Source organism: Neolamprologus multifasciatus, chromosome 14 (genome assembly GCF_963576455.1).
Source record: "Neolamprologus multifasciatus chromosome 14, fNeoMul1.2, whole genome shotgun sequence".
Taxonomy (NCBI): domain Eukaryota; kingdom Metazoa; phylum Chordata; class Actinopteri; order Cichliformes; family Cichlidae; genus Neolamprologus; species Neolamprologus multifasciatus.
The window spans coordinates 21,465,100-21,609,278 of record NC_140452.1 but is presented as its reverse complement, the minus strand read 5'-3'; the positions used below and the strand labels follow the sequence as shown (position 1 = coordinate 21,609,278).

The 144,179-nt window shown below is 39.7% G+C and overlaps 6 protein-coding genes and 2 long non-coding RNA genes across 11 annotated transcripts in view; 6 read left to right on the top strand and 2 right to left on the bottom strand.

Annotated features, from left to right (window-relative positions):
- The window catches only part of LOC146504031 (uncharacterized), a 7,088-nt gene extending 5,299 nt beyond the window's left edge, over nucleotides 1-1,789 (bottom strand). Inside the window, exons 1-2 of one of the 2 annotated variants that reach the window (XM_085131292.1) lie at nucleotides 1,606-1,789; nucleotides 1-1,302 (exon numbers count right to left, since the gene is read on the bottom strand). The exon at nucleotides 1-1,302 is cut by the window's left edge and continues 5,299 nt beyond it. In XM_085131292.1, coding sequence (XP_084987418.1) covers nucleotides 1-1,126 — 1,126 coding nt within the window. In that variant the 5' untranslated portion in view covers nucleotides 1,127-1,302; nucleotides 1,606-1,789. The other variant, XR_014868802.1, reaches the window with a different exon arrangement.
- Nucleotides 1,790-24,864: 23,075 nt separating this feature from the next.
- On the top strand, nucleotides 24,865-29,410 carry LOC146504030 (uncharacterized). Its single transcript, XR_014877879.1, has 3 exons — nucleotides 24,865-27,060; nucleotides 27,426-27,529; nucleotides 28,457-29,410. It is a non-coding gene; the product is annotated as an uncharacterized LOC146504030 (long non-coding RNA).
- Nucleotides 29,411-49,943: 20,533 nt separating this feature from the next.
- vps53 (VPS53 subunit of GARP complex) lies at nucleotides 49,944-77,170 on the top strand. 2 transcript variants are annotated; one of them, XM_085184329.1, is made up of 22 exons: nucleotides 49,944-50,109; nucleotides 50,506-50,586; nucleotides 52,290-52,339; nucleotides 52,442-52,508; nucleotides 58,033-58,119; nucleotides 58,595-58,710; nucleotides 59,081-59,200; nucleotides 61,624-61,702; nucleotides 61,806-61,949; nucleotides 62,062-62,204; nucleotides 62,725-62,866; nucleotides 63,641-63,736; nucleotides 63,873-63,967; nucleotides 64,971-65,213; nucleotides 67,949-68,096; nucleotides 68,364-68,446; nucleotides 68,547-68,625; nucleotides 70,053-70,201; nucleotides 70,297-70,366; nucleotides 71,455-71,592; nucleotides 76,320-76,424; nucleotides 76,607-77,170. In XM_085184329.1, the coding sequence occupies exons 1-22, from the start codon at nucleotides 50,023-50,025 to the stop codon at nucleotides 76,775-76,777; spliced, it is 2,493 nt and encodes an 830-aa protein (XP_085040455.1). In that variant the 5' UTR covers nucleotides 49,944-50,022; the 3' UTR covers nucleotides 76,778-77,170. The 2 variants fall into 2 exon arrangements, with proteins under 2 accessions (XP_085040455.1, XP_085040456.1); XM_085184330.1 differs by having other exon boundaries at nucleotides 49,945-50,109; nucleotides 63,638-63,736.
- Nucleotides 77,171-77,941: 771 nt separating this feature from the next.
- Nucleotides 77,942-80,408, top strand: rflnb (refilin B). Its single transcript, XM_085184335.1, has 3 exons — nucleotides 77,942-78,921; nucleotides 79,294-79,388; nucleotides 79,513-80,408. The coding sequence occupies exons 1-3, from the start codon at nucleotides 78,724-78,726 to the stop codon at nucleotides 79,829-79,831; spliced, it is 612 nt and encodes a 203-aa protein (XP_085040461.1). The 5' UTR covers nucleotides 77,942-78,723; the 3' UTR covers nucleotides 79,832-80,408.
- A 2,489-nt stretch (nucleotides 80,409-82,897) lies between these two features.
- On the top strand, nucleotides 82,898-86,681 carry dus4l (dihydrouridine synthase 4-like (S. cerevisiae)). The gene is made up of 6 exons (XM_085184336.1): nucleotides 82,898-83,004; nucleotides 83,124-83,245; nucleotides 83,427-83,544; nucleotides 83,761-83,883; nucleotides 85,655-85,881; nucleotides 85,979-86,681. The coding sequence occupies exons 1-6, from the start codon at nucleotides 82,913-82,915 to the stop codon at nucleotides 86,242-86,244; spliced, it is 948 nt and encodes a 315-aa protein (XP_085040462.1). The 5' UTR covers nucleotides 82,898-82,912; the 3' UTR covers nucleotides 86,245-86,681.
- A 124-nt stretch (nucleotides 86,682-86,805) lies between these two features.
- bcap29 (B cell receptor associated protein 29) lies at nucleotides 86,806-92,911 on the top strand. 2 transcript variants are annotated; one of them, XM_085184332.1, is made up of 8 exons: nucleotides 86,806-86,920; nucleotides 87,435-87,572; nucleotides 88,298-88,398; nucleotides 88,579-88,726; nucleotides 88,799-88,934; nucleotides 89,341-89,443; nucleotides 89,582-89,682; nucleotides 90,045-92,911. In XM_085184332.1, the coding sequence occupies exons 2-8, from the start codon at nucleotides 87,481-87,483 to the stop codon at nucleotides 90,078-90,080; spliced, it is 717 nt and encodes a 238-aa protein (XP_085040458.1). In that variant the 5' UTR covers nucleotides 86,806-86,920; nucleotides 87,435-87,480; the 3' UTR covers nucleotides 90,081-92,911. The 2 variants fall into 2 exon arrangements, with proteins under 2 accessions (XP_085040458.1, XP_085040460.1); XM_085184334.1 differs by lacking the exon at nucleotides 86,806-86,920 and adding an exon at nucleotides 86,969-87,273.
- Nucleotides 90,821-131,034, bottom strand: LOC146504025 (solute carrier organic anion transporter family member 1C1-like). Its single transcript, XM_085184331.1, is given in 16 exon segments — nucleotides 90,821-94,474; nucleotides 94,913-95,030; nucleotides 95,227-95,291; nucleotides 98,076-98,248; nucleotides 100,628-100,678; nucleotides 100,680-100,794; nucleotides 101,887-102,082; nucleotides 102,939-103,103; nucleotides 105,017-105,265; nucleotides 107,482-107,580; nucleotides 108,231-108,377; nucleotides 108,459-108,580; nucleotides 110,288-110,420; nucleotides 114,790-114,931; nucleotides 125,457-125,625; nucleotides 130,283-131,034. Coding segments are annotated over 15 exon segments (2,109 nt in total). The 5' UTR covers nucleotides 125,553-125,625; nucleotides 130,283-131,034; the 3' UTR covers nucleotides 90,821-94,236.
- Nucleotides 131,035-138,799: 7,765 nt separating this feature from the next.
- Nucleotides 138,800-142,603, top strand: LOC146504024 (uncharacterized). Its single transcript, XR_014877950.1, has 2 exons — nucleotides 138,800-142,425; nucleotides 142,463-142,603. It is a non-coding gene; the product is annotated as an uncharacterized LOC146504024 (long non-coding RNA).
- Nucleotides 142,604-144,179: the final 1,576 nt, after the last annotated feature.

The window sequence follows — 144,179 nt, the reverse complement described above, 5'->3', positions numbered from 1 at the left end:
GAATCGGATTCACCCCGTGGGCTGTATCGAGGTGTGAAAGGCCTGGGAGATGACCGCTTGTCTTTGCAGCATGAAGTTCTAGCAGAAGATCCCCCAACTCTCTCAAATGCTGGTTGTCTCTGTTCGTCAGCTGCGGAAAATCCTGAATTTTCTTTAAAAGTGCATGTTCAATGACTTCTGGTGCTCCAAAACACTCTTCGAGCCTCTGCCACACCATCTGAAGACCTGCAGTGGGATTGTTTATGTACGCAGCCCTTACTCGCTTGGCTTGTGCTGCTGATTGTGGCCCGAGCCATTTGGATAGCAGGTCTAGCTCTTCTTGAGGTGTTACATCCAGATCTTGAATTGAACTTAGAAAGGAAGCCTTCCAAGCCCAGTAATTTTCTGGTCGATCATCAAACCTCAGCAGGCCTGAGCTGATCATCTCTTTCCGTATCAGGTATCTCGTTAGATCAGATGTGTCAGCATGACTACTCCTTACAGGTGTGGGTGTCCATACCTTAGACTGAGGATGGTGAAATCGACCATAGTTTGCTGGCTCGCCTCCATAGCTCCAGTTGCAAGATTCTCTCTTTGGGCTCAAAGCACGGAAGACTGGCAAAGGTGTGAATTCTTGTTTGTTGCTCCTACTGGGCTGATGGATACTTGGTTCTTTGTGAGCTTTTGGTGTTGCATCGATGGCCGTGGCTGGCTGTGGCACCAGAGAAGATAGGAGTTCTGGATGATTAACTGGTGGAGTCTGCAGATCGTCGCCGAGTTCTGATTGTTGTTGCACATACTCTTGGACTCGTTCTATTGGGCTGATTTGCTGCATGTCGTCCAGCTGGGGCTGTTGTGGATGCTCACTCTCTTGCGCAGATGCTTCCCAAGCTTGAGCCTCAGCTAGTGCTGCTGCAGCTGCCTTCTGTGATTTGAGTATGTGTAGCTCTGCATCCAGATCTGCTTTCTTTTTAAGCTGCTCAGCCTGTTGTTTTAGGATGCTGGCTTCCTGCTTGGCAAAGGAGAGCTGAGCACGGGCAGCTTCCGCTTTTGCTCGTGCTTTGGCGGCAGCAGTAGATGATGATGTAAGCTGGCTGGAACGTAAAGAACTGGACACTTTTGACCTTGTTTCCAGCGTCTCATCCATCCTTTCTTCTAGAGAACTATCTGGCTGATGAGAATGATGCTTTTTTACTATTCTGCCCTCCCTGTACGTTGATGCCCAGTTTGGCAGATAGATAAACAGTTCTTCAAAAGGAGAGGCAAAGGCTTCCAGTTCTCATTGCAGGGTTTATTTGTCTCCCTAATGAAGGCACTGTAAAACTACAAACATAAGAAAAGCATATTAAAACATACATTCGGAACATAATATATTTCTCACATTACAAAGTACAGACTGAAGACTTAGCAACTTGAATTATAGCTGGTATAATCAAGAAAACTAAATGAAAACATGGTAACTCCAAATCCCGCTAGCTTGATGCTAACACATAATGGTATTTCCTATTGACATGCTAACACAATTAGCATCGGCAGTGCAGCTAACCCGCTGGCTTCAAATATAAGAGTCAACAACCCATTTTACATCACATGCTTAACATGAACACAGAATATAATCATACTTACAAGCATATATTTCTCAAGCTCCAGTACAGCCAACTTCAGAACTAATATTTTGTGTGCTGGTATCAACTTGGCCAGACTCCATGAACTTTTTCTATATTTACTAGAGAAACTTGAGTACACAAACCCGCTTCCTCCCCCTAGTGGGGTGGTGGAGCTACTGCACCCCAGCAGTGGCAGCACACAGTGTAACTGTTTTCATGCAGGCGGTTAGATTTTAAAGAATAGATTTATTTTTTAGTTGGTTTTTTTTTGTTAGTTTTTTGCCTTAACCACTGATTAACTGTTGATTTGACTGTCCATGCTTTCAGCTACTTCCTCTGGTGAGAACCATCTGAGGTTTGCAAAGCTGATTGTCACCTTGAGAAGTAGAAAAGCACTAAAAAGGCACATCCTCCATAAGGGCACTGATTTGAAATCTGGAACGTGTCTTGTAGTTAGTAATAAATTAGACATTTTTTGCATGAAGCAAAGCTACAGTCACACTTTACTCTTGACTAATAGTGCTTGGGTTCCACCTTACAGACATCATTTGTTCCTCACTGGTTGCTCTCTCTGGATTCCACATGTGCAGAATATATGCAAAGCTAAGTATCACTGCTAAATTTGTTATCATCTGTTCATGTTCAAATGACTCTGCTCTCTATTATGAAACACTTAAAATGCCTCTCCAAATGTGATTCCTGCAGGATTTGTCCTTGTTAACAAAAGAAATTCGCAACCATGCCTGAGAGTTGGGATTTACTATCTGAGTCACAATGTTCAGGTTACTTCTCATCACAAAACACTTACTTTTATTTCTATTTTGTTTGACATTACTTCAGGGCACACATTAAATCAAGACTGCCTCCAAGAAGATGATGTCTAGTTGCCATAGAAAAAAAGACTTTCAATCACAAACAGAAAATATGTTATATGTCACTGGCAACCAGCTAACTTGATGTTTAGCTATGGTGATATGGTGCTACTTTGTTTGCCTCAGAATTATTTAAACACCCAAATCTTTTTTAATCTTTTTCAAAAGTCAGTATATTGTTTTTTGCTTTTTCATTTTTATATCATTTTCAATGCCTGCTCTGGGATTAGAAAGGGGATATTCACATTAAAAGCTATTAAATACTGAGCCAGTCAACATGAGAAAAAGAAATAAGACATCTGTGTGTCAGACACAGTAGAAGGCATCCTCAAATCAGAAAAAGAAACGTTAAAAAAAAACTGGATTATGCTGTTAAAAGTCTTCAAGCTAAAAGATTTCCTCTTGTGCTCTTGCCAAATTATCCCACTCACTACCAAATCACACACAATCTATATCAATTTGTGTGTTGTATGCAATGAACACTTTTACCCTGCAGCTACAGAATCAGTGAAGGCTGTAATATTTCATGCAATATCAACGATTGCTGCAGTTAGTCCAAGAAATAAAAACAGCATTGTCCTTGCATTGTTATGCAAGGCATTGAGTTCAGGTTATGTATCAAGTATAATTCTCCCATAATTCTCCATAATTCTCTATAATTCTCCCACAAAACGCTACGTCCAGATGAACAGAATCAACTTTTGGAGATATCAAGTATAATAAATTAAGATTAGACTGGGTTTTTTTTTTATCTTAAGATAACCTTGAAAATGGGTCAAGCAAAAGGTCATTGGGATAATTTATGCTTAATTTCCAAAATCATGTTTAAATTATATATCTTAAATTAATTGCAAGAGCAAAGACTTTAAAAACACACAACATTAGTTGTGTTTCACTTAGGCTTAGTAAGTTTATGCCATAATTCTGTCCTCTCCTCTGATATAAAGACCTTTAATAGATGGGTCTGAACAGCAACATGGGAGAAAAGCTTGAAGTTTACTACACAACATAAACATTCAGTTGATTTAATTGAATGTGAATACATCTTTCGCTGCAGTGTTGAAATATTACTCACTGTGAGTACTGTGGACCTGTACTGTATACAATAGTAGTAGTTGTAGGCTCTGTACCTTCCAATATAAATCAGCTTAGGGCAACTGTAGTTGTGATTTGGCGCTATATATAAACTGAACTCAATTAAAAAGTTGCACCAAAAACTGCAGTCTGTGCAACAGCTTTTATCACATAAAATACAACCAGGTCCATCTATTTATTTTGGGTCTTACAGACTTCACAGTGCACTGCATTAGATATTACCAAAGTAATTTTAAAAAAATACTTAAATAAAATAAAAAAAAATGCATATCCAGCCATCTATCTATTTATCCATTTTCTTTACTCCTTATGAATTTCAGGGTCATGGGGAGTTGGAGTTTTCTGACACGTCAAGTTTTGTGCTTGACATCTGTAAACACTGTGCTGCTGGGTTTATGGTGTCAGTCTCTTATTGTGGGTCATGCTGAATAAGAAATTAAGACCAGTTTGTAAATTTTAGTCATAACATTGTATAAAGGTTTTTAGAAAATATAAAATTTGATCAAATTAGTGTATTGTCTGCTGTATGAAACTGCATGCTCAGTGGCTAATGCGTTATCAGACACAAGTCATTTGCTAATGAGCATGTGCTTTTATCACTTCCTTGTCACATACAGTTTTGCGGAAGCAAGATGGCAACAGTGCTAACCACAAAGCCACCGAACAAACAAAATATCATGTAAGAGCCCAGGGATGCTAGTGATGCAGCATGCATAGTTTGCGTAACACCACAATGCCTCGTGATGGATTTTAACTATGATTTCTTGTCTAGTTGGCTTCTGAAGATGCGTTTGCAAGACAGCAGGCCAAATTGTCAGCTTTAGAGAAATGTGTTAAATAATATTGCTCAGACAGTGAAAGAAGCCTTTTGTATATGCCACAGTGATTGCTATGGGAGTCCAGTCTTTAGCGATGACACACATGCATTCAAGGTACCAAACTGTGCACAATCAAAGTTTCTTTAAATCAAATTAATAATGAAATTCAAACACATTCTTATTTAAAGGATCCAAGTGAACGCAGGACTTCATGGGAATGGATTTGATGATAGACCACAGAGACTGATGGTAGGTTCAGGTCTCCTGGTAGGGCTGTCTGACAGCTAACTTAAGCTTGCTGTCAGCTTTATGATAAGTAATAGTCCTTTTTTAGCTTCCTTCTGTGTCTCTTTTTCTCTTCCCGCTTCTATGCCAGACACAATTTTCCCTCAACAGCTTTGATGTTTCTCTCTTCCACCCTTCCCTTCTGTCCTTTATTCTAATCCATTTAGTCTCCCCTTTCTGTGTCTCTCTTTTCTCCCTGGCCACCATGTCTCTCTCCAATCCTTTCCTGCCTGTAAAAATTCAGGTGAAACTTCCCAAGTTAAGAAGCCGCTCATCTCTGCTCCTGTCTTCCTCTCATCCTTCCCTCCCATTCTTGCTGATTAGCAGCTGCTCCTCTCCACCTTTGTCCCTCCCCAGACCCCCACCCTCTTGCTGCAATCCTGTGAAAACTATCCTGACTGAGAAGGAAGCATAATATTTAAAAACAAAAAAAACAAAAGAAAAAAAACAGTTGAGCTGAAAGAATAAGTGGGAAAGACAGAGGAAAGATTGGAGGCAAGAGTGCAGAGGAAGAAGAAGAAACTTCTTACTGATGAATGAAGAAAGGAAAACAGTAGAGGAGACAGAAAAATCAAACTGTCAAGACAATGAGACTGAGAAAATAACCAGAATTAGCTAGGTTAATTGCAGACAAGCAGGCAGATTGACAGAAAGATGGAGAGGAAGACAGCTATAGGCAGCTATAAGAACATAATAGAAATGGACAAAAAGTGAAAGGGCACAGAAACATGGAAGTGGCAAAGATTCTTTTTTTTATTACTTCATAAATCTGCATTTTAGACATAGCTGAGAGATACAAAATGACTGCAACAATACTTTTTTACAGAGACAAAGACAGCAGGAGAGCATGCAAATAGACAGAGAGACGCAAAGGTCAAAGAAAAGTAGGCAAACAGACAAGCAAGGTACCATACTGTATACAAATAAGCAGATTTTCAAGACAGGATATTGTGCAATGTGTGAGAAGAGAGACAAGAATGCAGAAAGGGCTTAGAAAGGCTTGGCAGACGAACACGGAGGTGTGCAAATATGCAGACTTCTGGGCGGGCAAACACCCAAGCAAACAGGCAAGCAAGCTTTAAAAGGAAAAGCCACGGCATGCAGACAAGACACATTTAGGTAGGAAGAGGAATGTAGACTGGGGGAAACAATCATTCAGCATCTCATGCTCTACTTTATGTTTCTTACTGTCATCAGATAGTCTTATGCACACACTTGTGCTTACAGACAGGCATGCAGCCAAGCAATCCAGTGATTACCCAGGCATGCTACGTTGAGTGCCATCAGAAGCCTGTGAGAAGTATCATGTAGCTTTTGAGTGCTTACACTCACACACACACAGAAAAAGAATAAGTGAGCGAGAGCCTTCACATCTGTTACTGGCTCTACTTCAGGGAAATCCACTTATGCTACAACAGAGTTCACATATGTTATTCCTATGATGTCAAATTGTTCTTCGCTATTTCTTAACAGCAGCAAATACTTAAGACTTGAATAAACAGCAATGTGAATATAATCATAGCAATTTGCTATTTTATAAATTTGAACATTTTTGTTACTTGCTGGTCTCCGGCTATGCAAAGCAACAGAGAGTGGTCAAGTTAGGCGAGTGAGAGAGTGCAGGCAGGGTGGAGCCGAGTGTCGGGGTGATTTGTGAGAGAAGGATAGAAGCGAGAGCGAAAGGGAAGGTTTACAAGATGGTAATGAGACCCGCTGTGATGTATGATTTGGAAATGATGGCATGGAGGAGGAGCTGGAGGTTGCAGAATTGAAGATGCTAAGATTTTTATTGGCAGTGCCCAGGATGTCAAGATTAGAAGTGCATATATCAGAGGAACAGCTCAGGTTGGGCAGTTTGGAGACAAAGTTAGAGAGGCAAGGCTAAGATGGTTTGGATATGTGCAGAGGAGGGATGGTGCCTATATTGGACAAATGATGCTGAAGATTGAGCTGCCAGGAGGAGGAAAAGAGGAAGATCACAGAGGAGTTTCAGAAAGGAGAACATGCCAGAAGGTTGGTATACCAGGATACTAGGGTTAGGGTACGATGGAGGCATATGATCCACTCTGGTGATACCTAAAGGGAGAGACTGAAAGAAGAAGAAGAGGCTCTTTGGTCTTCGTACCTTGAAGAATGCACAAACTTCTGTGTAATAATACCTGCTGGCTGTCCATGTCAGTATGCCAATAGCACATAAATCTTGACCCAAACAGTCAAGATTGCAGAAGATAGAAATTCTGTCACAAGATAGATCAAAATGGGTTGACCGTTGCTGCTGGATCAGGTGGCACATTTAAACTTTGGACCTCTAAAGGCCTTCAAAGTAAAATAATGTGCAGCCTGGTAATCAGTAAATTCAGGATTAATGCACAGATAAGCTGTCGCTTGACTATTAATAAATATAATTAAACACTGAACTGTCTCTTTGACTGATGATCTTAATGTATTAGAGCATAAATTAATCTAAAGAGAGGACATGGATTCCTCCTCTCTTTTTCTCATGAAAGATTTCTTATTGCATCCAGCCCTGCATTTATTTTGAGCTTTATCCTCAACATGATCCAAGTTGATGTTGTATTTCTAGTACTTCCACAGAAAGTGGTGTGTATGCTATTTTTCTGCTGCTGCAATGACCCAATTTCAATACACAGATCATTAAAGTTTCATCTTAGAATGTCGAGTTAAATTTAGGGATACTGAAATACTTTAAATATCAGGAAGAAAGAAAAAACACCTGCTTAAGTTGCAATTGTCAGTGTGTTCCTTATGCATATTTTTTATATTATAAAAGTTGTCAAACTTACTTACTAATTTCCTGGACTATGTATTTATGTGCTTAAACCACCATTGTACTTTGCAGTGTTTTTCAAGTTCGGCTCCAGCATTGTCTGAGAAGAGATAAGGGAGGACTGCAAGATTTCCGACTTGAGTCATGCCTTCTTCTCTAATATTGCTCACTTACAGAATAAAATCTCTCCCTCTCTGGTTTCTCCTCTCCTCCTTCCCCTGTAATTTAGGTGTGAACTCCTACATTTAAAGCTGCTATGTTCTGCCTCGCCTTTTTCCTTTATGCCCGTCTCCTTCTTCTTCCTCTCCTCCTTCTTCCCCTCTGGCAGGAAAAATGATCCAACTTAAAATGAAAGTGTGACATTTAAATAAGCACAAGCAAGAGCAAACAGAAGAAGCGGGAGAGGGAGAGGGTGACGGGGGCAGAAAAAAATGGGAAAGTGACTGATTAGGGAGGGAAAGAATGTCAAGAAAGTGAAGAAAGACTAAGTGAATACTCTCATAATATGGGTTAAAAATAGGCACATAAGAAGGGGGAATATGTAAATTGCACACTTTTAGGGCAAAGAAATCCTGAACCTCTATGTGCAAGAGGTAAATTAAAGGTTACATAAAGAGGGAGTGAAGAAAAAGTATATTCTCTCTGTAGGTATGATAAACCTTCACAAAGAAATAAAAGACTCCACATTTAGATAAACTGAAAAACATATATTTAAATCATTCTTTATGGGGCGAAACTGCCTTGGTAAGTAAATGAATGCAAAACTGCACTCATCAGCCAGGCAGGTAAGTGTACATTATTACCTGTTCAACTGCTCATTAAAACAAATATCTAATCAGCCAATCACATGGCAGCAAGTTAATGCATTAATAGATCATGAATACGGCCTGGTATCAGAATGGGAAAGAAAGGTTAAGTGACTTCGAACTTTGAGTATATTAAAAATCACTGATAAGCTGGGGCTTTCCACAGAAGGATGTCAATGTTTACAAAAATGGTCTGAAAAGCAGAAAATATCCAATGAGCAATGGTTTTCTGGTTAAACATGCTTTGTTGATGCCAGAGGTCAGAAGGGAATTGCCAGACTGCTTTAAGCTGATAGGAAGACAACAGTAAGTTAATGAACCACTGAATTAACTGGTTAATTGATTAAGAAACGTGTAGTTATTTTTAATAAACAGTTTTAAGCCAAACATGTGCAAATGATCTAATGCAGAGTTTTGTGCTCTGCAGAGCTTTCTGTGAGCGACAGCATTTGAACATTTGGTTACCCTCATACAACTTCTTCTCTGCCTGTATAATGTATATTGGACCCAGTCACACAGGCGTAGTGACCAGATGGTGAGTGCCTAGTAACCACTGGACGTCAAGGAAAAATATGTATTCCCCAAATAGATGCTAGAGATCACTAGGTGAAAAGTGATTGCAGAGATAAATATGGTGCTGCACCAAAAACCTCCTTGCAATTGCTTTGGTTGCTAATACATTGCTGTGGTTGCCTATAGTTTGTGAGACTTGTCTGCAAATGCTTATGACCTTCTCTCAGTGGGAGTAAAACTGTGAACCATGCAATGCAAAGTACAAATGGAGACTATTCGCCTTCCAAGTAAAAACTGTGCCTTTTTAAATATGCTGGTTTCAAGGAGATGGACGGATGGATGGATGGATGGATATTATTTCTCATAAGTCCTAATGCAGGATTTTGTCAAGTCTGTAAAGACACAAAATAAAGACAAGATGCATTTTATTTAATCTACTTGAAGCACTTTTTCCAGACCAGTCCATTAAATGTCATTACAATAGAGAAGGTTATATTCACATTGGTACCAGAAGCCGCAGTTTGCAGAAACCTTGATTTTGTTATTTTTGTCTACTGTGATAGAAAAAAAGATACTAAGCAACAACAAAAAAAACCTTTGTGGTCTCTGGTCTCTGTTAAGCAAAGAGATATTGTGCGCATATTTCAGATTCAGGTTTACTGGTGTTGCACTGTTAAAATAAATGCCGTCAAACTTCAGTTTTGATCTTTTTTCACTTTCATATAAATGCTCAATTTCTCTGTATTTCATGTAGATTACCTACAGCTATGTGTTCTTTAAAAAGCAACACATGCCGCTGCATAAATGCATCTCAATTTACTTTTATGGATTATGAAATGAAGGATTTTTTCTAATTCTATTGGCATATGTATTCTTTAAACCATTTTTCAGTGGCTACTATCCATTTTTGAGCTACTCAAAAAGAGTAGCTTAGAAAAATTGTGTGTTTACCTAAGGCACTAATACCACTGAATGCATTGGCTTGTTTTTTATACAACCACACAAACACAAAAAGTATGGATCTGTATCCTTCTTACCTTTTTTTATCCAGTTTTCAGGATTTAATAATAAATAAATGAATAATAAATAAATCATAGCTCTTTAGACATTCAACCTCAAAACAGGGACTGCATGACGCCTTTGATGGTTGATGTTTACTTCGAGCCCCACAGGGAATGTATCTTAGTCATTCAAGCTCTGTATGGAGAGATGTTTATAGACTTCTAAATATACAAGTGGAGCTCAGAGTGAAACTGAGAAATATAAAGCTGTCATCTAAAACCTTCTGTGAAGGGATACTTCTTGAAAGAACATGAGTCGTATTCAATTCAAAAGACTGGAAACATGTACTCATATGGGTATGAGCCGAATAGAAACTGGCTCAGCAGAATCTTCACCGACGACAAAACAAACTAAAATGTTTCATTTTCAACACAAATGCAAATAGTGGCATGTTGAGCACCCAGTTGTGTTACACAGTGACATGTCCACAAAGCTTTTTTGGCATTGCTGTTGATTGGGATTACTGTTGACTGTGTGTCACCTATAGCACACCGACCAAATGAGAGAGTGATTTGGGAAGAAACATAATGTTTAGCACCATAACTGTGTCACAACGATGGATGGAAAGCGGGATTTGATGGTCCCAAGTGGAAGGAGAATGAATCAAGACCAAATTAATCACTGGATTTAGGTAAGACAGAAAACCAGAACTGTGGCACATAATCCTCCTTTAGCTTCTTTCTTGCCCTGCTATATGACCTTGGGCAGTCTTCCAATTCAATCCTGAATAGAAGTTATATAGGGACTGTGAGTGGTCTGCCAATGTAAGCCTGGAGAATAGCCAGTGGCTTCATTAGCTGTGCAATTATGGTCACCAATGGCCTTAAATGGGCGGGGTGAATTTTCAAATGTCACTTGTGATCATACATATTCCTATTACTAACAGAGCAAGTCCATTAAACCTTGTCACATTAAGAATGATACGAGTGATTGCGATTAACAGATATTGGGGTGACTGGAAAATTTTTAATTGTTACACAGCTGCCTTTCAGTTCCTTCTCTGTTCATTGTTCTGCCCACTTTTGTGACTAAATGGTTTATGTGGGGTTTTTTTGGGGTTTTTTGCCAAAAGCAACAGTGCCTAATCAACTTTAATGGCCTTTCTGTGCTCAAGTGACCCATTTCCTTCATGTAGCTCATTTAGAATGAGAGAGCAGTACATTTATGTATGCACAGTCTGTCATTTTGTTTGCTTCCTCCTGTGCATGTCTCATCTGTGCTAATCACGCTGTACTACCCCACTGTCCTAACCGCATTCTCAAACGTGCAACTCCTATCTTTTGCTACGTGTGCAGCAAGTCTTTTAAGCAGGTTTTTTATACTGTTGTCATATACTGTTGTGCTCCCTGCATCACATGTTTGGAAGATGGTTGAACTGTGGTGAGAAGATGTTCATGTGTTCCTGAGGAGTCATTCTTTCTATCAGACGGCCTGTTGCGCTGGCAGGTAACTCTATGTACATTTTCATCAAACAGTCATCAACTAAGTGGCAGTGAAACTGTGAGTGCAACCCAAAGTAGAAATGGGTAATGTTTGCCTTCAAAGTAAAAGTTGTGCCTTTGTAAATATGTTGGTATCAATGAAATGGATGGAGTGAGCAGTCCATTAAATGTCATTACACTAGAACGGGTAATATTCAGTGAGTATTGTGTTGTACTAAATTACCAGACAACTGTGCCAACAGTCATGAAAGATCAAGAACACACTCAGAATCAAAATTTGCAACAAAGGAGAGGACAGTAGGTATATCTGGCAGCTAAAGATACACAGATCCACAAAATGCTCAGCTGAGATGACATAAACTAAGATTACCATTATATGTAAATGGTGGGGCATTGAACACTCAGTTGTGTTATCCAGTGACTTCGGTTGCTTCCATGTGCACACTGCCGCACTGCGCACAGTACTGCCAACTGGATACCACGTCAGACATATCCATCCATATGCTCAATGGTTTCAGGTGTAAGGCACAACTTTCACTCGGAAGGTGAACGTTCTTTTTTTTTAATTCAAGTTTCACTATTGTTTGGCATGTAGTTAGAGAGTGTTTGCAGGTAAGTGGGTGTCTTCCATTCTGCAATCTGCTAGCAACCACAAGGAGGTTGTTATTGCAGCACCCGCTCTGCAACTGATTGAACCTGGTGACTACCAGTGACCACTGAGGCCTTAGTTGACTTTGTCCATCCATCCATCCATCCATCTTCATCCGCTTTATCCGGAGCCGGGTCGCGGGGGCAGCAGCCTAAGCAAAGAGGCCCAGACCTCCCTCTCCCCAGCCACCTCCTCCAGCTCATCCGGGGGAACACCAAGGCGTTCCCAGGCCAGCCGAGAGATATAATCTCTCCAGCGTGTCCTGGGTCTGCCCCGGGGCCTCCTCCCGGTGGGACATGCCTGGAACACCTCACCCAGGAGGCGCCCAGGAGGCATCCTTACCAGATGCCCAAACCACCTCAGCTGGCTCCTTTCAATGTGGAGAAGCAGCGGCTCTACTCTGAGCCCCTCCCGGATGGCCGAACTTCTCACCCTATCTCTAAGGGAGATGCCAGCCACCCTTCGGAGGAAGCTCATTTCCGCCGCTTGTATCCGCGATCTCGTCCTTTCGGTCACTACCCACAGCTCGTGGCCATAGGTGAGGGTAGGGACGTAGATCGACCGGTAAATTGAGAGCTTCGCTTTTACACTCAGCTCCCTCTTCACCACGACGGACCGGTGCAGCGTCTGCATTACTGCAGCTGCAGCCCCAATCCGTCTGTCGACCTCTGGCTCCCTTCTCCCATCACTCGCGAACAAGACCCCGAGATACTTGAACTCCTCCACTTGGGGCAGGACCTCATCCCCGACCCGGAGTGGGCACTCCACCCTTTTCCGGCTGAGAACCATGGCCTCAGATTTGGAGGTGCTGATCCTCATTCCCGCTGCTTCACACTCGGCTGCGAACTGCTCCAGTGCGAGCTGGAGGCCCTCACCCGATGAAGCCAACAGAACCACATCATCCGCAAAAATCAGAGATGAGATCCTGAGGCCACCAAAGCGAAAGCCCTCCGCCACTTGGCTGCGCCTAGAAATCCTGTCCATAAAAATTATGAACAGAACCGGTGACAAAGGGCAGCCCTGGCGGAGCCCATCACCCACCGGGAACGAGTCCGACTTATTGCCGGCAATGCGAACCAAGCTCTTGCAACGGTTGTATAGGGATCGAATGGCCCGTAGCAATGGGCCAGACACCCCATACTCCCGCAACACCTCCCACAGGACACCCCGAGGGACACGGTCGAATGCCTTCTCCAAGTCCACAAAACACATGTAGACTGGTTGGGCAAACTCCCATGCACCCTCAAGTATCCTCGAGAGGATGAAGAGCTGGTCCAGTGTTCCGCGACCAGGACGAAAACCGCATTGTTCCTCCTGCATCAGAGGTTCGACTAGCGGACGAACTCTCCTTTCCAGCACCCTGGCATAGACTTTCCCGGGGAGGCTGAGGAGTGTGATCCCCCTGTAGTTGGAACACACCCTCCGGTCCCCCTTCTTAAAGATGGGGACCACCACCCCGGTCTGCCAATCCACGGGTACTGCCCCTGATCTCCACGCAACATTGCAGAGGCGTGTCAGCCAGGACAGCCCTACAACGTCCAGAGCCCTCAGGAACTCGGGGCGGACCTCATCAACACCAGGGGCTCTGCCACCAAGGAGTTGTTTAACTGCCTCAGTGACCTCGCCCCCAGAAATTGGCGGGTCATTCCCCTCATCCCCAGACTCTGCTTCCTCCTTGGAAGACGCGTCAGTGGGATTAAGGAGGTCCTCGAAGGATTCCTTCCACCGCCTGACAATTTTCTCAGTCGACGTCAGCAGCGCTCCGCCAGCACTATACACAGTGCAGGTAGAGCACCGCTTTCCCCTCCTGAGACGCCTGACGGTTTGCCAGAACCTCTTCGAGGCAGTCCGAAAGTCTTTTTCCATGGCCTCTCCGAACTCCTCCCACACCCGAGTTTTTGCTTCAGCCACTGCCCGAGCCGCATTCCGCTTGGCCTGTCGATACCTGTCGGCTGCCTCCGGAGTCCCACAGGCTAACCAAGCCCGATAGGACTCCTTCTTCAGCCTGGTGGCTCCCTTCACCTCTGGTGTCCACCATTTGGTTCGGGGATTACCACCACGGCAGGCACCAACCACCTTGCGGCCGCAGCTCAATGCAGCAGCTTCGGCAATGGAGGCGCTGAACATGGTCCATTCGGACTCAATGTCCCCCGCCTCCCTCGGAATGCTGTTGAAGCTCTGCCGGAGGTGTGCGTTGAAGATCTCGCGGACTGGGGCCTCTGCTAGTCGTTCCCAGCACACCCTCACTACGCGTTTAGGTGCACCAGGTCTGTCCAGCGTCCTCCCCCGCCACCTGATCCAACTCACCACCAGGTGGTGATCAGTTGACAGCTCAGCCCCTCTCTTTACCCGAGTGTCCAGAACATATGGTCGCAGGTCTGGTGATACGATTACAAAATCGATCATCGACCTACGGCCTAGAGCGTCCTGGTGCCACGTGCACTTATGGACACTCTTGTGTTCGTTATGGCCAAACTGTGATTAGCACAGAAGTCCAATAACAAAGCACCGCTCGGGTTCAGATCAGGGAGGCCGTTCCTCCCAATCACGCCCCTCCAGGTCTCGCTGTCGTTACCCACGTGAGCATTGAAGTCTCCCAGCAGGACAACAGAGTCTCCAGGTGGAGCACCTTCCAGCACCCCCCCCCCCCCCCCAGGGACTCTAAGAAGGCTGGGTACTCCGAACTGCCACTCGGCGCATAAGCGCAGATGACAGTCAGGACCCGTTCCCCGACCCTAAGGCGCAGGGAACAAACCCTCTCGTCCACCGGGAAAAACCCCAACGTACCGGCAGCAAGCCGAGGGGATATTAGAATACCCACCCCAGCCCGCCGCCTCTCACCAGGGGCAACTCCAGACTGAGACAGAGTCCAGCCCCTCTCCAGGAGACTGGTTCCAGAGCCCAAGCCGTGCGTAGAGGTGAGCCCGACTATATCTAGCCGGTACCTCTCAACCTCACGCACTAACTCAGGCTCCTTCCCCACCAAAGAGGTGACATTCCATGTCCCTATTGCCAGTCTTGGCAGCCGGGGGTCAGTCCGCCAGGGCCTCCGCTCCTGGCCGCCACCCGGCACACAATGCACCCGACCCCTATGGCGCCTCCTGCGGGTGGTGGGCCTGCGGGAGGATGGGCCCATTTCTCCTCTTCGGGCTGTGCCCGGCCGGGCCCCATGGATTAAGGCCCGGCCACCAGACGCTCGCCCTCGGGCACCCTCCCCGGGCCTGGCTCCAGGGCGGGGCCCCGGTAACCCTATCCCGGGCAGGGTAAACTGTTCCCTCTGTGTTTTTTTCATAGGGGTCTTCTGAACCCTGAAGCATTTACTTTGTATCATTATCATTTGTTTTCTGTCTGTGTTTGGATTTCTTGAGACTCTGGTTATGATCATAATATAGCTGGATCAGGGTGGGTGTTACTAACCATTCAGAACATGGTTCTGAATTTAGAAGAAATGTATTGCTACCTTATTCTTTCATTGGTCTTCCACCGATTATCAGAAAAGGACAGAAGCATTCTGGTTTGAGTTAAAGAAATGACTTTATTGCTCTGCATCTAGTAAAAGCATTACATTTCTCAATGTACATTTACAACAAGTCTACAAAGCCAAGACAGATTTAATTTAATACCAACGTTTTTAAATGTGTTCTCAGTGGTTATGTCTTCGGTACAGTGGCTCAGCATCTGAATTATTATGGCTGTGAAGACTAAAAGAAAAGAGAGTGGTCAGCTTTCACTACTTACATTCTCTCACCCAAATCATTGACGCAGATGAAGCGAAAGTCAAGATGTTAAAGTTGCCGTAACCCTACTGTGGACTGCTCTGTGTTTTTTATTCACTCTCTATCCCCTAATTTAGTTACTACTGTTCTTCTTAAACAATAAAGTCAGTGAGTTCCACACAGCAGTCTCCAGTCAGCAATCAGCAATAGGAGTACGTAAGCTGAGCAAAAGGGGATGACCAGGTCCAAAGAGATTTTGCTGTAGCACTGTTTGAGCTCTGTGCTTCTGGTTTTCTGGGTGAAGGAGGGTAGTTTCAGTGTGGTTTTGATTGTTTTGCTAGCTTATACCCACTCCTTTATCAGCTTATAAGTTTTTCTGTAGTTTTGTTTTATTTTATTTTATGGTTAGGACGTCTTTTAACAAAGAAAAACAATGAATAATAAATATATAAGTAAAGAAATTGAGATTGACCAAAGACCAAAAATGTTCTTAATAAACAAATTCTAAAAAGATTTGAAATGCTTGTACATCCACGACTGCAGTTTCACATTACATTTTCATGTACAGTTGCACAGTGATGTGTGCCAACATCATCTATACCTCTGGCTGATTCCATCACAGCACTGCAACAGTTCTAATTCATCTTATGTTTACAGTAAGCCATAATGAGCAGATGTGATCACCAAAAAAAAAGCTGAAACTGTTGCGAACCTCAAAGCTGCAAGTGTGGCCAGCAGCTGCCATGTCTGGAGTTCCAGACTTCTCTAGCAGATTTTTCTTTTTTTCATGTTTTCCCCTATAATGTCTCTGATACCCCACATCAAAGTCATCTCCACTATTACTTAACGGTTTCCACAGAAACACTGAGAAACAGTCTTATTCAAAGCAGTGATTTCCTGTTGATTATTGACAAAAGGGAAAAATAAAGTTGCTTCGATTTTCTAAGTTCAGCCCACTGTTGCTCTAAAGATAGAAAGACAAATTTAGTTAGATTGAATGTTAGATTGAATTTACTTTCATTGTAATCTCTATGGTAATATATGCAGATATTTCCATACACTTGTCATGGGCAGGAATATCATGGTAATTTTGGGATTTTAATGACTTTTTGAACTATTCAAGGATGGAATGATTGTACTGCATACATTTTTTTTCTTTAATCGACACAGAGTCAAAATTAAACAAACCACAAAAAAACACAACTTTTTCAGCCTTGTTAGCTGGCCCACGCTTACCTCTCCAAGATGTACTATGGCATAGAGGGGTATCACATTCTACAGCATTTATTTTATGACTTAGGGTGAACTCATCTGCCAGTGTGGCAGCCTGCTGTAATGTGGAAACCCTTTGTTCACTTAAATAAAGAGCAATACACTCAGGAACAGAGTTTTTAAAATCCTCCACAAGCATGAGCTCACGTAACGACCCCAAATTGTTAACCTGGCTTGCAGAGCACCACCTATCAAAAAACTTTGCCTTCTCCCGAGTAAAGTCAAGGTAGGACTGACCCTGTACCAACTCCAAACCTCGAAAATGCTGCCTATAGGCCTCAGGTACAAGTTCATAGGCCTGGAGGACAGCACTTTTAATCTTTTCATAAGCTAAGCAGTCATCCATAAACAGACTGGAACAAGCTTCTTGAGCCTTACCTGTCAACTTACACAGCAACATCACCCCCCACACATCTTGAGGCCACTGCAGTGCAGTTGCTATGCGTTTGATTGGTAAATTCTTTAAAGCACATGTGTAAACATTTTAAGGTTCCCAATTATCGCAGTTTACGTCGTCTTTTGCGATGGGCCCATCGCACAGGCGGATATCGCGATGACAATAAATTTTCGATTTATTGTGCAGGCCTATTCCCTTCCACCTTCCTTGACATTTGAGTCTGACTACTTCACACATATATACAAATATATACATACATACACAGCCATAAATATATGCATACGCCTCCACTAATATTTGGTTAAATGTCCCTCGGCAACATGCACACACAAACACACGCACACAAAATCAATCTAGTTCAACTCGAAGGGCGCAAAAATTGCATCAGTTTAATGCTGTGTTTAAATTTGTATGACCTCGTTTTCAACACCCACTTCAAAACTATATCTGCTTTATTAATGGACTGATTCCAATTAACAAATAAGTGTAAACACTTATTCATATGAGGAAACTGGCACAGAGACTGACAAAAACTGCAAGAAATCGTCCTAACCAGAAACTGGAAACTAGGATGGAGGGAAGAAAAAGATGGAGGAGAAGGGCAACCGGTGGGGACGATAAAGGAGAGCAGTTCAGATAATCATGTGTTTGACATTTCAGTTTCTGGTGAATGAGAGAGTATGGGAGAAAAGAAGATGAATTGACAGGGGATTAAGGGTCTGAAAAGGAAGATGGCTTCTCTTAAGATGCTTTCTTTCTTAAATACAAGTGGGAGGAAATGAGAGGAGGGCCTGTGGTCAGAAAAAAGACAGAGGAAGTAAGAAAGAAAATTATGTGTGAGGGGAGAAGAAAGTAAAAGCAAGATAACCCTCCTACACCCTAACACTATTTCCTCCAGGCTCTCAGTATGGAGTGACGCATGTCTGGCTACCCAGAATTTACTTGCTGTCTCACACACATGGAAACACACACAAACAAATTTTGTCGTCCCGGAAAACTGACTTACACACTCTAGATTTAGAATTAAATACTGATTTTAATGTTTCGTGTTCTGTTGCTTTAAATTATCATATCTGAATTTCATTACAAAATAGGATGTTTCTGTTCCTGTTTCCCAAAACAACACAGAACAGGAAATAAGCATGACATATCCACTTATCAGATCTGTGAGAAATGTTGTTTAATCTTTTCCATAATCTGGTTGTTGGGACGTGGCCATGAAGGGTTGTGTGAAAGCCAAGATATGGCACAATGAGACTGAATGAAAAGACAGGAGAATCCAGATCGTCGTGTTCCCAGAAACAGTGGCCTCCTTTGCATTCAGTGAACTAGATTTAGAAGGGAGTGATTTTTTCTTTCCCTTAACAAGATTATCTTTCAGACATGACAAGTAAAGTAAAGTTCAAAGAGTTTTTTGTTTCCTCAAAGGGAACTTAGAACAAGCCAAACCCATATCTAAGTAAATAAGCAGAGCACATAGAGCGGTGTCTATTGCTGGAGGCTGAAAAATATTTATTATTACAATACAGTGTTTCATAATTACTATAATTACCCTTTTTTAAGGGCGAGAAGCCAGTATGGGCTTCTGTTTGTATCACTGCTTTTTTTTTTTATGCGGCTTCCTAAGAAGGGCAGTGAGATCTAGGCCACTGTATTAAATTCACATGCATTACACCCTATAAAAAGGGCAGCTCATGACTCTAATTTTCACTGATGTCAGCTTGCCATGTCCCCTTGCTTCCATGCTGAGAGCTATTTCAGTTCTCTGAAATGGGCCTGTCATGGACGGAGTAAGCTGATGGAATAAGTGAACGGTGACGTACAGTCAAGAGACATCACATCCAGTATACTGTATGCTGCTATCATTTACTCTGGACTATTCATCAGAGGGGCTCAAGTAATATATAGTGCAAGCAGGGGATATTTTTCTAATTAGCATCATGACAATATTGGATATTCTCCATGCAGTCATACTCATGCAAACAGTACAGTTTGCAGTGAAGTAGTATCACTTTTGAAATAAGTCAAGAAGTAAAATCGCGCTACATCTGTAGAAGTACATCTTTGCTTCTTTTTCGTGTCCTTGAAGTGTAACCTCGGTACCCACGTGTGGAGTGAATGTTTGTTAAAATAACCCCCTCCTGAACATTCTGACATGAGGGACGTTTCTTTCTAGCTCGGCCAACAATCTGTCAATTACAAGTGTGAATACCAATGAGAAAAGTTCAGCTGAACCAGACGTTTCGCACTCTAAATCCAGACAGCCACTTTCTGTTAGGTCCCTCGCTGCGTTTCTGCTCTACAGAATTCACAAACTTACTGCTGTCAGCTTGACAGTTTTAGGCAGGTGCAAGGAATATATCTGAAAGACCCGACACATTTTCTCTGTGCGAACGGACAACATCTACAGGATTTCACAGGTCAATGTCAGCTGCTTGATGTGAAGTACATCCTCAGATTTGGTACAGTTTACCAAAAGTTATTGGAAAAAAATCGTAGTTTTTGTCACAGTCCCTAATCAATGGAGATGCTGAATCTTAAACATGCAAAAAGCCAGATATCGTTTTTTTACTTTTTTTAATGTTTCCTAAGAGTTGAAAAATTCTACATTAACGTGCAGAATCTCTACCTATTTTCCATGAACTTGTAGCTTGAAGATGTGAAAATGTTCCTTGAATTACTGTGGTTTAGTAACAACACAAACAGATAAATGCTCACTTCACATTTGTAAGTGATTAACCTTCTTCTAAAAAGTCCACCAGGTTCACAAGAAACTGTCAGTAGATCACAATCCTCTCAACGTTATTGCCAAAGGCTAAAGAAGGAAAAGTCACCAGCATCTCCCAGGGGACAAATTTCACTGGCTGACTGGCGAGGTTGCACCTCTTAGCATGTGTGGCAATACTGAGCAGGGGGGGCGGGTTGTCCTCGTAGCTGATAGGTTTTATGGGAAAAATACTGCACTGTTTATTTGCAGTTTAAGCATCAAAATTGTTCAATAAACTTCACTATAAACAACAGTTTTGAGAGATATTTGCCAACAGTGAAGATAAGATAACAAACATTGGAAATATTGGAAAGTTGTTCTCAGTCTGCATCTTTTGCTTTTCCCGTGCTGCGTCACAAATAGTATCTTTATTTCTAGCACCTCTGCACCAGTGGATGTAAGCGTCAGCAACAATTGAGGCTATTTTATTTTATACATTTTTTTTTAGAGAGGAACTGTAACTGATATAATGTTTATGGGACTTCTAGCTACAGCTAGAATTTGTAAACCTTTTCCCCAGTTGCTAAAGTAAGATTTATAAAGCGGCAGGGAGAGGAAATCAGAGGAGGAGCAATCATGTCACTACAGTAGCTGTAATAAGTCTGCAGAGTGTGCAAGTGTGTGCTGTATCTGTGTATGTGCTGTGTGGGTACGCTTTCTACAGTAATAAGCTTGTTGGTGTCTCCAGTTCATTTATCTGGTTCTATTCAGAGTGACCTTCAGCTGCACAGCTTGCACTCACATATATTCCGCAGGGCACACACAGTTTCTATTTCACACGCACACAACCAACCTGGACACACACAGAGACAAGAACTCACAATCCTTAAACTGTCAGGTGTTAATCATGCCTGCCACAATTAGGGTGTTTAGCAACACTTTATTTTGTTAATATTTAATCAGCACTGTCTGCTGGAAAATACAGATGATGGATGATTATTTGTCGTCCTGCTTCCTTTCTTGCCTTTTCTTTCTCTTTCCTTTGCTCTTTGTAATCATGGTAATAATACATGTTATGTAAGTCTTGCAGCTTTTCCACTGATAAATGGCCTGTTTTCGTGGTGCACAAGATTAGATTTATGAGACCTGATTTATGAGCTTTGCTTGAGTTAGCAAGCAGGCTGTTCAGCAAATTTACATCATGATGTACAAGGTTTGAGCACAGATGATTGACACTAATAGTCCAAATATTAGCCAACAAAAGCCTGCAAAACCTTATCATCCAATTTATGTTGAAAAATTAGTGTCTGGTGGTTAAAAACACAAAATAAAAGCACTGCATTCCTGCTCTGTCAACACCAAAATAGTGTTAACAGATGACTCTGGTTCACTTCTGCTATTCCCCTAAAATTTATTTGCTCTATTGCTGACATTTTGGACTTATGGGAGAAACACAGCAGATATAAAGTTGGAAACCACACATTAACCAAATAAGACTTCAAGTTAGTTGTTTAACGTCGGTGGGCAAGAGATGTGCAAACAAGGGTATAATATAGCTGATGGATAATATGTGCGTTTCCCTGGTGAGGCTTACTGACGAGAGCTGTGTTGCAATAAAAGTACGAGGAACCTACCTGAAATATTCAACACATACTCATGCTAAACAGTTACAATGACAATTACAACAACAAAGTTTTGAAACTCCATTCATAGAAAACAAATCCCTTGTCCATAATTCCATCTATTTTCACGCGTGTGTACCACTTCCACTGCTGCTGCCACTTTCAGATCGCTCCCTAGAAGGCTCACTGTGACCCACAGCATGTGCGCATCAACAATTTCACTGTGAAACAAAATATCAGCTTCCACGTCAAACTGACCAAAACCTTCCAGCTCTCTAGGCTGATGTGACAAGTCTCCACCTGCAAGTCGCAGACCACTCAGTGGTGTTCATTAGAAGGACTGCTGCTGAGTCATTGGTGTGCATCCTCAAACACACATACCCACATCAGCTTCCTGAAAAATTTTTTTTTATTTAATTTACAAAAGAAAAATGTAGACAAACTTGTTAGTTACTGCGATGTCTATAGTGATCATGTCTACTGATTTATTTGAGTCTTTTAAGTATTTTTCACTTCTTGCTAACTTCGGATGAAATCTACTGAAAGACATAAAGTGTACGGCAAATGACTCGGAGTAAACTAAACTAAACTGACAGCATAAATTTGCCAACCGTTGGAAGTTATAACTACAGCTTTAACTTCAAAATCACACAAAATAATTCATCATTACAATGAAACATCTCAGCTGAGCTACTGAGCTACAGCATAAAATTATTACATTATATATTTCTCTGTATTCAATATATGTAGGATCATTTCAAACAGTTTGGAAAGGAACAGCTGTCACATATTTATGAAAACTGACTTCTGACTCCTGAAACATTATTCACACTTTCTGCTGGGTTTTGTTTTCCAGTCTGATGTAAATTCACATATTGATGGGGGAAAACAAGTCTTTTTGACTGTGAACTATTTTGCCTTCTATTTCTAGTTTGGAATAAATATTTGATCTTTGTACCCTCCAAATGACTGAAAGGGACAAATAGGTTTGATATGATCACAGCAGATCAGATCATTTGACTATGACAGCCTATAACACAAATGTGAGTGTCAGAGTTTCAACAATGTGTGTAAAATAATCAATTTTCTAAACCGATTTAAACTCATCTTTATATTATTGTTTCCTCTTTCCTTATTTTTCTACCTCATTCACCTCTGTATCTCATTTTTCCTCCACCCTCTGAGTCTTTCCCCTCATTTACCCCTCCTTTTGTCAGCATATGCTGATCTTTATTTATCCCTTTCTTTCTTTTTCATTCCCAAGAGAAACCCTGTGTTGATCTCCAAGCCTGATTTTATGACATTATTGTTTTATTGTCTGTTGTCTTGAATTGTCTCTATATAAATCAACTGTGCCTCAAGGGAAATGACATGACTGACAGCCAGGGAGGTAGACAGCAGGAGGTGAAGGAGACAGCTGACAGCAGAAGAGGATAGAGAAATCCACATTAACTGCAAGGAAGACGTGGGGAAGGCAGGAGCAAGGAAAAGGAAGAACAATGAAAAATGGCAGAAGATAGGGATGGAGACGAGGAGGAGACGGTGCGGTGTCTGCAACTCAAATTTGTTTTTATATTTATTCAAAATGCAGTTTTAACGCATACAATCAACTATAACAGATATTCACATATTCATTTTATTTTTTTAAGTATGTTTGTAAAGTCTGAATAATGCATGTTAATAACTGATTAATCTGAGTGTCACCTCTACCCTCATGTAATCACTTCCCAGTTGGAAACTGTCATTGTAAACCTGGTCATGCTGATCAGGGAGCTGAAAATACCCAAAAGATACATTCTTTTCTTGTAATAACAACCCCCCATTGAAGCCATTTACAAAAACATTTTTTTAAAAATGGACAAACGGTCAAATGTAATACTGATTATGTTTTTTAAACACTTTTTTTCTGCTTTTCAAACTCCATTCATCCAGTTCATGATGCGGACTTTCTGAAAAATTAGATCTGGTTTTAAGCCCATTCTGAAATGGTGTCATATTAAGAAATAAAATCAGAAAGACACTTTTATATGGCTACATATAATATGGCTATTATTATACAGTACAGTGAAAAAGTATTTGCCCCATTCTCCATTACTTATTTTCTTGCATAAGTGTTTGAGATCATCGAATTTTAATATTGGACAAAAATAACCTGAGTAAACACAATATGCAATGATTTCATTTATCGTTGTAAAAAAGCTATCTAAATCTACCTGGCCCTAATAACTCCCCCCCAAACCTAATAACTGGTTGTTCCACCCTGGGCGACTCATGTGATAACTTTCAATGAGTGTTTCACATCACTGTGGAGGATTTTCTTTCCACTTTTCTTTGCAGAATTTTGATTCAGCTACACTGAAGGGTTTTGAGCATGGATTGCCTGTTTAAGGTCTGGCCAAAGCATCTCAGTTGGATTAAATCCAGACTGACTAGGTGTCATACTTTCAATGTACCTTTGGGCTTCATTTTTTCTCACTTTGGTAAGAATTTAAAAAAGTAGTAATTTTTACAACAATTTCCATCAATCCAGCCATCTATTTTCTTCTTCTTGTCCAACTAAGTTCAACAAACAAGGCATTAAAGTAAACACATCGTCATGCAGTAGTTACCAGTTAACAATATAAACCCGAGGCCAAAGTCCCACACACCAACACAAATCCATATCCTAATCAGGACACACATGCAGTATGATGTTTCTCTTAGTATTTATGTATGAGCACAAAGCTGACAACACAAAGACAAAAACTAGACCAGAGACTTCAAAGTGATCGCCACAGTGATTCTACGCTACAAACATTAACATGTAGAAATGGAGGCTACAAGCCTGACTGCTCATCTGCTTACCTGCAGAAGTGAAGTGTGGAAGAAGTGAAATGCAGAAGAATGAGTCTCTGACCGCTGAGTTTGCATCTGCATGCTCTCAGCTTTAATATCACTCTGGGTTCTTGACTAGCTTAGCATTTGCATGCTGTCTGTGCACATGCTTGCAAAGAAACAAAGAGCTGTTAGCATTTCTGTCCTGGACGCAGCTTCCAATTAAGCTTTGTGCTCTTGTCCTCATCTGCAATCCTCAGTAACTGTATTGCTGTCCACCATTTTACTCCTCACACACATGAACTAAAATCAGCTGATTGTAATGCAAAAATGCAGGAAGACAACCAAAGAACCTTTGCAGTAACAACATAAGTGTAACTGTAATGTAACTACTGAATTTAGTACAGTAATATGTTACTGACAAATGTCATGTGATCACAGTAACGTGTTACTATAAAATGTCATACCCAACACTGGCAGTAGCCTATTAAATGTTATATAATATTTTGTTTTTAACTGGTTGGGTGTGCTTGGGGGAAAGAAAGACTTTATCCTGATATAACAGGGGGTTAAATGACAAATTGCATGAAATAGTGATTGACACATCTTGTAGATATATGCTCTGCCACTTTTTCCGTACATCTGACACGAAAAGGAAAACACAGAGGGGACAGTAGCCAGCACACTACTGGGGTACTTGACACAAACACCATCCTCACCAGCCTTCATTCATAAAGTGCTCTACAAACCCAAGCATCATGCCCAACGGGTGGATTCACCTGTTTCAGTGGACTAAGAGACAAAGAGTGAAAGTGGAAAGTCTTTTCGTAAGACTTTTTCATTTTAATTTCCTTGTTTTCAATATTATTTAGTTATTGGTTCTGTCAGTAGTTAGCTAACATTGAATGTAGCACTACCGAACTAGTGACTTCATGTTCTTCACTTGGACAAGATGACATTAAACATGCTCTAAAAACTGTAACTTATAACGCTTATATTTTAAATCGAGTTCCACAGACAGTGTTAAATATACAGTAAAGTGCCATGGTGTAAATTAGGCTTTAATATATGCAGCGTTTCATTTCCACTGAAACATACTGTTTAAAACGGAATTATTGTCAGTTTTATAGATCTTTATGAATCACGTAATCACACTGCAGTTCAAAGTAGAACTCTGCTGCCTGTAAGAACACTGCATTAATACTGCACTGAGATCTTCTTAGAGATCATTTGTGCAGTTCCTTGATATTACCAAATTGCTTTGCAGAATCTTTAAACATAGGTTCACATTTAACAATAACAGTAGGTGGTAACTGCAGAGCTCCAGTAGCCTGGCAAAAAAGGGAGACAAGCTTGTGATTATTGTTGGAACTAGTCAATGATGAAATTTCAAGAATTTCTTAGAGAATGTAAATTAACATAGTCGTGCATTTTTTTTAAAAAACACGTATTTTAATAAAGAGAGGTCAACCGTAAGTCTAACTATGTTTACTGTGGACTCATAATTATGATTAAACTTGTTTAAAATCTATGCCCTTAAAATCTGGAGTTGAAAGGACTGTGCAACCTTTGATGGAAACATACCTTCTTTTGTGACTCTCCCGTGGGATAATACAGAGACCTTATCATGGTGGTGATCAGTGATGAGGTAGGTTATGTAGCACTCAACCTGAAAGACAGAATGACGGATTCAGCAATGGCATTTAAAGTTCAGCATTCACTAGTCGATGCGCCAGTTTTATTTATTTATTTTAAGTTGATTTGCTAGATATGGGCATCTGGAAGTGGTGTGTATGGGACTTTGTACTTACAATAGGTGGGCATAGCAAGGCAGGAATTCAAGTGACACTATATTAAATCTATGACAAAAAAATCTAGAATTTATATAGTCCTCATTTGATGAAATGTGTTCATTTGTGTCCATATCCTTTTGATTGATCTTGACTTTATCATAGAAACATGTAAAAAAAAAAAAGAGAGAGAAAAAATCAGCAAGTTTAAGAAACACAATCATTTTTGCCACTTATGTCTCATTGTCAAAACATTTTGACCATAACTTCACACAGAAATAAACATTTTAATGAGGTAGTTTCTGAGAGGTCAGTCCAAAGTGACTAAAGAAGGACCTCTAAAACCTAACTTCACTTGACTTCATCATCATCTACAGTCAGTTCCTGCTGGGCTATTATATCTGATAACTACACCTGTACCACTTTTTTCGTCTAAAGCTGAGGAGACTTAAACATTCTATTTCTTTTCAACATCTGCAAGAAGCAAATGCCTTTGCACTCTGTAAAAAAAATGTAAAGCATACTTACCTAGTCTAAAATGGTATAACAATAAGTACAAAATATGTAGATAGTTTTCCAGTGGCTGCGCTGCACTGAGCTGAATGTTTCAAGGAAAGGTAAACCCTTTCACACTGACTGTAGGCAGCACACTGGATGGCAAATATGCATGCTTTCAGCTGAGGGTGAATAAAAGAATGATCAAATCATATCTCTATAACATTCTATCCTTTTTCCTTTCAGCTGTCTTGAAGATGACTGAATCCAGGTCAAGTCATTCTTCTTTTGGTGCTTTCTGTAGCTGTTTCTGCAGAATGGCAATTCAAAGGTCAACTTCTTTCAACTGTGGGTTGTTATTAGTGGTAAATTGAGTATATGTTATAATTCATAGGCCAAAAAATGTTGTTTTCCAAGAAATCTGAAAATAATTTGATCTGTAATACATTAGTAATGTGATTGTTATTTAACCTTCTTTTCTTCTTTTCTTTTAAAGTTGCTTTTTAAAAACTTGGAAAATGGTTTAGTTTTATGTACAGCATTGTACTAAAGTCTTGAAGGACATTTTCAAAGCTCCTTTCTAGGTTCTGTATGCTGTCAACATCATCTCATCACACACTGCTTCAATAATCTTGAGGTCTGGCCTTTGAGGAGACCAATCCATAACTTGTAGAGCTCTTTTGTGTTTTTATCCAGGTACGCTTTACTGAATTGGCAGCGTATTTGGACTCGTCATGCTGAAAAGTGATGCTCTTACCAATCAGACACTTTCCAGATGGTATTGCACGGTGGATCAAATGGTACTTTTCTGTATTCAAAATTACATCTTTTTTGACAAGTTCTAAGCAATGACAGAACCTCCATCTGTTTTATAGATGACTGTAGACACACACTGTTGTACCACTTACCGGAACTCCTCCTTACAAATTTATGACAATTTGAACCTAAACTTTCCCATTACACCTGTTGACAAATGTTGGCACGCACACACTTTTTCCCTTTCTTTCTTGACAGACGCACTTCCACTTAGACCACTTCTACTGTTCTCCATTTATCCAGTTTTGCTCTGAACACTCCGCGCACCATGCCTGCATATGCCAGGTTTTCAGCTAACAGCCTTTTGAGAATCACCTTGTTGGTGCAAAAATGTTATTTTTTTCCTGTCAAACTGTGTTATTTTTGCCATTTTTGTAGATTCAAGCCAGGAAATGGGAGCAAATTATGTGTTTTTGCAAGTAACAAAATTACTAGGTACAATTTAAAACTTCTTCTTCAGTTCTAAGCTAAGTTGTCCGTTACATGTACGGACAACATCCCTTGAGTTAGGTACTTGAATGCTTGAATGATTCATAGGTCAGTGTTAAGTGGCTTAACAGTGGCTTAGAATTTAGCAGAGAACTGTCGGTCTGCCTGTGCTCATTCTATAGATAGATTTCATCAGCTGTGTAAGATACAGCTGCAGAACTTTACATGGATGTAGTTGAGATCAAATTAGAGATTGAGTCAGAAGATGGGTAAAAGGGCCAAAGTGTCTGTGTCTCCTTTCGCCATTAAGGTCCTGTGGCTGAGTCTTTTATTTATTATTTTTAATTAAAAAATGCTTAGTAATAATTTTAATTCTTTCCCTATGTCTTTAATTGCATATTCCTGAACATATCAATGTTTTAAAGTTATGAAAACTTTAATCTAATTGTTTCTCCATAACAACTACATCTCTTGTTCTGCAGTCTTTCAGTGGATGGTGTGGGCCTCCTTTGTGCTGGAGATCCTCTGAAAGCTGGGCAGCAGCTGTGAGACTGCTATTCTTAGCTCATTCTTCAATGCTGAGCTTTGACCACCATTTTGTCTTGATTGAGGCAACAAAAATAAATCTATTTCACACAGTTAGGATGTGGCAAGACGTTGACATTGCAGTGGGTAAACCTTTTCAATGTTTCAATCAAAAATGCAGCCAAGGTCTTTGACTAAAACTGCAGCCGCATCGACAAATCAGATGTCGGATCAATGAACACTTCCTGTAGTGATGAAGTCAGCAGTTGGTGTTACACCAAAGCAGTCTTGGATTTAGCCACATTTTGCAGTATACTGTACTGCAGGGCAGAAACATGAGCTTTTATGCACTGACTGTGCTCTACAGTTTGCTGATCTAAATGAATGATTTGAGGCTCTCAAATAAGTCTGCATTGCCTTCTTTCACTCACAGGTTGCTCATCTCTAGGTTAGAATGGTGTGATTTTATCTACAAACGTTTAAAGTGTGTGTATGCAGGTGTGTGTCAATGAGACATGGAAGTTTTATGAGAAAAATGATAAACAAAAAAGTTCATTACCTTTTATCTCCAACAAGATTCTAATCTCAAAAGTGAGGTAGAGAAGTTCCAATTATACCGTATAGTCAGTGTTGGGGAGTAACGGAATACATGTACCGCCGTTACGTATTTAAAATACAAAATATGAGTAACTGTATTCCGTTACAGTTACCGTTTAAAAAGGTGGTATTTAGAATACAGTTACTTTGTTGAAATAAATGGATTACACGGCGGTACTTCCCTGTTTCATATTGTGGCGGCTCAGGACTGTTTGGGTTTTGTTTGACAGCTACGTTCTGTTGTTCCAGGCGCAGCGTTACGGTTGCCATGGTTACAGGGTGACGCTCTCTCTCTGCGTGTTTCCTGGGTGAGAGAGGCAGTGTTGCCAACTTAGCGACTTTGTCGAGTTTTCAGACCCCCTTAGCGACTTTTTTTCTAAAAAGCGACTAGCGACAAATCTGGCGACTTTTTCTGGTATTATTGGAGACTTATTTATGACGACTTTTTGACGTGAACACGCATATCGCTCTTACTCTCAACAAGCAGCGGTGCTGCCGTGGGCGCCTCACCCGTGCCAAAGCGCTCCCAGGGAGAGGATAGTCCTTCCCCAGCTGCTATCAGGGCAGGAGACGTTCACACCTGTGCGTCCAAACGGCAAATGAATCGCGCATGAGCGAAGCCTCTGCTCCCACATTGACTGTAATGCAGTCAGTTCTTTCTTTACTGTTATGCTGTTTTGTGGACCACAAGGTTTAAAACTACTTAAACACACACTCTCACACACAAATTAACTCCACTAGAGTGCCAATTTCGGGTCACTTTTGCCGTTCCAGGCCCAGATAAAGGAGCAGGGTTGGAATTGTGACATTAAAAAACAATAATTGCTAAAAGAAATTTAATTTGTAGTTCTAAATAAATTCTAACTGCATTTAGGACGTTTTTTACTCACTTTATGTCTCTTCCACGATGTTATTTCTCTCTCCAACAACGTAGGTTACAATTACATTAGCATGACAAATTATGCAAATTAGGTGATGACGTCATCTGGCGACTTCTAGCGACTTTTAGGACAGCCAATAGCGATTTTCCTTACTAAGGAGTTGGCAACACTGGAGAGAGGCCTTTTTGTTGTTGTTGTACTAAGCTAATAAGCAGAATGCTACAGGTATAGCTCTAAAGAATGTAGCATCATAGGCAGTGTAGTCCATGCTGCAGGGAAATGGACTGTCATACACGTTATGTGTCTGTGAGCGAGGGAGGGAGAAAAAGGAAAAGTACAAGCTGTCATCAAGCAAAAACGGGAGCTGGAATAATAACCACTGCAGCCAAGAAGAGTGCCTGACGAGCCCAGTTGTAAGTAAGCTATTAAGACTCGACTGTACGCTTTGTTCGTGTTTTTCTCCAAAAAAAAATAAGTTCTGTTGAAGCAGCCTTTCAACGCCTCTCTCTGTCTCTCGCTAGCAAAGTTGACCCAGACAACAAAGTAAAGCTAGTTTTCGGCTACGAGCCCGACACAAAACCAGTATTAGTCAGAGGTCCCTTTAGTATGGTTCGGAGCCGCGGACCTTGAGTAACAGTAATAAATCACAGCAATAGTACATTCATGTAGTTGTAAACAGCATGATAATATATTAAGTAATCCAAAGTATTCAGAATACGTTACTCTCATTGAGTAACGTAACGGAATACTTTACAGAATACATTTTGGGACATGTATTCTGTATTCTGTAATGGAATACATTTTAAAAGTAACCTTCCCAACACTGCGTATAGTTGGGCCCTAGTGATAATGCTAATGTGATATTGATAGAAACAATTATTATCAGGTTAGGTTAGAGTTGCCAGGAGGGGAGTTTCCCTAATAAGTGGAATATTTTGTGATTAACATAGACATCCTGTTTTTGTGCAATTTCACCAAGCCAGTCCCATTTAAGTTTTTAAAATGCATCAATTAAAGGTGACAATATAATGAATTGTAACGCTGAGACTTTCTGGGGGAAAAGCACTTGCGATTAATATGTTGAGAAGGGAGAACACCTCTGTGGTGTAGACTGTGTGATCAGCCTGTGGAGATTTAATGTAATTAAGTAAATGGACTGCAAATCCTTCCTACCTATAAACCGTCCAGGTTCTCACCTGTGAGCTTAAAAGCATGTGTTTATCAAAAGCACCTGTCTGTATTTGTTTTAGTTAAATAAGGTGAAAGAGTCAAACTAATTCCAGAAGGACAAAGGTCCCTTTCAGCCACTTTTGGTTGTCAGTTATTAAATCAATAAATCTCTGCATGCAAGACCAGTGAGACACTCGGCAGGTCAGTTAAGTAAGCTGCTTCTACATAACATTGTTACCTCACATGTGTAAAAGACAAGTGACCATTACTCCATGCACACACATCTTGTTGGCAAATTAAAACACAAACATTTAGCTTATAAGCTGAATGATTTATGCTTACAATGGTAGAGCAAAGATTCTCCCAGCAAGGTGTAAGCACCTCAGATTAGCCTCCATGTCTGAAGCTTGATGGGTGGTGGTGTAACACTGGAGCTACAGTATGCATATCTAGACCATTAACTCCTTGTCCCCCACCAACTAAGAGTGGGTTCCCCTGAACCCAATTTGTATGCAGCGTAATGATTAGGTGTTACAGGAAGAAATATACCGTGTGATTTTGTTTTTCCATGCACTCTCATAATAGAAGAATAGCAGCTATCAAAGTTGGTTTGCTGCCATCTCTCCCCATGGGCGGAGCCTGTGTGTTTCTCATTCACTAGCTGGCACACCTGTTCTCCATCAGTCATTTATTTGCATATACGGACCAGCTTGCATTTCTATTCCATGCCAGATTGCCCTTGCTTGTGTGCTGCAATCAGGCTGTCTGATGCTAGTTTTGGTGCTCCTGTGTAACAGGTGTTACTGACTTTTGTTTTCTCTCTGCCTTCTAGTGCAACCACTCATTGGCTCAAATATCCCACGCAAGATGAAATGTGCCTGTTATCCTAATAAGGATAACTTTCCCAACACTTCAGAGCTGGACAAACCTGCAAAAAGGATTTAACAGATTTTCCGCTTACCTGCACTTACCTGTCTTCCCACTCTCCGCTGCTTTGCTTACTGGAAATGTCTGTGTTGCTCACCCCTTTTGCCACCTGCCAATCACAGACAAGCTCATAAACCTCCTATGAGGGTGTCAGTTTAGCTCACTAGTTGAGCAGGTGCTCATGTGCATGCGGCTGAAATACAGCTGCCTGAGTTTGAGTCTGAACTCTAGCCCTTTGCTGCATGCCCTCCCCTGCTCTCTCTCCCTGTACGCTCTACACTGCACAACTATCAAAAAAGGCAAAAAAGCCCAAAAATAAATAGTAGATGCCTTCCATTAAATTCAACCTCAAATTCTATTTCCTTTCACTAGCTAAACACAAGCCTGCTTTCTCCTCTGGCAGAAGTCCTGTCCTGCTACTGAAAAAATCTGCTCACCTGTTATCACTTACTCGCTTCAAGCTTGTATTTTTTACATATGTACTGTAAATTGTGTTATTTGAACAGTACAGCAGGACACACCGTTGCAGTGGCTGCTGTGTGAGCTGGGATAGTTCAAGCCTAGTTAGAATTCTGCTACCCTGCAGACAGAAGCAACAACAAAACACTATAGGGATTATACACCCCTCTAAAACTCTTCCTCTCTGCGTCTTTGTGCATCTCTCAGACTTGTTTTCTGTCTTTTTTTAGTGGGGGTTTTTTTCCTGCCTTGATATCTTTTTCCCCCCTTTTGCATGGTCTTTCTTCCTCTGTTGCTATTTCTCCCTGTCTTTCTCCGATTAATAAAAGTGGCAGAATAAAGGATTTATACTCAAAAGGGATTCATTCAGGGTGCCAGGAAACTAGAAATGGCCTGTGTTAATCACTGCATGCACATTTGCAACCACACACACGCATGCGCAGTTTCCAAAGCACCCACACAGAGACGCATACTCCATATATCATTATCATGGGGTTCCAGCCTGCAGATAATCCAGTAACAGTTGACATTTAGCAGCCTGTTGTTCGCACAAACGCATTCAGTGGAAGCTCTGATTAACACTGGCATTAACATGTTTTATGAAGGCAAGATTAACACCAACTAACAGGAAATACATGCCCTCAAATGCTGCAACAAGAGAGCATGACAGAACAAAACAATTTCTTTCTTTCTCTGCTTTTACGTAATGTTGAAGGATTTCTGGCTCTGTGCAACTGAGATAGAGAGCTGGGGGGGGGGGGGGGGGTGAGATATGTGGTCAGAAAGAGGAAAAGGCTAATAAAGTGGTGATGACTCACAAATCAATGGTTGCACTCAAAGAGATGCTTACTTACTCGCAAGTAAGCATGATGAGTGCATGTTTGGGCTTGCAAATGGGTCAAGAGAAAATTTAATTTACGTGATCAAGGCACATCACTGATGGGGCTTTGTTCATGAAGATCAGGCTATAAAATAAAATAAAAAAAGAATTGCTGAGGATTTAAATGGCACACCACAAAATAGCAATTGATATACAGGATAACAGAGAATAAACGGAGCATCAAATGAAAAGCAGTTCTTCTGGTTATAAAAGACTCAGTATGTATTATTAATGCTAAGAATGCTTTCACGGAGCAGCCTGGTGACCAGGAGTTGAGGTAGTGACCGTTAAATGTCCTTTCATTTCAAAAAAAATTTGTTACTCATCAACTGTTGCTATGAAGGTTTGTCTCTTGTATCGTCTGGGAACAAAACCAACACGCAAAACAGCTTTAAACAATATCCTGGCTGTCTATACATGTGATCAGTGTAAGAGTTATTATTATAATTCATCTATGGATGGAGTACAACTCTTCACCTTATGCAAAAAAGAAAAAAAATGATAATGAGCAGACAATCACCACATGTGTGAAAGTGCTGAGCCCCCTACACACTCTGCCTGTAGAAGCTGCAGCCGTGTAAACCAATACCATGAAGCTCCCGGCGCACAGATTTTGTGCTGATGTTCATACCAGAGGAGAGCTGGAAATGACTGAATCAGCAAAATGTTGATGGCTTTTACAAACTATGCTCATTAGCACTCTGCAACCCTGTAACTCTCTAACTTTACGCTCTCTGACACTTCGAGGGAAAAAATTTACCAGACTGACTTATTGCAATGATGATATCCTATTACAGCACACTGCATAGCTAGGTGTTTGATGTTATACAACTCTGTTAATGAGACTAAAAGACCTGAATTCAGTGTTTAAAATGTAAGTATAAGCTTGTAAAGATTCTATTTTAACCTGAACAATAAACGTTTTATTTGGTGCAGGTCAGTTTCATGTCCAATGAACGGCAACTGAAAGTGAAACTAAAAATCAAATGATGCAAGATTTAAACCCAGTGAAGTCTCATGTGATTACAGCAGATGTTTTTCTTTAGTCATTGCATGTAGTCATTTTATGATTTTGTGGCTCTGCTGTATAAAACATGTTGAAGTTATATAACTAATTATTGATAACTAACATATAAAGAATGTCAGGTGCTGACAGAATAAAACGCTTTAGTTAAGCAGATGCTTCTTTAATGTAGATGATATATGAAAAACAGTAAACTCTCAGGTATTAATTATTATTTTTATCATTTTAATTTGAAAATCAAGTAATAGCAGAAGTAGCCAAGGATTGAAATTGAACAGTTCCTTAACATTTAAAACTCACTACTTTCTCATCTCATTTGGCATTAATTTCAGTAATAATTTTTGTTTGTTTGTTTGTTTTTTTGCTTCCAAGATCCCAGAAATCCTGCCCAGTTGGGTGTGTTTTTCCTGCATTTCCATATGCTGGTGTTCCAGTGCACCAGCTTGAGGGCAGATTTATCTGGCAACAAAAATAGATGAGTTCAGTGAACTAATTACACAGCTGTAATGTACTCATCAATATTTAGGGGCAATCATAGTCTAAACAGGTAGTGATTATACCAGCGAAGAGAAGGGAACAGAAGAGAAAGCTCTAATATTTCAAACAAACCTTTGTAGATACTCAAAGAGGCATTATTATATATTGTAAAGTATCACAACGCCCCTGGAGGGAGCACATTGAGTGGGATGTTAAAGTGATCCCTGAGGACTCTTAAAATAAGAAGTAATTGTTTATGAAGCATTATGTTTGAATAGTAAAAATGCCTCTCGAAGCAAGTAATCCGGGCACTAACTGAAGAACCCATCTCATGATTTCATTGTGAATGGTTTGATTTTTGAAAAGACTGTAGATATACTCAAGCACGATGTACAAATTACATCAAAAAAGGAAAATGAGCTTTATTATTTCTCTGTTTTGTCTTAATCTCCTTCCTTGATTACTTTTTTAGTTTCCTTTTTTTATTGCCTCACATATGGTGTATTGTCTCAGAATGTCTTCCATATCATCTCCTTATTTTTTACATTATCCGCCTTGACGCCATGAAAAGAACACTGGCACAAAGCCTCACTTTTTACTCAAAAATATCCCCGGAGAGCAAAGCAGGGGAAAGCAGGAATATTTTAGAAAAAGTTGAAAGAAAACCAGAAAGACAGCATGAAAGAGGGCAACATAATCATGCATGTAATTACCCTGTTGATTTCTCTGACAGACATTGAAATCAAGATTTAAAGAGGAAGAAAGAGAGAGATGGAGATAGAAAAAGACATTACTGTACCGTCCTGTGTTCTGCTACTATTATTGCCACTACAAGATCCTCCATGCTCTGATTAGTCCTACACATCCTGGCACAAAAAGGTGCACAGACACACACACATGCACATGCTCCTGGGAACACACAACCCATATTCAATCATAGACGTACCCCTTCAGGGTCATTTTCACCCACACCTGAATGGATGCACCCAAACCCTCCCACACACTCTAATTCTCTGCTTTGTCATAGCACTTTTGAGCTCAATAATATATAGCAGAGAAAAGGCAATTAGGGTGGAGGACAGTCAAAATGAGAGGAAATTAAATACAAAAGAGAGAAATGCAAATTTGCTATCAAAAACAGACGGCTGGAGAGAGATTGGAGAGAAACAAAATCCTAAAAGGATTTATTTTAATCAAATAGAAATTGTTTTTTTCTCATGTACAGAAGGAGCATTCGCTATCCTGAATGTGATATAGCCTACGTTTCCTTCTTAATTCTGGTGCTCTGTCTCATTTTGCACCATGCGTTATTAAAGGAAATGGATTTCAGTCCTGCTTAACTGCTTCACCAGACTGTGGAAGGACCATCTCTCACAATTTAAACAGCATATTCTGAGTGGCATGTCTTCCCCAGTGATTTAGATCACTGTGCAATGTATTTCCTGACTTGTCCCTCATGTAAATTTTAATGCAACATTATTAAATTCACACTTTTGTTTTGTTTTGTTTAGGCTGTTTCCCAGTTTAATGAAGTTCTGAATAGTTGCTGGTTGTTTTTGCATTTTTTGAAAAGTTTTACAGCTTTTCCTGTTGATTGATTTCCATTCATACTGCTTCAAAGTAATTAAATAACATAAACAATTATTATAGTGTAGCCATAGTAAGAAAAAAAGGATGAAAACTTTACATTTTATAATTACAGAACATTGTAGGCAATGGACCTTTTTCTGTATTTTTACCAGTTTATCATGCAGTTTTACTGGTTCGACACACTTCAAATTAAACTGGGCTACATGTGTCCCAGCTATACATCCTTGGTCAAAAGTATCTTGTTTTTTTATAAGATCATTTTTCTAAATGTATAAAAGGAGATATTATGGTGGACCACCAGGTGGCTCCACTCACACCCAGTGTGAGGTGAAGCGAGAGGGTTTGGTTTTTGGCACCTTGAGTTGCATGTGAAGCCAAGATTAAAGTTGGAGTAAAATATTGGGATTTCTTGTGTAATCCTTACAATACTTCCACAATATAATGTTAACTGGGTAAACTGCAAAGCTGGATTTTTACTATACTGACCAGTTTCACTCTTTATCATTAAAGGCAATGAGTGAAATTCACACAAAAAATGTAGTAGAATGTAGTAGAAAGGTAGGTTGTTTTTTTTAATGCTTTTTAATGTTTGTCATTATTTCAGGAACATTTTGATGAAATCTCATAACAGGGACACATGAGGTGTCATGAGTCTGAATGCTATTTTAAGATGTTACTTCTTTTTGTGTTCTCTTTTGCAAAAATATCCAAGAGGGTGTCTGCTTGAAAGCCCTTTGAGAAAAGAGAAGTGGCATAGAACTTTGATTGTTAATGCTGCACAAACACCCACAATACACAGTCCCAGTTGTAACAGGTCATAATAAACAAGGTCACTCCCCACATCTTGAGCATGCCAACTCCGAAGGCGACCATTGTAGCAAGTTTATTAAATGGACCATTAAATGGACCATCTGTCACAGATACGCACACACGCGCAGGTAAAAGATAGGCCTAATATGCATAATAATGCTTAGCCATCAGCTTGCACGCAGAATTAAACTTTACATCCAAAAAACTATTTATGCACAACATATTTTTCATGCAGTTGCATGCAGGAGAAATGCGGTTTAGTAATGCGCAATATAGCAAATCAATGGTACTTTGTTGCAAAGCAATATCAGGTGTTTCAATTTAAAAAGGAAATGAGTGCTGGACTTGAGCACCATAGCACAAATTCAATTTCTGTGTTCACCCATCTTATGGTATAGCATTCATAATTAGCATGCTAACCTCTTCCCAAGCCCTTCTAGGCACGGTGCTAACTGGATTCAAAATCTCAAGACAATATCATTTGCTTAGAAAGCATTGCATTTTGAACAACCTAATTTAACTCTGTCAGCAAGAGTTCATCAATAAAACATGCATTTTAGTTTATGTGAGTAATTAAATCATTCGTATCATAGAAACTAAATCCCCTGCAACCCATAGTCATAGTACAAGTAAATGAATGCAATCATTTTGAATTTACCTTCCACTGCGACAATTACAAACACTAAATAAATCCGCGTGGCTAAATTCATTACATTGTATTCATTATATTTCATCAGATTCAAGCCAAGTGAACTTCTACATCTGTCATCAAAGTTAAAATAAGGGGAGAAAACACAATTATTGCAGTGCTTGCTACATCTTCATATCAAATTTAACCTTGACATTTACATCTGAATGTTATTTTTAAACTGCTAGAGGGGAGGCTGGAACCACATGCTTCTATTATGCTTAGTGTCACACAGAGCAGGCGAGTACCGTGCAATGAGATTTGAAGATGTCATTTAAAGACAGAGTTATTTTCACCTATGGGAGACAATGAAGTAATTTTAACCTTAGCCTTAAGCAAGATACATATAATTGCTGTTATCAAATAGAATTTTTATTACCTCCTTTATCATTTGTCAAATTTTATTTCACGTTAGCGGGGACACACCACCTCGGACATACCGTGGTTTGATACTATTTGCTTTAAAATTATACTCAGATAAGTGGTAGAGACCAAGAGGGAAAGAAAAGTGCTCATATGGCAAGATCTGCATGTTCAGTTGATCAGTTTTCAAGCTTGATCAGAAAGCTGTCTGGCTGCAGCTTGAAGACTGACTAGATTGCCAAGTATGTAGCGCTGCCAGCCTTGGATGTCTGCCTTTTGAGTTTTTCCTCCTCTGCAGCAGCTCTTCGTCTACAACAGTACTGGGTGTAGATTGTTTGGTGTTTGATGTTTTTTGTTTTTTTCTTGTCTCTCATCTGTTATTATTTATGCATGATGACGATCTTGGCCAAACAAACTGTTTAGATACTAATATGTGGAAATTTTCTTGTTTGACTGTCATCAGCAGGTCTATGACTACAATTGCAGAGTGTCCACTGTGCATGACTCTTTATCAGGTTTGTGCAAATGGCATGCTGCTGATACCTCATGAGGTTTTTCATAAAAGCAAGTGATTATACAGGCCAAGAAGATGACAGTTTTTTGTTTTGTTGTGTTTTGTTGCTTTTTTTTTTTTTTTTTTTAGAAAATAAAGGAACTCTGACGCATAGTGTTTGACGTCTTGAAGAGGAAGCATAGTGAGAGTCATGCCAGAGTTAAACCACATGTTTCATAGTTCAATACAACTTTTATTGTAATGTCAAGTTTGCCTGGTGACAACAAAGCACAGAAAGCTTGAGTGGTTTGACCAATTCAAAAACCAAATGCAGTCTCAGTAATGTCAGAATGTGCTTCAAGTTATGGTGATATAGCAGGTCAAACACACATCTAAGAATCAAGCAGTTTTGCATTTAGTTATACTTTACATGGGACTTTTTCATGTGAATGAATGAGCGTTATATTCAAGCCGTCTACTTTATTCTTCAATTTTAGTTCAGTTGTTCAGTGTGTCTATTTTTATAGATTGATGCAGATTTTCTTTTCCTCTTTCTAAGGTTCATAACTTCCAGATGCTTTCCATCTACTGTTATTGGTGTTTTAGACTTACTGTTTCTCCTGTTGTCCTCTGTTTGTTCAATTTCTTTAAGATTTTTTAAGGACACACTGCACACTGCCAGTATTAGCCATTTCTATCGGTATTGGTATCATAATTTAAAACAAGAAATGAAAGAAAAGTTTAAATGTATAGGAGAGACCTGGACATTTTCAGTGCTGATGTTGCATAGTTTGTGTAGCAGAGGGCAGTCTGCAACTTTCCTGTTGAGAACACACATTTGGAACGCCACAAACACAACAACTAGCAGAGTCATGTAGAGTGTATACAAATAAATAAATAACTACACATAAACATGTGACGGAAATCTGTTTATCTTTTGTGAGGCAAAAAGAAATAAGCATTGACCAACATAACAAAACGTTCGATTTTTAAATTAGCAACTGTCTGTATGATTATCAGTCTTTAAAAAATCCTACATTGGTCAGCTCTAGTTTTGCCCTTTGAAAATAAAAATAAAAATACATTAAAAACTACTGCATTTTAGGAATTTCTTAAATTTTTTGTGAGGCCAGAAATTATACAATTTTAGTGGCAAAATGTCAAATGTTAGGGGCACACTGACCACACATACTGCATTTAGAAAAATGTGTATGTACCTCAGGCACACTAGGGTGAAATTAGATTTTATCAGGCACAAATGCTGACTTGATCTCAAGGATGAACTGATTATAAGGTGGTTGTCAAAGGTCATAGGATAAAATGATTTGGGACTAGCCGTTTCCTCTTCCAAATCCCAAAGACTTGCCCGCTGTCAAATAGTCAGATACTGGTGTTGTCTATAATTAGACAGGCTGTTAGGCTTATAATTCAGATTTTTATCTTAATTATACAATGCTTTAATATATCAATAATGTTGATTCAGTGCAGAATTCAATGTAGAACCAGCAGTGCAAAATATGTTGTATTGAGCTTTGAAGTAACTTTAGTTCTGCTAGAATCACTGACAGTTCTTTCCTTTTCTTCCAAGATTTAAATCCCTGGACCACACTCCAATCCCTGCCTACTGTATCCACTTTGTGAGGCTTTAGTCCAGTTCCAGAAGCAAATTATGGCTGAAGTAGCTGGTTTTGGAAGAAAGAAGCACACCACAGCTTACTTAGGACTGACACATCAGAATCAGCTTTATTGACCAGAATTGAACTTTGTACATGTTTACATAACAGAATACAGACAAACAGAAACAGACAATACCGACAATAGCACCATGACAAAGACAATAAAAACACATGATGATGCGATGGTGCAGAGATGTTGGAATAAATAAGAAATTGATGCTAGTTACTAGGGGTGCAACGATACACAAAATTCACGGTTTGGTTTGGTTCGATACTTTGGTGTCACGGTTCGATATTTTTTCGATACAAAAAAAAGTTCATGCCTTTTTAATTTATCATTTATTAAATTTTCACGGCACATTCTGCACCACATCTCTGTGCGTTCATCATTTGTTTGAAGCCAGCTCACCTCCTGCAACCACTTTTCCAGGAATACGCGCTTCTTTTGTGGTTCGGACTCCTGACATTTCTTTGGAGGTGGAGGAACATCACAGTAATTGCTTAAAGGAGCTTCTTCGACATCTTTAAGAGTTCTAAACAAATGTCTGTCCTCCTCCTGAAAATCTTATGTACGCAAACACGCGTTGCAACTTCTTATCTTGTGCGCGTTTTTTATTTTGACAGCGAATGCGCACCTGCGGACCACTTATGTGCACCCCTGGTTATTTAGCTTGTCATATTGCAGCCACAGAAATTCTTTTGTCCATGAAACCATAAAGCTGCACTTTTTTGCCTTATAGTCTGATTTGTCATAACTTTTCCGTTTTGTGGTAGGCTTTTCTTTGGCTGTCACTTCTTCACCCTGACCTGTCTTATTTGGCTCAGCAGAACTAAAATATATATCCTGCTGCTTTTACACACGCACTCACGTAACGCTCAGCGATTCTCTGCGCGATCAACCTCTCACATGTTTAAGCTTGCTGCGGGAGATTTCACTTGTCATGTTTGCATAGTAAGCTAACGATTGATAAGACAATGTCAGAGGAATTGGTGCGCAAATTATCATCACTCACCAATCAGTGCTGTCGCTCTCTATACACAGTTCGCGCGATTGCAAAGTGAAAGCAAAAAACAAGCGCAAATTCAAACGCAATTTCAATATGTCACATATTGACAGTGGCTCACAGATGCCAATGACATAATTACCCAGCTACATTTCCGAAAGAATGCAAAAGCATTGACATATATTTTTCCTTCCTACGATAGGCCGACGGGCTGGGCAGAGATAGATTTTGGTAGCCCGACTGGAAAAATCGCCATCCCCGGGACGTCGGGCTAGCGATTTTGCGAGCCCTGTATCTGACTGAGGACTCACTCATCTTTGGAAAAGAGAGTTTATTACAGAGAAATGGCTCTTTCCAAAATAAAAGCTATACTATACGCTTCTTCTGGGCTATATTCTCGGCAGCATATTAAACATATCAGGTCCCCATAAGGAGAATCATGTGCTAACGGCTGTCTAAATGACTCGGGTAAAGATTGTAGCATGCGTGCTTGTTGTTTTTGTCTGCGTCCACTTGTCTTTGCACTAGGATGATGTCGGCGTAAATGTGCAGTCATATTTGTTGTGTTCCCACTAGTGCTGTCAGCGTAAATCTCGTTGAAATGACGTTAATGCCACAACACGGCAAATCTCTGTTAACAAGCTACCGCGGATCGCCCCGTGCGTGGGGCTGGACGGCCAACACGTTAACGAGCTAACTGCACTAACACACTAGTTCCCACCCATGTAATTGAGCATTGCTGGCACATCCAACATACTGTTTTACTTTTGTCCATGACGTGCTTACCTTCAGGGTCATACGTCACATGAAAACCAAAATAGTTCCAAACGCCAGATCCGAATGAGGGTAGGGGAGGTTCAATTTGCCATGTTGCAAGGAGAGCTTAACTTCTGTCTCGCTAGCTTGCCCTGTGCTCAGTGAATCTGCGTTCGACTACTCCGCCTAGGCTGCACTGTCGAGCGCAGATCCACTGAGCGCTCAACACAGACAGCACCGTCAGAAGGAAAGTTGATAAAATTAATTAAAAATTTTGTATTGTTCGATACATATGCGTACCGAACCGAAAGCACTGTATCGAACGGTTCAATATCGATACGAGTATCGTTGCACCCCTACTAGTTACCTCTCAGGACCCTGTCTCAAGTCACCAAAAATTCACAAGCTTTGCAGATTTTGTTGAATACAACTGTAACTACAACGAAAAAGGTTTTGCATTTTTGCTTCCTAGTTTCTCACAGTGCACCAACATGGTGTGAAGTGACACAATTTATGTGTTATAAATGGATAAAAATTTACATTGTCAGATATGGTTCAAAACAGGTATGCCAATCATCCAAACTAAAACTCAAAGCCTAATACCAGACAGAAGAGCAGTTGAAATAAGAGTGAACTTAAAGAGAATATGGACGTATACAAAGGCATGAGAGCATGAAAATAAACTTAAGCTTCGTTTCATCCTTATTCTATAACAAGAGAGAAAATAGACTATATTCAGACCACAGTCCAGCAACATGAACAATGTATTGTGTTTTTTATTTTTAAGTTAGGTATGAAAATTTCCGACTACCTCTCAGCTTTTTTGATGTTTGCTTCTTTGTCCCATACACATTTATTGGTTTCTGGGCACACATGCTTGCCCCTTGTTTATATTCCGCACCTTCTGTTAATGCTGTGATTAAAGATTCAAGCAGGATTTAAAGAAAGCTCTGTCAAGAGAAAGTCTTCATCATAACCAACTGCATGATTTCCCTTCTTCTTATATGGACTTTTGTTGCTCTTTATGCTACTTTATTATTACTAACCTGTCTGATCTCGTCTTAAAAAAAGACCTGCGATTGGCTGTAACCATGCACCTTGGATCAGCTCTTACCCTTCTGATCCCCTGAACCATAATATGATGAAAAGTTTGAATGGGTTTTTTTTTTCCTAGCGATGCCAAAAACATGTTCCCTACCCTGTCTTTAACTTGTTTATTTTTAACAAGTTTGAATCGACGATTTTCATAAATGCTATAAACCTTGACCTCTGCATGAACCTGAAAGACGTCATGTCCATCTCCACAAATAAGTCCAAGACCTTGTGATGACTTTATCCTGACATGAACTAATCTCATCTGCCTCCTCTGCCTCTCCAGAGACTCGGGAATGCGTTGCCTTGCTAGACCACTTGTTTTTGCTTGACCTGAATCCTCTTTCACTCGAATGCTTCCCAGCTAAGGCCTGGCAGGGGGAAAAAGTAGCTGTTAGTGACAAGAGTCCAGCATATTCAGCCCAGGCATTAGGAGTTAATGGCTCTCCACTGGCTATCAAAAACCGTCTAGCTAATTAAGTGCCATCATGATTGTGGTTATCTATTCATTCTGTCTACCCAGCTTTTTCCAATCTCACACTGAATGTGTTTAAAGTGGTGACAGAAAGTAACTAAGGACGTTTACTCAACCACTCAGACTGACGTGGTTTCATTTTCTTCTGCTTTATATTTTTTTACTTTGATAATCTTGTTGGCCTGTGGCCCCGAATAAAAAAGCACAGGCTGCCTTATTAAATGCTTCAGTTCTCAGCATTTCCACCAAAGACATTTGTCATCTAAATTTGTCAAATGGTTTCATTTCATTTAAGAAGCAAAGGTGAGGGAAATACATTGAGGTCCATACATTTTACACTTTTTTCAGTTTTATCTTTCTAAGAAACTGACTGCTTTAACTGTTTATTGCAGCCATTTTTATGCACATTTCCCTCATTTTCAGAGGCTCAAAAGTAATTGCACAATTAACTGACAAACATTTTCACAGCCAGATGAGGCTTGATATATTAAAAATTAAGGAGACACAAGATGTGGAACTGATTCCAAGTGTTGAGCAGGTTGCACTCAAAGAACAAGAAGGCCAGATCAGACATCTCAAAGAGCCTGTGCAGTTTTGAGAAAAAAATTATTTAGACAGATGTCAAGATGAACTTGTACCAGAATAAATGGAAGAGAAAATATGGAGGAGAGAAACAGCTCAGGATCTGAAGCATGTCACATTATCTGTCAGATGTGGTGGAGGTAAAACATCACATGGACAGGTAGGGCCTCCGGCAGAACGGGGGTCACAAGTGTTCACTGGTGATATGCCTGCTGGTAGAAGGAGCAGGGTGGATTGTGAAGCATAGGGCGATACTCTCTGCTCAGATTCAGCCAAATGCTGCAGATCTGATACAGTGCTTCACAGCACAAACGTATAAAGACCCAAAGACTAAGAGTTTCTCAAACCAGATAAAAAAAAACAGTCCACTCAATCTTCCGCCCATCCATCTTCTTCTGCTTTATCCAGGGCCGGGTCGCGGGACAGCAGCCTAAGCAGAGAAGCCCAGATCTCCCTCTTCCCAGCCACCTCCTCTATCTTATCAGGGGGAACGCCCAGCCGAGAGATATAATCTCTCCAGCGTGTCCTGGGTCTACCCTAGGGCCTCCTCCCGGTGGGACATGCCCGGAACACCTCACCCAGGAGGCGCCCAGGAGGCATCCTCGTCAGATGCCCGAACCACCTCAGCTGGCTCCTTTCGATGTGGAGGAGCAGCGGCTCTACTCTGAGCCCCTCCCGGTTGGAAGAACTTCTCACCCTGTCTCTAAGGGAGAGGCCAGCCACCCTTTGGAGGAAGCTCATTTCTGCCGCTTGTATCCGCGATCTCGTTCTTTCGGTCACTACCCACAGCTCGTGGCCATAGTTGAGGGCAGGGACGTAGATCGACCGGTAAATTGAAAGCTTTGCTTTTACACTCAGTTCTCTCTTCACCACGACGGACCGGTGCAACCCGTCTGTCGATCTTCAGCTCCCTTCTCACATCACTCGCGAACAAGACCCCGAGATACTTGAACTCCTTCACTTGGGGCAGGAAATCATCCCCGACCCGGAGTGGGCACTCCACCCTTCAGTCCACTCACATCTTGATTGTTTTATTTTAAATCCTGTGTGATTGAAGCAAAACTACAAAAAAGAATATTATGGACCAAACTGTATATGAATATTTTATTTTTTAAAAAGTGTCACATAAAGAAAATTACATATGATCAAATAACTTGTGACCAAACTTTACTTTCAGATGTTTCGACCATAAAAATCATCCTGAAACTGCCTCAGTCCATTTATAGGAAACCCAGTCTCGACACTGGGGAGAACTGATTTCAAAAACTTAACAGGATAAAAATGTAGAATTCTGTTTCCAAGAAATTTGGGATGCTGTGTGCAAAGTTAATAAACAGAATGAAATAGCATTAGCATTTGATGTGCTATCTTTGTACTGTCCTTTGAAAAATATATGCTCATTTTGAATTTAATTCCAAGAGTCTGAACATGGACATGTTTACCACTGTCTTGCATCATCTGTTCTGCAAACAACACTCCGTAAGTGTTTGTGAACTGAGGAGACAAAGTGTTGTAGTCCTGGAAGCACAATGCAGCTCCAAGATTTCCCCCCCAAAAGCAGCATTTTTCTTCCAGAACTACAGCACTTTGTCTCAGGTATAATTTTCCTATTCTGGTCCGTTGTTCTTGAACAAACTCAGAATCCAAGAACATGGCAACATTTCTGGATTTTATGTTGCTTCCTTTTTCATTTGCATGTTAGGGTTTTAACTATGGCATTCATAACAGTTGCTATTAAATGCAGATACTCGGAAACTGGAGCTTATGAGGCATGTCTACATGTGCACGTGTGTTTGTGTATTGCTTCTCATTACAGCAGGAGGCACTGCTGCTCCTTAAATGACAAGGTGTGTTATAAATATGTTAGTCTAGTGGAGTGGGTCAGTTTTTATATATACATATGTATAGCAGGTAATTTTGGTAAGCTTATAAAACTGTGCTTACAATAAGGAGCAGGCACCTTGTCCAGGGAATCATTTACAGGTCGGAGCAGATGGTGATATATTAAAATTAGAGCAGAGCTATGAGGAGATTTAAAGACTTGTTGAAGGCAGACACTCAGTGTGGGAAGAGCTCGTAAGGCTGTGTAAAATTTAATTAGAATAGTCTGGGAAGGGATTTTCATCACATCATCTCACACAAGGCTTTAAGGAGTGGGGGTAAATAGAAAGTGCATATTTTCCAAGCACACTGTATTTAATTGATTATTATATTTAAATTTAATAGTTTTGAAACTACACATGACCTCTCATGCAGTCGGGAGAAAAGATGGGCCCTTATGATGCTTCTCATGAGTTCCTGTTGTTGTGCACAAAATCTAGGATCTTCTTGCAATCATTGCATCGTGTTTCATATCAAGGTATTACGTTAGGTATTATGTAACTTGAGATATGAGATTCTATAACCTACCAGTAATTGTATTGTTTTGGCAGTTCATCGTGGACTTTCATTATTCCTCATTTTAAGTCATTTGTGGGCCACTACAATTTTGTCCTACCCACAAGTTCGAAAATAATTCATGCAGAAAAACACTAAAACACTTGTTGTGTTAATTACACCTGTCATGTCTCCTATAATTGTTAGATGATATTTTTTTTAACATCAATTGATTTTTAAAAAATAGTAATTATATACTGCAAGTTGTCCCACAGCATATATGCAACCTTGTAACCAAAACCTACTTAGCTTTCAAAAGGAAGAGATAAAACAATAAGTGGCATAACAAAGGTGCACAGTCAAGCTCTGTGCTAACACCACAGAACAAAGGTCAGTCCTCTTTGACATATTTTCTATCCTTTAACTTTTTTCAAACTAGATTGAATAGATTGAACACTGTCATCTGTATTATCAAAAGAAGACAAATTAATTTCAAAGTTTCCTACCTTACTTTATAGTCTTTATTATACTTGACTTTTTTCCAAGAAAACACTAATACTGATTTGCAGCCCTGTTACCATACATAAAACAACATGACCAAACATAAAACATGCACAACATTATTAAATAACATTTCTGTGGTCCTGAGTATTTACTTTCACTTTACATTTATATCATAATCTAAAAATAATTCAATTCAGTTTTTCTTTATGTAGTGCCAAGTCACGATTTGCTAAACAGTCGCCCCAAGACACTTTATAGTGTAAGGTAGAGACCAGGGGCGATTCTAGAATTAGAGCTTTGGGGGTGCTGAGCACCCAGAGAGCTGCCCAGCCAGGCAAGATAAATCATCTTAAATTCATCAAGTCGCTCTGTGCCTGGGTCCTCGTCTTAAAACATGACATCACTGTTTTGTACAATTTAATCCCCACATTTGTGAAAGGAAAGCAAAACACTTTTTTGAAAATTCTGTAACAAAACCATCAAATCTGATCAAGGTTATTTAAATGCTGCAAAAGAAGAATGGATTGGAATAAAACAAATACATATCCTAACCTTAATTACTGCGGGAGAATAATGAATGATGCTCATAGTAAAAAGTAAACTGAGTGCATTTTTTGGACAGAGATTCACTTTTAATGTGTATGTATAATATAATGCAGATACATAGAAACCACTCCCAAAACAGAATAAATTATTACAAATAAAAATCTTTTCTGCAGACACTAATTTTACTAATTTAATAATACTAATTTTGTGTTGTAAGATTTATGGGTTTCATGATTTCATAGTGGTACTTGGGAGAGCTTGACATTTTATCAGGTGGTACACACTGTAAAAAGTTTAAGAAACAGTGATAAGTTAAGTGTATGTGTGCTTTTGGAAAACATTTAAAGCTGCAGTACAGAATCTTTGAAACAAGCTTAAAACATTTTTAGAAACATAGCACTCTGCTTCTCTTTACAGCTCCTCACGTATGTACTGCGGCAGTCATACAGACAACTGGACGGTCCAAAAGTTGGCCTACCTGTTACTGGCTGAGGTTTTAGTAGAGTTGTGGCTGAACCACATAAAAATATATTATTAATTTTAATCTCCCCAATCAATTATAATGTTATGTTGGAATGTTGTTAAAGAGGCTCAAAAATGTTTCAAACCAGCTTGTTTTGCAGATTCTGTATAGCAGCTTTAATATAGGGAGAACACAACTTCCAGATTGTGTGAGTAAAATAAGGTTTTTTTTCAGTTTAACAGTTTCTGTTGTGCCTGTCACTGTTCCCTGTCTGTTTGCTTACCTGGTTCTTCCTGACCTTGTACTTTCTCCTCACATTCCCCTCTTTCCTCTCTCCCTTTTTGGACTGACAATCATACACAAATAGATTGTATTCAATTAGATGATAAATTACATCCATCCATCCATCCATTCGCTTCCGCTTATCCTTTTCAGGGTCGCGGGGGGCGCTGGAGCCTATCCCAGCTGTCATAGGGCGAGAGGCGGGGTACACCCTGGACAGGTCGCCAGTCTGTCGCAGACAGACATAAATTACATTAATATGAAAAAATACTATTAAGATCACAAACAAAAAGTCCTCTCTCAGTCTACTTTCAACCAAAAGGCAAATAACCAAACCACATGAACATCTAATAAAAGATAAATATTGAAACACTGATCCAACATTATTCTTGATTGACGGATCATTTGATTTTACACTTTTACCTGAATGTGGCTCCTTTTTGAAAAAAACAAAAACAAAAACAAAAACAACTTCCTTATATCCATTATGAACCTGGCTGTCTGTCTGTACAAAAAAAAAGGTAAATGGCCATGTGCTTTACACATCCAGTCATCCACCCATTCACACACCCTAGGGTGGCCCCAAAACACACACACACACAACAGGAGTTATAAGGTTAATGGGCATTTGGTCAGTTAGCTAGTTAGTATCGATTTAAAACAGGGTAGTAACAACAGTAGGCTACGGAATATTTTAAGTTTTGGGTTTTAAATAGGCTATATAAATTTCAATGGGAGCAACAGGACGGTCAAATGTAGCTGATTTTACTGCAGTGTAGGACGAATTGTAGGATAGCAAACATCACCGGAAAACAAGTTTTTTTTACACCCAGGTTACCTGGTGTAATGTTTTTCAGCTAAAAGGAAACATGGTCTGACTCCTACCTAACTATATAAAGAGTAACTGAAGGTTAAATGCAGCTAATATGTCCTGTTTTAAGACAGGCACTTCCACCTCCGCCTTACTGCGTCTCAGCCACCATCGCTCTGGCAGCAACGGCGCTACAGCCAGAGTAGGGGAGAGTGGAGCTGGAACAAACCATTTTGGGAGGGGGGGGGGTATCTATACTTTTGTTGTTAAAATGTTATGTCTCAACCAAGTACTGTATGTATATACATGTATGTATATATTTTTAGCAGTGTGTCACACAAACAGCAAATATTGTCAAAAAAAGTAAGAAATCTTTGGGGGTGTTTTGATTCATTTTGGGGGTGCTTCAGCACCCCCAAAAATGGGCTAAAATCGCCCCTGGTAGAGACCCTACAATAATACCCCCACCCTCCCAAAAGTTGTAAATTCCGACAGTCCTGGAATGCAGCATTTCCTCTTCCGTCACCGGTATCCCAGAAGCCTCCTGACCAGGAAGTGGTATGCCGAAGAGATCTTTGCTTTTTATTTGTTTTGACAATGATGGAGGAAGAAGAATTTGAATTTGCTGAAGATCTAGAGGCTATTTTGCATCTAACCCCAGAGGTGCAGCTGGCCATTGAACAGGTAACCGCTTCACCTCGTTACTGAAGGATTCCTTTGTAACCTGTTGTTGTTGGTCTTTGCTATTGTGCTGACAGCTTTCAGCAGGTAGGCTAACCATCTTGCAGGCTTACTGTAGGGTAAAAAGCTGGACTAAGAATACTAGCTATTAAACACCAAGCTGACCGTAATATTAACAGTGTTAGGCTTGCAATAGGCATGTCAAGTAATTAAAATATGGTCGCTTTAACGTTACGACGTTAGCCTTAGCTTTTATCTCTTGTTGGTGTTAAATTTAGTATATCATATAATGAATAATTAGCATCACATCACAACTCATTTAACAACATGTTTATACAAAGTATCTGTCGGTCAGCACGTGAGTTTCCGACCAAACGTTGTTTGTTTTTTGTGTGCAAGGTATTCCCCAGCCAAGACCCGCTGGATAGAGCCGACTTCAATGCGGTGGAATACATCAACACACTTTTCCCCACCGAGCAGGTAGACTGAAGTGCTACACAACTGATTGCAGCCAGGTTTTCACTTACACATATATACAGATGTGGTGTGGTCCAGACACAGACTGACAGAATTAAAGTGATAATCTTTAAGTTAGAAGTCATGTTCTCATTTGCCACAGTGGGAAACGTCCCGGTGTTACTTATAATGTAGCATTAACAATGAATGATCCCATTCTACCCTGGAGCTTTAAACTAGCAGGCAGAGTAACAGGACCCATTTGGAAGTAGGTTCCTGCATTTAGGCTTTACATATTCAGGCCAATCAGACAGCCAGGAATGTTTGTCGTAGTATTTTGAATATAGTCATCTGGAACCTATCCCAGCTACCATAGGGGCAGGACATGTGACACCGGACACAGGGCTAACACAGAGAGACAGGAAACCATTCACACTCACATTCACACCTATTGTCAAATTAGATTCAACAATTTTCTATGCAATTTGAAGTCTATCGTTCTACAAAAAGAAATAAAAAAATTAATACATTCAAGACAGCTGCCAGGCTTCCCAGAACTGGATGTTTGAGCAAATTCACCCCTAAGGTTGAACCGTGTAATGCTTACAAAAAAAGAAAGTCCAGACATCAACTTGACTGAATTCTGGGGCAAACTTTACTAGAGCTGAGGATAAACAAATGCTTGAAAACATCAATGAACTGAAAGAAGGTTGTAAAGAAGAGTGGCCTCAAAGTCTTCTACAAAAATGTGAGAGACCAAGAAAACACTTGGTTTTACAAGCTACTGAATAGGGTGTACTGAAAATGTGACACTGTCCTTCTGCATTTGGGTTTAATTTTTTTTAAACTAAACAGTGAACACAATGACATGCTGTAACAAGCCATGTGTTTGTTGTCCATCTCAGGTTGTATTTAGACCTGGTGAGGACTCAATCATTTTTTTTTATCATGTCCAATATATATGTGTGATGACCTAATGCAACTGAAGTGTGTCAGTGTCCTGCTGAAATTGCTTAATATTATTAAATGTAAGAAGAAGGTCAGGAGAGAAGAACTGTACAGTTATGGCTTGTTTGTGAAGGGAATGGAACAATTGTTGATTACCTCTGCTTCAGGACCTGGATTGTGAGTAATGCCACTTGACTCCATATGATTGCTTCAAACCTGACTGTGAGACATAGAGGGAATACAAAAAAAGAAAAGATTGAAATTTATTGTTGCTTTTCTTGCAGCTTTGGTTGATAGATTAGGCAAAGTATCCTTTTTCATATTAATTTGTTTTATTCCTCTTGCAACAGTTAAATCTAAACCATCCATATCATAACATGTGTATTCTCTAGTTCCATAAGGGGTCACTGTAACCCTATAGTTTGTGTTAAGACTGCAGAGGTGAGCACAGTTGTGGAGGCATTTTTGTCCTATTGTGTTATATGCATAATAGTTAGGTTAGGAGTTACACTAGCCCTGTGTAGATCTACTGAACTGACTGTATCATCTGAGACAAAGCGATCTGCTTGTTGAAGCACAAATCTGTGAAAAGCAGCTGCATATGGATTTATGCTCAGTGTTGTTTTGTGTTAAATGTAACACATGAAATGATACATAGTTAGGAAAATGGAAGAACTTAAAAAACAGTAGTCAACTTGCATTAAAACATAGATTTTTAAAATGTGTTGGGAAAATTCACTGTATGCTTCCCTGATTTCCTGTCTTTGTATTTCCATCAGTCCTTGGCTAATATCGACGATGTGGTAAACAAAATTCGATTGAAGATACGGTGAGTTAGATTTCAGTCAATTTGTTTTTTTGTCAATTTTTCTCCTTGTTTGTATCTTACCCTCAGTGTGAATAAATTGCTCTTTCATGTCACATTTGGCAGGCGTCTGGATGACAACATCAGGACAGTTGTGAGGGGCCAAACCAATGTAGGCCAAGATGGCAGACAGGTAAGCTGTCCTTGAAATATACTTTGTTTTGGAAATATTGATATAATTGTACCCCGAGGCATGTATAGCAGGTGTGTTTTATTATGCACCGCTGTTTCTCACAAATCGATGCTAAAACACACACTGAAGACCTTGTAATCCCCAGTGGGGGAGACGAAGGAAAGTAATTATGCCCATACATAACATGTCTGTTCATTAGTTGTGGTGTTCAGGCTTGCATCCTTCTCCTGAAGTTAAAAGGGTGCCAGTGGCTGTAACAAACTCAGAAGACGCTGCCCCTCCCCCTCTCCTTCTCTTTCGTCTCTCCATATTGCTTCCATGGAAAAGGACAATATGACTCAGATCCATTCCCGCAGCTCACACTGCCCCTTCTTTACGGAAAACACGTCTGTGAAATAGATTCCCGTATGTAAATACTTTGATTTCTTTAAAACCCAGAGTTTGGAATCTTTGCCTTTTCTTTAGAGATCATGACTGGGAAAAAAACAAACAATAAAATCAAAACAAAATGAAAAAACGGCACCTCCTGATTTAATCCAGGTCCTTGCAAAGTCAAAGAGTTGTTAAAGTGAATGTGACACCTGGTGGGTGAGCCCTGCATGTTCTGACCAGTTCATGCGATTAGGTGTGCATTGTCGTCAGGTAGTCTGGCCCGGTGGCCGCGTCTTTCCCAGTTAGCTACTGTTTGGTAGCGGAAACACTTTAAATCCCCTCCAGACCAATAACATTAAACAGTCTCACACAATAATTTTACTTTGTTTTTCCAACCCCACAGAGCCATTCCAACTTTTCCAGGGGGAAAATCCTTTCTGCAGATGGAAAGATGGAGGGGTGTGCATTTCAAGAGGGCAACTGAAACATGCAGACAGCTATAGAGTAAAAACAACAAGATCAGCAATTTTCTTATTTCTGCTATTGACCGAACTTGTTCACTGAGCTCGGCGCATTCCTCCAGTTGAAACCCAAGATAGTTATATTTACAATGAAGGATGGGGTGAGCACATTAGGAAGAGAGAGAAAGTTGAGGCAGTCTGGGTATGACTTCAACTGAGGTTTTTTTGGAGTTAGACTGTCACATGTGCTGACTGAATATGGATATGTGACTGACTTAGTGGTCAGAGTCTGGTGACTACAAAAGCTGATGTTTAGCGTGGGTCAATCACACATGTAGTGCTTATCTCTCAATATATTTTAAGAGTTGTCACTATTTTTAAGACTTTGTTATAGTGTAAGGGTTTAAACCAAAGCACGGCGCTGGTGGCTTTACCAACTGTTTAAATGTTGGCTTTGTTTTTATATACCAGGTATGAGCCCACAGAAACCATCTTATTGTGCACTTTTGGACCTCTTCAGTGCAGCTGCTGTTTATAAATTTGTCCCTAAAAAGTCAGTTTGGTCCCCTAGCACCTGTCTCTGTAATATGTGCTGGATGTCGTCCAGTGAGTCAAAGCCATGTCCTTCAACTTTGATTTTACGGAAGCTGATTGGAAGGTAGGGGGAAATACAGATGGGTGAATAAGCTGGGTGATAATTGAAGATTGTTTTTTTAGGACTTTAAAAGCTTTTGGGGGCAAATTCACAGTGCACAACCCGGTAGATGTTCTCACACTCATCACTCCTCACACTAACTTTAGGCTTAACCTTTAAACTGAAAATGTCTGTTTAGTGTCTGGATTGTAACCAAAGACTGTGCTCTCAAAAGCAGCGACAATTGTTGACGAAGTATTCGGGTCATTTGAAACACAACTTAATGTTCTCTCTCTGCACATGTTTGAGGACCAGGGTGAAATTACAGAGAGCACTGTGCGAGTGGTTGTAGCATGAATGTCCAGGAGAGATCTGTTGTCTCTCTTCTCTTTTTTCTTTTTAATGAGTGGGTTCCCAAAAATGTGGTAAATTATTATTTTTAATAATCACAAACCGTTTAGCTTTTTTTAGCAAAATATCTGCAGGTGCTCATCCTGATCACTAGAAAACTCTTTCTCTAATTAGTTTAGTCTCCAAATGCCCAGAAATACGGCTAATCTGAAACTTGTCAGGGTTTGCTCAGTGTAAAAAATGAAATTTATTCCTTGCAGGACACTGCAAAAAGTGAACCTTTCATACATGTGCACCACTCCTTCCAAAACAGTGCAAACTGCCTCTCACAAGAATAGAGAGAGAGTGAGTAAGAGGACAAGAGCATCAGAGTTTCTGGTTTGACACCTTTGCAACCTTGTGAAATTGCACCTATAAGATTAAGAATCTGCATCTTTGTGAAGAAAATGAAACGCTTGTTTTACTTTACTTGCCTTTATGTTTTTTAAACAACAACACCGGATCTTGCACAAGACACTCAATTAGCCAAATGCATTTCTCTTTTTTATCAGCACAAACTTGGTTTATAATAGGATGATTGCTCCCATTAGCTAAAGAAATGGCAGCAGTGCTCATATGTAGTTTACATGCATGACTTAGTATTACAGATGCTATTATTTAACATGCTAATGATAAAGTTTAATTTTGATGTTTTTGCTAATCTGGCTATATTTAAAATTTACCAGCTTTTGTTTACCAGCCTGCAAGTTTCCCACCACATACAGCTGTCTTTGCATCCTGTCCACCACATCCATGTCTTTGCACGCACACCTGCTCCACAGTCATCTGATTATAACGCCATAGCACTAATGAGGAGGTTATTTTGTGTATTTCTAAAATGAAAATTAAGGACGTTAAATAATTTTGTTTTGAATGGGTTCGAACTGCAGATCAAATATTTGGTATCATTTTCTGCCTACCATTCACAATCCTGTTAACTGGTTGCTGTTTAGGCTTATGGCAGATTGGCACCAGCCACCATCCAAATAATGGTTAAATGACAAAGAAAAAGTGGCTGGAAGAGGTAAAGAACCAAATAATGATTTGCTGTTGAGTGGCTGGTGCACTGAAACAATTATCTGTTGGTGGCGGCTGTCGTTGTTGAATCTTTAGATGTTGTGCGTGCTTAAATGATGATTGTATAAACCCCATAAAGGGTGGAGGAAAGCTTTCCTTGGGTTGCTTAGACCGCGTCATGCTTTCCTGGCAGCAGTTATGCACAATAACTGCAAATTTCAACTTGTTTATGTTAGTAATCAAAGGAAAACTCTTGTTTTTAGAAATTCTGGTGTCTTTTGATTTGGATCACCATAGTAAGTCTCCCTGCACGGTGTTAGGCGCATGTTATATCTATGTCACTTTTGGGTTATCTTCCTATTGAGTTGCCTTAGATTGTTATTTAATGTTCATTTTAAATTGGCTGTTGGGCTTTTATTGTAGTTTCCATGCTTTCATCTTTAGTCTTCTGCAGTCCTGAAGCTATCTCACCATGTGTGTTTTACAGTTTTGTGCAGATGAAGTTCTGAAGAAAAACAGTAGAAGCAGCATAGTAGCTGGCCACTCTTAAATACACAAGAGTGCGTTTGAAAAATGCTGCCTTTGATATTATTTTCTGTTACATTTGGCTATAGCAACCTTTTTTTTAACATGAGTGGCGATTTCCTGAGCTTTTCTCCTCTGTCTAAATTGTCTCACTGAAATGTACACGAAAGCTGCTCAGGCAGCGTTTCAGCTGTTGATCAGATTTATTGTGTTTGGCGCAGAACTCAAAAGTAACATTAAATATGCCCTTTACTTTTAAACGCTACTCCGAGTCTGCCAGAGGGAGAGGTAAAATGCATCCCAACTGCGTTCAAACAATGAAACGAAGCTCTCTGCTTCTTGTCTGCTCTCCATAATGCAGTCTGTGTGTGCCATGGAACATGTGCAGCTTATTGCATGTTAGGGACACACTGGTTTGGATGTGCGTGTTTTTGTGAGTGCAGATAACATCTCTGGCATAGAGGCGCCTGCTGGGCAGTGGTCTCTCTCAGCTTTCCTCAAGGCTAAATACAGGAAATGAGCACTAGGAAGCGAGCCAGATTGACTCAGCTGAGTCTGCATGAGCGACAAATTTCAGCTTGGGAAGTTTAAGCCTCTTGTTTGTTTAAGATGTGCTCCAGGGATCCTCTTTAAAGATTCAGTGGCACTTCTTTCTCCCAAACATCAGATCAAAGAGGGATCACTTAACCTCTAATTATTTCCAATTAATTACTCCACTTGCATAAAAAGCAAAGAAAAGGATACACGAGAGGCTGGATAGATAGCTAGATGCCGTTTTAATAGAAGAACTTTCATGTTAAAACACCCTCTGCAGGATTAAAGGCCAAATCAGTGTTTCGTCACTACTTGAACTGGTCATAGTGTGTCATCTTTACTTTGCTGAATGCCTCTCTAGGAGGCTGTCAGTAATCACAGCTCTTTGACACCAAACAGGAAGGAAATTTAATCCCCTGCTGTCAGTGCAAGCTGTATTTATATGTCTGTGCGGTGGTTGTTGGTGGTACAGCCACAGTTTTGTGTGCATTTGTTAACTCGATGTCCACTTGTTTCTCAGAGGTGCTTTTAAAAGTGGTAAATTCCTTGCACAGCTGGTGCCGGCTGTTAGCATTCCTTGTGTGCAAAAGAGTCCGAGGCCAGTCGAAGCTGCGTCTGCAGAGCTGCCACAGCATCGGGCCAAATGAAGCCCGTTACCTTGGCATCAGATGTCAGAGCAAAATCTGGACCATCAAAGAACAGCTGCCATGTCAGATGATGGGGAAATATTAGAATGGCACCTCAGCTATCTGACAATTTTCACTGTCTAATGTTATCTAATCTGCCCTGGCTTAATAGGCTGTTAAAGCTGCTAATGATGTCTTTAGCCTTTATAGTGACAGCCTTTATGCAGTGCTTAGCCTTATGGCATATGTGTCAACTTAGGATCTATCAATGTCAGATATTGAGTTAGCGTGTCAGTTAAACACACAATTAGTATGTTTGACATTGCTCCATTCCAGAGCTGGGAATAGGCATTAGCGTGATCGTTTGTCACCTGGACCAAAGCCAGTGTTGAGACCAGATTAATTAATTTAAAAACAAATTCCATGAAAGTTTGACCCACAACTGCAAATGACAGACAAATATTCCAGCCAACACCTGCTTCTCACAATAAAACATCATTAGAAGTGAAGCTTACTTTTGGATTTTGGATTTTTTTATAGAAAGTTGATGTTTTTATTTGAAGTGACAGATTTTAATTAAAAGTTTGCTTAAAGAATAAATCACATTTGACCATCTGCTCCGAACAGACTTCCCATCTTCTCTGCTAATGAATTTGAGTTGTTTATATGTTGTTGTTTTGTTTTTTGTTTTTTTTTTGGGGGGGGGGGGGGGGGTCTGTGTGTTGTTCACACATAGCATAATGGTGGAGACAACATTGTACTTCATGAAGAAGCACCAAACATTTTTTGGCCTTTTCCCCCTCTTGTTATGTATTCTGCTCTAATGGTTGACCAGGCAGCAAGCAGAAAGCTCTCTGTCCACTTGGTCAAACCTTGGCATGCAAATACTGTGTGAGATTAATTGTTTTAGTGATTCTTGCGCAGTAGAAATCTTCTTATCATGTTGCTCTGTTTATTTTGTGCAGGCTTTGGAGGAGGCCCAGATAGCTATCCAGCAGCTCTTTGGAAAAATCAAAGACATCAAGGACAAAGCTGAGAAGTCTGAACAAATGGTACACACAACAACACACACATATACAAACACACAAAGGTAGCTTTCTGAAGCTCACTGGGGATTTGTCCCTAGTAGATGGGAGCTACCGTTTGTGTCCTTCTTGTTACAAGAGAGACAGTGGAGCAAGTTATTTAAAGTCCAGGTAATGTGCCGTCCGTGTGTCTTTGTGTTACAAGAGTCCAGGGAAGGCAAGTAGGATGAGTGTTTACAAAGAAGATGGGATGGGATTGTGAGGGGGAGGAGTGGCAAGCTGACTCTCCCTTAGGAGGCAAAAATAGTTTCTCAAAGCAGTGGGTGTGCCGTTAATCCTGCTCTGTCTTTTTGGCATATTGCATCACAAGGCGCACTCACCTTTTTGTGCTTCTTCCTTTCCCTTTTGTGTGCTTTGACCTCCTCCTTCATTCCATGTTGTTTTCTCCACCCTTTCTCCTTGTGGGTTATTTGCCTTTCCTGTCTGACTTGTTCCCGCACAGGTCAAGGAGATAACGAGAGACATAAAGCAGTTGGACCATGCCAAGCGCCACCTCACTACTTCCATCACCACCCTGAACCACCTGCACATGCTGGCGGGGGGTGTCGACTCTTTAGAGTGGGTATACTTAAATCTAGGAACAGAAATACTCAGAAAGTTCCCCATCGTGATAATGAGTGATTTAGTGTATGATCTGCACTGATGGTACAGCTGGGTTTACTACAGTGTTATAAGTGATGCAGAAAAACATGTTTTAAGCTTCTACTGCATACTGCAGCACGTGAAACTGAAACAAGAACATTTCATATAGACAGAAGCAATAACTGCATGATATACAGTGAGTAGCATGCTGCTAGAATTATGCTGGACTGATTTGGATGCACATTATATAGAGAAATTTGGCCCAACTACTTCACACCTGCAGTTACAGAGTACAGGTTTTGATAGTTTTTAAAAATGTTATACTTGCACACATTTTATGTTCCAGAGCCATGACCAGGAAGAGGCAGTATGGTGAGGTGGCCAACTTGCTGCAGGGAGTGGTGAACGTGCTCGAACATTTCCACAAGTATATGGGCATACCCCAGATCAGACAGCTTTCAGAGAGGTAACTTATACGAATGAACACACGCATACCAGCCACTTTATAAGGTATATGTGTTCAGCTGCTCATTAATGCATATACCTATAGCTATAATACTGTTATAATACTCGCTTTGCTTCCTGTCCTTTAAGTCACACTTTATCTGAAATGGAACAAAGTTCTGTGTATTTAGCTTGTTTGTTGTGGCTCCTACCACATGCATTTATAAGGAAAAAAACACTATTTTTTGTATATGTTAATGTGTTTTATAATTGACCAAATTATGACTAACCTTATACTGTACACTCACTGGTCGCTTTTGAGGAATAGCTTTTTGACTGCTTGTCAACACTAATATCTAATCAGCCAACTGCATTGCAGCAGCTCTTAAGCACATTTAGTGTTTGAGTTCAAGCTCACATGGGCAATCTGGTGAGAATCTCATTTTTAGTAGCCACAGGCTGATTTCTTCTTACAGCTGAAAAACGGTTGAAAAGTGGTTACACTAGTAGATGAAGTATGTTGCTTATTGCATCCTGTTTATGCAGATATTGCACACATACAGGGAAACACGGGAAGGAAACTCACTGAATAGGTTTGGATTATGCCAGAATGTCTTCCATTGTGAGAGAGAAGGGACACACTATAGCTGAGGCTGTTTTTATCTCCAAGTACTCCTTTTGCGTATGTGTGTGGAAAAAGCATTTTTTCACACCATGTTCTTGAGATTAATCGTTCTTGCGGTGTCTCTCATCAGTCTCGTACCTCTAACGCAATTCTTCATTTGAGGATGTTTGTTCAGTCTTGAGTCAGTCATGCCAATATCTGAAGGTTGCCTCACACAGAGGTTTACACACACACACACACACACACACAAAGACAAAGACGTGCAGGCACAGTTCTTAGCTGTGCTGTTGTTGTTTCACAAAGCTCTTCCCAAATTTCCATTTTTACTAATATTTTCCAAGAACACCAGAATCAGTTTGGGACATATTAAGCTGGTTAATATTCAGGTTCAAAGCAAAAGCTGATCCCTAAAAACAAAAAACCATAATAAGATGACCTTCTGTTCTGTTATGATTGAGGTGTGGTAGACAGTGTTCATACCAAATAACAGCTGCGTGGAAGAAGTGACTCTGCTGGAGAGAAGGATGAGAGGAAAGACATGGAGAAGAGGGAAGATATGAAGGCAGGGCTGACAGCTGGATGCTGGACAGTCAATAGAAAGTATCAAGACCTCTCCTAGAGAAACACGGCCTACACAGACTGTAGCCTCTGGGGAATACACATTTGCAACCGCACAGCCACAGATGGCAGACGCAGACAAGAGAATGCTGCACAGATAAAACATGAACAAGAATGGGTATATGAGAAGGGATTAGGGATCCCATGCGAAGTACAAAGGTGGCATGAGTGACAAAAAACACTGGAATTTCAATGTGGAGATAATTTCAGATGTCAAGGTTTCTTCAGGCAGTGTGGTTTAATGAAGATAATGAAAAAACATGTACACTGCTTCAAATCTTAAAAAAAAACAAAAAAAAACCCAGATATTTCGGTTCAATTTTTTTTCTTCATTAAGTCATGTTCTAAAAATGTCAACTTAACCGGCTAATATGCACGTTATAGCTATGTGACAGGCTCTCTTTGACATTCCTCTATTTAATTCACTGAGAAATTAACCTTTTTTGTTCAGACAGTACTTTGAACCATGACTAAATGGAGCCAGTGTAGCTGTCACCTTTGAGCAAGTTTAACTTTGATTATTTTTTAATAAGCCTTTCTCACTTTATCGCTTAATGCTTTTTTTTCTTCTTCTTTTTCTTTCTTTTCTTCCCCCAGCTGAGTCATACTGCTCAACTGTGGTAAGATAGATGCCACAGAAATCACTGTGAGCTGTGGAGTCCCTGTATAATTAGAGTCTTATGTTCTGCAGCCAATCACGACAGCCGTAGATGTTCAGACAACAACATCCAAATGCGATGTTGCTTCTCCACCCTCTCCTGTTTATTTGAAATGACCATCGTGCCATTGGATGCTGTACTTAACCTGGCTTGGATGTCTGCAGGCGGATACAAACATCAAGGAACAGCCAAACTGGCCTTTTTATTTATTTATTTAATATTTTTTGAAAGTATTTTACCCTGTTGAGTCTTTATGTTTTTTGTAGCAGTTCAAAAACACAGTTGGTCATTATGTGTAAGTGAAAGGCTGACGGCTGTAAAAAGTTTTCCCCTTTGACTTTCAGACAAGAACTTAAATAAGGGATCTGCTAACTGGCTGTTAGTCATGAAAGGTCTCAGTCACAGTAGCTAGTGAACCGAAATATGTCTGCCTCTGTTCTCTGTTGTTCAGTATTTTTGGAGGCTAACATTAAAATGCTGTAATTTCAGCAAAATGGACTGAGATAACAGTTAATTGCTCAATGATCATTTTGACCTCTCTAGAGTAAAGGCGGCACAGAGTGAGCTGGGGACTCAGATCTTGGCAGATTTTGAAGAAGCCTTCCCCTCACAGGGCTCGAAGGTAAATATCTCCACCCAAACTCTCCATTTTCATGTGCCTACTTTCCTTATCTACCTCTATTTTAGAATAAACACATCTTTCATGTCCCAAACAATTCTTATAGAGACCAGGTGGGCCCAGTAATGTGCTGAGGGATGCCTGTCTGGTGGCAAATGTACTCGACCCACGCATCAAACAAGAGATCATCAAGAAGTTTATTAGGCAGCACCTCTCAGAGTATCTGGTCCTCTTCCAGGAAAATCAAGACGTAAGAACTGGGGAGGAAAAAATGGGTTTTTATTTACTGTATGGTTCCATAATAGAGAGGGGGAACCAGGTCAAATCTCATTCTAAAAGAAATGGCTGTCCCTGTTTAACAGGTTGCTTGGCTCGACAAGATCGATCGCCGCTATGCCTGGATCAAGCGCCAGCTGCTGGACTATGAAGAAAAATATGGACGCATGTTTCCTGAAGAGTGGTGCATGACGGAGCGTATCGCCGTGGAGTTCTGCCACATCACCAGGTATAGACGTACAGTAAAACCTGGGATTTAAAACCCATCTGGAGGCATGTGTTGACACAAAAATTAGGTTATGAGTTACACTGTGCATAACTGGTCTAATTTATGCCGATTAGCGAACACTGTTTGTCTGTCCAGCTGAGAAGAATTTGAATTAAATTATCCAGGCAGAAATCGAGAAATTGCTTGTTAGGACTTTTTGGCTTTATGAAAAGAACCCCGCTGTTATGGTGTGCCAGGCCTGACTCCGGGATCCAGTACAACTTTCGCAGTTGACGTAGGTGGCCTACATGAGCAGTGACCTAGTGGGAAACACTTCTCGGTCTCTTTTTTTCCCCCTCAACTACATGAGAAGACGTCGAAGTAAGCGGGCACCATGTGTTGCTACTGGGAATGAAAAACATCTGGCCAAAATTGCAGCAGTGTCAAAGATTTTGGGATTTCAAATTATAGAAATTAGAGGTAACGCGCTCAAATTGACACTATGTCCGTGTTTTGTGTGTGTTTTCGGTTTCTCCCAAAGGGCTGAGCTAGCCAAAGTGATGCGAACACGGGCTAAGGAGATTGAGGTGAAACTGCTTCTGTTTGCCATTCAGAGGACCACAAACTTTGAGGGCTTGCTGGCCAAACGCTTCACGGGATGCACTTTGACGGACGTACCTGGAGTAAGAAAAGCACACAGAGACAAACAATACCCACCTAACAATACACGTTTTAAGGCTAAAAATATCCATATACAAATACAGTTTAGATGTAGCAAATTTGATCATAATTGCAACATTAAAAGCACTCTTCAGTCACACCTTCCTCGTTATATGAAAAGCCGTCTAAATACTCTGACAGGGGAAACTGATGCAAAACATGTACTCTCCAGTTGGGAACTTAACACTCACTGAAATACTTGCAGTTGGCTTTGTTGTAGTTTAAGCCAACTGGAAGGCTACAGATTAATCCCAGTCAGTCAAAACATAACATTGTTTATATACATGAAACTATTGATTTTTAGCTAATTTTGCTTTTTGGTGTGTCACAACCTAAAGAAACCTTTTAATCCAGGTCATTCTGCCATGTGGAGGTGGAAGTGATACACACAGAAATGGATGGATTATGAGGGGTGTGATTAGTTTTGCCATGGCCAAGTAGGCCAGGCTTGTTCAGGACTGATAATGTTTAGGCTAGACAGAGTCCCTCTTGTCTTCAGTTCAATTAACACCCGTGCTGGTTTGGTTATTCAATCGGGGATTTGGTTGAGTGGAATTTAATTATTGGAGGTGCAGATTTATGAAAGCCTGGTCTGTGCTGACAAAAAGGTGATAAATCCTGAATTTAATATTAAAGAGCTTTGTTATATTTAATATAATAATATGTAATAGATATGCCACAAATTCTTTAGTGAGAATCAAGCTATTACATGCTCTATTATTCTATTTTTACAGCAGAAGAGGCCAGACAGCCCACTAGACCCAACTAACCCCTTTCTGGAGGATGAGCCAGGAGAGGAGGCCGGCACAGAAAAGGATGAAGATCTGACTAAGGTAAGTTAACCTGGATTGACCTTATCGACATTCTTCGCAAAGTAATTGCGCTCTCAGATATTTCCTCCTTTTGATGAATAACTTTCTTGAGGCTAAATAAAAATGTCCTGTCACCTTTATTCTCTGATTCTTTTAGCCAAAGAAGCCCAAAGCTCCAGACAACCCTTTCCATGGCATTGTCTCCAAATGCTTTGAACCTCATCTATACGTCTACATAGAGTCCCAAGACAAGTGAGCAACACACACTCATAGAAGCAGGAAAGATCTAATTGGATCAGGGTACACAAACCCAGAATTGGGAGCAGGTTGTGCGTAAAGCTGGCACATGCATACTTTTTCCATTGCCCACTCATCAATCAGACCCCCCTTCCCCTCCTTCCTATTCTACTTCACTCCCTTTTTTTCTGTCTTTCCATCCGTTGTTCCTCTATCCACTGTGGCATAAATGTTTCCCATTAGCTCCACAACCACAGACAGTGAGTGAAAGAGAGAGGGAGGTTGAGTAAGTGCTGCCGCAGCAGATCTGCCTATTTTCTTTCCCACCTCTTTATGTTTTTTTTCTTTTTTGGTAGCCTTTCTTCAGGCCCCCTTTATGTAATACATGTTTCAGTTTTGTTTCTCTTGATCCATATTTTATTTATTTATAACCCTCTTTCTCCAAGTCTGATTTTCCTTCTCTTTATTCCTCCTGCCTGTTTTCTTTTCTTTTCACCTCCCCTTTCACTTTTTTTACCGCCACCCTTACGTCCTCAGTCAGTCACTCCCCTCCCCCAGTGTTGGTGATGGCTCCTGTAACAGTTCTGGAACTGTGGCGCTTGCATGCAGCCCCTGGTTCTTGGCTCTTTGGAGCGTTAAATAGTGTTTGTCTGTCCAAGGGGATGGGATTGACCTATTCTGCAGCTACAGCCTTACAGGCAACGGCCAGATCAGCTTGTCCCCAGTGGGACATAGCAGAAGAGAACAGTGGCCTGCTTGTTTTGTCCTTGGCTTTAGTTCCTTGATTCAGCAGGAGTGGGCCACACCAACTGGCTGTGGACCTGTTGACTGCAGCGCTGATTATTTTGATGCCTAAACTAGTTTCTCCTATTTATCCGTCTCACTCGGTCTGCTTGATAGTTCGTCCATGAATCGATATATGGGGAAAAAACACAATCCTGTTTTAATTAAATTGATTTAATTAATTTCACAACCCTGCTTCATGTATGGGTGCTTGCTTTCTTTTCTGTTTCTGCAGGAATCTGGGTGAGCTGATTGACCGGTTTGTGGCTGATTTCCGGGCACAAGGCCCTCCCAAGGCTGGCACGGAGGAGGGTGGAGCAGTACTGCCCAGCTGTGCTGACCTGTTTGTCTATTACAAAAAGTGTATGGTGCAGTGCTCCCAACTAAGCACTGGAGAACCGATGATAGCCCTCACAACCATCTTCCAGAAATTCCTCAGAGAGTATGCCTGGAAGATCCTCTCTGGCAACCTGCCTAAGTAAGACCATTTCAGGTTTTCAGTCTAAATTAAAAACGATATGTCTAAAATGTAATTGGTAAAAGTTATATTATCAACATGACCCTGAAGGTGGATTCAGTGGTTCTCTGCAACACTTTACACATAAGTAAAGAAAGAACTAGCATGACATTGTTGAAGATGCTGAATCCACACAAAAACAAAAATCAGACTTTGAAATATATGAGTAATTTTCAACAATTTCCATCAATGACACATATTTATTTGGGATTACCATTTCTTAAACAAGAGTGTCACACCCATACACTGTTGCTGGGACCGTTTAGCAGTTCAGTCTGAAACTAACATCCTCAGTCCTCGCTCTGTTTGATGAATGAGAATAGCGTGTTGTAAGCAATCTGGAGTTGGTTAAGCTGTGGCAAAACCCAAAATGCTACCAGCAAAAACATCTCTGCCTCACTGGCCACTTAAGAACTCATCACTAGCTTTGGTGTGTACACACACACACACAAAAGAGTATGCTTTGCACTGTAATTACACACTTGAGCGTGGCGACTAATGCATACCATGTTCTGACTTGTATACATACACTGTCATAGATGCACTCAGACTCTTTGCAAGTGTGTTTACTTAAAGACACCCGTCCAGTGTGGTGTGCTGTGAATTGGTTTTGGAAGAGCCCCTAGAATGGAGGTTGAGCTGTGTTGTGGTTTTAAACACATATTTTGTTTTGACATTTATTAATGACTGGGTCGTCTGTGAAGTCTCACTGGCCCAGTGGTCCACATTTGTGTCTCAGTTACAAATAATAATGGATTCTTTACCAGTGTTTTATTTTATTTTTTAAAGGAGTTCTCTTTAAAGCTCAGTAGAGAAGAGGATCCACATCAGCTAGATTCATGAAGAAGAATAAAAAAACATCCCGAGGTCAATATTGCATAACTTAATGGCATAGAGTAATTCATTGTCTCAAATTGTAAACAATGTGAAGTCCCACCACAAACATTTCAATTACAATACAATGCAAGCACAAACAATGTACCGCAGTCTTCGTTTTTCATTTACTGTTTAGTTTTTTTGTTTTTCTTTTTTGTACATTCATAGTTTTTGTCAAATGGTGTGTTTGTGTATGCTTTAATAAAGTACATTTTAGTCCATGACCAGGACTTATTACAAAACTGCAAGGCAGAACGTACCTGCTCAGTGCCCCCTTATAAGTATAATAAATCAGCTCTTGCCTTGGAAGATATCCAACCACAGCACTTCAGCAGTCGTATTCCTTCTTTCTCACACCGTTCTTCTCTCACGCATATTTGATTTTCTTGGCCTAACTGGTACAGCACTCTCAGGGCTGTATAAGTACCTTCTTAAATGAACACATTTTGTCATCACGGGAGGCTCCTGGTCTATCTCTTCCCCAGTTAACCACGGTGTGCCTCAAGGCAGAGCTATTGGTTATCGCCCTCAAGGCCCTACTCCGGAAGATAGGAGTTGTACCGATTGTTATTGACAGTTGCACCATCGAACAGTTCCCTGAAGTTTGCAACCTGGATATCCTTCTAGACTCCACAGTTTTATTCCATGCTCATATCAAATCTGTCACCAGAATATTTTTTTCCACCTAATGAACATCTCTTGACTTTGGTCATCACTCAATGACTATGTAGTAGAAACCCTCATCCTTGCCTTTGGATATCTGACAAAGCCCTGGACAGACTCCAGTATGTCCAGAATACAACTGCCAGGCTTCTAACATGCACCAAGCTCTGACAACAAATCGCCCCCACCCCCATAAATCTCCTCTGGCTCCCAGTTAAGTCACGCATCATTTACAAGATCCTTCTTCTCACTTATAAATCCCTTAATGTCCTGCCCCCTCAGTACCTGTTCGATCTCCTTCACCCACACATAGTCTCAAATCCTGTGATACTCAGCCATGGATCTGATTTCTGTTCCTTGCACAAACCTCCATATTTATGGGGATACAGTCTTCACCCACCCAGTGTTTCCTCCATCTGAGCTCTGCAGTGTCCTGTTAGTAGGTTGTTGTTGTTGTTGTTGTAGTAGTAGTAGTAGTAGTAGTAGTAGTAGTAGTCAAATAAAATATATATATTAACAGAAATATCCACTGAGGTAATGTGGAAAACTGTTTTGTTGTCTGACAAATCAAAATGTAAAAAAAAAACCTTTCTTCTTGTCACAAACCAACATCCATTATAGTGTTCAGTGCTTTGGTGTATGTAACATGACAGCACATTAATCCTGACCAAGCTATTTAGCCGTTTTGTAGCAACATACTCGCTGATTTCAGGGAGATGATGCCTCACTATGTTCTGCATTTATTTCAACAGAGTCCAGGTGCTAAATTGACCTGCCTGCAGGCCTGACCTTTCACCCACTGAAAACCTTTGACAAATTAGACACATGAAAAAATAAAAATACCACAACACTAAAATTCTGTACCAAGGAAGAATGGGAAAATGTTATTTGTCTCCTCAGTTCCCAAGTGCTGACAGAGTGTTGTTAAAAGAAGAGGTGACGTGATATCATAATAAATATAATATAATGTTAATTGATATACATTTTACAGAGCACATTTTTTTCTTAATAGGGTTGTAAAGTATGTTATAAAGCCTTAAAGATTTTTTTTCTCCTCTTGTATTTTGCCCAGACTAACCATGACCCTTCTGTCTCTTTCTGTTTTATCTCTTTCCACCGCTGATTTTCTCCCTCTCATTTTGTCAATCTCTGTCCAGATCCAGCACTAACAGCGGGGGTCTTACCATCAGCAGCCTGTTGAAAGAAAAAGAAGTCTCTGAAGCAGCAAAGTTCACTGTAGACGAGCTCTGCCTGATCTGTAGCATTCTGAGCACTGCAGAGTACTGTCTGGCTACAACACAGCAGGCATGTACACATATGGTGCATCATGTAACTTAGATCTTCATCAGCAAAAAAAATACCTTTGGGAGCGTGCAACGTGTCCATCATGTTGACAGTTAACAGAATGACACGTTTGATCAGGAAAACATTCATGATTAAAGCCTTAAAGGTTTCATCCATTCTGTCCTTTCACACAGACAATTTAAAAAAGACATTTGATGTTTTCTTAGTAAAGACCATTTATTTGTCTGTTTATGCGCACATTTATATTTTTGTCTGTTTGTGTTCCAGTTGGAAGAGAAGCTGAAGGAGAAGGTAGATAAAGTCTTGGTAGAGAGAATCAATTTGACGGGGGAGATGGACACATTCAGCACGTACGTGACAACTGCAAACCGGCTTTTATTTCTTCTAAAAAAAAAGCCTAGCTGCTATTATGTGAAGAGTGTGACAATTTCCCTTTTCATGTGTTCACAGTGTGATCTCAAATAGTATCCAGCTGCTTGTTCAGGATCTTGATGCTGCTTGTGATCCTGCACTAACTGCTATGAGCAAGGTTGAGCACAATCATGCACTCACACATTCAGCTCGTATTGTAAATACGCTACGTTGCCAAAAGTATTCACTCACCCACTCAGATCTTTGAATTCAGTCGTTCCAAACAGTTTCATGGCCACAGCTTATAAAATCAAGTACCTAGGCATGCAGACAGCTTCTACAAGTACAGTGGAACCCTGGCTTACGAAGACCCCGTTTAACAAAAAATTCAAGTTACGAAGGCACTTAACGGCAATATTTTTGCCCGAGGTACGACAAAATGCCCGTGTAACGAAATCCGTTTGCGAAATTCGTTTCGCTGTTCCACGTGAAAGACGTATTGTTGTTGCAGTGCGCTATTTCGTGTGCTTTTCGTTTGCAATTAGCCTATCGTTCATTCATAATGGGGCCGGCATAAGGCATAAATATGAGCGAGTTTTAAAAAATGTTAAAAAAATATCATTGCACAGTGTACGTACGTACATGAATTAACGTAAGTTTTAGTTTTAAAGTTTAGAATTAAATTCCATAATGTTATGTACATGCATGTGCATGCATACGTATGCTGTCTTCAACCAGCATCGCCTCACTTAAAAGGCAGTGGAAAAAGGTGCTTCGACTTACGATAATTTTGTCTTACGAAAGACCCTCTGGAACTAATTAATTTCGTAAGTCGGGGTTCCACTGTATTTGTGAAAGAATGGGTCGCTCTCAGGAGCTCAGTGAGTTCCAGCAGGTGATCGTGATAAGATGTCACCTGTGCAAGAAGTCCAGTTGTGAATTTTCCTCGCTACTAAATATTTCAGAGTCAATTGTTAGTGGTGTTATAACAAAGTGGAAGCGACTGGGAAAGTGGTGGGCCACATAAAATCACAGAGCAGGGTCAGCAGATGCTGAGGCACATGCTGCACAGACGTTACCGACTTTTTGCAGGGTGTTTGGGGATGGCCCCTTCTTCTTCCAACATTACTACACAGCAGTTTAAAAAGCAAGGTCCGTAATGGCATGGATTAGTGAGTTTGATGGGGAACAACTTGACTGGCCTGCACAGAGTCCTGACCTCAAACTGATAGAACCCTTTTGGCATGAATTAAAACAGAGCCAGGCCGTTTTGTCCAACATCAGTGTGTGGCTCAAAAATTCCCACAAACGCACTCCTAAACCTTGTGCAATAGCTTCCCTGAAGAGCTGGCGTCATATTAAACCCTATGGATTAAGAATGGGATGTCACTGAAGATCATATGTGTGAAGACAGACGAGTGAGTACATTTGGCATTATAGTGTATTTTTAAAAAATCCCCAAAAGATCGTTGTTTTGGGAATGTCTGTTTGTCAAAAATCTTCATTAAGAAAAACAGTAGAGTTCTCTTTATTTCAGTGCATTTAAAGGATTTATTGTATTAACCAGATGGTAAATATCCTAAACTTCTAATTCTCCGCCTCTAGATGCCGTGGCAGAGTGTGGAGCATGTTGGTGACCAGAGTCCTTATGTGACATCCATTATAATGCACATTAAACAAAATGTGCCAATCATCAGAGACAATCTCGCCTCCACACGCAAATATTTCACGCAATTCTGCATCAAGTTCACAAAGTACAGTGCATAAGCACACATTTACACTTCTTTATTTAAGCCCTGTGTGAAAGCTCCTGTTTGCTGATATATTTGTCATTTCTTTCTATCCTTAGTTCTTTCATTCCCAAATTCATCAACCACTTGTTTAGATGTAAGCCTATCAGCATGGTGGGAGCTGAACAAGTAAGTTTCATTTATTGCAATCTGTATTAAGATGCATTACTGTTGTGATGCATATACATTGAGGGCCTTACAGTGTTTTTATAGCTTTGCCTCTTTACACCACCACTAGGGATTTAAAACCAAACAATTAAAATGTGACTTTCCTTTTTACTTTAAAGGGTTTAACAAAAGTATTACATTAACTATGTAGGACGTAGAGTCATTTTTATGTGTCATCCTCCCCAGTCAGAGGGCCTGTTCCTTTGTTATTTCATTACAAAGCATATACAAGATCTGGAGTTAAGTGAGGTGTTTTCTTTTCTGAAACTCAATGTGAGGTCCAAGAAGTTGATGATGCAGGTGAAGGCTGTCACCATTAGGCTGGAAAAACAAAATCGACCTATTAGAAACTTAAGAGTGGCCAAATCAGCAGTCTGGTACATTCATTCAAGTATTGTATAAATGTACTGACCAGGACAATGACTGTCAACAGCCTGGAAGGCCGCTGAAGACAACTAAAATGGCTTATTGCAACATTTTTCCTTGTTTAATAAAACCCTCCTCATTTTCTTGACTTGGAAAACTGAAAAAAATGATAGAAAATGATACACCTACCTTCTCAAGACAACTGTCAAAGAGGTAAACATATCATTAACAAAGACTACAATCAAGAGACTCCTGTATGAACATAAATACAAAGTGTTGCAAATGAATGGTTATACTCAGGATTAGAGTTTGCCAGAAAACATCTATTGAATGACCTGATATCAGACTGATAGGAAAATAAAGTGATGGAGAAGGAGAAAAATAGCTTTGATCTAAGTCAAATCACATCATCTATCAAACATGGTGGAGGCACCGTTATGAGCGGGGCATGTTGGATTTTGATTTCTAATACAGTTAATGCAATACCATTTTAAAGCCCTTAAATTAAAGCTGAAAGTCTGCACTTTAGTCACATCACGATAGGTTGATTTAAAATCCACTGTTGTGGTGAACAGAAAACTCCTACTATAATTGTCTGAAAAGTTATGGTTCTGATTGGATACATTTACTTGCGATTGATTGTATAAGGCTGAGTTTAAGTGTTGTGCAAACTATCCCACCAGCTTCTCCTCGACACTCACTCCTTGAAGACGGTCCTGTTGGATCTGCCCTCCATAGGCTCCCAGGTGATCCGCAAGGCACCTGCCAGCTACACCAAGATAGTGGTTAAAGGCATGACTCGTGCAGAGATGATACTTAAGGTAAGGAGTGGGAGGAGTGGCATTAATGTAAGCTTGACTTCGGTGCAGCTGTTTGATTCAGGCACGTATTTCCTGGCAGCTTTCAAGTGAATGTTTTTGCAAGTATGAAAACAATCCCAGTTAACCGTCCTTAAATGTATGCTGGAAAACCACTTAACCTTGCTTCTTAGGCCGCTGGTTTATACTTCTTGCATAAACCAAGAATCTTAAACCGATGGATTTAAATGAGAGCTTTAAATACCATATAGTTAAACTTAAACACAGTATCAATGATAGTTATTCTTTATGGGTCACTTGAGATTTTATTATATTTAACTTAGGTGGCTAAATTCCTGCTGGCCTTTTTTTAACAACTGAAGCTTCATTTTCTGACCTTTAAAGGCTTTGCCTGTAAGATAGAGCCTTTTATGTAGATGCAGTGTAAAGGGTTTTTGGGTTTTTTCTTTATCCTTTATTTGCCGTTTTACAGATTTGATGTCGAAACTTGACAGATCCAGTTAAACACGAGCTTTTGTGCTGACACTAACATTTAACCGAGAACAATCTGGCACGATCTACAGCTAACTGCTTTTCCACCGATCTCAACAATAGACTGAACAAACAATTTCTCCTGCGAGTGTTTGTGGTTGGACGGGCGAGCCAGCTTTTAAATGTTTGTCTTGAGTCACTTGAGCAGATTATCTAGTTTGAGTTTATTTTGGGCAGAACAGTCCTTTAATTGTCTCCTTAACCCCACTTACACTAACACTTTATAAGCATGTTTCCACAAAATAAAGCGTCTCACAGGAGGTAATGAAAGAATAGGAACAAATCTAATGCACTGCTGTTTTAATGAATGCTAAACAGGCCAACGTAATACTCACGCTCATACTCTTAACTCAGTATGTGGTTGACTTTGAGCCAGTGGAAAGGTATGAGTGAGTAAATAAATAAATGCTTATAACCTTGTGTCTACTCACGGAAAAATACACACTCACACGTGCAAGAATGGCATGCTGTATGCAGGACGTTGTTTTCAGCTGTGGAGTGCAGTCACTGGGATCAGCCCTTATGAGGCTCCTGAGGACACTGGTATGCGGATGCCATAGATTAATCTCGCCCTAATTAACTGTCCCACGAGGGTAGAAAACACCCGCCTGTCCCTGATTTTCCTCTTGGGCTCCCAGGAGGCCGTCTTTCCTCTAAAAGACGGACAGTCTTGATGTGTGATTAAGTGTGACCTGCTCTGATCATGCTATGTTGGCCAAGCTTTCCCAGTAAGGGAGTGGATTTCTGTGAGACTGTATAAGAAATAGTTTAGATTGATGCTTTTACACCCTAGCTTAGATTCTGGCCCTCGGGCGCACTAACATTGTTTTGTCTTAGACATTTTCTGTCTTTGCAAACCCTCCTAACCATTTCATATTCGATCGTCTGTTCAGCCCATTGTCTTCAGGGATACACTCTGTTCCACAAGGCCTCTGTAGAACCTGTCTTTGTCTGCCTGATAAATGCCCTGAATGTGCGTACATACATTTCCACTCATCTGCCACACATTAAGAAGGCTTTCATATTATAGAATTATGTTAATTCATTCACATCAACCCACAACTGTCTGCTTCTTTTTATTTTTTTTTCCTGAATTCGACTGCCAGTGGGCCCCTTTAGCTGGAATGTGATCTGCATGACTTGTGGAAAGCTCTCACAGACATAGCTGCTAACTTTGATTGATTTATATGCATTACTGTGACAACTGGAGACAGAATAATCATTCCGAAGGCTGGAAATCTGATACAGCAGACATGTCAAAAAACCAAAAACTTGATACCAAACAAACTGCTGAGGAAAATTCACTGTAAATTGTAAATACATTAACAGGGAGTATTTTTAATGATATGATAGACTGAATGATAATATAGACTATATGTAAAGAAGATATATTACTGTAACTATTTTTAGACGGTAAAGAGAAGCTTTTTGTACTATCCAACATTTTACGCATTGACTTTGTGTAACATCAAGGTTCCTTGTAGGTAATTGCTTCCACCTTGAGCTTAGAGTGAAGCCTCTGAAAGACAATCCCAATGAAAGGAGGTCAATACGAGAATTCCTCTGCCTAACCTCAACGATAGTTTTAAATTACACTCTGTGATGCTGTGGCTTGAAATTAAAATCCGTCTTCCTGAGAAACTGCAATTCAGTGGGAGCGTTAAAGTAGCAATTTAAGTATTTAAAGCTCTGAGATTAAAGCAGATTCCTTGTACTTGTCAATTAATTAAGTGCAGTCTAAGTTCTTTGAACGGAAACAGCTTTGTTTTGCAAGTTTTCATTTATACCCTGGAGAACTTGAAGTCCATGGGGGTAAATTAGAGTTTAAAATACTTGGTATTTAAATCAGCTGATTTTAGAATTAAAAGAATAACAACATTTGTGAACCAAATGAAGATCAAAACCATGGTGTTTTGTTGCAAGTAGATGTTACTATGACTTAAAGCAGCAGACATGGATTATGCTTGCTTCCTGAGTAGCATAACAAGCTGCGTGTGTGAGGTAGAGTTATGGTTAATAGATTATGAAACACTTCACTGACAGCACAAGTGGAACAACATAATGATTTACTTGGAGTTGTTTTTCTGACACGGTGATGTGATTCATACACATCCAGCACTTGCTCTGCTTTTTTGCTCAGTTTTGTCTCAGACTCTGCCTCTTTAGCTTATAAAGGTAGGGGCAGGCAGTCCACATTGAGTGTGCCACCACCAAAATATTAAGTTTTGTGTCATGAAGCAAAACAATCACCTGAAAACTGCTAGAATGCTCCATAAAACAGAGGATAACTGCAGTCTTTAATGTTTTTGTGTTTAACCTTTTAAAATGAACAAAATTTCAGTTGGAGCTCTAATCGAATTTTAGAGAAAACTGATAACACACAGGCATGTTTTTTTTAGTTTACCTCTTTATTGTCGCAGCACACTCATAATTTGTACAATAGTACAACGAAATTGCGGTACTGTTGCACATTGGCGCTAAAAGAAGGCTAAGAAGTAATCACAATAAATAAATAACATCTATACAAAATAAAATATATACATAATGTGCCAAAAATAAATGAAACCTACTGAGAAATCACTCCATCTGCTCCCTGGTATGCTTGAATTTGGTAACCTAGGGAACCTCAGTTATCAAGAGATGAGATGTTTATTGTAGCAGCTTTTTAGGTCGCCAGCCTGCCTATCTCAGAATATTAATTTGTTTTTAACAGTTCCAAAACACAAAACAGTTCTAAACAACAATGGTCCCTCCACCATGCTTTATAGATAGGACAATTTTCTGTGTATATGTGTGCGTGTGTTATTATTTAGGGCCTTTTGTGATCACATTTGCAACCTGTGACGAAGTCATAGCATGTGTTATTTTCTTACTCGTCAACCCATTTTGTGATTCCCTGTGTGTGGATGGGAGTATTGTCATCCTGGAAAAGATGAAATGGGTGTGTTTCGTTTTTCCTTAAGGTTTTTTCCTTTAATTTGTCACCTGTCTTTATTTGGGCTGTCTGTTTTGTGAGCCAGTAGTTAGTTATGTTCAAAGTGCATAGGAATTTTTTGGTCCGTCTGAGACGGCCTCTCCTGGCCGGTACAAAGCCTCTGAGACGTGGCTGTTTTCCACACCCAGCCCAGCCTGCCATGGCTCCGTCTCTCTTTCCCACTTTTGAAGTTCTCTTCTCTTTTAGAGAGTATTTTAAAGGTAGCTCTCATCCCTACCCTTCTCACTGTGATAAATCCCCCCACCCCACTTACTCTGGTTCTCTCTCCCTTTTAATGCCCATTTTCCTTCTAAACTGCATCTCCATCTTTCTTTGTTTCTTTTTTCTTTTTCCTTTTTTTTTTTTTTTTTTTTTTTACTTTTTACAAGGGTCCCTACAGGCCTTGCTCTTGGCCTGGCTCCAGGACAGTTGCTTAGTAAATCACTCAGTCAGCAGAGCTTGTAAGAAAGCAGAGAATTCCACACGATCCTGAGCCTTTGATGCTTGCTCTTCACTCGCTCCGTCTTTTGCTTCTGATTCCTCCACTCGCTCACTCCCTCCGCAGCTCGTCTTCTCATTTATTTTACCTCGAGTGAAGATAGAACCAAAGCTTGAAAGACTCTAGACTCTGTTAAGTGACGGATAGGAGAAACATTTTGTGAGCTGGTCCCTTCTGTGGACGCGTATGCATGAGATGGGAATAGGGGTGGTCTGTCAGCCATGTGTTGGTCTTCCTTCTTTGTAGCAGCTTCAAGAAATGCTACCCGATCTGCGTTTTCCACCCAGTCTCTGTTGTAGGGAAAAAACAAAAAACAACAACAAAAAAAAACAACCAAGAGGATTAAATCCAGAAAAGTTGTGCCCCATTAAACTTTTTTTTTTTTTTTTTTGGCTGCTCTTCAGTAAAGCTGATTTTCACCTAGACTCATTATACCTCCAAAATAATTACGGGTGATCCACTGGTGCTTGAGGTAATTGGTGTGTAAAAGGAGAAGTGCCTAAATATAGAAGTATAATCTAAACTTTGTTTGCAGCTAGAACTGCATGGCTCCATCAGCTGGAGCCCCTCCTTTTCCTCCCATTTGGCCCATAGCTGCCCCCATATGGGAACACTTAAAGATCTCTCGGGTCATCGTGTGATGGCTCACAGGAAGGTGGTTGGTGCTGGTGGTTGTGGTGGGAGGGGAAGGCGACATCAACAATCCTAAACTCTACTTTTCTGCAGGTGGTGATGGCCCCACATGAACCTCCGGTGGTGTTTGTTGATAACTACATCAAGCTCCTGGCTGATGGCAATCCCGAGACCTTCCAGAAGATTCTGGATATGAAGGTCAGTTAGCTTGTCTCTGCCAGTGTGGATTTTCTCATCTAGCTTTCAACGATATCTCCCATAAGGCTGTGCTGCATAGGTTCATTTACCTGTCGTTGTTATCCTGCATCCTTTATTTATTTTTTTAAAATATATATTTGTGTGTGCTTTATTTATTTATTATTTTTATTTTGTGTGCGCAGGGCCTGAAGCGCAGCGAGCAGAGCAGCATGCTGGAGCTCTTCAGGCAAAGGCTACCCACTCCACCCTCGGGGGCAGACGGTGGGCCCTCTCTGTCCTTCAGTACCCCCACCCCTGAGCAGGAATCCTCACGTATCCGCAAACTAGAGAAGCTCATTAAGAAGAGGCTGTGAAATCGCATCTTGAAAAGCGTAGGCTGGCATGGCCTTCAACTTTGTTGCGGTTATTCATCGCAAAGACTCCATCATTGTGCTGCGTTCGGTCGTCGTGGAGAAGGAGGAAGAAGTTGACTGAGTTTTCTGACTGATGCCTACCCAAGCTGAGGGTGGATTATGAGGAAACTTCCTTAACTGTTTGATGTTGTTACACATGGCATGTACTTCTGTGGTTTTATTACACTAAAGCCTGAGTTTTGTAACATTACTTAATTGTTGCAGTTTTTTGTTGTTTTGCAGAATGTGGAGTTGTTGACTAAACTCTAATCAGAGAGCTTCTGGCTGCTTCTCTCGACTATTCCAGGAGGCCTGATCTTAATTAAAGCTGAAAATACTATACTTCAAGGATAACCGTGGGTTTTCTTTTTTTGCTCATCTGTTTTAATTCAGTGTGGGGTTGAAATCTGTGTGCCATTCATTAAAAGGGGGCGTGATCATAGGTGTTCTGATTGTTTTTGCGGTGTTTGTCCCGTGACCCAAACTGAACTTGTAGCTTCTTTAAGCAAACGGGATCTTTGGATTCCCTTCAGTTTTTAACACTTAGGTTGTCTTTGACCTTAATCGCACAAATGTGCAGTCATATTCTGTAAAGGTTAATCCTCTGTTAAAAATCATCTTTACTGATAGAAGGTAAAGGTTTTCTTTTAGTGAATGTGTGTCCATAAAAGTGCACAAATAGGTTTGTTTTTTGATCTCAAGGTCAAATATATTCCAAATTTGGCTTGCAGACACCAAAACCTTATCCGATGCCTTTTCCCTGGCTGTGTTTATGCATTTTGACATCAGTGTCTCCCAACTCCATAAGTCCTCATTGGCAAAATAGATGGCTGCATTTAGTGTGCACATTATTTTACATCTTGGGCCACATGCAGCCCTCTGTTATGCTACATTGGCCAGACTAGTAAAACTACATAAACGTGTAAAACTGGAGAACAAGTTTTTTTTAAAATGTGGACTTAATTAAAAAAAGAAAAAAAAACATTTTCTGTAAGTTAACTGATTTTTTTTTGTATCCATTACTTTTATTACTTTGGTGTAGTATGAATGGTCTTTAACAATAGGAAACGCTAGTCCTATGAAAATACAGTTTAAAAAAAAAAATCAAAATCTATATGCACTCCTTCACATTTTGGAAAATTGGGTTAGGAAAAAGTCTTTGCCATTCCTGTGCCCAGGCCTTATGTTTGATACTCCTGCATTAGTTTCTTCAGGTGCAAAATGCCACTGCTTTGAATTGCCTGTATTCCACGGGCAACAGTGCAAAACATAAAGTTTTTCCTTATGCTTCATAACATGGGCGTACACTACTTTTTTTTTCTCACTTGCGCGTTTTGAACAATACCAGGAAAACGCATCAACCTGATTTCGCCAGGTTGCAATTGAATGAGGATCTGGAAAAGTTCCCATGCCTGGCCCGGTCTCTTGTTGCTAATTATCTTCTGACCAATCAGCAGCCACTCAAGTGATTCGAAAGGCGTTTCCTTTCCTGTGTTCGTGGAGCTGAAAGCCCCCTTTGAAGGGGGAAGAAGTTTGAAGAGGACCCGCGGGCAGCAGGACAAGCTCAGTGTTTCTCAGAAACAAACCTGCTCAAGTCTCTCTGAATGTCTTCACCGTGGAGGTGGCATAAAGTGCTCGGCGTTTTTGCGATGTTAAGATAAAGAAGTCTGAAAGCTCGAGTTTCTGGCTTTGGAGTTGTGGAGGGAAGGAAACTGATTTACCGCCTGGTTGATGACTTTTCCAGCGTGCAGCCGTGAATGCTGTCCGGGAAGAGGTTAGCAGCTCACAGCGGGACTCTGTGACGGAATAATTAAGAAGAAGAAGAATACGGCGGACTGCACGCTGGAAGGAATCCTCTTTCGTAACCTGTCTCTTACTCGCTGGGATTTTGCAACTTTTACCTAGAAATGGTTGGCAGTTTGAACTTGCCAAATTTATGTGAAGGAGATCCTCTGGATATGAGTTGCAGGGCTGAGAGAGGACTTGATAGCCCGGACTCTGGCTTACCCCCTAGTCCGAGCCCCAGTGCCTGGCTGCTGCCTGTGTCCGCAGATAAAGCCGGTGGAGTGAGCTCTGTGTCCGAAGACGAAGGAAGGGGCTCCCTGGTACGTACCACCAGTGTGTCTCACTACATCCTGTGATCTAACCCATCAGTTTCCTGTCGGAGCAAAACAAATGGTCGTGAACTGCACCTGAAATCGGACTTCTTGCTCTTAAAAATGACTGTTTTACTTTTGACTGCATGTTGCTATTGCACAGCTATTGATTTGAGACATAACATAGAGGTTATTGAAGTTACTAGGCAACAGCCCTCTTTTAAGTAAAGAAGTAGGCCACTTCAGCACTGAACATACATTTGTTTTAAGTTATTTGTTTATATGCGTAAAAAACCAAAACGTTTTGTTTAAACCGCCTGTGGCTCTGAACTGGGCCAAAGTTCCCCTGTATCCACTGAGGGTCTGTTTCATGTTTTGCAGGTTCCAGCTTTACCTGCTGGATCTTTCCCACAGCTACACCCGCTGTCCTTTGGGGAAGGCATAGCACTTGATCCATTACCACCAAAGGAAATGAGGTGTGTTGACTTTGATGTGACAGCCCAAAAAGCATGTACAAGAGAAAAGTGGCACTGTTTTCTCACAAGTTAGCTTTGCTGTATTTTGTTTGACTAAAATCGCTGCATTCTCTCTTATCCATAGATACACCTCCTCAGTGCACTATGACTCAGACCGCCACTTCATCCAGAATGTCAACCTGGAGCCATGGGGCCAAAGCCTCGAACACTGCAGGCAGACCGTTATGGCTGTGTCCAACAGCACCTGGCGCCACTACGTGACACAGCTAGAGTTCCAGCCTCGCCATCGTCCCAAGCAGTTCAAGAGCACCACCATCATCTACCCCAAGAAAGCCAGCACCATCTATACCACAGAGCTGAGCTACAACTGTCACCGGCTGTCCAGGCGTTTCCTCTCCAGCGTAGAGCTGGATGCTGTGGCCAACAGAAAGTTACCTCAGTGAGAGTGGAATCACGGGGGGAGATGGCCGGGGACATGCTGTCATTCCCTCGGCCCCTAAATTGGTGCTTCCTTAAGGCTAGTTGCCACTGACCTGCTGTCTTGTCTTTTTTTAACACTTGTGTAGCCTGCTATCATTTTAAGAAGTGTGTTTATATAACATGTTACAGAGAACAAAGCAGGTAAGACATGGTTTGAGTAGATTAAATATTCAGACCATGTCAGGACATGTTTATATCCCTGCCAATGAATGAAGCTCTCCACTAGCATGGGTATTACTTTTGAATGCTTCAGGTTGTAGTTGGTTGAAAGGTTTCCAGAGGTGTAATGATACGTTGTTTTTATTAGCTGTAGAAACAATATGGACCCAAATGAGGGCAATGCATATTTGCTCTGAGCAAATTGTGTTGCATTAAGCTGGTCAAGCGTGTGAGTGGCTTCTTTAAAAATTATCTTTAAAGCGATGAGGCTGTAGCTAAAGACAGGAGCACCTTTTAACACTGCTGAGGATGTTCAAGGAGCAGAAGAGCAGTAAACACTTTTTTTTTTTTTTTTAATATATATGCTTAAAAAAAATATATCACTAACTTATCCACACTGTACAAAACGGCTGGTTTTGTTTTGTTTTTTTGTGCACAGCCAACAACTTAAGCTCTTTGCAAGCCTTGCCTCTAGCTACTGTTAAAGGCCGCACTTAATATTGTATGATGTAAATATTGATGGATTAAGGAAACTTCTCTATTCATAATCGTGTGTAAGCTTAAACTGAACAAGCAGGTAGTTTAGATGAATCACGAGTGTGGAGTTTACTGAAGTGGATACTATGTTGGTATACTTTACTAGCTTACTAGTCAAAGTAACAAGCTGCATTCCCCTGCTACAACTTTCCCTGTGACCTGTTTGGAGTTTGTATTTATCTTGTTGATATTTTGGATCTGACTTTTTTATTATCAGATGGTTAAATGAGTCTCTACACAAGTGTGGTGTGCTAAGGAGTATTTTTGTAATTTCTTTTTAAAATTTTAATTGGTGTATTGGTTGACTCTTCTTCTTTCCCCCCCCACATCAGTCAAATATTCAGTGCCAGTTTAAAATAAAGAGATTTGTTAAAAGAACAAGATGTATGTTTTATATGGAGTGAGAAAAGAATGACTGACCTCTAATTTTCATTGGTAAACTGTTTTGAACTATTTCATGGTCACAGACCAAATGCTAGTTAGTGTCTAACCTATTGTCCAGACAATGCCTTGTTAAATCTGAAGATCTAACTTAAGTAATCAGGATATACTGATGTGTGTTGTTTTTTTTTTTTTTGTTTTTGTTTTTGTTTTTAAGTCGACAGCATCAAAATATATTTTGATGTGGGGTGAATCGACCCTTTTAAGCCAGACTCTTTTTGGTTTTTGTATAATTGTGTTACTGTAATGCCCTCTTGTGGCCACAGAGGCAAAGTGCAATAATTTGGCTTTCATCAAAATTCTTCATGTTTAAAGTTTGTGCTCTGTTTATTAGCATTGTGAGCATTAGTTCGATATGTCTAAAGCATTGCTGGTGAGTTTCTTCAAAAAGTACTTTCACCTTTGGCAAGTCTGCCCTGATTAGAGGAGAGTATGAATGTTGCAGAAACCTCCTGCACCATAATTTCACTTTTCATTATTCATAAACCATGTGACCCAGAGACAGGCTGGCGACCAGTCCAGGATGTACCCGCCTCTCGCCCTCTGTTAGATGGGGTTGACGACCCTGATGAGGATAAATGGAAAAGAATGGGTCTGACCTAATAAGAAAAGGAACCATGAACTCCTGCTTAGAACTTCTTCCATATATTTTGCATCTAAGGAACCAGACTGTTGTTGTTTTCTTATTATTATTCTTGAGAATTAGTTCTTCAGGAAGTCCTAAAACACACACACATAATCAAACTAGCAGATGAACAGTATAAAAATAATGTTCTTAGGAAATATATATATATATATATACACACACACACACACACACACACAACAGAGAACTGAAACAGGACCTGAGAGATGCATCTACCCGTACAGTTTATCCATCTGCTGTTTGAGTCAATTGAGAGAGGACTGTCAAGAAGGAACTGCATTTCCGTCACTTGTGTTTGGGATCTTGTCAGAACTGATGGAATTATGAACATGTAAAAGCACCATAATATATTCATCCACTATGCAGTACCTTCTGGAAAGCATCTTAATGGCAACAGCTTTATTTTTCAGCATGTTAGTGATGCCAAACACTCTTCTGGTACAATAAATGCATACCTGCAATAGAACTGACTTTCAAGCTCATTAGTATGATACGAATTCTGCTTTTGCCTTATTATACTGTAATTCCACGCACGCACATTTTTCAATAATTCTATTTGCACTTATTTTCAATTTTCCTAACATAATGAAAAAGGTGTTTACTAAGCATTTGGGTGGAACTTTATTTTTAAAACATAAACATTCACAGACTGTGTTTTTTGTTATTTCTTTAGCGTAAACATCTTCATCTTTTCAAATTTCACCTATCAATCAGCAAGCTTCTATTCCAGCATTGCTCTTCAGTCTCGCGCTTTAGTCTTTTGAAGGCTGAAAAGCTAACTTCCCCCGCAGAACCTGAAGGTCGCATTGCGTGACGTAAAGGTGTGGTCGTGGCGTCGAACAACATTTTCTTTATTTTTCATGATTATTTATTTAAAGAAAATACACATTACACTCTGAAATAGCTATAGCGTATGTTTGGAGGTTATAATACAAAAACTAATAAATTAAAAAAGATTAAATACATAAGCATACATCTTGTTGCATGACGTAACAGTTCATAAGTCCCAAACACGCCCGCATTTTTTCCTCCCCTGTACCACTGAGTGGGCACATTTCCTTTGAGTCCATGTAGTCATACCTGCGTATCTCTGTTTAACAGAATGGCGTTTTACACTGTGAGGTGAGGTCTTCTTTTAGCCTTGAAGTAATACCATAGATGTCGGACGATAGTACATTTGAACAGCGAAAGGTTTCACGTGCATATTGATATAGTTAGCTCTTTACGCTACGTGGCTAACGTTTGGCCGCTTATGTGAAGAATGAAGACCGCTAACGGCAACACGACTGTCATGGACATGTTTGAAAAGGGAAAAGTACTGAAAATTTGTGCCCCAATGGTTCGATACTCAAAGTAAGTGAAAGCTGTCATTTATTTAACTGTAATTTACAATTCCGTTGCTTATGGATGGCTTCTGGTGAAACACGTGTACAGTTAATGATGCTCACTGTGCTAATGTTTATTTCCTTCAGGCTTGCTTTCAGGTCCTTGGTTAGAAAGTACAACTGCGATATCTGCTTCACTCCAATGATCGTTGCAGCTGACTTCTTGCGCTCAATCAAAGCCAGAGACAGTGAATTCACGACTAATGAACGTGAGTAACATTGTAATATGAGCTGGAATGAGCTACTAGGTTGATTTCTTGCACTTCAAACCTAGTTTCTTCAAAGAGAGATTTTCCCTGCGACAATATGTAAAATTTATTAATGTCAGTATTGTATGTATTGCTATTGTTGACATAATGATGGTTTACAACTCTTTGTTTATCTGCTCAGGTGACCGACCCCTGATAGTGCAGTTTGCTGCCCATGATGCTCAGAGTCTGGCTGATGCAGCCTGTGCAGTGGCACCTTTCTCAGATGGAGTTGACCTCAACTGCGGCTGCCCCCAGAGGTGCAGCTACTGATAGTTTAAACTAATGCTGTCACTTTTTATTATTTAAACAATGTGATTGTACGGAATAGCTTTTTCTTTGTTGATTCTTATTATTTACATTTTATTCCAGATAGTAACTAAAGAGTTACTGGGACCAGTAGTTAGGTACAAATCTTGTAAACCCAGTGTACTCAGAACGCTTCAGTATCTTTTTTTTTTGTGTGTTGTTTTCAGGTGGGCTATGTCAGCTGGGTATGGTGCATGCCTCATTAACAAGCCTGAACTTGTTAAAGACATGGTGAGACACGTCAGAAATCAAGTGGACAATCCAAACTACACAGCATCAATTAAAATAAGGTAAAAAAAAAACAAAACCCCACACATACCTTTGTTTCTTTTTGAAGAATTATGACCCCTTTATAATATATAACTTTATAACTGTACCTGTCAGTGATGTTTGTGAACGACACTGTGTAGGCACAGTATGGAGTAAATGGAAGAGCGGCTGGAGAGGTGGAGGTATGCACTGGACAGAAGAGGAATTAAAGTGAATAAAAGTGAGGCAGAATACATGTTTGTGAATGAGAAGGAGACAGGTGGAATCCGGTCGTTAAGTGATGACGCGACAAATCCTACTTCCGGGCCTAAAGTAGTCTGCGTATAATATGGCTTTTGTGTTGTTAACATGTTTAATGTTTTGTATTTTTATCTATTTAATCTCAAAAAACTCCTAAAACAGTCAGTGATCACTGTTGACCTCCCTCGGCTTTTATTACCGCTAATCATTTATGTAAGCTCAGTTTTTAAAACCTTAGGATGTAACTACAGCCCAGCCCATGCAGCAGTATATAAATGACTAACCTCGTATTGTGGATGGATTATCTCAGTTGTTCTCCTGGCTGAAGTTTGGTCCTTTTACAGCATCCTGCCATGCGATTGCATTTGTTCCTGACCACCGAGAACACTCACGTTAACTTTCATCGAGTGGAAAACCAGTTAGCTTGTTTATATTATGCTAACATAGCTGTGTCGCTAGCGGTCACGTAGCACATCATTATATACCAGCTAGTCAAACTTCAGTAACCTTACAAACATCACTGCTGTTTAGTTTTCTGTCTTCATTTATGTTGGAAGTGATAACAGAGCTGTACGTTTTAATTTGTTTCCAAAACCCCGCAGTCAGGACATGCTATATTGCATTTAGATAGAAGCTAGCAAGCTAACTTCCTGCTAACTTCTAACTCCTTTAAATGTCATAAATTCCATTTTCATGGATGCCTGGATGTTAAACTCAGTTATTACACATGGTAGGGCTGAATGCTGATCATTTTATTAAAGATGAAAGACTTTAGACAGTTTTTCAACTCTCAGTAATGCCATAGTGATCGTTTGATATATGGACCTGCAGCGGAGTTTAGGCCCAGACACGGCTAGTGACGTCAGACTTAACGACCGGATGGTGAACATTCAAGATGTAGAGGGAGTGAAGGTAGATGAGTTTAAATATCTGGGGTCAATCATCTAGAGCAATGGACAGTGCATAAGAGAGGTGAAGAAGAGAGTGCAGGCAGGGTGGAGAGGGTGGAGACGAGTGTCAGGGGTGATTTGTGGAAGGATAGCAGCAAGAGGGAAAGGGAAGATTTGCAAGATGGTAGTGAGACCTGCTATGGTTTGGAGAGTGTGGCACTAACAAAAAGGCAGTAACCGGAGCTGAAGTTGGTTGAGCTAAAGATGTTCAGATTTTCATTGGGAGTGACCTGGGTGGACAGCAATAAAAACGAGTACCTCACAGGGACAGCTTTGGTTGAGCAGTTTGGAGGAAAACTTAGAGGGGCAAAGTTGAGATGGTTTGGACATGAGCAGAGGAGGGCTAGTGGAAGGATGTTGAATATGAAGCTGCCAGTTAGGGGGAAAAGAGGAAGAGCACCATGAATGTGGTGAAGGAGGATATGCAGAGGGTTGGTGTGACAGAAGAGGATGCTAGAAACTGAGTGAGATGGAGAAAGATGGTCTGCCCTGGTAACTCTAAAGGGAGCAACCGAAGGAAGATTATTTAAAACAATACTAGTTATGATTATGATACTACTTATTATTGGTATATTAATACCATTACTGTTATCTTTCACAGAATTCACAAGGACCTAAGGCAGACAGTGGATCTATGTCAAAAGGCTGAATCAGCCGGTGTGTCATGGATAACAGTCCATGGTCGTACAACAGAAGAACGCCACCAACCCGTCCATTACGATGCTATAAAGGCAATTAAAGACAGTGTTTCTGTCCCTGTCATTGCCAACGGCGACATAAAGTATCTCCGGGATGTGGAGTTGACCCACGAGCTCACTGGTGTTGATGGTATGTTTGTTTTCAGCAACATTGTAACAAATATACTTCTAACTGTGGCAGTTTTCTTTCTATTTGGCTCATGTTTTTTTCTTATCTTTTTTATTAGGTGTCATGGCTGCACGTGGGTTACTTGCTAACCCTGCCATGTTTGCTGGCTATGAGGACACTCCTTTGCAGTGTATATGGGACTGGGTGGACATATCTGTTGAACAGGGCACTCCGTTCACATGCTTCCACCATCATCTTATCTACATGCTGGAGAGGGTTAGCTCGCAGCCGGAGAGAAAAGTGTTCAATTCTCTGTCCAGTACTTCAGCTGTAATAGATTACCTCCAGAATACATATGGATCAGTACATGATCTCAGGACATGACCACATTGAAAATTAACGGTGTGACTTTAGTTTTTATTGTTATTGTTTTTATGCTCAATAAATTTTTTTAATCTATAGCTGTGCAATTTCTGTCTCTGTTGCTTTCTTTTTTTCTGCAAGTGTGCAATAGTAGGTTATTAAACAGAATATAGAATAATCGTGGTGATTGACGAAGAGTGCATCTCTGTACATGCGTAGTTTGTTTTTGTTTGTCATGTTTAGGTAAAGCATTACTGAGATGCAATATTTCTATTGGCTTCAGGGTTTTAAAAGAAAAAGATATTTCAGTGTTCTGAGAGTGGATAATCAATATGAAGTGTAAGAAATTTATTTCGTTATTTCCTGAAGGAAAAGGAAGGAAAAAAACGGCTTCAAGTAATTAATTATTTGCCTTCAACGTAAATGTCACAATCTTCCCTATAAAGAAAATCTTCAATGTCATGAAATGAAAGGGGTGTTCAAACAGCACTACAGTTTAAAAATGAATAGCAATAACTGTGGAAAATAATTGTACGTAGGACGGACCGCATTTATATTGTTAGATTAAAAATGTGATAGCGCCACAGCTTTTATTTCGAAAAACTGCAACGGAAGCTATTTTTTCAGAAGAAGCGGTAGGAGGACTCGCTGATGCAGGAAGACAAACTTTGCCCTGTTTGATTTCAGAAGCTAACTAGTAAGTATCTCAGTTGCTGCTTTTACGGTATTTTGGAAGTTTCATATATGTCTACTTGGAATCTAGCATACCGTGTTATAGCAGGCCTTATAATAGTCTTAAATAGTTTTAAAAAATGTATGTTTCTATATCGCCTGCGTTAGTTGCATGTTAGCGTTAGCTAATGTGTTAATGCAAGCTTGATACTGAACGCTGGCTAAAGATGGAAGAGTGAAATCGCTGAAAGTACCTAGCCGTTAAACATATAAACGAGCACTTTATTTGCACGTATTTGTTGCGGTGATGCTGTGAAACCAGGTTACAGTAACAGCGGTTTGACAGTTCACCCCAAGCCTCTGCGAGCTTCCGTTAAGGTGAATAGACCGGGTTCGAGATTATCGCAGTCTTTTTCAACGGTAGTGTTATTACTGAGAAATGGCCACGTACGATAGGTAGCTTACCTTCTCTGTACCTGAAAGTTTGTTGAGGGAGGCTGGTGAGACCAATTCCTTTCCCTTTTCTTCTTTTCTGTTAGGTTTCCGGTCTTTTGGTTGGTTTAGCTTTAGAAGCCATCAGCAAAGATGACGTTGCAGTGGACTGCCGTGGCTCTCTTTCTCTATGTGGAAATTGGCGTCATTGTCATCCTCTGTTTACCCTTTATCTCTGCCAGGAGGTAAGTATAACTATCACTCTGTTCTCAAGTTGAATATGGTTTTGCACTCAGGTCTCTGTTGACAAAGGAGACCCTTTCTTCTTCTTTTGGTAGCTGAGTTTTGGGGTACTCACAGTGGATCCATCTCATCCTATCTCTTCTGTCAAACCAACCCAGCTGTCCTCCTTCACTACATTCACGGATCTCTTCTGTGGTCTTCCTCTTTTCCTTCTCATGTTGAGTAGCTCAACATCTTTTGTCCAGTATATCCACTATCCCTGTGCACATGCCCAAACCATCTCAACCTTGCCTCTCTAAACTGCTCAACCTAAGATGTCCCTCTGATGTATGCATTTCTAATCTTGTCTGTTCTGATAACTCTCAAATTTAAATCTGCCAACATCTTTAACTCACACATCATAGCAGGTCTCTCTGAACATTTCCTTTCACCTTTGCTGACATCCTTCTGTCACAAATTACCCCTGAAACTCATTTACACCCCCTCCACCCTGCCTGAACTCATTTCTTCATCTGTATTGTGCACTTTGTGGTACTTTGGATTGCTGAAAAAGGTACTAACTAAACACTAAATAATGACGACATTGTGTATATGTGTCAGATTTGTCTCACCACTGGCAGCAAAGTGTGGTGTTTGTTTCTGCGTCAAATATACTGTCAGCTGTAGTAATCCTGTAAGAAATGTTATGTTGTGCACCATAGTGATGTGACTTCAAATGTTTGTGCAGATGGCAGAGCATTTTCCAACTGAGGATCTGGAGTTGGATGTCGAGATTCTGGAATAAAGTGTTTCTCACCATGATCATAATACTCATTGTTCTCTTCCTCGGTAATCAAACAGTCATCCCTGTCTGTATTTTTAATGCTACTTTTGGACTTATGGCTGATTTCTTTTTCTTTTTGTCTGATTAAAAAAAATTAAAAAATCTTGTGACGATCATACAAGTTAAAACTCAAATCTCTGTATAGTAACTCATCTGTCTGTCTTATTGTTTTGTGGTTTTTAAAGATGCTGTCCGTGAAGTGAGAAAGTATTCATCTAAAGAGCACGGCGCCGATGCCAAGCTGCAACCAAATATGTTCGACCACTTGCACATGAAGCTTTTTAGAGCCCAGAGGAATCTGTACATCTCTGGTTTTGCCGTCTTCCTGTGGCTGTGAGTCTGTGCTCTAATACAACACCTGGACTTTGAACCTGGCTTTCCTCTAACCTTTGTGTGTTTTTGCAGCGTTATGAAGCGACTGATCACTCTGATTAATCAGCTAGCGTCAGCGTCTGGGACTACAGCTGCTCTTCAAGCACAGGCTGAGAATGCTAACCAGACTGCTGAGAAATACATGAAAGACAATGAACTGTTGAAACAGGTAATGGCACAAAGATCTGTTATTTGTAATCAATAACCCACTTTGAACTGCATGTGGGAAAACTCATATTGGTCAGGGAATAAGTTACACAGTTATTGAATGATAAAACAGAATTTCAAAGTCCAGATTTTAATAGCACATATTAGCTTGTTGCTTACATAATCTAAAGCTATATTAACAGAGTACCCAGTTGATTGTAATCATATAAAGATGAATTAAAATGAAAGCTACCCAACTCAGCTTTAACCTTTAATCCACATCCAGAGCATATTTAATGTTTATAGCCTGCTCAATGGTTTGACTGTTCAGTTTGTATGCCTGGAATATGCATAGTGTTTTTCACTGGAGTTACTGGGATAACTATATTTGACTGAAGATTTGAATATATGTATTTTTATGTTATCAGACTCTGATGGAAGGGCGGGGTGATAGGGCTACTGCTGAGGGCATGGACCTGCTAAGGAAGGAAGTGGAGAAACTGAAAGAAGAACTGAAGACTTCTGGAGACGGTTAATATCTGTGTATATTTCAGTCCTCTACACCTTCCCTGGAAACAAATGTAGCTTTTAAAACTTGTCAGTTTCTGTAGACAAAGACATGGGGGGTGGGGATTCCTTGTTCTCATGTGTCATTGTTTTCCTCTCCAGGTCTGAAGAAGTCCCAGTCAGAGGCAGATGTAATGAAGAAACAGATGGAGGGCCTCGCCAGGGAGTATGACAGGCTGTTGAAAGAACACCAGGAGCTCCAGGTAATGCTGAGCTCTGAACACAGCAGGGTGATGATTTGCTGGGTCGTTCACTAGCTAGATGTAACAATTCAAAGTGACATTCAAGACAATTAACATCAGGCAGGCAGCCTCGGATCAGCAGTGTGGTTCCTCCATATTTCGTGATCAAAGAAGCCATCAATTTATCATTTAAGCTTAGGCCTCGAGTATGTTTTGAAACATTTAAAGCACAAATTACTAGTGAAAGACTGCAAATTCTGTTCACTTTCAGGTTTTCATCCATTTCTTTAACAACTAACTGACACTTTGAACCTTTATGGAGTGTGGACTTGTATAATACAGTATACTATTTTAACTGATATTTTCATTTTCTCTCCTTTCAGAATCTGCAAGACAGTGGAAATAAAAAGGAAGATTAGATGAAAAGTTAAAGGTTAAAGTGTTTACTTAGCTCAGTCACAGACAATTGCACCACATGCTTTACCATCTGTAACACCGTGTGTCGTAGTATTTAATTACAAATTAAAGACCGGCTCATCTGAGGAACATGCTTTCGGCTGGTAGCAGCAATGGTTTCAAAAGACTTAAACCTTTATTAGAGCACGAGACTGGCTTAAATGGAATGAGTAATATCTGTTTCTGCCTGATGCAGCCTGACTAAGAGGATTTTCTTTTTCAAGGGTGCGCTATCGGGCAGATTAATTGTGCAAAGCAATTGGAGTTCAGTTAGTAAGTGACTCAGGACTGATCACAGAGCACTTAATATATCAAATATCAAACAAAATGAGTGTTTTCTGTCTCATTTGTTTTTGCCACTTTGCACAAGATATGGGGAAAGTTGAGGCGATCTATAAATGTGGTAAATGGTTGCAAAAGTATTTTTATGCTAAAGGTTTTCTCTTGGTTTTGTGCAGCCACTTGCAGCTTAACTTTAGTATGCAAATACAGACTGCATGTACAGTTGCACTGAGATAAATGAGCTTCACTTTTGTTTTGCGGTATTTCAGCCGATGTGCCAGATGTTTTTACCTGTACAGCTATAATGGATGACAGTAGTTAGAGGTTTTAGCCAGTATCTTTTTGTTTTTGTGTCTGTGTTTAGTTTTTTTCCCTTTAATTTGAAGTTGTAAAAAGATCTGGCACATAAAGTAAAACTCAAAAGTCATAGTTAGGTTTTTGTCTGGATGTTCTTCACATGCTCAATTTTGTGTTAAGGTGCACAGTTTGCTGGGATTCATATTTTATGTCACAAAAAAAGATTGTCTTTGTTTTTTTTTTAATATATATTTTTTGTATATCTTTTAATTATCCAAACAAAACAAATCCATGTCACTGTGAAACAGGACCTGCGATTGTCATCACCACATATTTAAATGTTTGCTTTTTATTAGTGATTTACCATTGTTCATTTTCCCGGTAATATAAATACATGTTCATGTTGCGCTCTGCTGTTTGGACGTAAAAATCAGATTTAAGTGCCTTTCCAGTGGACGTAGAAAGCTTTAATAAAGGTTATTTTTTCCTGCACTTTGTTTTGAATTCTTAACACAAACTCTGTTAATCATTTATCTGAATTTCAGGAGCAGGACCACACTTCCCTTCTGGTCCGTGTGCCTCCTGCACTACAACCATTTTTTTCTTTTTTCATTTTCTCAGCTAATGAAACAAATCACAAAAAAAACATAATGTGATTGGGTATTAAAATTCTTTATTTTAATATTTCATTTAAGATATTTCTTGAAATTTTACAAAAATAATCCAAGAAAATTATTTACATTCTGATTTCTTTAATGCAAGTAAATGCCTTACATTATTGAGATAATGACTTTCTTTCTCTACACCGTTCTGAGTTTGTCAGCCTGAAACTGAACCTGAAGATGACACAGTCACCTCATGCTGCAACTTACCCAAATAGTACGTGTGTTGTGGGTCCACGGCTCCTTTGAAAAACGTAAATTCATGACCTTGAAATAAAACTTGTGACTGCAAAATTAAATTGAATGCCTTTTTTGAGTCACACTGAACATTCTGTTACTGGAGCAATATCACTTCACCCTGATATCTAAAAAAAAATGGGACTAACTAAATCTGATTTGGCACTTGAGTGGAAAGTTACAGGAAACTTCAGAATATTCCTAACAGCAGTGCAATGCAAGAAACCTTCCATCAATCCACACGCTGTTTTTAAAGTTTAACATGTTTTTAAAACCCAATTTTGCCAAATTTCGTCTATCCACAAATCAAGCAAATACTTTGTTAAGGTCCCCTAAGCTACCAAACCAGAAGCCATATTTAGATTACAAGTTCTCATCAGCGATGAGTTGCTGATAGCCCACAGCAGAACAGCAATACAAAAGCTACATGGTAAATAGTGTTCATTTTCAATAGAGTTTATGCTACTATAAATATTATCTATAAATATTATAAACTATGAAACCAGCATATTACTTAAAACGCACAGCTCCCGTTGAAAGTGACAAATACCACAACATGTGATGTTGAGGCAAGTGTTTGTCACTTGTAATAACAGGACAGATGATGCTTTTTATCATGAAAATATACAATCACATAGGGACATATGTGTATAAATATATATTTGTATTTATTTTATTTGTGTGTGTGTGTTGGGGGGTGGCAGGGGGGAGGGGTTTGCATTATCAATACTTCTGAATACACTTTAGTGTCAGTGGTAGGATGTACCCTAAGCTTTATCATTTCTGTCTGATCCACTTACTGCTGTTGGAACTGTCCGAAGAAAATAATACTCCGGGAAAGTGTGTCTGTATTAAAAAGTCTGTCAAATCCTTTACCACGTTTTGAATTTTAAACTGGGCAAATTTAGTCTTTCTGTTGATGTACATATAAAGGGCGTCTGGTATTGCACAAATGGGTGGTCGAAGGAAACTGTTTTCTGAATCAAAGAGATTGCATTAAAGAAAAGTGTTGCAATGAGTCTCAATAATCGGTACTCGACTTTCAACCATATCAATACTTTGGGCATGAATTTGAATGCATTCCAGAGATCACGACTTCATCAGTCATTGCAAAGCATCACATCAGAGCAGCTAGTGTACCCTCAGATAATTTCATCAGATCCCTGAACAGAGCTCTAGTTAAGCAGTCAGATATCTGATCATTTGCTCTCAATGGAAGGAAATGCTAAACAAAAAAAGTCCAGGATTTCAGTGACAGACTGGGATAAAAAGAGTTCTTTAAAAAAAAAAAAAAGTTGTATAAAATTTAAAAAATGCTACATACTCGATTTATACAACTGAGAAATCACTGTCAGAATTTACAAAAATGGGGTTAATGTTTAAGAGAAGAAAGGGGAGATAAAATTGTGACATTGGCATAAAGACACACATAAAGAATACAAAGGTAGAAACACCAACCAGTGAAACGCATGACGATGGAAACAGAACTTTTACATATCAGCAACAACAATCACACACAGTGTTTTCTTCTTCTTCTCCTTTTTTTTTTTACAGTAAGTACTTTATCAGTGTTGCAACAATACAATCTCTGCCTTTTCCAAGGCACAACAACGGTTATTTAATACCAGAGCCTGGGGAGCTCAACTGAGAAGTTTAAGATGCAAATTTGATCTGATACCAGCTATTAACAGCTTTAGTCAGTTGTGTGTGTGAAACTAAAACATTTGCACCACTCAGAGGTAGGTGTCATGGCTCTAGAGTTGGAAAAAAGCAGAGCTGTTTGCTGAAGCAGATTTCACTAAAATACAATTCCCATTTCTAGTGATTATGAATATCAACGGACCCAAAGTTCACATCCAGAAAGCACAAAAACAACAAACTGCTATACACTCATAACTTTGGGCTTTAAGTAAAAAGCAAAAATGAATAGTTTTTTCCTAAACGAATAAAGATCCGATGATCTGAAATTTAAAAGTAAAATGAAATTGTTTTTTAAAGATCTCTGAAACACATATTAAGAGGTAACAGTTGAGTGAATGAGGCACATACCGAAACATCATATCAATATCCTCCAAGTGTTACTGAAACGAGCAATTCTACAACTCATTTAAAGGAGAAAAAAATATCTCAGGTCTATAAAGGCCAGATTTTTCTTTTTAGGACATATCAGTTTGCTGTTGTGCCTCTGGTTTATAAGGCCACTTTACCTCTTCGGTTCTGTAACACTACTGTCAGCTGGAATGACTTTGAAAGAAGGATCTTAAAGAGGCAGCTTTTGAAATGCTGGTGTTTAAAATAGTACTGTTTTGCAGTAGTCTGTACAAGTCACATTTCCTAACTGATATTTTTCTTCAACTCAAAAATATCGTATGTTTGTATTTTTTTTCATGTACATGAAAAAAAATGTACATGTACAGCATGTACATTCAAGAAATATTTCAGTCATATCAAATTTCTGTCAGATTTACAAAGCCTTTACACATCCAGCAGTAGAAATATAGAATTTCTGTTTTACATGAGATGACTGGACAACAAGTGATTCCCTGCAAATCTTGTTTTCATGTGAGCGAGCGTGCATGTGTGCAGTGGCGCTCTGGACATACTGTGGGTATATATGCGGCCATCAGCTCTGCTGGCTCTGTCAAAGTCGTGTCTGCCTATCTGTGCTGTTCTCTGATGGGTGGTGTGGCTGGTCAGAATTAGAAATAACCAACTCTTCCTTCCTGAGCACCTCCAGTTCGGTTCCACCGTTCCTCAGAGCTCCGTGGATGGCGCTTCGTTCCTCCTCCTTCAGCTGTCGACTGAGCAGGATGAAGCCCGGGATGCAAATAATAAAGGAGATAGTCCGTAGGCTCAGAGTCAGGCCCAGGTATGCTATTCTGAGAGGCACGAAAAAGATTGATTTGATGAAAATTAGCAAAATTTGGCAAGACATCAGACAAGAGTTGGTGATTAATTAATGCTGCAATAGATTCCCTATGTTGAGATGTACCAGAAAATTTAGCTAGGGTAATTAGATAATATTTATTAATGTTTAATAATCATAATTTGGAAGCTATAAACAGGAATTATAATGTCTCACGTATAGCTTCCAGGGGTCACAGAAAAACTAGAAAACAAGAAGTAGGGTAGGCAAGAGGTTACTGCCAATTCAGTTCAAATTCAATTAAAGTATTTCCAGTTAAGCATCAGCAAATAAATGAGATTAGGTCTGGTCTACAGAAGGTCACACTTAAGGCTGCATTGTGAATTGAATGTTTGGACTAATTAAAAAAAGGGATTCACAAAAGACTGAATAGTACATGTGTAAGTACAACCTGTAGGCAGTGGTGTTGTAGATTCGACAGGCTCCTATGCCCCCACACCTTTTCTGACCCCATTTTAGACATGTAGTGTCAATGATGGCTCCAAAGTAAATGGGTGCTGGGATCCCTGCTGTGAGACAAAGGAAACAAAGTCTTTTCACAGTCACGTCTCCTAAAATTAAAACAACAGGTAACAGCGAACGCTATTTTGAAAAATCTGAACAAACATTTTATGACTAAACTTGGACAAACAAAGCAAAGGTTTTCAGGAAGAGTTAAACCAAGATCAAATCCCAGAACATTCCCGACTACCGAACAAGTCTTACCAAGGGTCCGTGTTGCCAGTGCGTGGAAACCCAGGGCCAAAGATTTCAGCTGTGGTTTGATGCACCTGCATAAAAAAAAAAAAAAAAAAAATAGAATATGGTTACTATCATTTAAATCAGTTTCTATTGTTACTGGACAAAAAAAAAGCCTATTAGGTAACATCAGAAGTAATGCCACTGTTACTCAAGCCAGTGTACATGTAAATACAAAATGTAAACCATAGCTGTTCCACTTAAACAACAAAATATATGACATTTGATAAAACTGTTAAGAGGAACTTTTACCATTCCTATGGAAACTAAACCGGCTTTCTGATCTCTGAAAATGAACAGAGGAATAATAAGATGACTATTCACGCACAGCGCAAAGTCACTACATTCCTGCCAGGCCACTGGAATCCAACAGGATCAGCTGACATGGCTTTAAGAGGTCCTACGTTTGTGTGTTAAGTGTGTGCTTATGTGCTCGCATATAGGAGGGTGTAATTCCCTTAGTACAAATGTCTTTACTTGAAAAACACACCCGAGTTGGATTTATAGGGAGAACAAAGCAGAAAATAAATGATTAGCACACGCATGTATGGAATATCTCACAGCATGTCACTGTAAAGTCCACAGTTAACCACCAGAGGCTGCTGCGTGGCAGAAAATTTGAAGCCTGGTTGACGACACATGATTTTGGGTTTGTATACCACCTATACCTCTGGTAAAATCCTGAAGATGTGCGAGATGTTTCTGTACAACATTGATGCTGTTTTTGTGTACACAAATAAGACTGGTTGTGTCAGTGTATTGGATCCAGGAGTGGAAATGCTTCTATGATAAGACTTAGAAGATTACTTGTATCATCAAGCGGGCTCTGCGAGTGAACGGCCCTACAGCTATCCCACAGGCATGTGAACAACTTTCAGGAAAGACTGAACACAGAACAGCCTAAAATGGATTTTTTGCTTCAGCTGGCAGGATTAACTATATAACAGGTACAAGGGAGCTGCTATAAAGCGTAGTCTTGGATTATTACATTTATTTTACTATTATATGTCTACTTGACACTCAAGAGTTATTGTCATAAATCAAATAAATTAGTTTATTAGCCACAGGTCAGCTAGTCAAAATGTTCACCTGTCACTTTCTGGGCTCACAAAGTTTAAAGCAGTAAGCATTTCGTATACTACGACCCTCAGCACTGTTTTTAGCCAGTCATCGTTCAGTTTAGGTAACTTAGTATTCAGCTGCAGCTGCAACACTGATCGTTGGGGTTTGTAAAGTCTCTCTATACCTGCTGCTGAGCTAAACAAATTCTTCATTGTTATTGAATTTAACCGTGAGTAATGTGATTGTGGAAACTGACACTGGTAATTACCAGTGTCAGTTTCAAGGAGGATATCATAGTTTTCAATAACAGGCATGATACGTGTGCTTCCACACATTGAGATCAGACATGTCAACAAGGTAACAGTATCTGCTTTAGACTTTCCAGTGTCACTGAAATCATTTGTGACTAGCAGAGCAAAGATTTGCCCTCACCGTCATTCTCAACTAGCCACTGGAACAAATATTGGGTTTTATTAAATATTCATTTGACAAAGTCCCTTTTTTATAAGTTTGGCAGACAAACAAATCCACAAACAAGTATGCAGCCACTGCTAATAACAGGAAGTTTATAAAAGGCTTTATGAAAACAAGCTCCAAAGTTTGCAGTAGTGAAACAAGCAGGTATGAAATTGTGTAAAAGTCAATGGTAACTACAACAAATGACATTAAACATTTAGGACTGACTCAACTACTACAGTAGTAGTAGTACAGTACAGGGCTTGTTCTAAAGAGTCCAAATTATATGATATGCCCTTCATATGCAAAGCATGCACATGCAACAGGTACAGCATTAGGTCTTTTCAGATGGACTGTGTGGGCATCTCTGTGTATCTTATTTTACCAAGCCCCATCTATAGTCTAACTCAGGGATGTCAAACATAAGGCAAGGCGGCCTGGCAAAGACTCTGATCCAGTCCATTGGATTTGGAAAATGTGCATGATGACATAGATTTTGGACTTTTTCTATCAGTCCAAACACTCCCACATGGATGTTCACAATACAAAGTAATTCAATACTAGCTTTCTGTAATTTAGGCTTTGTTTTTGCAGAAGCGTGTCATTGTCACTGTGTGATTTGCTCATGAATGTGCTTTGTCAACATATTATTTTTATTATCTCTTCATATGAGAAAACAAAAACTGCAGTAATGACCTATATTAATTATTAGAGATCACCGAAATCTACTGATAGTTCGTTATCAATTAGAAAACAGATTTTTTAAATGTTGATTTATATGTTTATTTATATTGGCCGCAGACTCATGCTGCATCAGAGATGGCTGCAGGAAGTCTGTGCTCAAAGTCACAAGGCACAACTCTGTGTACATGCTGATTAATTAGTATAACAACATTTTATTAAATCTGAATTGGTTCAAGATGTTAGTATTTAGGTGTTTCTGTGTGCGGCAATGGAAAAATGTTCATCGTGACCAAAGTTTTTTTGTCTTTGCTTTTTCGACCTCTGTTTGTCTGCATGCCAGGCAGGGCACAGCCTCAACAAGCCACACTTTCGAGCAAAATACTGGCAAGGAAATGTTGGCTGTCCTTTGAGTGAACCTCCCAATTGTCCACTGTTATCCCAAACCCAGGTGTGTGGGGATTTCAAGGTAAGGAAAATACTAAACAGTACAAGAAATGCTTGTTGTACCACCTTAAATAGACGGTTCTAAAAGTTTGAAATTGAGGCTTGATATAAATGCTAATACGATTACAGGGATAATGTAGTTATTTCAGATCCCTTTCTCATAATCTGACCTGATAAGAAGCATGTATCCTGGTGTCCCCCCAAGAGAGATGATAAAGGAAGTGATGACAGAGAGAGCCAGGAAGTACGGGAACATCCTGTCACAGTCGTCCTTTTGAGGGCAGTGACCTGTACTGGCCGTAAAGTTACCAGCCACACCGACACAGGAACAGTTAGAGAAGACCTGGAGAGACACGCATATTCCATACATATGACCATATAGCTAGACACAGAAAACTACAAACAAATTAACAGAAAAAACCAGTGTGCGTGTGTGTGCCCAACACCTTACTGAGATAGAGGGAGTTCAGAGAGGGTTTTCCTTTATTTTGTCACTAGCCTGTATACATAGAATTGCATACTAAATTTATATACAAATCAAAAGATGATAGTAGTTTTTAATGTCTTTTTTATAGGAAAAGTGCAGAAAGATTTTGCAAAACATGAGGTGCAAAAACAATGTCGCTGTATAAAAATACAATAAATAGTGAGAATTACCATTCAGACATACTGGCATAGGTTACGTTGAATGGAAAAAGTGATACACGGCATGTTATTTCTCAAATACAACCCCTGGGACAATAACAGTGCTATGTGCATAAATGTGGACACTGTTCAAGTCAATATTCAGTTATTGATTTGGGATGCTGCACAACTCTGTCCATGTTTTTTAGATGCTGACTTTTGGCTTCCTTATGCTGACTTCCAGTAGAACAGATTTTAACATTTTATTACTTGTTTTTAAGTCACTAAATGGACTTTAGCATCCTCTTACCTTTCTGGACTTTGAACTATTCCTATTCTAACTATTCCTAATAGATCTTTAAAGTCAGCTGATTTGACTAAAACACAGAGGAGGCCAGGCCTTTGCTGTAGTCAAACCTAAACTTTGGAAAAATTAGCCTCTTCAAATTAGCACCTCTACAACCCTTGAGATGTTTAAAACTCCCTTAAAGACACGCCTTTACTCCCTAGTGTTTAAATTTGACTGAGTTTTGATGCGTTTCTTTTCTTTTTGTTTCTTGCTTTTCTTGTTATTTCTCTATTTCCCTGCTGTTTTATTCTATTTAGCTGTAAAGCACTTTGGCCAACCTGTGTTGTTTTAAAATGTGCTAATAAATAAATTAACTTGACTTAACTAACTTGTCCCAATGTTTTTACACCATAAGACAGTTTTAAGCCGTTTAGTAAATCTAGCATTAAACTCCCTCATTTTGAATTTAGCTGGTTAAAAAAAACTCACTTACTGATTAACAGAAAACTTCAAACCAGTACAAAAAAGCACAAGCCTTTAGTCAATCAAACTTTCTTTAAATAAAGACAATCATATACGAGTCTTCATAGTTTACTTTTACATGGCAGTCATATCTTTACAGGCAAATAATACCCAGGAAGTAAGCAACCAAATGAATGTAAAACATTGTGTACAGCGATTTAGAGAGGCTGCCTCCACTGTGTAAGGAACTCCCTGGCCTAAACTAAGTGGACTATTTCCTGCTGTGTGCTACATGTTAGAAAAAGGAACAGTGGAAAATATCCAAATCTAATTCTCATGAAACTCCCCAAGGTTCATGTGTGAAAACAGCTTGAAAGCACTGGCTGTGTGGGCTTCCCTTAAAGGCCCTCAGTCACATGCTTGCTCCCTAAAACAGCACTTAGTCAGAATACCCTTTCTTGATATCTGCACTAATCAATAAATAACAATTAAAGCAGACTTATCATAATTAATATAGTTTCACAAGGGTGGAGGATCATTTTAAACACTGCCAAAGGTCTGCGCATGTGCAAGTCATCACCAAAAGCCAAAAGCATGACGTCAAAGAGAGGGGATTTCCTTAATATGGTCAGAGTGGCCTTAAGGGGAGAGCTAAAATTGCCTATTTCAGACAGAAACATGCACTTTTGAATGTGAATCATGTAAAGTTAATTTAATAAAGTGCAAGAATTAGCATAAAAAGTCCCCTTTTAAAAACCAGCCATGAGCCGTAAAGACCGACACAGCCTGGTTCCAGATCACTGATCTGCTGCCCACATTTGAGATTTTACCAGCAATTCAATTTGATGCAATGAAATTAGTGTCTTATTCTTATTTTTATCTTATATTGGTCAAGTTTACAGGAATAGAAGATTGTACAACTCATTTTGTTATTTTCTCATATTAAAGCATGTATCTTTCTCTTTAAACCAGCTGTGGGCAAGTTTTACGACGTTTTCTCATAAAAACTGTATTCATTCTCACAATGGAGAATAAATGAATGCACAGTCATCAATGAGTGACAGAAGATCTCTTCTCAGTAACATTTAGTTTAAAAAAAAAAGAGAATTATGCCTTGAAGTTCACGCCAAACGACTTTTATGGCAAAACAGTGTGTAATCCAAATGAAACGTAGAAACCCACTTCTGAGAAAAATGCATTCTGAGCCAGCCAAGGTTACACAGTTGGGATGTAAGAACTACTCCACGTTTTTAAAACAGACGAGACACTAACAAAGTTTTTTGCCTCATAATTTCCAACCGATTCTGTTTGTACAGTATTTACTTTCTGAGCCACTTGTAAACTTACTGTGTTTTTTCCTGAGCCAGCAGAGGTGGTGCAGCCAGCCAGACACGGAGAAAACATATGTGATGCCGTTCTCGCCGCAGACTGGGTCCCAGTCGCTCGATGAACAAACGCACTTTGAGTTGCAGTCTGTGAAGAGTGGGTGCTTATCATACGATATCCTATCGATGCTGGAAGATAGATGATAAGAAAGAAGTACAGAAACAAATACACTTATTACAATTTTGTATATATTTTATATGGATTTTGAGTTCTAGGGATACATTAGACATACGTTATCAGGTGATATGGCAAATTTGTTAGCAAAGTGCAGCATATTCAGTCACTCTTCCTGGCCTACAGACAAATGTAGGTCATTTTTCTTTGGTGGATTTTTTGGTCCATCATCTCCTGAGTGGAATATCCTGCTGTTTATTTCCTAAATCGTCACCACCTAGTTTACCCAGCAAAATTCAGACTATATCTTGAGCTCAGACTGTTAAGTAAGCTGCAGATTTAATTCCCACAGTTCTCTCTAGATTCATCACTACAAGCAACCCCCTTTTTATACGGTTACAATGTAATCTGTAATAACATGAAATATTACTGCTTTAAATAAACACAGTCAAACTTGCATGTTTCCAATCATCAGTGTCTTCAAAAATGACTGGCGCCAGAGCAATCCTCATTCATTTATGAAACTAAATAAGCGAGATGTTGAGCATTAGGAAATTCCATATTTTATTTACCACATGCAGTGTTTGGTTTTTAAATTGGTTTTTGAGCTTCGGCACATTCACTGCATGGACTAATTAGCACGCTGCACCCCTCTGGCTACTTTTAACTTTTCATCTCAGCAGTGTCACTTCAGTTGTGTTTGAATACTGACGTGCATTATTAGGCAAACCCAGAGGATGATTTTGTGTTGGTTTCAGCTTGCAATCACCTACTGGTTCCCAAATATGCTTAACAAAGGGTTCCTCGTGCTCCTTATATGCAGCTCCATGGAAATGTTGCCAGTTCTGCTTAAATATGAGTCGACATCCTCATGATTAAATGGACTTTTATCATACATTTTCTTTTTTGAGAAATCTCTTTTGCACATCAAGTCTGATGCATGATATGAAACATTAAAATAATATGTTGCTTTCAGCCACCATAGTGAGGAATCATTCAAATATCAGATGGCTAACTCTGCTGCGTTTAATAGTTTGGAGGAAAAATACATCTTCCAGACAAGTAGCCATTAACCTCGACACATCATATAATCGCCTCTGACTCACTTGTCATATGAAAGTGTCACCCCGGCCACCTTGGCATTCTCACAACTCATTGCAAAGAAGAACAGTGACAGGATGTAACCAATAAGGGATGTGCCAAAGGCGAACTTGGCTGCTCCCATGATGTTCAGCTTCAGCCTCTTCATCAGCAGACCTCCAGAAAACATCCCCAGTGCCACAGCTGGGATATTTATCACACCTGAGATTAAAGGAAACAGCAAAGCACATGATTAATTAGATGCTGTTTAAAAGGCTAGATCAGGATTCGAACAACGAATAACGGTAACATTTTAAATTTTTCATCAAAGCTTCACTATTGTTTTTCAGACACCTGCTTATCCTACCTTGCAAGTAAACTATTGAGGCAGCTCCGGAGGTAAAATAACCCTACACTAGTTCCAAGTTACCATGATCAAAAAAGAACCGTGCTTTTTATCTTTTTATAGCTTTATTTAACATCAATGTGGAGACATGGTCTTTTATCTACATCCATGTCATTAGCTCTGGTCACTAATATTACATTCTCTTTCATATGCAGCCAGTCTGGTCAGCGCAGGCATCTCCCTTGATGAGACCACATGAACCTAGATATTTTCATTTTACGCTATGAACTTCATTAGATATTTTATTTCATGTGCAAAGTAGTTCTCATATTCACAAAGCTCCAGTCTCTGCAGCTGTGGCTGTTAGTGGATTGAATTAGAATATAGCTAACCCAGCTCTCCTTTTTCTAACAAGATCCACTCCCTGAAGTTCTATTTCTGCTTCATCCAACAAATGTAAAAGAGAAGAAAGAGGAGGGTAACGCTGAATGGACAGAAAGCCCATAAATATTTTATAATTACCATGTTAAACACATGATTCCTGCATTATAACGCCATTTCCATACTTGACGCTAGAATTCATTTTATCAAACAAGGGACGTCCGAGTCCTTTTTCTCCCATACAATATGAAACAAGCTGGAAAGCTTTCCCTAGTTGTCTGTGATCATTTTCAAGTGTAACACACTAATAATTTATATAACAGCACAATGTTCATGAAACATGTACCATACCCATCAGAAAGTTGGCCTTTGAAGCTGATTGTCTGAAGTGCTGCTCAATGTACTTGGGCTTGTAAGTGACCATGCCGATGAGAGAGTTCAGCTGAATGATTGTCACGCACAGGTAGACCAGATAGACTGGGTGTGCCAGCAGCGTTCGCAGGGTTGGAATGAAATCTGTGGAGTCAAAAATACAGATGAGTTAAAATTCATTTTAATTCAATTTTATTTATATAACACCAAATCACAACAATAGCCACCTCAAGGTGCTTTATTGTGAGGCAGGCATCCTTCAATAATACAGAGAAACCCTCAGCAATCGCATGACTCCCTATGAGCAAGCAGTTGGTGACAGCAGGAAGGAAAAACTCCCTTTAAGCAGGAAGAAAGATCCTGCAGAACCAGGTTTAGGGAGGGGGCAGCCATCTGCTGCGACTGTTTGGAGGTGAAGGGAGGAAGGCAAAAATATGCAATACATACAGTATATGGTTAAAAGTATTTGGGTCGCACCTCTTTGAATTCAGGTGTTTTCTGTCCCATTACCACAGGTGTTTAAAATCACATTCCTAGCTGCGCAGGATGCATTTAGAGCCTTTTTTGAAAGAATGAGTCTTTTTAAAGAGCTCGCTGGATTCAAACGCGGTACTGTTAACATCTCCAAACCTTCTCTGCCATTAACATCAGCACAAAATAAGCAATAACTCTCTAAGTCGTGACATAAAGCTGATTCAGTGTCTTGATGACGTAGTGGTGAGCTGCACTGTATAAATTAAATTCATTATGAGTAGTTTTCAAAGGGATAATAAAGCTGTGCAAGTGAAGTTTTGATAAGAGCCTCCACTTTGTTTATATTGTACAGAGTGTACATTGTCGACATATTGATGTAATATGCCAAAAAACATAGCAATATGCAAAGGCAGTGATGCATCAGGCACACTATATCGCCTCAACTATTTTCTCATCTACCTTCATACACATATGAACTTAAGTGATTATTATGTTTTTGTGTGTGTGTGTGTGTGTGTGTTATGTTATGTTATGTGGTTATTATGATGCTGGCCCACCCTTTGCAGTTATAACAGCTTCAACTCTTCTGGGAAGGCTGTCCACAAGGTAAGGGAGTGTTTATGGGAATTTTTGCTGATATTGGACGACAAGGCTTGGCTCGCAGTCTCCAGTCTAATTCATCCCAATGGCGTTCTCTCAAGTTGAGGTCAGGACTCTGCGCAGGCCAGTTCTTCCACACCAAACTTGCTCATGTCTTGGTATTCTGATGCATTAAGAGCTCCTTTCACTGGAACTAAAGGGGCAAGCCAAACTCCTGAAAAACACCATAATCCTCCTCCAACAAACTTTACACTTTCCACAATGCAGCCGGACAAATACTGTTCTCCTGGCAACCACCAAACCCAGACTTGTCCATTGTAAGATGGAGAAGCATGATTTGTGCTTCCAGAGAACGTGTCTCCACTGCTCTAGACCACTGAATCCAACAACTTGCATTGCGCTTAGTTATGTAACCATGGCCATGCAAACCGATTACATGAAGCTCTCTATGCACTGTTCTTGATCTAATCTGAAGGCCACGTGAAGTTTGGAGGTCTGTAAAGATTCACTCTGACCTGAAATTCAGTGACCTCTGTGCAGTATATGCATCAGCATCCACTGACCCTATTCTGTGATTTTATATGGCGTGCCCCTTAGTGGCTGAGTTGCTGTCATTCCCTGGTGGCATCTTATTACGGCAGCACACTGGAATTCCCTGAGCTCCTGAGAGCGACCCATGCTTTCACAAATACTTGTAGAAGCAGTTTGCGTGTCAGGGTTGGTTATACACTTGTGGCCATGGAAATAACTGGAACACCTGAATTCAGTGATTTGGATAGGTGAGTGAATAGTTTTGGCAATATGATGTATAAGCAATTCTTCATCTAAAATGTGGCTCGTACTCACTTTATCACAAAGAAAATGTGTTATTACTGCAAGATTGTGAAGTGTCAATCCCAAATACAATGTGCTCTGAGAAACATTGTTTTCTACATATGACATATATAAAAACATCACACCCAATAACCTATAGACTTCCTTACCTTTGGCCATCTCTATAAAACTAGTGTGTTCATCTGCTGAGTACTTGTGCTTCAGAAGGGGAGAGCCTTTGATGAAACTTGTCTGCTCTGGTGTGCACTTCTCTGGGACCTCTGGCCCGGGCACAGGTAGTGAGCGGGGCAGAAACCAGAATGGGATAGCAGAAAGAAGGGTGATAACCCCAGCTATGAGGTAACCCAGCCACCAGGCCCCCACCCAGCGGGAATCTGATGGGGTAATGGTGATGGTCTCTATGTTTTGGGGCACAGAAGATGAAAGTTAAGTAATGCTTTCTGAAAACAAGGTACATGTATTATTCATTCTACTACTTTTCTGATTTTCATCTATTCTAAGCACTCAGATTGTGTGTCCAGTCTGAAAATGACATACTTTATGGTACTGATTGATATTTTTACTCAAGCTATTTTTTGTTGTTTTTTTGTTATTTATACGTTATGAACATGCTTGTTACTATGAATAAGACAGGACACATTTAATGTATTATACAGCATAGGAAAACTATAGAAACTAATGTTATTTTTTTAGATTAAGAATAATAATAACAAAATCCAGTGCCGAAGAACATGTGTTTACTCCTTTGTGTGTTTTTAATCGATCTGAAACTCTATATTTTTCTTCTCCTTTTTTTGTTAAAGGCTACTTTCCTTTTAGCTTTTTCCTGCTGTCCCATTTTTTTTGTTCTGTTCTCTTCTGTCTCTTTCTCTCAGTCTTTCTTGCCGACCAGAGGGCTTTGTCCCTCTTCTTCCTCAGCTGGCCTCATTACCTAAGTGATGCTAATCCTGTACACCTGCTCTGTTTAGAATTGTGCACGCAACGAATGTGAGCCCCTTTTTTCTGATAACATCAGGCCTCAGTTTTATGAATGAAAAACTCTTTTTCACAGCAGATATTTGAGCTCCAAAGGAAGTCAGGCAACAGCTGTTACAAATAACATTAACAATGGCCCTGTTGTATTTAAGTGACAAAGCTACAGCGCTGTTGATGGGCAGTCTCAGTGCACAGTATCAGAGTTTAAGCATATAAACAATGCATGTGCACAAAAAAGTGGTAATGCAATTTTAGACATTGCTGCTGTTTCGAAAAATGGTACAGTAACAATTTGGATACTTTAGATCAGGTAATAATAGAGTTTTATAGAGTGAGCTGCATGCAGGTGAAATGTAAAAAAAAGATTCAGTATAAACCAAGAAATGTAATCCATGGCTTTTTTTAATTGGCAACTTTTCAGCAATCAGACTTCATTTATAATGCTAATGAGTAATGAGCTTTATAATTGTTTTAATTAAGATTTCAGCACAAAATTCAATTTTAACCTTAGCTTTTTTCCACAGTCCTAAATTAGCCTAATGTTTCTTTCAGTCTTGCAATTTGAGACTGATTATCTTTTTGACATTTAAAACCAAGCAATAAAGCTGATTAGCCATCAGTCTCACAATGTAAGAAACCAACCAAGAGTCTGCTGACCCAGCCTCTGGGGATGACTGGCAATTTTTCTAGGGCCAGAAACTATCAAAAGATTTGCTGACATTTGCTGCTCATTGTTTATAAACCCTTTTTTATCACTTGTTTGTTTTGGGGTATTAACATGTTAAATTACCTATTTTACACAGTGGGCTTTTTATTTGCATTGTTTGCCTGGATACAACCAAAGCAGCCAAAGTTTGCTCAAACATGTATTGGTCCATAGAACTGAAAGCTTCAAGTGCAGGAAATGTCTCTGCTACAGATTCTGCTCACTCATATGTAGATATATGTGTACAAATATTATCACGTTCATCATTTAAAAATAAACATGATAAATCAGCACCTTGAGGCGACTTTTGTTGTGATTTGGCGCTATATAAATAAAATTGAATTGAATTGAATTGAATTGAATCAGTAAAATAAATAGCCACAACCCCCAATTGTCTGCAAAGCCAACTGCAGTTGCACAAGTCAGTTTCAGTTGCAAATGGTTATCTGGGAGCATTTGTATATTCATTTAACCGTGGAAAAGCATATCAGGCTATGTATGATTACAATTTATTAAAACAGAAAACGTTCTGTCTTTATGTGTACATACAGCCATGTCAGCATAGTTTTGTGGATCTGGCCTTAGGACCCTAAACCACAGTCAAATATGATTTATTTTAATAGGTACAAAACATTTTATCCACCTCTAACTTTTTCCTAACGGTGATGGTGCTTATTATTAAGATTTTATTTTAACATCTGACTGTTAGCTGGGGCTCACCCTTTAATGTTTATCAACTCTTATCAGCTATTGTGGCACCATTGTTTTTTTATGATATCAGCAACAATAATTAAACCAAAAGATGAATCTGAACTTTTAATATTCCACAGTCACTCAGATAATAATCAGAGTCATGGTGTTAATGGCAGCGATTTGTGTAGACAGTCTGGCCTCATAATAACAATTTAAAAAATGTGTTAGTATTAAACTCACCCATTTTTACAAATCCAATGTCCACATAGATTTTGGCACAAAGGGAGCCCAATAGGTAACCAAACACAGGGCCAACCACTGAAATGGTCTGCACACAACCTAGGATGTGACAGTCATGCCAAAAGAGACACATGACATATAAAACAGTCAGATATCAGTAGATGAGTACACTGTGGTCATAAAAGGATAGACATAGTGTGCCAAGAAAATATCCCCCTCATCATTACACCACCACCCTGCTTTCATGTTGTTTACACCACATTCTGACCCTAACCTTTGTATGTTGCACTGGAAATCGAGACTCATCATTTTCTGTAAATGTAGAAATAGGACACTGGCTTTGGCATTAGCCCTGGAAGCGCATCCAATGCACATAACTTACCTTTGATGCAGTGCAGGTTTACAGTCTAGAACAAGTTTCATGTTCTCTACCTGCACAGACTGTTGCCCACGCCAAAAAGTTGGCACCAGAATTGAACCACAAAATGTCTGAGCACATAGTTGCTACCTCTGACTTAGGAACGATGGTAAAATGCTGCAGGAAAGTCATCAGTGATTTGCAGATAAAGCCCATAGATTATCTCCCCCATGACTTTCTTCCCACAGAAATAACCAAAACTTCTGCTACATATCGTTCAGTTTTCAAATCTATCGCAATGTGAGATTCTCTCTGGTTGTGCATCTGCACCATGTCAGTCAAAATAGGTAAGAGCAAATTTATCTCTACCACTAGGTGATGTTTTTCTTACCAACATAAAGTGCAGCATTCTCCTCAGTGGCAAAATCATCTATATACGAGATTCCCAGAGGCTGAACAGGTGTCTCTCCAATCCCGCGCAAAACATTTCCAAGGAGCACATAGATCCACATGGACAGGTTGGACTCGCCTTCACAACCTTGAGCAAAAGACAAGTATAATTAGACATATTTCTTATTTACACAAGTGTGTGTTTGTGTGTGTGTGTGTCAGCACAAACCTGAGGCTGGCACTTGAGGTAGTGTACCGTCTTCTGTCAGGTTTGCTGGTGGTTCTGGCCGACACGGAGAGGGGTTAAGAGTTGAGTTCACTACCCACCGCACTGATGTCTCAAACTCATAACTGTTCACAAAATTCAAACAGTTCAGATCAGCGACAGAACAAAAATACTCATTCCAACTAGTTATAGCTTCAACTTGTGCCGGAAGGGACGTTTGTACAGTTACATGTGACTATGTGCATTTGTGACAGAAGAAAGGAAAGTGCTTAATGAAAAGGCAACATGCTGGTATAGGCTGACCCATGATGCTCTAAATAACAGATTAAGTACTAGTAATATAGCAAGCGCATACACAGCTGTCCTCCGGATTTTCCACACACTCATCATGGGCATGGATGTGACGGTAATTTGGGGTCTTTAATTATTTTTGAACTGTTCTTTTTCCACGGTGGAATGATTTGCAGCATATTTAATGATTTTAAAAAACAAGAACTTTATTTTGGATTTTCTCTAATCCACACAGAGTAAAAGTATACATATATGCTCAAATATACTCATACACTCCAATAATATTTGGTTAAATATCATTTGCACCTCATCCAGATATTTGTGGCAGCCATCAACAAGCTCCTGGGATAATTCTAGCTGGATATTTGAGCACTCCTCTTGACTAGAAAGTTTATACTTGCTGGTTTTCTGGCATGTACGTGGTTTTTAAGCACAGTCCACACATTTTTAATAGGGTTGTGGTTTGTATCAATACCACTAGCAGCAAAAGAGTCCCAGAGAATGATGTGACCACCACCATGCGTGAGAGCCAGTACAGTGTTCTTAGGTTTGAAAGCCTCATGTTTACTCTTCCAAACATGCCTTGTGTCATAGTGGTCAAAAAGCTCAATCTTTGTCTCTTCCGACCGTAACATTTTTCTCCATTAGTCATTTGGCTTGTACATGTGAGCAACTACAAATTTCAGTTAAACTTGGCAGAAGAAGCAGGGGCTTCTTCATGGTCAGCACTCTCTTAGTCCATAGAGACGTAAAAAACTTTTTCGCTGTGCACAGTGATGCTGGTGTTCCAGCAGTTTCCAGTTCATGGAAGGTTTGAGTCTTGGTGGTCACTGGGTTGTTCCTAAACATCGTAAGCAATTTCCTCTTATATAAGGGTGACAGTTTGGGTCTTCTTGTAGGCCTTGGTAAAGTGGTAACACACTGAATTACTTGTACTTGCATACAATTGTTTGACCTGATGATCTGGAATATGCAGTTATTTTAGTAATGCCTCAAAGAGACCTTCCCAACTTGTATAAATCGAAAGTTCTCCCTCTTGGATCGTCACTGAGTTCCTTTGACATTCCCATTGTTTTGAGTTTTAGTCAGTCCAGTGACTGTTGTCAAGCAAATCCTTTTTCTATGCTGGGAAAAAACAAACTGCCAGTCACAGTACACCATCATCACTAACGAGAAGTCAACAGGTATTGCCCTCATCAAGTTAAAAAAACACTGCAGAACCTTCAGAATCCCTTATTAAAATATTTAAATTACTGTATTTATAATTTTGAGCCTGTGTGGATTAGACAAACTGCAAAATAAATTCAAACATGTACACTCATTTCTTATTAGAAATAAAAAACGGTTACAAAAATTATTAAAATTCCAAAATAACCATGACATTTATTTCCACAGTTACTAAAACTATCCCAAGTCATCACCTGACAAAAATGAATAACATTAATTGATTATTTGAATCTTTCATACAATAATTAATATCTGCTATTAGGGTTATGGTTAAAGTCAAAGAGCAAACAGACCTGTTAGTTAGGATTACTCACCGACCGATGATGAAATGAGGCAGAGCTATGATGAAGGTGCCGATGGACATCAATACACAGCCCATTGCAATGATCTTTGGCCTGTGGAGTTTGGCTCCAAAGTAACTGACAAAAGCTATCACCAGCAGGTTGCCTGGGAAGTTTGAGCAAGAAATATCATTGATTTAGAGCAGAAAGCACAGACATGGGGAAAAAACCACATCATTGCCTCCATGCACTAGCTTGGGATTGTTTTTTTATGGGCTTTTTGATAGTGTTTGGTTTATATGTGGCTCTGCATGCTGAGGGTAAAATCAGCAAGGTCTTTTTTTTTAATTTGCTTTCTGTACCTGAACAGATACAAATCATAAAGGAAAAGGCCGAGGCGATTATTTCCCATGCACTCCATAGCCAGTAAAACATTTATCCTATACTATAGAGTCAGTAGATGTTATAATAGCGTGCGTGACATTTAAATGAGTCAGTGTAAGGTGATGCATTAATTTTTCATGTGGAAATCCTGGTTGCTCAAGTGGCGTGAGATCTTATTTTGAGAGAAGAATTTACAGTACGCAGTATCGAACATGACAGAAAAACTAAACAAGGCTCCCTGCTGCCACCTTTTTTAGCGCATTCTGTCCACGATCAGTGACATGGAAACTCCATTTTAAATGGGGTGGTATAGTGGTGAAGAAATCTCATCTTACTTAGTATCCTACAATAGTTATGACTTTTTGCAGTCGTGCCTTCTAAAGAAAATAACCACATGCCTCTCATAGCGCAGTCCTTATTATACTCGTAAATTCATCAATGGATTATGGGTATCTAAGTTTTATCTAGTAACAGATTTTTCCCCCAAAACCTGTTAAAAGTGAGAGACAGAGGGATACAGAAGTGAGCTGGAAGCTAAACAAGTTTATACAGGAATATATCAGCGCTGCCGGCTGCTCAACACATGAAGATGACAAACTAAGAATGATTTATGTAGCGTAGTATGTGTATGTACGTATAGTCAGTCACCTGAGCTCATCTTGCAGGCATGATCTCTCTAAAGATCAGCATCTATTACTATCACTCTCTGCTTTCCTTTTTTATTATTCTTTATTTCCTCCCCGACCCCCTCACACGTCCCCTCTGTTGTCCTCTCTTGTTCCTTGCACTGTCCTTTTTCCCTTTTCTTTCCTCTTCACAGTGCCCTGCTCTGCCTCTATGTTACCCTGGCAACAGTCCTATAGAAAAAGCCTGTTGCCTAGGCCACATGAGACCAGCAGCTTTCACAGGAGATGGAGAGAATCAGGATACTCCGTATCGACTCCACCCAAGGTGCCATCACCATCTTCTCCTCCGGCAGACTACCAGGGTTCACACACATGTGCGACCCGCAATGCTGCAGATCATAAATGCTAATTATTCTTCATTACTATTGTCTCCCACTGTAACACAATGACTTTTATCTTCTATAGCTTGTTTCTATAGCATGTTTCTTTGGGACTGAGTCTGCACTGCAAGCCATGTATAATTTATAACCTACAAGAGGCTCTTCAGATGAATGGATTAGACTTATATAACTGCCCCAGAAATTGGTAAGTGGACCACTGGAGAACAATCTGATAACAGTATATACAGCGGTTATTGTATGCATGCTGTAACACTACTCGGACTGAATTTTGACTGTAAAATTTATTACAGATGATCCTATTATTACCATATGATTAAAATACAAAGAACTCATTTTTTTCTAACATCATATTTTCACATCCACACATTTCTTGCTCTTGAGGCTTGAAAGGGTGTTTCCAACTTCTCAATAAATGTAGTATGACCTCTTCAGCACACATTCTGATTTGTAAAATTCATTGAGTTTCTCTTTAAAAAGAGCACCGTAAATGATCACTTCTGTTTTGGGAGTTCCTAAATGATGAGCCTGTGTGGTTATATACTGTTTCAAAGTACATCTGTGACTTTTCTGAGTAGTAACTCTGAGCTTGTAAAACAAGTCAAGGTGAAGTCAAGCTGAAATTCAAACTGAAGAAATGTGATTTAAGTGACTGAACGTTTGTCTTCCTCTCACCCCTGACTAGTCATGTTACCCCTCCCTGAGCCTTCCAGAAGTTTCTTCCAGTAAAAAAGGAGTTCTTCCTTCCCCACTCTTGCCAACTGCTTGCTCACAGGGTGTCATCTGATTGTTGGGATTTTCTCTGTATTATGGCAGGGTTATTGCTTTACAATATACGTTTTGAGACAACTGTTGTTGTGATTTGGATTTATATAAATGAAATTGAACTGCATTGAACTGAAATGGAAATTGAACGTGACATAATTGTTGGTGCCAGACAGGCTGGCCTTTGAAATTAAACTGATGGAACAGGAGATTCACATCATGGATGTGCAGCTGACACATCTGCAGCAACTATGATGCTGTCATGTTAATATGGACCTAAATCTCTGAGGACTATTTCCAGCACCTTGCTGAACCTATGTGATGAAGATTAATTGCACAATAGTGATGGGTAGTTCGCGAACAAAATGGCTCTTAGAGCCGGCTCTTTGAAGTGAACGACGCGAGCCGGCTCCTTATTGGGAGCCGTGAGGTTTTTTTTTTTCTTTCTCTCACCCTCTCTCTCGCCCTTTTTTCCGCTAAACTCCGCACGCGCGGCCTGTACTTTACGCTGGGCAGAGGGGGGAGGGGCGTTAGTTACACTCACAGTAGCACAGGAACAGAGCCAGAGAGAAAGAGAGCGAGGGACAACAACGTCACATTAGAAAGGTATAGTAATCATCCACTATTTTCAGTTGCAGATCATAAAGGATTCAGAAATCATGCAGGCCCATATGACAGAGAATGTGCATCTTCTTTTTGTTTTAATATTTTAATTTATATTTAATTGTGTTGTGGTTTGCAGTGTTTTGTGTTGTTTCACGTTAAATTTGTTTAAAAGGAAAAAGCTGAAAATTTAAAAATTTAAAATGTAAATAGTTGTTTTTTGTATTATATGATTTATTTATTACATTTTATGTGGAGTGAATAAATAAAGTATATTTATGGTGGCCCTTAGAGACAAAGCATGTACAAACTCCAAAACGCGTACAAACTCAGAAGCACGTACAAACTCCAAAACACGTAAAAACTCAGAAGCACGTACAAACTCAGAATCACGTACAAAAGACAACAGAAGTGCTCCAGGATGCTAGGGCGCGTTGTTGAGCTTTTGTTTCCTAGTGGCTACACAAGCCAGGAAGTATCAACAACCGTGAACTGTGTGGTAGTAACAGGTAAATGAACTTTTTTTTTTTTAATTATTTGAATAAATAAGAGTGCTTGTCTATAAATACACAAACAATACACACATGCTTTCAATTGTGTAATTTAAGTGATCTGGGTAGCTCTGTTTTGGAAGTTCAGTAAACGCTAAAAATGTGTTTTGGAGTTTGTACGTGCTTTTTGGAGTTTGTATATGCTTTAGAGTTTGTACGTGCTTTGTCTCTAGGGGCCATATATAAACATATATAAATAAAACCACTTTTTTTAACATTAGTAATTCCTTTTCTGCATAATTTTATATTATTGTTAATGATTAAATAATTAAAGCAACAAAACAACCTGAACATCCGGTTCGGAGCCGAAAGAGCCGGCTCTTTTTAGTGAGCCGAGCCGAAAGAGCCGGATCTCTAAAAAGAGCCGGAAATCCCATCACTATTGCAGAATTAAGGCAGCTCTGAAGACAAAAGAGAAATCACAATTATATTATTTGGTAAAGACCCTACAATAATGCAGAGAAAATCGCAACAGTCAAACGACTCCATTTGTGCAAGCACTTGGTAACAGTGGGAAGGAAAAGCTCCTTATTAACAGGAAGAAACTGCCAGCAGAACCCAGCTCAGGAAGGGGGCAGCAAGCTGCCATAACTGGTTGGGGTTAAACGGGGAAGCCCCCAGAAGCATAAGCCTATTACAGTGTAACTAAGGAAAGATTCAGGGTCCAGCCCTATCTATATCCTTTAACAAAAAGGAAAGTTTTGATCCTACTCTGGGAGAAATATGAGCTATCTTTCTAGTCCCTGTCAGTACTCTGCTATCTTGTTAAATAGCATTTAGGAAATCAATTGAAGGCACAAAGATGCATATGATTTATGTTCCATCCCAGCTGATTTTATATTGTGTGAAGGGTCAGGTCAAGGTTTTTGTAGCCCATTAACAAGTGCACTAAACAAATATTGCATAACAACGTCTTTCAAATTTTAGAATGTGGCTTTCCATAGCGTAAAAACAGCTAGGAGCTCAGCTTATGTCCTTGCTCAACATTATGACTCATCATCTACGCACACAGACACACAAACACGCAAACACACCCCTCTGTCCTCTTCTGGGAACTCTGATGAATCTTTTATCTGAAGCTTGAATATCTTGATGACCCATTCATATTTTCTCCCCAAAGACAGAACGAGAGAAGCGAGGGGAGCCCATGACACAGAGGCTACAAATAGAACAACAAAATAACAGCAGTCACAAGCAGGCCTACCCACCTATCTCGAAGCTCCCGTCAATGACACCTATTAGGTAACTAGGGATGTCAAAGCGCCTCTCGAGCTGGGTTATTGTGCTCTTCATGTAGCTCCCCGACAGAGCCTTTGCGAAGTAGGCAAAGGACAATGCCACCAGAAACATCTAGAAAACAGAAAGACACACACAAACGCATTGATATGCATGAAACTCCAACAGGAGAAAACACACTGTTTTAACATAATCATCCTCCATAATATACTTGATTATGTAATGCTTCTGTTTGTGTCTACCCACAAAAGACAGAAATGAAATGCTTATGTCACCACTGTGGCTTCTACAATGCACGGACGCGCCACATTCAACTTCGTCAACTCATCCAAAAACCACTAATAATTAACATTTGCCAGCGTCACAAGAATAACAAGGATTTTGATGACGGAAAGGGATAGAGCGGGAAGCAATGAAGTGCAAATAAGATTCTATGAACTGTGAACAACAGCGAGATAAAACAAACCTTTGAGTGTTGACAGATGAATGGACGACTTTGTTATACAGTATGTGACATGTGCATGTTTCACATCTTCTATTCTTATAACAATGCTAAATTCAATTAAATCCAACATATTTTTTAATTCAGTTTGTATAGTAGCAGCTTACAAGGTAAAGACTTTGCAATACTAAAGGGAGAACATGACCTGTAACTTAAATCCCTTATAAGAAAGCCCTGTGTGATCGTGGGGAGAAAAAACTCCCTTTCAACAGGAAGAACCAGGCGCAGGGAGTCACCACTGAGGTCAGCACTTGTTATAGACTTATCTCTAGTGCTGCAGCAAGCACTTCCAAAAACAAGTCCAGAGTAGTTATGTGCTAAGTAAAGCCAGCTCCAATCTCCATGAAAAAAAAAAAGGGGGGGGGGGGGAGAGAGAGAGGCCATGACGTCTATGAAAAAATGTAATCATTTAGGCATCATTGAATTAAGTCGAAACCAACACTTTAACAGGCTGCTCTGTAGCAGTCTGGAGTGGTAGATTGCACTCAGACAAAGAAACACAGTCAGTAAAGTCTGTAAAAACATCCCTGTGTCATGGCCCAGGGTTTTGTGCTGTTTTGGAGTGCCTGATTCCTAGTTAAACTGTTTGTAGCTCCGTTTCTCTTTTATTGTTCTTCTAGTTTGGAGTTTTGATTTTCTGCCTGTTGATTTTTTTAATTTTATTTCTGTTTTAGTTTCTTTATTATTATAATATTGAGCTTTGTTTCTTGTGATGTTATTGAGTCTGATTCTCTACTTTATTGTTATCTCACCAGTTAACCTTTGTGGTTTTATGTTTGGATTGCTGTTAAATTTTATTGTTGTTCAATGTTACCTTAGGGGTTTGCATTTTTGTCTGTGTGTGTGAGAGAGAGTGTTTTTTTTTTGGTCTTTACTAATAGACTCCTCTGTTTTCTTGTTTTCCTTTCCCTCCATTATGTCAGTGCCTGTCTTTTCTCCCCCCTGAATTCGTTAATTCACGTTTACCACTTGATTTCTCATTTTTCAGCATCTCCATGTCGCTTATTTTACATTTTCTGTTTTTTTGATAGTCACTTTTCTCTCTTGCTTTAGTTTTTGGTTCGGTTTACACCTTTAGCTCTTTCGCTAACCTGTCTCTAATCTCTAATCAGCCCTCTGCCTGTCTATCCCATACTTGTCCCCAATTCAGGGGATGCATCCTTCGATAACTGTGAAGGCTGGAAGTCACATTGTGAAATTAGCTGGTCTAGCCTATAGGACACACTGCTCAGGTTACCAAGCTCAGGAAATGAAGGCAATCTTTATTTTATCTCATTTGGCTTCCTTTTACAAAGATCTTTCATTGCCATGTGATGTATCTGACGCTAAGAGACCACTAGCTTGTAAAAACAAGACCCTTAGGTCTTCTTAGCCAACACTAATGTAAACGACTGTCATCTGGTTTCATCTCACTTTAGTAATGAAATGTACATAATACAGTATGGCCAATAGTTCTCTGCAATATTGCAAATTTTAGTATTGAGCCAATACCAATGTAAATACTGTACGCCTGTTTATAAAAGACTTTGGGTCACCTTCTGTAATTTAAATGTGCTATAAGCTACACATAAAATAGGTGTGACAGTTAGCACAAAAAATAATTAAAACAAATCAAGGTTCATTTATTTTCATTTCCATATCGCTTTATATTTTCTTCTACTATACCTATATATATATACTTATATATGGGTAAAAGAAATTCACAATCTGTGATCAATTGATGTTCCTGATTAGACTGAGGAATAAATATTCCTTTATTAAGTGACAAAATCCTGCCATGACATAACTGTCTTAAGTGAGATGGAAAAGATATCAGAGCCTTAATCAGGGTCATTTTTGCTTGCACCTAACAGCAGAGAGGTGATACAAACATGCCTATAAAATATGATGTAATGGAGTCCTGATGGGGTGTTTACTGTGAAGTTCGATTAATGGTTTAGTGAGGCTAAACTTAAAGTTAAAAGATTCACATATGAGGCTCTTCTCACCTGGGTTTTGGTTTAAAATCAGTTGGAAGCACCACATTTTTACTGATTCTGTTATCTGCAACGTGCATTAAGTGTGAAACACATCCCGTGCCTGGGGAATACGATTTTTAGTATGCCTTGACACAACAGTTGGTGTTATTAGGCGCTATAAAATATAATTAGGTGCTATAAAAATTATTTAATTAATATATCAATCAATCAATAAATTAATTAATTTGGTGCTATATAAATAAAACTATATAACTAAAAATGAATTGACTTGTGCAGTTTGTTGAGTTATACCGTAGTCACACCACCAAATGAATCCCAGCTGTAAAGTTATAACAGTGCCTCACTACAGTAATCACAGTAATTACAGTAATCAGTGTACATTTATAACAATACCCTTAAAACCTTAAAGCTCAAAAAACGACTGACTATACCTTTAAAGTGTTAAAGAAATAAGACAAGAGAAAATCACCACATCAACCCCTGATTTCACCTAAAGACCAAATCTTAAATTCTGCAGTACTAAAACTGTTGCACTGTGGCTGCAGGTGTAATGAAGGAAATCAGAATCTCAAACTTATTTCTTTCATCCTAAAATGTGATTTGAATTGATTCTTTCACCATGACGTCAACAAATACAAAATGACCCTTAAAAGAAAGATTGAGGAAATCGAAGGAGTGTTGTGTTTGAGCAGCAGGGAAATCCCCTCTTGGCCAAAATTCTACAACAAAAGCCAGGAGGGGAGCATCTGCAACATACAGCTTTAGATTGGTGACAATTCATGAAGGATGGGAAACTATAAGTTCAATATAATATCTGCTCAATATTAATGGTAATAATGTTCATACAAAGAAGGAACACTGCGGTGACGTGTGAGCCGGTAAACCACAGCGCAGGAAAATGTTAATACATTTTGGCTTTCTATAGGTGGAGGTAAATAATTCATTAAACAGATGAACAAATCAAAGATTCTGCATATATTAACTGAAGTGGTGCTGGTAGAGCTGCTATATGAAGAACCTTCAACCTGAGATTGTACTGTTTCTGTGTCTGTCCTGAAGATAATCATAACTGCTCGTGCATTATACTGCTCACACTTGACACATGATATTTTCTTGTGATCCTCTAAAGACCTCAAATGATTTAAATTAAAAAAAGAAAAACATTCATAATCGAACTGCACTTCAAATCTCTCTCCTTTACTCTGCCTTATGCATTATAATAGCTGGATGTTTCAGGATATATAGTGGAATATTTGGGACTTAGTGTTTTATAGGCTGATTACATAATTAACCACCATCATTATAAAAAAAACATTTGTTAAAAGAACACAAAATAAACTTCATACTTGAAATGTCTTTTACTCTTTTTCTAGTGACTTTGTGATGTAGTCTCCTGTACTTTGAATGAAGGAATGGATGATGTAGAGCTGTTCCAGTCACTAGATGTGTTTTAAAAGTTTCACATGAAATGGATGATGGAGTTTAATCTATAGGTAAATATTTTTCCCTGCACATCCATGGGAGCAAATCCCCCCATGGTATTCATTCTCTGTCTCCTGTAATCTCGTTTCTAAATAAGCGCAAAGAGATGTAATGTACACTGTGCACACGACTTATTTCACTCCTCTCTACAGTGTTTGCACTCGATGTACTGTAAACAAAGCTACTAATTACTCTGCCTGTGAGGTTCCCGATTTTAATGATTTATCATTATCTTTTGAGGAAGTAGGTATAATATTGTCTAAAAGAAACATAATTATCTGTCATAAAATAATGACAAAAAGAGCTCAAATCATTTTTGCTATTATTCTCCTTAAGCATTTCTTTCACAGAAACCGGCACACAAACCTTGTGTTTACAACCTTCATTTTGTGTTTTATGAGCCATTTCACTAGCTGGGCCCACGTCCGCATTTTAGGTTTGACAGCGTTTTAGTAAGTAAAGGTGAATGCTTGGACATGAATTGAGCTGCGGTTTGGGGAAGGCCTCGAAGGGGACTGGTGACGGCTCCCGGGCCTGGCAGATCCCTATGTACTAAATAGAAATAAAGAAGTTAAAGAATTGAGAACAAGGAGGGAGGGTGGGGCACGTAAACTAGAATGATCAGCTTGCAGTACTGCGGGAACCTGACAACCGGTAGGAGCGTGTTTGGAGGTGTGGTCCTGCGCCTGAAATTCCAATACGTAATCTCCAATTAAGGTGGACCTGCTGTCCTGTTCCATAACCCAAGTGTGCCTGAGCATCAGGGCCCAAACTGTTTGCCACACAGAGAGCAGAATCTATTACTCCAGCAATTACAGCAAGTTGTCCAGGTCCTGACACAGCAAAGCAGCCTCAGACCATCACACTAGAACCACAATGTTTGACTTTTGGTATGATGTTCTTTTTTGGAATGCTGTGTAAGTTTTATGCCAGATGTTAAGGGATGTAACACTCCCAAATAATTCTCATGTCAGTGCACGGAATATTTTTCCAAAAGTCCTGGGTATCATCAAGATGTTTGTTTGTTTTTTGGCGAATGTGATACGAGCCTTTGTGTTCCTTTTAGTCAGCAGCGGTTTTCTCCTTGAACTCTCCCATAGATGCCATTTTTGCCCAGTCTCTTTTGTATTGTTGGATCGGGAACTTTAACCGAGGTAAGTGTGGCCTGTAGTTTTTTTTAGTTTGGGGTCTTTTATGATCTCCTGTATGAATTGTCATTGCACTCTTGGAGTAATTTTAGTAGGCTCGCTACTCCTGGGAAGTTTTCTCCATTTGTGGACAATGGCTGTCACTGTGGTTCACTTGAGTCCCAAAACAGTTCTCTGGGCAAACTTGTCTTGTTAATGCCAGATGTCAGGAGAGAATGACCGGACTCCTTTGAGCAGAAATAGAGGCAACGCTAATTCAAATAACCATTTCTTACAACCTAGTTATACATAAGAGCATCTCTGACCACACAGCAGCAGAAGATAACACCAGTTGCCACTCCTGTTCAATAAGAGCAGAAAACTAAGCCTACAATTCACACAGTCACTAAAACTGAATGGCAAGAGATTGGAAAATCTTTGCTTGAGTCTGATGAGTCTCCATTTCTACTGTGACATTCAATTGATAGGGTCATAATTTGGTGCAAACAACAAGAAAGAATGGATCCATTCTGCCTTGTATCAATAGCTGACACTGTAGTGATGGATTAATGGGGTTGGGGACATTTTCTTGACACACTTCTGGCCTGGTAGTGTCAACTGAGCATTGTTTAAATGCCACAGCCTACCTGACTATTGCTCCTGACCATTTCCATCCCTTCATGGCTCCAGTGTATCACAGTGCAGGATAGCGCACCCAGTCACAAGCTCAAATCATCTGGTTTCTAAAACGTGACAATGAGTACTCTGTGCTCAAATGGCCTCCACAGTCACCAGATCACAGAGCACCTTTGACATGTGGCAGAATCTGCATCATGGATGTGCAGCTGACAAACCAACTGTGTGATGTTATTATGTTAAAGTGGGCTAAAATCTCAGAGGAGAATCAAGATTTATAGTACCTTGGTGAATCTATGCCACAAAGAATTAAAGCTGTTCTGAAGGCAAAAGCGGGTCCAATCAAGTACTAGCAATTTACACAATCAAGTGGCCAGTGAGTATAAATATGTAAATCTAAATTTACATCTGAAGAAATGTTTGTTGATATGTTTATTTATGCACCACAGTAATCTGACGACTCACGGAGACACACAGGGGACGCCTTAACAATCCTGGCATGACATCTTAAGGTTAAGGGCTAATCCTAGTTATTTAATTGTGTTAATCAGTGCCGGTTTCTAATGCCCTTAATAAGCTAGCAGAGTTAAGAAACTGCAGCTAGACATCAGTAATACTAATAGAGAACAATTACGCTATGATGCCTTAATGTTTTTAAGTTAATATTGTATAATCAACTTTGTCATGATTTAATGAGGACTAAAAGAAGCCTTTGCATGCCACAGATGCCGCAGAGAATTGAAACGGGACAAACAAAATGCAAATATCTGTCACAAGAATAGTACCTAAATTTGCTTGTGCACATAAAGAAAGTAAGTTCTTGAAGTTGTTTAGCAGAAAGTCCCACTTTACCAAATGAAAGTTTGGAACTTGCTGCCACATCTTAGTTCCCGTATGGACTTTTTCTCTGTTTAGAGGCCTAACTTGATCATGTGTGAAAAGACTTGTAATTGACTTTGTGATTGCCAGGTTATTTAAATCCTGAAAACAAAGCTCGCAGACTCACTCTGAAAGCACCTAAATTATAATTTGATGAAGGGCTATTATGGATTTATTTCTTAGAGACAACACATTCATTTAATATCCTATATGTCCTTTTCTTGTGTACTTTGCTATTACTTGATGTTTTATAACAAATCTGATTTGAGGTCACAGATTGATCTTTTTGACCATTTAGTAGTCATTTAATTGGAAACAGCTGGCTGTATCTTTATATATTAGTTGTTGTAAAAGTACCTCGACAAATTAGACAGATAGAAGTAACTCTGAGTATATTTAACATGATATGTTAAGATAATAATGAGTTTAAGACTGTGACTAATAATATGTCTTATGTCAGCACCTATCCTTAGAAGCAGGATAGACTGAGGGACCCCATCAATGTGAGGTGAGATCATGCCGGCCAGTGCTAGCTGTAGAGCATTAACACCAGTAGGTCATGACATGACATTTAATGGTGGGGATGAAGCAAGCATGCATACACATTTTTTCCCACCAAGTGAAGGCTCCTTGCCACCAATCAGCAGTCACACATGACTGTTTCTCATCTAAGTCGCATTTAAATCAGTTGGAGTCAGTGCACTGTGTCTGTGTTAGTTCAAGCTCACACCAAATATTACTTTTATTGAGACACAAGTTGACTTTACTGCAGTCATAAAGTTCTTCATTTATGTTCAGTAACAGCTAAAATCAAAGTGTTTGTATTTTGGTGAGTGGCAAAATCTCCTGGAGATGTATTTATAAAAAGTAGTCTCTATGCACCTCTGCATTTTTCCAGGTAACTCATGGGTTTACCCATTCTCTTTAATGTGGTACCAGCGTAGAGCTCATTGAAGTTGAGCCAGATGTCTGATGCATGTCAACTCTTAGCATAATTCTTTTTTTTTTTAATTATTTGGTACAGTTATTCAGTATGTTTTTCAGAATTAAAGTAGGATTGTAAAAGAAATGTCCTTAAATGAAATTGATCATCAAGTTAAACTGCATTGTTACACAAGATAAAATCATCCCAGTAAATTATGTAATGTGTGAAAACACCCAATGACACAACATCTCTCTAAAAGAAGTAGCCAAAGAACCTTAATACACCTTATTCTGTTGCAGATAATACTGACAATGAAGGTAATTGCTTGTATAATAAAAAGTACAATAGGCACTCAAAACAATAGTCATCAGGAACTGATTATTCCTTCGTGAGTAAGACATCCTAACAATTTAACAAAAGTATAAACGTGGTAATGGACTACTTTTCTTTCTGAATAACATCCTGCTTGTTTTGGGATTTTTCAACAATGGCAAGCATTGTGACCTCCTAACCGGTGTTCCACCAAGTGGCAAATAAGCAGTGGCCTCGACATGATTAGAAATCACTAAAAAGACATTCACATTAAGTCTGTGTGAAAGTTGAAGCAAAAGCTTCCTCGTGACCTGTGACCTGCTTTTGTTCTTAGCTCATTTGATGTCATCCACCTAATACGCTTAGACTAACAAAGGCGTCTGACACACACACAGAAAGAGGTTTCAGGATTTTTTTTGTTCTAATCTAACAGTGTGATCCAAAAGAATAAAATAGTTAACTATACACGATTAGAAAGTAAGCATGATTTAGAAGTAACAAAAAACTGAGGCGTTATGACACCAAAGTTTTAGACACCGGTGGATTTAACAAAAAGCAGAGAATAACACTGAGCACCTGATCGCAGTTGAAACGGGCTGTGCCATGTCCCACCCTGCCGGTCAGGGAACCAAACAATTCTGAGAAGAAGTAAGTCTGTCCTGCCACTGCAGTCTGTATTATGATAAGCTGCTTGAACACCATTGTCTCACATCACTTTCAAGTGGGAAAAAGAAACAACGCTGTCTGATCTAATTTAAGGTTTTATAACTTTCATGTTGTTGGCAGAGACATGCTTTGAGCCAATTGGAAGTTTTTCTTATGTTATATAAACGCTTAAGTCAGGAGAAGGGAAAGACTGAGATGGAAAGCCTGAGGTGGTCATTATGCGACAATATGAGATTTGCATCTTGCTCTGTGCTATTTTTGTTCATTTCACCTCAACAAAATTTGAATAACCATTATTACATTTTTACTGTAGCAAAAACAAGACACGGGAAGGAGATTATTGTAAAAAAAATTATAATTTAAAAAAATCACAACCCTGAGAATGCTTGATTTGAGCGTCTTTATCCTTGGATGACTTTTACTGCTCAACAACAACAAAAAATCAGGAGTGTTTAGTGTTTATAGACAATATTGTTAAGATGAATAATTGCTATTAGGTGGCTGATTTTACACGTTTTGTGAGGAAAAGAAAGAAGAAAGCACTGCAAAGATTGGAAAATTGTTTTGTGGTTACAAGGTGCTGTTCTGTGCTTTGAGATAATGAAACTCCTCAACAAGTGAAATCCAAGAGATGAAAAGTTTCAAACTAATACAGACAGAGATTATGGCCATGAACAGATCAGGAACAGCATATTCAGTAGAAGACAGAGATGATGCATTCATTCCCTCTGACAATCGGTTGTGTCCTTTTATTAAGAAAGAAAGGTCAAAATTTATTAAATACAATATTCATCATGCACACATGGAGCACGGTGTATAAGTCTTGAGCCCCAGTTCCTTTTCTTACATTTTGCCTCCAAGGACCCAGAGTTGTAGTATTCTTATAGCTCTTGAGCATTAATCCTCCAGGCTTCCTGAAGGTCTTTCAAAGTTTTTCTTTGGACATTGTTGCTTTGTTTTACTCATTTTCAGTCCAGTCCTTGTACCTGGCCATTTTCAGAGGAATGTGTTTTTCTTTTGTTCATTAAGCCACTTAATACTGACCCGTGAATCATTCAAGTATAAAAAAGGAACCTAATGCACATCTATTACATAGCTTAGCATAGAGCTAATTTTGAATCTAGTAGAAGGCAATGGCAAAAACACATAATTTGTTCTTCTTTCGTTAGCTGAAGGTATACAAAGCTAAGTTTTGCAATTTTTTTTGCATTAACAAGGTGATTCCCAAAGGGCAGTTAGCTGAAAATGTATTCATGTGTCTGCCTGGTGCGCAGTGTGTCATTAAGAAACTGGACAAGTGGCAGGCCTAAAACTCAAAGACTTGACACAGAACCTGAAAAGTTTCATTGAAGTTTCATCAGAAATGCTCAACAGTCTGAGAAGCAATTTTTAAGGTAGGGAAATGGAGAGAAGGATGAGATTACACAAGAACAAGAACCAGGTTTTCTGGAGTAATAAATCCAAATTTGAAACTTTCGATTTAAATCATCATCAGAATACGCAGATGAAGTCAGGAGAGAGAAAGGCTAGCTATAAAACACGGTGGAAGCTCTGTCATGGTTGCAACTGCATTTCAGTCAGTAGTGCTGGGGATCTTGTCAAAATTATGAACGCATAAAAGTACCATCAGATTTGGATCCACCATAAAATAACATCTGGAAAGTGTCTGATTTACCAAGGCTTTGTTTTTAAGCATGACAAGGACCCCAAACACACTGCCTGTGCAATAAAAGCACACCTGGAGAGAAAAGCACTCAGTGGAACACTATCAGTCATGGATTGGTCTCCCAAGAACCCGGACCTTAATGTTATTGAATCAGTGTGTGATCATCTCGACAGAGAATGGAATAAAAGGCAGGCAACATCCAAAGAAGAGCTTTGAATGTCCTTTTGTCTCATATACTCTGTTTCCATATTTAAAAAATGAAAGTGTACGTGCTGTACTGCACATCATTCTTGTAGGAAGAGGCTCGCTGGATTATTGGACTGCTCTAATTTAGTTATTTAGTTATTTCTGGTCTCCACACACAGACATGTCTGAAAGCGTACACAGAGAGAGCATGTGACTCCACAGCAGACACACTTACACACTCACTACATCTACAAAGAGGACATGGCAGTTTGTGTGTACCCTCAGACTGGTGCAGGGAGAGGTGCGAGGCTGTCTGGCTGCACAATCACTGCCTCCGTTCTCCTGTGTGTGTCCTTCCTCAGTTCTCTCCTCCATCCTCCACAAATGTATTTCTTCTTAGCAGAGGTCTCCCACGTATTGCAATTTCTTGGCACTGAGGCATGCAACCCTGCAAATGGATAATTCAAGCATGTGACCCACTTCTCATCCTCAGCACACGAAAAAACAGAAACATGTCTTTGGCGGCTGGCAGAGAGGAAACTAACTCATAATCCTAGAAACATAACAAAACATAAAATAAAAAAAAACAGTTTTCTGTATTTTATATTTATTATAAGCTTAAAACTGAAATACCAAATAAAAGGTGATGACTTCTGGATTCTCAGAGGAAAAATTGTTTTTTTTTTTCACAATATTTTTTTTATCTTTAAACGAAACATTCAAACATATCAAACTACACACCCTGCTGTATTATATGGGTAGTAACAGACCACAAGACAGAATACAATGAAGCATAAACTCAGCTATGAGGCATGTTAAGACTGTAATCTTATGTCTAAGAACTTCAGTGCACTGAAATTATATCATATCAGAGGTAATTTGATTTCCTAGAAGATAAACAGTTGCTTCTGGGGGCCAAAAATGCATGCTGTCGGTGTGGGAAGGTTTTCTATAAACTTGGAGAAAATGCGTCTAAAATGAGCTGGAAGAACGATGATGACTAATGATAGATGATGATAACCGCCACGTGCCCGCCACTAAACTGCTGATCTAGGTTTACTCTGGCTTGCCTCTACTGTCAGTAACCTGCCAATCAAGTGGCCACACCGTGGCCTGAGGGAAGTAAGTATTTGCCTTAATTTATCCACTGAGACTTTAAGACTTTAAAGTACTTATACTAGATGATAGATGATATTAGAGCTTGACCAATGTTGGATTTATAAGACTGATGCTGATATTTGGTTTAAAAAATCCAATATTCTCTGTATTTACTCACTTACGTGCAGTGTTGGGAAGGTTACTTTTAAAATGTATTCCATTACAGAATACAGAATACATGCCCCAAAATATATTCTGTAACGTATTCCGTTACGTTACTCAATGAGAGTAACGTATTCTGAATACTTTGGGTTACTTAATATATTATCATGCTGTTTACAACTACGTGAATGTACTATTGCTGTGATTTATTACTGTTACTGAAGGTCCGCGGCTCCGAACCGTAGTAAAGGGACCTCTGGCTAATACGTTGGGTTCCATGTCGGGCTGGTAGCCGAAAACTAGCTTTACTTTGTTGTCTGGGTCAAGTTTGCTTGCGAGAGACAGAGAGAGGCGTTGAAAGGCTGCGTACAGTCGAGTCTTAATAGCCTACTTACAGCTGGGCTCGTCAGGCTCTCTTCTTGGCTGCAGTGGTTATTATTATATTTACATGCTTCCAGCTCCCGTTTTTGCTCGATGACAGCTCGTACTTTTCCTTTTTCTCCCTCCCTCGTTCACAGACACATAACGTGTATGACAGTCCATTCTCCCTGCAGCATGGACTACACTGCCTATGATGCTACATTCTTTAGAGCTATACCTGTAGCATTCTGCCTATTAGCTTAGCACAACAACAACAAAACGGCCTCTCTCACCCAGGAAACACGCAGAGAGAGAGCGGCACCCTGTAACCATGGCAACAGTAACGCTGCCGCCTGGAACAACAGAACGTAGCTGTCAAACAAAACCCAAACAGTCCTGACCCGCCACAATATGAAACAGGGAAGTACCGCCGTGTAATCCATTTATTTCAACAAAGTAACTGTATTCTAAATACCACCTTTTTAAACTGTAACTGTAACGGAATACAGTTACTCATATTTTGTATTTTAAATACATAACGGCGGTACATGTATTCCGTTACTCCCCAACACTGCTTACGTGTTGCCTGACTGCATTCGCATCTGCTGAAGGTATGTATTTAAACAGGGAAATTGCAGAGTTCTGTAGAGGACACACTATGCTGTGTCAACACAAGTAACATGGTTGAAGGGCGTTTGCCTCGTCCATTCTTCACTTTAAAAATTTTCATTTCCAAACACCAATATAAATAGCCAATACTGGTGAATAAAGTGGTCAGGCTCTGACTGTTATTTATTTAAGTAGTTAGTTGTTATTTTGTATTTAATGCCACATAATCCAAAAGTTCAGACCTTAAAAGAAAAAATAAAACATCCCTGAGATCTCTTTTTAGATACATCAGAGCAGAGTCAACATGCTGCTGTTGAATACTTCACAGTACAATCCACACACTTAATCTCATCATTTTTTTAGCAAGCATAGTAAAATATACACAGTACATGTACCGTTATTGCCAGTCTTGTTAGGGATTTTCCATAACAAACCTATCCAGGCACTGCTGGAGCACCAGGTCATTGCGTGTACTGTCGCGCAGAATAGATCTACACTGATATGAGCATCATCTGTGTGAGTAAAACCAAAAAACAGAAGGGGTTTCCCATAATATACTCATGCTTGTGCTAACCATTCGGGTGTTTTATAGCTCTATGCAAAGATTTTTATGTCCCAGTTTTTACAATAAATCTAAAGACAGAGCCCTCTTTGTCTAAATCTGTTTATTTCTTTTTATTTGTCTCATTTGTCTCACTGGCTGACGACAAATCAACACTTTGTGAAAACAGCTGATTCACTGTAAAAGCCCCACAGTGGTGGTGATTTTTTCTTAATAAGTCTATAACTTTTGACGGCAGCATTTTATAATGTTGTTCATTCTTGTACATTGTTATGTGAAGCTGTGAGTGTAAATCAGGAATGAAAGGCGTTTTTAGATTCTTGTGAATCAAAAAATGTTTTTTAAAAAGCTGTCGTCTGCAGGCAATGCATTGCACGGCAAACTAAAATACTGGGGTTGTTCTTCGTGAGTATACTGAAAACAAAAAGGCAGTTCTAAAGGTGGAGAAATAAAATAACGGATGCTGTGTTTATCCTTTCCTTTTAAATCTCTTTCACTGGTCCCTCTCTGACCATTTTCTCTGCCTGTGTATGAATTCTTTATCTCTAGCTCCTCGCATTTGTCTTGCTTATTTCACGTTTTGCCTTCTCCTCCCTCCTCAGTCCATTTCACCAGTCATGTGAAACAGTGAATGTAATTGCTCCAGGGAAGCGAGCTGACGATCGCTTTGCAGAGAATAACACAAACTCATTGCTCTTAGCATTTATGTCAGTGACACTGCTGTTATTACTATTACATGTAACACATTTACATTTCTCTCTGATTGGCTCTTTTATTTAGAACAGACTAAAACGAGCTGGCTTATTGCAACAGGTCTGACCTACTTTCAAGGAATTTGACCAACAGTAGATGACTGAGTTCATAAAACAGCGTCCCAAAAAAATATACGTTAGTCAGCTGTAATTACTCAGCTAAATAGCATTTAATCTGGCTTTATTGTGCCATATTTCATTAAATTACCTAAACAGAATCACTGCTGAAGGAGGATGACTTCAGCTTCTGAATCTCCGGGTTAATAGGCTGGCTTGTAAGTCAGCATTGAAAGAAATGTTCAAATCACATACAAATATAATTCTGATACAAACAAACTGAGCTTCTAGGTCCACTATCCACTAGACCACTGAGAGGACTTTTGCACTTTGCATACCTGTATCATTCCCAAATATAAACCTGTCTACACAAACGTTTCTTTCTTTTTAAATAAAACAATATACCATGTACCACATACACCCCACACAAGCTGTGACTGACTGAATGTGCTGCCCTCTCACTCATCAAGCCTCATTCTTTATCTGTTCCTTATTAGCATGATATACATATGTGTCCTCATCTTGTATTCTGCATGCAAAATCTCAGCGCAGAGCAGAAATCTAAACAGAAACGAACGACTCCTTCCAGTAATCAAAGGTGCAGCTTGAAGGCAGGCAACATCGTGCAAAATTAACAATGACAAATCTGATCATGCCTTTATGATGTCCTTGTCACCAGCTGGATGAGAATTGCAGTAAAGTGCATAGATGAATCACCACACTTACGGCATTTTGCTGCCTATGTAAAAATTACACTTTGTACAGGTTAAACCGTGTACAGCTTAAGATTTCAGGTAATGAAAATATTAAATGTCTCAGAGTTTTCATCTGGATTTAGATGTCGTGGCTGGTGTTAGGAAAAGTTTGGAAATGATAGTTAAGTTTGGATTATATCTCCATCATATTTGCTATAGTTTGAACACAAATTAAAGCACCCACCAGTTACCCTGCACATCTGTTTCAACAATATCCTTATAACTGCTTAGGCAGTAATTCAGGAGGATCTACTCAAATTGAGAGCCTCTAGTACCTACAGGAGGGCTTAATGTCCCCAAGCGCTATTCCTGCAATTTACGAACGTCCTTTTTGAGACATTAGTTAAGGTGGCTTAAAGCATTTCATAACGCAAGCAGGTCAAACTTCATCAAAGGAACATCTTTTAGTGCATGAAACACCTCTGGCAAGTTAAAACTCGGAATCCTGCTGTATGGCTCCTTTGTCAGGATGCCATGCAGGTACTGCAGGTGCTTTGTGTGACACACACACACACACACACATACACAATTCCCTGCACGTCTTAGGTCACTACTGTTAACTAGTCCCGATCACTACAGGTGACATAAACTTCAATTTCTTTGATGAAACTCTAGATTGATGTGTTTTAAAATGAATTGCTGGCATTTAGCGTGATAATTTAATCGAATGCAGACATGTTAAAAGTCTGACTTGACTTAGCCCACAACCGCCTGCAAAACAATAGCAACTGTTTAAAAACCCCAACTCACCTCAGTGTCCTGTGGAGCAGTGGTCGAGTTTCGACCGCGAGCTGCAGCCTGCAAAGTGAACAGCCTATCGGAAGCACTGGTAGACTCCCTTCAACCTGCTCCTGTCAAACTTCTCATGTGGACTGGTGATGAGCAGAAGCGCCGATTCTTACGGTGAATGCGCCGACACGAAGCCCACCTTCAGAGTTCATTTCCAGCCGACCGCACGGCAACTCTCGGGCACAGTGTTCCAAGTTACACAGGCGTTTTAGTCCCGTGACACAAGTCTTCACTGCGTGATGTAGGCTGTGTGTTAGTGAGATGCTGGGCGTAAGATGCGCTCAGAGAGGTCGCCCTACAACGGGTTTTCCCCCCTTCCTCTTTTTCTTCGTCTTCGACTGACTGCAGACAGAGAGGCGTTGGTACGATGAGTCTACTCGGTGTCTTTCATAATATACTGCTCCCTCTCCTTCGCTTTCTCCTTTCTTTCATTCTGTCTCCTTTCCCCCTCTCTCCTCAGACAGTCTGTCCCCTCCTCCCTAATTTCTGCACAGTTCGGCGGAGCTTTATTGGAATCATGTAACCTACAGTGTCGTGCGTTTGTCAACAAGCTGTGAGCTGGTCATTCACCGGGTTCGTGTGAAAACATCACGCTTCTTCAATTTAAATATATGTTTTTTTCAAAGAATATTTGTCCTGAGCTTTGATTTGGTTTACAAAATTTGATAGTTGAGCCTCCGCTGTGTACATCTCCCCTCTTGGTCTCTGTGTAAGCCTTTTATAATGAACTGTATGTTTGTGTGCGCTCCTTTCATTAAAGTGACAGTATGTTTTTGCCGATTTGATCCTGTTTCTCTGCAGCTGTGCACAAAGAACAATTGTACCCATTGTCACGCCAGTGCAGATTCATAAAAGTCCCGTTTGGTTCTTCTCAACTGCTGAAATCTCGACTCTGTTCAAATTTAGAACAGGCTTGCGAGGGAATATATATATATATATATATATATATATATATATATATATATATATATATATATATATATATATATATATAAGCTACTGTTAAACAAATTCTAATCAACCCAATACATCCACCTAGACACGAATATAAAATGCTGTCATCAAACTTTTTTCTTCTATTAGCAGAATAGTGTCCACATCATGTTGAGCTCAACAATGTGCCACTGCTGTCCCTGTGTGAAGTGTTTAGATCTTTATGCATGACAGCAGCATACACCTTAACCCCCTTGTCCTGGAGGACAGCTCAGTTTTACGTTGGTAAGTAGGAACAGGAGGTGACGGGTAGCAGATTTCCGTAGTGTTCTTGTAGCACCTGTCCTGCCAAGTTGTATCTGATTGCACTGGCGGTCACAACTGTCAGATGGTGCACATTACAAAAAGCATACAGACACGCTGGAGTGTCCTTGAATTTTCTCATTCAGTGTCTCATTCAATCTTTGTCTTCAGAACCTGCAGCTGTCTCATTCAAGTAGGTTAATGTACTGCAGACGAGGGCTCAACTACCTGTTGCATTAATACAATTGACTTGCAGGGTTTTGTGTGGCATCCTCATTCTCATTTAATCACCGATGAAGCCCTCACAGGTTAAAGAGTCACACTTGTATATTTTGATTATTTAACCCGACTTCTAAAAACGTTGGGATGCTGTGTAAAATGTAAATAACAACAGAATGCAGAGATTTGCAGATTTCATAAACTCAACATAATATTTGTTTAAAGTGAGAAATGTTATGATTTTACCAAAAATACTTTGAATTTGATGACAGTAGCACATCCCATAAAAGCTGGGACAGGGTTACTGAGTACTAACAACGGTCCGTAAACGTTTGGGAACTGAGGAGACCAGTTGGTTGAATTTTTGTGCGAGGATTGTTGTCCCAGTCTTCTCTACTTAATATTCCTGGATCTACTTTTTGGTCTTTTTCATTTCATGATGCGGGAAATGTTTTCGGTTGGGGAAAGGTCTCGACTGCAGGCAGATCAGCTCACATTCTTGATATAAGAGCAGTATCACCTTATGAAGTTTAAAAATTTGCATTAAAATTAACTGATTAAAAAGTTGCTGTTATCTAATGTACAGTAAGTAATCTATGGGCTTTACATATGCAGACACATGTTGCTAAGTTAGCTACTTAGAGCCAAAGAAATGTGTAATCAGCAGGTAACAAAAGTGTAGGAGTGTAAGTGTGTGCATGAGAGATGGAAATGTCTGTGACTGAAGTTTCAATTTCTGAGCAACACTGAGCCAAAAAGCATCCCGTGCCATATGTAGCTGTGTTTAAGCAGGACTCAGAAACCACTGTAGGGTACACCCTGGACAGGTCGCCAGTCTGTCGCAGGGCCAACACACAGGGACAGACAACCATTCGCACTCACATTCACTCGCACATTCACACCTAATGGCAATTTGGATTTTCCAATTAACCTATCCCCACAAGCTGCATGTCTTTGGACGGTGGGAGGAAGCCGGAGTACCCGGAGGGAACCCACGCAAACACGGGGAGAACATGCAAACTCCACACAGAAAGACCCCGGCCTGATGTTGGAATTGAACTCAGGACCTTCTTGCTGTGCGGCAACAGTGCTAACCACCGTGCCACCGTGCTGCCGATTGTTATGAAGCGTAATAAGAAAGATCTGTAATCACTGGTCTGCTTTCCTTCCTGGGTGTTAGGCTGCTTTTCTGTGCTGTTCCCTCTAGATCCGGGGGCGGGTCCTGTCCTAAATCTACATGAGTTTGCAATTTTAGCTGATCAGCTGATCAGGAATTTTATTCTAAAAAGATACTGCTTCATTTTTTTGAGAAAACAAAAAACAGCTTTCAAATGAATGTTAATGTAGAACGTACAATAAAAATCATTCCTTCTGGTTCTGTCCATGCTCTCATTTAATGGTGCTGTGATTGTAAGATAATACTCTAGTCCAGTGAGCACTGGCGCTACCTCATGCCCTCCTTCTGGAGATGCTATTCATAACCTGATTATTTCTGTTAATATTATGCCTCTCTTTCCTTTCAGGCCGTTTCTGATTACTTTAAAATGGAAGTTGTCCTTAGAAGGGTGCTCAATCCTTAATAATTCTGGCCAGTCTTAAAATTGTTCTTTCCAAGGTCCCAGACAAGCTATAGTAGAACAGTTGAAATAAAAAGTAAAAGAGAAATTTCAGTTGGGTATAAGGTTTGGGTCGGTTAATCGTTGGGCTTGCAAAGCATCTTGTCGGGAGATTTTTTATTCCTGTTTGCTTGTCGGCAGCCTTTGACATTACTGATCACAGTGACTAAAGTCAAAATCTTAAACTATGGGCATTTACGATTTGTTTTAGTTTTTCTATCTTCAATGCTTCAATCAATCTGTTTGGACATTTCGAGTTATAAATCAACACAAACACATCTACAAAATGGATCTGGAGTTTCATTCTTAGGCATTTTCTTTTTATCCAGTGCTTAACAGATGTCTAAAATTAAGAGTGTTGGAAATTATCAAAATAATTTTTTATGTTTCTGTAATAATCCACCAATATGCACAAGCCTCTTAATCAAATTAATATTTATACTGTTGAAACATAATACTTTTGTTATAACAGATAAGGGAAAACTTAAGCTCTTTATTTAAAGAACTTTATGTTTTGATATTTTGTCTAAAGGACTTTTAAGAACTTAAGGACTCATTTAAAAAAATAAAAAAATGGCATCACTAGTAAGATTAAGGCCAGTTTCACGTGTTGTGTCCAGTAGGGTCCCCACGTTACATAATTGTGCAAACAAGAAAATATAATAACAGATGTGCTAAAAAATTTTGCACACCTGTTAACTCTCTCAAGGCAGACGTTGCCGATTTGCAACAGTTAAAAACTAACAACCTGATTACCCCACATACGTATTTTATGAGTTTTTTTTACTCAGAAGTACCACTGCAGGACTTGGTTGTGCATTAGCAACAAAAAACTTAATTTGAGCCTGAGAGGGTTAAGCTCAAAATTCAAGCTTTGTCAAAAATTTGCTTTTATGTTACATTTTCAACACTGACATTTAAAGGAAAGCAGCTACAGCAATCCAGTTTTCTTTTTTTACTATCTAACGTTGTTATTATACACAGTCCCCACAGTAACTGGAGTGAGGGGCCTTTATCGTCTCTGTATCTTTACGAGAGCTTTATAATTACTTTGGAGGCTCTGTAAACTAAGGTGTTTTTGGATTTATCAGCTTGTGGTAAACACCCACTTATAATGAGAACCGAAAGGTCAAAATGCAGCAAAAGATTTCCGATTTAGTCCGTGTAGAAGTGATCATAGTGAGATAAATGAAAGATGACATGGGGAATGTGAACGGTCTGAACTGGCTTACTATGAACTAATGGTGGTGTGTGAGTGATGGTCCCTCCTTCTGATTCACTACACTTGATTCCTGTGCATAGTCATTATCCACAGGAGTCACAAAGTCGGATTTAAGAAGGTCAGGGATTATGGGAAGAAGGAACAAATGAAAGGGAATAAGTAAGGATTTTTGATAGGTGTGGAGATGGAGAGATGGTGGGAGGGAAGAAGAGATTATGAGAGAGGACAGAATGACCAGAACTGACTGAGAGTGAAAAGAGGAGGGGGGGGGGGGGGGAGGAAGTGATGGGGAAAAGAGCAAGCGTCTCCCTGGAGAGTGTACATGTATTCCTTGCAGAATACAGAATGAAAACTGAGAGAAAAATGTAGGGCACTGGCTTGTGCATAAACCGTCTGACTGAAACGTAGCACATCATAAAGATCAAGGGCAAAACTTGTCCTATATTTTCAGTTCACAGAGCAAATGGTAGAAAAGATGTGCCATGATATTTAATACACTCACCAGTAAATTCCAAAGGCTGACGTAAAATCAATCTGACAAAGACCACATCAAGAGAAAGGCAGCTTTAGTGAAAACAAGATTAATAAATACATTTCAAGCTGTACTAGAGAGGAGATGCAGCTGACTTATTTGACTGCCTACATCAGAATTAGTAAATATTAATAACTTTTAAACAATTCCATTAATTTGACAAAAAGGTTTAGAATTATAGAATTATTCAGAGAGCTATATGTGATGATAATTTGTCTAAAGGACTTTTAAGAACGTAAGGACTGAGTTGATACTCATTTAAAACAACAACAAAAACATGACATCACTAGTAAGATTAAACCCAGTTTCATGTGTTGTGAGCATCCAAGGTGTGTGTATCCAGTAGGGGGCCCCAGACTAGCCCCCATGCTACCCAAGCCTACCTCGAATATGAGCGAGAGTCATACAGTATTAGTGATGGGATTTCCGGCTCTTTTTAGAGATCCGGCTCTTTCGGTTCGGCTCACTAAAAAGAGCCGGATCTTTCGGCTCCGAACTCTTCAGGTTGTTTTGTTGCTTTAATTAATTTATTATTAACAATAATATTAAATTATGCAGAAAAGGAATTACTAATGTTACAAAAAGTGGTTTTATTTATATAAACACGTACAAACTCCAAAACACATTTCTAGCATGAACTGAACTTCCAAAGCAGAGCTACTAGATCACTTAAATTACACAATTGAAAGCATGTTTGTGTATTTATACACAGGCACTCATATATATTCAAATAATTTAAAAACAATGTTCATTTACCTGTTACTGCCACACACCAAATCCGGTCGTTGGTACTTGCTGGCTTGTGTAGCCACTAGGTAACAAAAGCTCAACACTGCGCCTAGCATTCTGGAGCACTTCTGTTGACTTTTGTACGTGTTTTGAGTTTTTATGTGCTTCTGAGTTTGTACGTGTTTTTACGTGTTTTGAAGTTTGTATGTGCTTTGTCTCTAGGGGCCACCGTAAATATACTTTTATTTATTCACTCCACATAAAATGTAATAAATAAATCATATAATACAAAAATCAACTATTCACATTTCAACTTTTAACTATTTAAATTTTCAGCTTTTTCCTTTTACAAATTTAAAGTGAAACAACACAAAACCCTGCAAACCACAACACAATTAAATATAAATTAAAATATGAAAACAAAAATAACATGCATATTCTCTGTCATATGGGCCCGCATGAATAAACTTTCTGAATCCTTTATCATCTGCAACTGAAAATAGTTGTGGATGATTACTATACCTTTCTAATGTGACGTTGTTGTCCCTGGCTTTCTTTCTCTCCCTCTGGCTCTGTTCCTGTGCTACTGAGTGTAACTACCGCCCCTCCCCCCTCTGCCCAGCGTAAAGCACAAGGCTCGCGTGCTGAGTGAAGCAGAAAAAAAGTGCGAGAGAGAGGCTGAGAGAAAGAAAAAAAAACAAAAACCACGTGATGGCTCGCGATAAGGAGCCGGCTCGAGTCATTCACGTCAAAGAGCCGGCTCTAAGAGCCATTTCGTTCGCGAACGACCCATCACTATACAGTATAACTGAAGCCATGCTGGCTCAGACGTTGACCACAGGGTTGTGAACTGGGTGAGTGACTCAGGGTGGATCCCGGGACTGACGTGTGCGATCTCTGTCCAGAACAGTGCAGAAGACATTTTGTTCCATATTGGCATGATGACATCACATAGTTGGTGCAAACTTGCTGGCTGCACATCCCCGATGTGAATCCTTTGTTCCACCATATCCAGTGTTGGGGAGTAACGGAATACATGTACCGCCGTTACGTATTTAAAATACAAAATATGAGTAACTGTATTCCGTTACAGTTACCGTTTAAAAAGGTGGTATTTAGAATACAGTTACTTTGTTGAAATAAATGGATTACACGGCGGTACTTCCCTGTTTCATATTGTGGCGGGTCAGGACTGTTTGGGTTTTGTTTGACAGCTACGTTCTGTTGTTCCAGGCGGCAGCGTTACGGTTGCCATGGTTACAGGGTGACGCTCTCTCTCTGCGTGTTTCCTGGGTGAGAGAGGCCTTTTTGTTGTTGTTGTGCTAAGCTAATAGGCAGAATGCTACCGGTATAGCTCTAACGAATGTAGCATCATGGGCAGTGTAGTCCGTGCTGCAGGGAGAATGGACTGCCATACACGTTATGTGTCTGTGAGTGAGGGAGGGAGAAAAAGGAAAAGTAGGAGCTGTCATCGAGCAAAAACGGGAGCTGGAAGCAGTAGCGGTTTTAGATACGGGCGACACGGGCGGTTGCCCGGGGCGGCATCATGGTGGGGGCGGCATCACGGCTCGTTCTCATGCTGCCCCGACATCAGCCAGCGCATACTGGGAATGGCATAGGCACCGATCGGTTTTCTATCGCCCATTTGCTGGGAGTAAGGGCGCCCTCCGTTCGCGAGGTGCGCCTGCTGCTTGCGGCACAGGGAGGAGAGGGCGGGGCGGTGGGGGATGCTCTGGCTGGCTGGAGCAGCAAAAATGACCAACTCGCAAAATAAAACAAATTACAAACAAACCAACAAACACAAAAACACCAGACATCATGATACAGACTTATAATTTGCACCGATGTTTTTTCAAAATTCTATACGCGAAAAGTGACTGCTACATACAGTCCAGTATATAGAGAGACGAGACGACGAGGCTCCAGTTACAGCAGTGCAAGTAAACAAACAATATATATAAGAGGAGTAAGAAAATAAATATACACTTTAGGACTAGGGGTAAAGGGGTCAATAACAATTGAAAATGTATATTTTATATTTTGTTGATCTAAAGTCTCACGCACAACCCGTTTTTAAACTCTAAAAAAAGAGAAAAGAAGAGGAGCGTAGCGACTTCCACAGTCGCTAGAGGCCGGGGACTGAGCCTGCCTATTTGCCTGTCAACTTTACGCAATAATGCCAGAGGTGGAATTGCTTGCTTGTTTATTAAAGTGCTTGGAAAGTTTACAGAGCAATGTGATCGGCTCGCGATTCTAACTCTTAAAACATCACAGGCTCTAATGCAACAAGGGGAAACTCGTTGTGCTGCGGTCAACAAAAACTACGGCTACCCAGCCCTGCTCTGTCAAAATCAAACCAGTGAAAGACAGACTGACAATGCCCTCTTAATGTCGCCGCTAGCACCCACGTGACTCCCATTACACATCACCATAGCAACCAAACAAATGAAAACCCAGTGATCCTTAAAATTCAATACATTTAATTATGACTCCTACAAGGAGAAACGAGCAAAAGATACAGGTAAGCAGATGTGTCATTGGATAATGGCAGGTCATGTATCCTAAAACATTAAGAATCAGAATACTTTCTTAATCCCTAAGGAAATTATGTGGGTTACAGTTCCTCCAAGAAGAAATGGTAAAAATAGTAACAGTAACAGACTAAACTCCAAACAATATATACAATAATATAATATTAATTAGTCAGTGTCAATTGTTGATTTGTCCTGTTCTCATTGTATGACGAATTATGATGTCTGTTTAGTAGCCGTTTGCATACAACGTTTGCATACAATGCATACTCTGTCTCTCTCTTCGTGTGTGTGTGTGTGTGTGTGTGGGGGGGGGGGGGGCGGGGGGGGGGGAGGCGCCAGAGGGGGTGTTTGCCCAGGGCGCCAAACAGGCTAGGACCGCCACTGTCTGGAAGCATGTAAATATAATAATAACCACTGCAGCCAAGAAGAGTGCCTGACAAGCCCAGTTGTAGGTAAGCTATTAAGACTCGACTGTACACCGTGTTCATGTTTTCCTCCAAAAACAATAAGTTCCGTTGGAGCAGCCTTTCAACGCCTCTGTCTGTCTCTTGCTAGCAAAGTTGACCCAGTCAACAAAGTAAAGCTAGTTTTCGGCTACAAGCCGAAACCCAGAACCCACCGTATTAGTCAGAGGTCCCTTTACTACGGTTCGGAGCCGCGGACCTTCAGTAACAGTAATAAATCACAGCAATAGTACATTCACGTAGTTGTAAACAGCATGATAATATATTAAGTAATCCAAAGTATTCAGAATACGTTACTCTCATTGAGTAACGTAACGGAATACGTTACAGAATACATTTTGGGGCATGTATTCTGTATTCTGTATGGAATACATTTTAAAAGTAACCTTCCCAACACTGACCATATCCCACAGTTGCTCTATTGGATTGAAATCTGGTGACCGTGGAGGACATTTCAATACAATGAACTGGTTGTCATGTTCGAGAGACCAGTTTGAAATGATTTGAGCTTTATGACATAATATGTTATACTGCTGGAAGCATCCATCAGAAGAGTAGTAGTAGTAGTGGGTAGTCATAAAGGGATGGACATGGTCAGCAGCAATACACAGGTAGACTCTGGCACTAACAATGCTCAGTTGGTACTGAGGAGCCCAAAGCGTGCCAAGAAAACATTCTCTACACTATTGCACCAACACTAGCTTGAACCATCGATACAAGGCAGCTGTTCGTGTAGTTTATGCAATATTCTGACTCACCATTTTCCCACTCATCTGTTGTCCAATTTCTTCATAGGTCTGTACAAATTGTAGCCTCAGTTTCCTGTTCTTAGCTGACAGGAATGGCATTCGGTGTGGTCTTCTGCTGCTGTAGCCTATCTGCCTCAGGGTTCAGTGTGCTGTGCATTCACAGATGCTCTTCTGCACACCTTGGTTGAAGCAAGTGGTTATCGGAATTATTGTTGCCTTCCTGTCAGCTCCAACTTTTCTGGCTATTTTCGTCTGACCTCTGACTTCAGCAAGACATTTTGACCCAGAGGACTGCCGCTCACTGGATAAATCCCAGCAAATCAGCAGTTTCTGAAACAATCAGAAGAGCCTGTCTGGCACCAATAACCATGTCGCATTTAAATTCAGATAAATAACATTTCTTCCCCATTTTGATGCTCGATTTGAACATCAGGAAGTTGTCTTAACAATGTCTGCATGCCTTAATGCACTGAGTTTCTGTCATATGATAGATCTTTGCGCTCACAAGCAGTCGAACATGTATTCTTAATAAAGTGGCCGGTGACTGTACATTTTAAAGTGTAATTATAAATTCAAATTTCTGTCATGCAGAAAACACATTACCATAATAAAACATATCTGTGTATTTCTTTAAAGAGCGAGTCCTGTGAGCTTTTGGAGAAATGACCAAAGAAAGACACACACGTGAAGCATTTATAAATCTTATTATTCAACAATATTCACATTACAACAACAACACTGCTCTGCTAGTGACAGGTTCTAATAATCCCAATATATTGTATAGTTATTTTGTAATACATTATCAAGAGGCACTTCCAGTAAGTCTGGCAATAGAGGAGCTACAGTATTGTGTCTAAATTCCAAAACAGTAAAAATAAATATTTTTCTAAAAGTTTTTTTTGTCATAATATACTTTTGAATCTGTACAGTATATATTTGTTATACAAAGTCAAACAATATCTTGAAATAAAATGTCAAATTTCACTTAAATACTGGTGAATCACACATTTTCTTCATCCTGTTGGTATTGCTACATGTGTTTAAGTGCAAGATACTAAAGAGAAGGAAAGAATTGAATCTGTGAAGTGCCTGCTATAGTAGATAAAAACATACCAGTCTCCTTTATCGTGCTTAAAGTTGTGAAAAAAAGACTTTTGGTTTCCTTTCTGACAAAAGAGGAAAACTAACGAATATAGCATTCAAACAATGTCTACATACATACATGTGAAAATGGCATAGGAGCATGTTCCCCTTTGAAATTGGCCAAAACAACAAACAATACAAAAAGAAAAGGTTTTTTTTGGTTCAAATAAGAAAAGAAAAAAACAAGTACAAGAGCTTCAGTTTAAGAACAGAACAGTAGGCCGGTTACATTGCTACTGGTGCCTGTTGACATGGCAGTGAAAGAATAACAGGCAGTTAACGTGCACGTCACCGTGGGCGGTGGTGATGCCAGATGGATACCAATAATTCTTGAATTCATTTTTATCTTCACAGAACAAAATATATATGCATATTCAGATACCCTCACCAGTATTGGAATAACACTGACCAAAAACATGCTCCTTTTAGGGCTTGTTTCTGTGCAAATCACAAAAAAACGCATCGTTCAAAAAGTTTCTTTGGTTTGCACAAGCTCATCCAGTGTTTGGCAATCTCCCCCTCAACATTTAAAGGAAACTGGCTCATGCTGGCTCTTATAAAGTGAAATAACTGGGTAGTTTGTGACCCTGCAGTTTTCTTGTTTGTTTGTCTCTTTTTTTATAACTAATATTTCTAATATTTTTTTTTCAGTTAAGAGAAAATAAGAGTTATGACTGCCATGTGATTGCCTGGTACAAATCACTGACCAGTGCTGCTGTGATGACAAAGAACAAATAGCTGACAGATGTGACATTTTTTGTGTTAGTAAAGAATTTTTTAGTCAGATTCTTCAGCTAACCATGTCGCTAGCTTTCCATGTATCGGAATATTTACTCCAAATCAGCTATAGTGTATGCTTTAAATTACACAATGCAGCCATGTTTCACAAAACAGGCTTTCTTTGGTTTCCTGTTAGTTATGCAAAACGTTTTAAAGGTTATCTATTACATCTCAGTTAACATTAGGTCTTCATGAAGATTTCTTAACATAATGCAAAGCTCGATTTAAATTACATGATGGATTCAGCAATATTAAAACATTAGCAAAAATAACTGTTTTTCTCACTTGAATGCGTTGTCAACCTCGAGTAAATTTCTAGCATGTGCTAACAGATTTTCTTCTTTAATTATTGTGCATATATGAAACAAAACCAACGGCTGCCTTGAAATGCGGGAAATACTTAAATCTAAAACTGTAAAGCATACATTTAAATGAAGCTTACGTTAGTTCAATAAGGAAGATCTGTATTCACCCATCTGCCTGCTTTTCCTGGGTGTTCGGCTGCTTTTCTCTTTACACGTCTACCCCTTTGGCACGCTGTCATTCTCAATCCTGACATCATTACACTAGTCCAATCATCTTCTCGCCTGCCTTCTTTGAGCCAATCAGCCTGCACTTAGAATGGTTTAAATCTGTGCTCTCCGTCATTCTAACTTTCAGACTGTCTTTCCTGCGTACCATCTCCTTCCCATCTCCACCTCAGCCACTTCAGTCAGAGCTATATTCAAGCCTCAGTCTTCACTTCCACCACCAGCATCTAGACGCCGGTGGGTCCTGTCCTAAATCCTTGCACTGCTGGGATTCCATTCTGCCATGATGGCTCATCGCAGTCAAACACATTAACTCCTCTTTCTCAATAAATTATGTTCAGTTCTTCCAAGTGACCTTGGAAGAACTGAACATAGATAGAACACTAGCCTATCTGTTCTTATTGAAATATGGTTAGCAACGATTAAAGAATATGATTTGTAGTGAGAAGCTAAAACACGTGACCCCTGAAACCTTGACCGGTTCATCATTCCTCTCTAGTTAAAACCCTAAAATGTCACACAGCAACACACTGCAGCGTTCTTGGATTATTGAAATGAATATGATAATAAACTAAATAACAACTTGAAACTATATCACAGCTTTGACTTAAGTCTCTTTGAAGTGTCCAAAGGGTAAATTTCTCTTTTGACTGATCTGTTAAGTTTCAAATGTCTGATAAGTGAAAACAAAGTAAAGAGATCTGAAACAGTCTACAAAACCCCCAAACACAGGTGGAGAATGGGACCATACAGGTGTGAAAGATGAAATATCCAATGTAATAGAGTTCACATTAGATTATACGTGAGGTACTGATATACTCTATAGTGCATCAGGTATTTACAGCGCATGGCGCTCATGCTCATTCACGTGTACGACAGGAGGCTTGCAGCTTCTTGCAGTGAGGTGGGTCGATGTTTTTTTAAAACTCAAGTTTAAAAGCTTGCAAACCTAAATAATGTCTTGATCTACAGTTGTGTTGCTCTGTTGTGTATCAGCTGGTGTGTACAGGTCATTTTTACCTGCTATAAGCGAACCTATCAGAACAAGCCAATGCAAAGAAAGGCTAGTGGAAGACGACTGGTCCAGGAAGTGACACGTAAAGCCAAGAGCGGATTGCCGCACATGCTACAAATATGCAAATATGACTAGTGCTGCAGTTTTTGCTACCAAAAAAAAAATCACATATCGATTTGCCTTTACTTTTTCTTCCTTTTTCTTTTAATTGTCAAGATTTTTTTAAAAAGATTTTTAGTCAGGGACTTTTGTGTGATTGACATCAATGCTGAAGGTAATTCTGCTTTGATTTGTGTTTTTGCTACATATAATTTATTAATGAAAACCTAATTAAGTTTTTCTCTCTTTGAGTTTGAGTGATAGCAACTGTAAATAAAAAAGACTTTAAACACCAAAGGGCTTTCAACTTGAACTGAAACATGAACAAAAAGCCCAGGATTTAGTTAGCGCAGGCCTTTTTTTTTTCATAGTATTAAAAAAGAAGCTGTGGTACTGCACTCCTTTGTAAGTACAGGGTATAAGCAGTAAAGGGAATTATGCTGTACTGTTTAGCCCTCCTTTGCACAATGGACATTTTGATAACAGTGCAATGGATACAGCTGCAGATTTACACAGTAATACCAGAGTATTAGCAAAACTCTAATTGAGTTAAGAAATTGGGTTACAATAGGACAAGTAAAGGTAGCCAATAAAAATAAGCAAACAAGCCTGTTTGATGGATTTCTTAGTGACTGAGATCCAGTGTTTAACATCTAACTGCATAAAGTGTACACTTACTGAAAAGTGTAATGCTGCTTTTTATATTTCTGTCACAGTTCTTGTATTTTGTTTTTCTTTTTAGGTTTAATTTCAGCACTGCTGTTTTCATTGTAAATGTTTCCACCCGGTTAATGCTCTCCTCTAATCCCTGTCTAATCACTTCAGGTACAAGTAGAATTGCCAAGCCAAAGCTAGCGTATCGCCTGTCACGTGTGACGTCTGTGGCTTCAAATTGTTTACACTCTTTGAGGGATTTGAAATTGTTGCGTTATGAAATAATAAAATCTGTCAAACTGCTACAGAGATTTACCACAAAAGCAGAAAATCCAT

Excerpts from the sequence above, each read along its gene's own strand:
- vps53 (XM_085184330.1), top strand. The coding sequence starts at position 50,023 with ATGATGGAGGAAGAAGAATTTGAATTTGCTGAAGATCTAGAGGCTATT. Across the intron at positions 52,509-58,032 it reads TAGGCCAAGATGGCAGACAG|GCTTTGGAGGAGGCCCAGAT; the intron begins GTAAGCTGTCCT and ends TATTTTGTGCAG. Across the intron at positions 63,968-64,970 it reads TACATAGAGTCCCAAGACAA|GAATCTGGGTGAGCTGATTG; the intron begins GTGAGCAACACA and ends CTGTTTCTGCAG.
- rflnb (XM_085184335.1), top strand. The coding sequence starts at position 78,724 with ATGGTTGGCAGTTTGAACTTGCCAAATTTATGTGAAGGAGATCCTCTG. Across the intron at positions 78,922-79,293 it reads ACGAAGGAAGGGGCTCCCTG|GTTCCAGCTTTACCTGCTGG; the intron begins GTACGTACCACC and ends CATGTTTTGCAG. Across the intron at positions 79,389-79,512 it reads TTACCACCAAAGGAAATGAG|ATACACCTCCTCAGTGCACT; the intron begins GTGTGTTGACTT and ends TCTTATCCATAG.
- dus4l (XM_085184336.1), top strand. The coding sequence starts at position 82,913 with ATGAAGACCGCTAACGGCAACACGACTGTCATGGACATGTTTGAAAAG. Across the intron at positions 83,005-83,123 it reads CCAATGGTTCGATACTCAAA|GCTTGCTTTCAGGTCCTTGG; the intron begins GTAAGTGAAAGC and ends TATTTCCTTCAG. Across the intron at positions 83,246-83,426 it reads TGAATTCACGACTAATGAAC|GTGACCGACCCCTGATAGTG; the intron begins GTGAGTAACATT and ends TTATCTGCTCAG.
- bcap29 (XM_085184332.1), top strand. The coding sequence starts at position 87,481 with ATGACGTTGCAGTGGACTGCCGTGGCTCTCTTTCTCTATGTGGAAATT. Across the intron at positions 87,573-88,297 it reads CCCTTTATCTCTGCCAGGAG|ATGGCAGAGCATTTTCCAAC; the intron begins GTAAGTATAACT and ends ATGTTTGTGCAG. Across the intron at positions 88,399-88,578 it reads ACTCATTGTTCTCTTCCTCG|ATGCTGTCCGTGAAGTGAGA; the intron begins GTAATCAAACAG and ends TGGTTTTTAAAG.